General features: G+C 40.5%; 5 protein-coding genes and 3 long non-coding RNA genes across 10 annotated transcripts in view; 6 read left to right on the forward strand and 2 right to left on the reverse strand.

The window, feature by feature from the left end:
• Positions 1-1,266: 1,266 nt before the first annotated feature.
• HOXC9 (homeobox C9) lies at positions 1,267-4,587 on the forward strand. Its single transcript, XM_048831770.2, has 2 exons — positions 1,267-1,863; positions 3,561-4,587. Exons 1-2 carry the CDS (start codon positions 1,326-1,328, stop codon positions 3,803-3,805), a joined length of 783 nt encoding a protein of 260 aa, XP_048687727.1. The 5' UTR covers positions 1,267-1,325; the 3' UTR covers positions 3,806-4,587.
• Positions 4,588-9,895: 5,308 nt separating this feature from the next.
• Positions 9,896-14,197, forward strand: HOXC8 (homeobox C8). The gene is made up of 2 exons (XM_048832165.2): positions 9,896-10,780; positions 12,549-14,197. The coding sequence occupies exons 1-2, from the start codon at positions 10,345-10,347 to the stop codon at positions 12,839-12,841; spliced, it is 729 nt and encodes a 242-aa protein (XP_048688122.1). The 5' UTR covers positions 9,896-10,344; the 3' UTR covers positions 12,842-14,197.
• A 4,999-nt stretch (positions 14,198-19,196) lies between these two features.
• Positions 19,197-88,283, forward strand: LOC125627614 (uncharacterized). The gene is made up of 4 exons (XR_007354063.2): positions 19,197-19,704; positions 48,353-48,384; positions 85,478-86,101; positions 86,939-88,283. It is a non-coding gene; the product is annotated as an uncharacterized LOC125627614 (long non-coding RNA).
• On the forward strand, positions 27,643-33,074 carry HOXC6 (homeobox C6). Of its 2 annotated transcripts, none has more exons than XM_048831901.2 (2): positions 27,643-31,213; positions 31,986-33,074. In XM_048831901.2, exons 1-2 carry the CDS (start codon positions 30,814-30,816, stop codon positions 32,324-32,326), a joined length of 741 nt encoding a protein of 246 aa, XP_048687858.1. In that variant the 5' UTR covers positions 27,643-30,813; the 3' UTR covers positions 32,327-33,074. The 2 variants fall into 2 exon arrangements, with proteins under 2 accessions (XP_048687858.1, XP_048687859.1); XM_048831902.2 differs by having other exon boundaries at positions 27,647-31,213; positions 32,010-33,074.
• HOXC5 (homeobox C5) lies at positions 34,863-37,956 on the forward strand. Its single transcript, XM_048831903.2, has 2 exons — positions 34,863-36,073; positions 36,722-37,956. The coding sequence occupies exons 1-2, from the start codon at positions 35,617-35,619 to the stop codon at positions 36,934-36,936; spliced, it is 672 nt and encodes a 223-aa protein (XP_048687860.1). The 5' UTR covers positions 34,863-35,616; the 3' UTR covers positions 36,937-37,956.
• On the forward strand, positions 57,774-59,949 carry HOXC4 (homeobox C4). The gene is made up of 2 exons (XM_048831900.2): positions 57,774-58,411; positions 58,899-59,949. The coding sequence occupies exons 1-2, from the start codon at positions 57,868-57,870 to the stop codon at positions 59,246-59,248; spliced, it is 894 nt and encodes a 297-aa protein (XP_048687857.2). The 5' UTR covers positions 57,774-57,867; the 3' UTR covers positions 59,249-59,949.
• Positions 76,540-79,343, reverse strand: LOC142069615 (uncharacterized). Its single transcript, XR_012665542.1, has 2 exons — positions 78,845-79,343; positions 76,540-78,707 (listed from the first exon to the last, which is right to left on the reverse strand). It is a non-coding gene; the product is annotated as an uncharacterized LOC142069615 (long non-coding RNA).
• Positions 88,284-139,734: 51,451 nt separating the features above from the next.
• Positions 139,735-144,179, reverse strand: part of LOC142069640 (uncharacterized) — a 7,907-nt gene continuing 3,462 nt past the window's right edge. The window contains exons 3-4 of one of the 2 annotated variants that reach the window (XR_012665575.1): positions 143,388-143,582; positions 139,735-141,444 (exon numbers count right to left, since the gene is read on the reverse strand). This is a non-coding gene — a long non-coding RNA (uncharacterized LOC142069640). Of the gene's footprint in view, positions 141,445-143,387 lie in introns of both variants that reach the window. The other variant, XR_012665574.1, reaches the window with a different exon arrangement.

The following is a 144,179-nucleotide window of genomic DNA, read 5'->3' on the forward strand; positions in this document are numbered from 1 at the left end:
GAGAAACCACCATAACCTTCTGAGCCTCCACTTTTCTTGTTCTTGCACAATTTTGAGCATTCACCTTCATCCTACTCCAGTTACTATGAAATTCGAAGTTATGAATTGCCCTTCACAGCACGAGATAATCCACATTTTTTAAGAGAGGTTATTCTGTGTAGGTTATTCTTTTCCTCCTCTTCCAGAGAAATCCACTAACTCCATTCTTTCAGAATCCAATGGGCGTGATCTATTTACCTACCTGACTTTCTCTACGAAGGGAAGGTTATTTCTTTCAAAATTCAGCCCGAATGTTAAGAATTAAAAACAAAAATCAGAACCCAAGCTATTTCAATCGATTTGGTAAAAAAAAAGTTTCCATACATTAAAATAATAATATTAATAAGTGTCAAGTGTACATTGTTGCTTGCTGTAAATATTCAGAAGGTTTCCCCTTTCCCAGCTACGCCTTATAGCTGAAACTCACTCTTCCAGTTTTATTTAATGAACGACACATTTATGAACAATCAAATGATCCTCGTAAAAATTTTATTGAAGGACATAAAAACATCCTTGGCTACTAGCCGAATAATTCAGAGAGGGTCTGCAAAAGCTGTCTTTTTTGGGGAGGGGGTGGTGGTGGTGTTATTATTTCCCACTCATGTTTTACAAGCTTATCCTTTCCACTCCAGGAGACAGTTATTAAAAAATAGATATGCATGATGTGACCAACAGATTTCTTGCCCTAAAGCAGGCTTGACGACTGTACTTCCCTGTAACAGATGACAAAAAGTCCATTTATTTTTAGGCTAAAAGAGCCTAAAATCAGATCCTTCCTTGGGTGATACTGAAGTATGATGGGAAGCATACCTCTATTACACTTTGAACCAGTCCCTTTTTACTGATATTCAATTTAATGTATCCACTATGGAATACAAGCTGCAGAAGGAAAGGACAGACAGAGACAAATTACGTCAAGAAATAGTGCCTGGGATACCTTACACACACATACCTTATAGGCTCACTAGCAGGGCAGCTTTTTATGCCAGACATAGCCACCTCTGGCTAATGAAATGCAAGAGGCATTGCTTCTAATGTCTGCATTATTTCAAGAGTTTTATGAAAAGCCAGGTCGCACAGTCTCTATTAAAAAAAAAAAAAAAAAAAGACCTGCGGATTGATCCACACTGTATTTTTGGGTAAATACAATCACGTGAGAGCTGAGAGCCAATAGCAAACTGGGAAAGGCTGAAAAAATAATTACCTGCCCTGATTGTTCTATGAGAAGATAAAAAGTACACATACAGTTCATACAATAATCTTATGAATGTAAAAGAGGGGGGAACATGTCGGCTTCTGGTCCCATAAGCAACTATTATGTAGATTCCTTGATAAGTCATGAAAATGAAGAGCTCTTGGCATCAAGGTTCCCAGCCACTGGCTCTCACCCTGCAGCAGCTAGACCTTCAGGATTAGTACCGGACTGTGCCGATTTTCCATCCTGCAGTTTTGCCCCTAAACCGGCCGTTTTTACTACTTCATGGGCTCCCGTGCATTCTCAGTCTTCTGTGGTTTACCATCCGTATACCCACCAGCCTCACATTGGGGCTGACACCAGGTATATGCGCACTTGGTTGGAACCCATCTCAGGCGCGGTGTCCTTCCCTGGCTTCCCACCCAGCAGCAGGCATTACGGGCTCAAGCCGGACGCTTTCCCCGGCCGAAGGGCGGAATGTGGCCCGGTGGACGGGCGTAGTTATCCGGATTACATGTACGGATCCCCGGGTGATCTCAGAGACCGAACTCCGCAGACTATACCCTCTCCGGAATCGGAGGCAGTCGCTTCGAGCAAACACAAAGAAGAAAAGAACGAATTAGACCCTAGTAAGTTGAAGTCATTCTTGTTTACAACCGGGGAGGCATTACAGCCTCTAGTACAGTACTCAATAAAATGAAATTACCTTAGAGGGCCCTGTCCTAAAACTCCAGATATACAGGAAGACCCGGGTTTAAAAATCCCCCTAGTCTAATCTCAGGACAAAGTAGTTTCATTTTCATTTTATTTAAAAAAGAGAGTGGGGGGGGGGGTGGGAATCTATTTGTTTCTTTGGTCAAATATTCATAACCCAGCCTCCCCACCAAAGCTCCTGCCTTTCAGATATTTCCCCTTTCAGTCAAGAAGAGTCCCTTCTAGTTGAGAGTTGATTCAGTGATTTGGGTGTGGGGGTAGGGGAGAAAAACACCCAGGAATAAACAGAGAGAGGTATATACGTGTCTTTAAAAATACCCACCTATGTAATTATTCATAAAATACTCCCAACATGTGGGAATAAACGGAAAGGTGGTTGCCCTGAGAAAAGTGTTAAGGAGTGTGGATTATGGGAGGTAAAGGCAGAAAGAATCTATGGGGTGATAAAATCGAAAAGCAGCTTTAGGCAGGACATTGGACTGAACACTTGAAAAAAAGCCCATCTTCTTTAGTGCAAAAACTTGAGCACTATGGGGGATCTGATTAGCCCCTTGCACCATTACAGATGTAACCGGTCTTTTCCACTCTAAAATGTTCATCTCAGAATGACCATATGTCTCTGAAATGCAGACAGTTGCTTCTGACAGTATAGTGTGTGCATAGAGGCAATGCACAGAGAGCAAAATAAAGTGTGATTTCAAATCTGGTGGAACTAGAATAAACGTCCAGTTGTGTCTGTGTGAGTGTGTATGCCTGTACACACAAACATGCGCGCACACACACACACACACACATACACACACACATACACAAGCATGCCATGTGTTTATTAAGACTTCTGGCCTAACAATCTGATGAAATGGTGATTTATAAATTATAAATGGTGAGTCTGTGGGTGTCGGTGTATCCCCATATGTATCTCTATATGTATGCATACATAGGGATAAGTATCCATATATGACTATATAAAGTAGATCTGTGATAAAACAAGTAGTAGGATCAGGGAAAACATTCTCCTTTGCTGGTAGATGGCTCTATAAAACGCCTACAGTTGGATCAAGGAGATGATTCTAACGATAAAACAGTGTAATTTTTTCGTTCTAACAAAGTAGGGATGATGGGGCAGCAAAGAGAAAGGTCTTTTAGGCTTGAAGACTGTATTTTTGGAGACAATGAATTTATTCTGTGGCATCCTCCAGATATTAAAAAAAAATAAGCTAGTCATTCTAGGACTAGTATGGTTATAGAGAAGGTATTGGAGAGCAGAGGTTGTAAAGAGAGTTTATGGGCCTATAAAATGGTGGGAATTTTTACTTTTTATGACTATGTTCTTAGATTACTCCTGCTAGGGGATGATTATTATTTTAAACCCATTGCTACGGTTTTATTTACTGAAACTTTTATCTGAGAGCAATAGTAAAAGGAAAGGAAATGGCCCCCTTCCAAAAATAAACACATTAATGCCTTCTGAGGGTTACTTTAAAATATTTACCTGCTAATTTCCTAATTAAACACGTTTATTTTGGAAAAATAATAATCTGGGTGTGAGGAGAGGGGAAGCCAGCTGTTGAAATTAATGATTTTTTTTTTTAAAAAAAAACTTCTTTCCCAGGCAATCCCGTCGCAAATTGGATTCACGCACGTTCCACAAGGAAGAAAAGATGTCCTTATACAAAGTATCAGACCCTGGAACTGGAAAAAGAGTTTTTATTCAATATGTACCTCACACGGGACCGGAGGTACGAAGTAGCCAGAGTTCTTAATCTCACTGAACGCCAAGTCAAAATCTGGTTTCAGAACAGGAGAATGAAAATGAAGAAAATGAATAAAGAAAAAACCGATAAAGAACAGCAGTAAAGTTGGCAAAGTCAAATCAATGCAAGAGAAAGGAGGAGAAGGGAGGGAGGAAGGGAAAGCTGTTTCTTTGGTTCGAAATGTTTCTGACTTTGAATGTGCTGATCAGTGTTTAGATTTAGTTAAACACAGCCAAGCGTTTGGGAGCACCATGCTTTTATAAAATGCAACTAAAATAAAATGATTTTTTTTTGTCCTTTTCGGGAAAACAAAACAGAAAAGTACTTGAATTTTTTTTTAATTTTTTTTTTTAGTATTTTATTTCGTAAGTTAAACTTATCCAGTGTTTTATTTTTTTAATTTCATGACTTTGTGAGTGCATATTTTGTACAAAAGAAAATGAGAAAAAAAGGCTCAAAAGTGTTCTGTCATAGTGTTGGTCTGGTGTACTTATTTGTGTATTTTATTCCTGTCTCAGACCCGTTCTGTAATATTGTTATGTTTGCTATAGTAGAACAGCTCTATGTAAATATATACTTAACGTTACAAAAAAAGAAGGAAAAAAAAAACCCTTATCATGCAGGTGTCTTTTATTTAAACTCCACTTGAGAAACAGACAGAGTTTATTTTGCAATGGTATTCAAAGCTGTGTTGGGATTCTTAAAGGAGACACCCTCCTTGTACCAGTGAATTTAGCACTGATAAAATCGCAGTCTGTTGAAATGGAATTTGAAATATACCTTATTACAGGAAGCAAATGAAGATGGGTGGAAAGAAAGGACGCTGTTTCCGCTCACAACATTTTGTATTTAATAGTATAATCATAAAATGCGTTTAGGTAAGGGTTATACGTGCCATAAATTTTTAGGTTTGGATAATTAATTGTAGTAATTTATGACCAGGCAATCGAAGTATATGTAAAAGATTAAATATGTATGCTGGGAAAGGGCGCTTGCGGCAACATTCCTCTGTCTGACATCCGCCTATATAGCAACTGCTCTGCATTATCAATGGGATGCCAAGACTTGTAGGTTTCTTCAGCTCCTTGCACCTCAGAGGACGTTACTTTGCAAAATAAAATATAATCGATTGGGGAGGAATGTTTAAAAAAAAGCAAGAAAAAAGAAAACAAGAAAATGTGTGTGGGGAGAGAAATTTTCGGTCTCAAGGAAATAGGTTTGTTTTTTTTCCCTCACCCTCCCGCCTCCCTTTCTTTCTGTACAGAGGTCTGGATTGTCTGCTGTGGTAGGTAGAGACCAATTCCACCAGTCTCAAATGGGTAGGAAGTTTCTGTTGTTGTCGTGGTTTGTGACCATTTTAAGTGGCCCAGATGGGCGAGAACAGGCTGTCACAATGCATTTTTAGCTTGAGATATAAATTGATGGGTGCTCAGAGGCTGCTCAGTGAGAGACAAGAGGGGGAGAGAAAGTATAAAAATGATCAGCGAGGGACGCTTAATCATCAAAACTTGTTATAAGGTGCCTTTCTTTAATGAAATGAGGAGAGCAGGGTTCTAATCTTTCTAATCAAAATCAAAGCGAGGTAGTAGGACATGCTTGTCCCCTTGGCTTCTCAGCCTTCTCCGAAATAAAAAACCTGGAAGTCATTACCCACTGATCTTTATAAAATATTGCCCTTTCATATTTCTTTCTTAACGTTTTGAGGTTTCTCTCCCCTTTATTGATTTGTACTCTCGCTTTTATGGCATCGTGGTTTTTTTCTTTTTTTCTTTTTTAAGGTGGTATGGTATGGGTCAGTCTGAGCATCATCCTGGCACCAGAGGAAGCTCAAAGCTCAGTTCAGTCAGAGCCCAAGTCCCCTGCTTTTTATGTTTGAAACGTCTTAAGGAGCCCACTGAAATGTGCAGGTTAAAAAGCATTTTAGCAGGGCCAAGAATGATGGACAAAAACAAAACAAAACAAAACAAAACAAAAAACCACCACCAACAACCAAAACTGAATCCAACCCAACCCAGAATAGTCCTGTCATTTCGTGTATTTTTCTCTGTCTTCTCCCCTTCTAAATCCCTCCGCGTAAACTCCATTAAAAAACAACCACAACAACAAAAACACTGTTCGGATTTCAAAATGGATTGGCCACCTCATATCTGCAATGGAGAAAGTTCACCCCTTTTATTGGAAAAGTTCTCACTTTGGATGGAACTTTTCAATCAGCTTCGGGCCCCCCTCTCTGGTGGCTATGTAATGAAACGCTTTTATTAACGTTGAAAAGAAATGATCCATGCGTCTCAGTTCTGAACCCCCCCATTCAACCAGATCTCATTTCCTAAGAGACCATAGGTCGCTTACCCTCCCCCAGCCCATCCTGCAGTCTTTACTCTCGCACAAGTCCCATTGGAGCTTATGGGCACGAAGGGATATGGCCCCTTTTGTCTCCGTCGAGGGTTTTCTTTGTTGATGATGGGTTGTTTTGTTTTAAATCCTGCTGCAGTTACAGTTCATGTGCAAGGCTCTTAACTGCAGAGTTGCCCCATAATTTTAAGTGTCATTTGGCTGCTGGTTGATAGTGGGGAATAATAACTGAGCAGGCATTGAAATGATCTGCCATTGGAGAGCCTTAATCTTTCGATAAGAAAAAGAAAAGATGCAACGTGACTTTCAAAAGAGAGAGAGAGAGAGAGAGAGAGAGAGAGAGAGAGAGAGAGAGATGCACATTTTCAGAACCTTGCGGTGAGTATTGCTGGTCATGAATGTAACAATAATACTCAAATGGAGGATCTTCCTTGGGCATATGGTTTGCATCTCTGTGTATATATTTTCCTGCTTCGTTTAAAAATGGCCCTTTTGTAAAGCACACAAAAAAGACAGGATACTACAGCTGTGAAAGCTGTCCATAGGTACATTTCCGCAGGGAAAAAAAAGCCAGTTTTACAACTCTGTTTGTCTCACTGTTATGTGTGCTGAATAGAATTGAACAAAACAGGACCACAGAACTGGCTAGACGTCTGGGTTTAATTGTTTTATGGTTTAAATAAGGTGGGTGCTTTTCTCTTTGAAACCAGATTATTGGAATGTTTTGTCTACAGACTACAAACAACAGACCCCCTTGGCTCAGGGGGGAAAAATACCACCCTAAATTAAAACTGATAAAAGCACTGAAGGTTGAAGGAGAGATGGTACGCTGTTGCGTTTGTTTGTCAGTGTGTACACACGTCATGATTTTTATGCGTTCCTTAGCAGAAAAAGAAGGAACAGAAATAATTTGTGCAAAAGTACTGCCTTCTTGTCTATGAAGAAACAATCACTATCTCATTTTATCTCTAAGGCGTCATATCAAGCTATCTGGGAAATCAGTAACTCGTGTAATTATTGGTTATAAAATGCCTCCTGATAAGCTCAGAATACCCATAGCCACTTCACAGTTTAGTAAATCATACAGTTTTCTTTGGCTTTCTTTTAGATTTAATCTGATTTAGATGCTTGAAGAAACCGCTCCTTTCCCTTTTTGACAGAGGGGATCTCTCTCTCTCCCTCTCTCTCTCTCTCTCTCTCTCTCGAGTAAAGAAAACGCAAGATGGCGCTGTTGTTCAATATTAGAAGTCTTTTGGCCCATTAAGTTACAACGCATCCTATTACACCTTTAGGCCTCTAAAAGGTTGTAAGAAAAACAAATCAAAACAAATATGTATAAATTCCCTCACCTATGACTTGTAAATTAGCATATAATGTGTATCGGAAAAGCAAACACATTAGAAACTGTCAAGATGGTAGCACAGCTCTGAGTCTTAGGTAAAATAGTCTTTCAATAAATAGATTTTTTTAAAAAAAATATCGGTTAATTATATCTGATGAGACACAGAGCCCCTCAGTCCAGCAGCAACCAGTAAATATATAAAATGCTTGCGGAGAAAGCTGTTTTGTTGAAGTCTTTTTCTTTATTAGAGCCAACACAAGTTACACCTTTTCAAGAATATGTTTCTGAAAAAAAAAAATGAAGCCGTAACATTTTTTTGGCAGTAAGATCAGAACATTAAAAATAACTCACACCCATGACAAATACAGTGAAAATATATAGAATCCTACAATACAGACACATTTATAAAGCTACATTCCGAAGGGTGGAGGCACACACACACACACACACACACACACACACACACCCCAAAAAAACTGTAGACAAAGAAGAGCACTTTCCCTGGACCGTAAATGTCAAGATATTTTAAAGAAGCACTGAGAGTTGCACATAACTGATTTAATGAGAGTGCTTTTTGCATGGACCTTGAAGGTAAACATTTATTGTTAAGCCCTCATAGGGCGCGATAAATAGTCTGCATTATTTACTGTATCTTTAGGTATCACACAAATGCACATGCGGCTAAAAATGCAGCTAATGTTTCAGTCACATCATTTAATTTCAGGAAGAGACTATCCGAATTCTCAGTCATCAAATATAAATCCACCGCCATGTACAGAATGTTTAGTTGTTGGGTATTTAAAAGTAGGAATTACGTTGATCATATCCCTGTAAAATGGTCACATTGACTATCAGCTGCTAATTAAGGCATTTATATCCCCAGGTGCTTATTTCCCCCTTTAAATTGTTTTTAGGGGTTTAATGAGACATAACATTTTCTCATGTAAAATTCGACATGCTAATTCTACCCTGTTTATAATTATTTTTAATTTGTGGGTAATATTTGCTCACCGTACACGTATCTTTTCATTTCAGTAATAACCTAAGACATGGTTGGAAAATTGCTCTTCATATATGTGTGTGTGTGTGTGTGTGTGTATTTGAAAAAAAAAACACTACAAATCCCTATTTCTGAAGCTTTTGAAAGAGAAAATACAATAATTTGTTTTATTTGGGGACACCTAATAGACATGGGAAAGGTTGTTTTGTTTTCTCCCTCCTGAAAAGATGTCTACTTAAAAAAAAGAACACACCTAAATGACAGTCTCGCCAGTTATTTTAACTAGTTCATGCCACTAAAATGAAGAATTGGAACCCTGGAAATATCTTCCTAAGTTTGGGTTAAAATGTATTTCACTCTTCCACACTTCAGAACAGTTGGCATTTCTTAGGTCTTTTCTGAAATTAATTAACTTGCATTTTCAGAAAGAACATAGGGGGAAAATTTGAAGCAATCGCTGGAAATATTTGAAGGGAAAACGCTGACAGTTAATATCACGCCATAATTTATAGATGTGACTTTGATTTTTTTCACTTTTAAAAAGCTGCAGAACAGCACAGGAAAGATTAATTTGCAGCCCTTTTTTCCCTCAAAATTTTAAGAGGAAGACCGCTGGCTTATGCTATATTTAATGGTCTGAGTTCCTTAATGCTGTCGTAAAATGAAGTGTCTCAAGTGAAAGGTTTCAATGAATGGTCATTCACAGTGAAGAGAAACTAGAGGGGGAAATAGGTGCTTTAGCAGCATCTGTAAAATTAAAACATGGAAACAACTGTCTGTGATTTAGAAACATGTCGATTTTTAAAGGCAACCCTAACCACACACAGACACACAGATACACACGCAGAGATACCCATACAAAAGAGAGTTCGTACTTTCTGTCCCATTTTCCCTCTCTTTCTTCAAAAGTAGCTTTCTTAAATGCATTGTTTACTTTATTTCCTTGAAATGATGCTTTCCTGTTATTTTCAGCGCTGGGTTTTCAATGGTTGGTCCAAAAGGAAGAGGGAAAAAAAAATCCCAGACTCTTCATTCATTTATTTATTTATTTTTAAAATAGGACAACAATAACCAACCAATCAAACCAATTGTCTCCTATAGGGGCAGCTTCTCTTTTTGTTGTGTTTGTTTGTTTGTTCCATTTCGATTTTTCAACAACAACAACAACAACAACAAACAACAACAAAAATCGGAAGAAGGGATGCCACGAGCTGAATAGGCTGCCGACTCATAACCCTACAGGCGTAGAGTCAGAAGAGAAGAGACGAAAACCTCACTGTAAATGCGTAACCAACACTCAGTTGGTTTCCTGTTTGTCTTTAAACCCCATCAAAATATCGCCACGAAAATAATATTTCTATTGACACCGAATTGGTCTGGCTGGCGTTTCTTTTACCTGTTGAGGTTACCTAAATTGACCTCGCTGGCGCATGTATTTGCTGAGATAAGTGAAGAGGCTCGCTTGCAAAAAATCACCTAAGGATATTAATGCGCACCTTTCATAACCCTCCTTCATTCATTAGATATGTTTTCCCCCTTCCCTTCTGAAGGCTGGTTTTTCCACGTACCCTTCACCCCCTTCAAGACCCCCCAAATCCTTGTCATTTTCTTTCTAGCCTGTCTTGGTGTGGAAGAGTGATGAGTACAAATCGCGTGTGAAAGCGCCACACCATCGGGATTTTGAGGAATTTGCCTATGGTGTTAAAGGGAAGGAGCAACTTACAGACAAACTGAGAGAGAGCTCTACCTACCGACAGATACAAGAGAAGTCAAGAGCATTAAGAGGCATAAAGCAGCCGTATACACACTCAGGCACTATGAAACGTCTTTGAGAGCTCATTAAAAAAAAAAAAAAAAAAAAACCACAAAACTCAGGACTTTATACAGTCCAGGGAGAGCCTAGCACTAATCTCTTAGAATTAAAGACTTTTTTTTTCATGCGAAAGTCATGAGTTCCTACTTTGTAAATCCTCTTTTTTCCAAGTACAAAGGCGGTGAATCGCTGGAACCAACTTACTACGACTGCAGATTTCCACAAAGTGTAAGCAGGAGCCATGCTCTGGTTTATGGTCCGGGCGCTACCGCTCCCAGCTTCCAACACCCTTCACACCATGTCCAAGAGTTTTTCCACCACGGAACCTCCAGCATCTCTAACTCTGGATACCAGCAAAACCCATGCGCCTTGGCGTGTCACGGAGACGCGTCTAAATTCTATGGATATGAAGCTCTACCAAGGCAGTCGCTTTATGGTGCCCAGCAAGAGGCGACCGTTGTACAATATCCTGACTGTAAATCGTCTTCCAACAGTAACTCTAGCGAGGGACAAGGCCATTTAAATCAAAATTCGTCTCCCAGTCTCATGTTCCCATGGATGAGACCACACGGTTAGGACATTTTTTTTACTCTCCTCCTTTAACTGTTTTTCTTTATTTTATATATATATATATATATATGTGTGTGAAAAAAGATAGGCATGGCTGTAAAGTCTGAAAGAAATGAGCAATTTTTAATAATATTTCTTCTTCCTAGGAAGTCCTTTGAAATCAGACAAGCCAGCAGTAACTAGAGAGACAGCAAGGTGATAATACTGTGCAAAGGTTTTAAATCACAATAAAGTAAAACTTGTTTTTTATTGCTTGCCTTGAGGATAGGCAATAAGATACAGCTCCCACGAGGTTATTTGCATGTTGATAATACACTGCTCTTTAAAATGTCATATAGCCTTTCTTAACCGCTTGGAGACTTAGGCTAAAAGGTAGGAACTTGCATAAGGGAATTATTCATACTTTACATAAGTATGTTTATATATATATATGTATATGTGTGTGTGTGTGTGTGTGTGTTTGTAAAGCATTACACATATATATGTATATATGTAAAGTATTACTCTCTATATATCTATATATAGCTAGATCTATATATCTAGCTAGATCTATCTATCTTTATATATAATTAAATAAAAGTTAAACTTAAAGGGGAACTTAGTTCAGAGCTGGGTGGGGTGGAGGGAACATTCTACTGTCCTGGACAGGAAAAGATAAAGAGAGAAAGGAAAATGGACTTAACAGAACTTTGTTTGACGAAGTAAACTGCAACCATTCCTCATTTGCACAAAATCCTAAATACTTCAAAGAACAAGTTTCTCTCCCCTAGCCTCCAGGTTGTATATAATACTTGTTAATTCAAAACATATGAAGGTTAGACTACCGAGTGCTAATTTTAAAGGACAATCTAAGAAATAAAGTTTCCCCCAGCCCTCAAGAAGACCCACTTGCCTTGTAAAAGCTTATAGGCTTTGGCCCAGAAAAGGCTTAAATTAGACATAAAGGGGGAAAACGTTATTTATCAAAGCTTTGATTTACAGGTAAACACATGTCATAATTTTGAGCTACAAGATATTTTAGCAAATCTATTATTTTTTCTCACCGAGTAAGTACTATGGAGAAGGGAGAGTAAGGAGTCAGATTCAGATACATAAGCCCTTATTATGTTATTGTTTTAAATGTCTATTTATGTAGCTGTTTTCAATACACTTCCTGTGTATGTATATACATATACATATGTACTCATCTCTATATGTGTATACACACACACACATTGATAATACAATCACACAAGGGAGAGGTAACTTATCCAACAAAAATGCAGGTCCTTAGGGCTCAAAAATATTAGGAAGCTGTGAACATATATTTAGTGAGCTACATTTGCAAAAGGAAACCACAGTTAGACATTTTGCAGAAGAGGAGTGGGCTGGGGGAGGTTGGATTAGTAATAATAATATAGTTAGAAAATTAAATAGCTTGTTTCATTTGATTTAACACCACAGCTAAAATCCATCAAATATTAGGAAGCTGGGAGGATATATTTTATGAATTACTTTTGCAAAGGGAAACAAGAGGTGGATATTTTGCAGAAGAAGGGTCTGGGGTGGGAGGGAGCATGGTTAGGGTTTATTATTGTTACTACTGCTACTATTATTATTGTTGTTATGAAAAATAAACAGTTTGTTTTATTTCGGTTTAATACCACGAGGGGCTGCAGGCATAGAGAAGGGAAGACCACCAGTGTCTCTAGGAAAGATCAGGCAAGGAGTTAAAAAAAAAAAAAAGCACAAGGAGAGATCTAACAAGTTATGTTGTTTGTGTTCTATAGCTCCCGGAAGGCGCAGTGGCAGGCAGACTTACAGCCGGTATCAGACCCTGGAGCTAGAAAAAGAGTTCCTCTTCAACCCTTATTTGACACGGAAGCGGCGGATTGAGGTCTCTCACGCCCTGGGACTGACGGAGAGGCAAGTGAAGATATGGTTCCAAAACAGGAGAATGAAATGGAAAAAAGAAAACAACAAAGACAAGCTCCCGGGGGCCAGGGACGAAGAGAAAACCGAGGAAGAAGGGAATGAAGAAGAGGAAAAAGAAGAGGAGGAAAAAGAAGAAAGCAAGGACTGATTTCTCAGCTCCTTGAAGTCTCGTTTTATGGCAGATGATAAATCGAGATGTTTACGACGGTCATTTGCTTTTATAGAGTATAGAATGGAGAGCCTCACACAGCAGTAACTACCTGTCAAAGAGTTCTAGCCTTTTTTATTGTCATAGAACAACTTCCCCTACTTTTTTCTATATATATATATATATATATATATATATATATATATATATATATATAGCGGCATTTTTGGTTTCATAAATATATAGTTGGCTTTACTACAACAACAGGAGGGGGGAAAAACAACACAAAACAATCATTGAAGCAAATGCCACATCTCCAAACAGTAGATTCTCCCCTACTCCCACTTCTATCTGTCTAGATAAAGATATATAGATAGATATATAAATGTATGCATCTTATGTATTCGTTTTAATAGGTTTGAATAGTATTTCTTCTCTACCTTGGTTTTCCCCATTCATGATCCAAGGGGAAGTATGATATTGCTTTCTGCTAGTCTTAGCTTTTTAAAAATATCTATATATCTAGGTATCTTCAGTGCTAATACCCAGTTATCATTTAACTTTTAGCTGCCTGTCTGAATTGGAAGATTGGAGGATGACCATAGGTGATACCACGCACATTAGCTATATATGACTATATCTGTATGTAGATAATACCTATACGCCTATGTCTCGGTAGGCCAAAACATGAAGGCTAAGAGCCTAACATTTCATGATTTATATAGGCACTGTTTACCATTTCACTGTGTGAGCACTCGAAATTCTTAATATACTACCTAAAGGGAAACCTGCAATAATAATCAAATCTATTATCAACAAGGGGCTTACATATCCTAAATTTTACTTGGTCAGAATTTATTAAAGGAAAAGAGCGAGCGAGCTGCGTTTTGCCCTGATGCAAGCTACTAAGTAGCATAAAATAAAATGATAATAATAAAAAAAACTTGTAATGTACTTTTCACTACCTATAGAAGGAGTCATGCTTTCAAAGTATTTGTAATGCGGTTTTGTTGTATTTGTTGCTGCTTATTTTCTTGGAAAAAATTTCCCAACAACTGAAACTGCCTAGTTGAGAACGCACAGTATTGTATTATTTTATTGTGCTTATAAAGTAGTGTAGAACTAAATTGCACTGAATGTATAGTTATCTATTTGTCTTGACTTATCTGTTAATGCAACATGCTCGAAAAAAAAAGTCATTTGTTTTATGTAAAAGCATAGTTCTGCGTGTTCAAACTCTGAATGTAGCAATTTCTGCCAGAAGCCAATTTCTGGACACCGTGGATTTGTATTGTATACGTGAGACATTACGTAAATAAATAAATAAATAATAATAATTAAAAAAAGATTTTAAAAGGTCTGAGTTGCGTAAATTGTTATGCATAAATTTTAAACCATTCATCCACACACACACGCAGTTAGGAGATGCCAATGAGTCCCAAGTAATATTTCATAGATTCAAGTTACTGGTCGCCATGCTAGCATAGTTCAAAACCAAGAGCCATCTTTAAGTTGCAAGAAAATCAGGATGTCTGACTCTTGGCACAGCTACAATAAATGTGGGTAATTAGACATGGTGAATAAGCCAGGGGGCAAATAAAACCTGGTATTATCATTACCAATGCAGTATTGTTTACTGATATGTAGTCTTAGTGGTTTTTTAAAACTCCATTTTCAAGTTGCAAGCTTCCAGACATATTCATTGTTAAAATTCTTCTCTTGGTATGAAACATGCCTACGCATGTCCACCTTCCTTGGGGTGGATTTGGGAGGGGGGGGGCAGAGAGAGAGGGAGAGGGGGAGAGAGAGAACAATGTATTAAATGTAAATATCTTTATTTTACTTTCCTCACCTGGGAACTTCTACTGAGAGGTCTCAAACGTGTAACATTCTGGTCTTCCATAGCTCTAAAGTGCAGCAAACCCATCACTCTTTCTTTCTTTCCTCAAAATGAGGTTACAATAACCCAGAAGATTCAGAATTTCTCATGTCATATGTATGTGCAATTTGCTACTTGCAAGCGATCGTTATAAAGCGATTGAGAGATTGGAAAGAGATTATGTATACATTAAAACGTGTTTTAACTACGTTGTGGAGATATTCACAAGCCATACTTGGACTATATGAGAATATAGTTAACTAAGAGAAACCCTCATAAGCATCTTACCAAGAAAACTGTCATGAAAGCAATGAATAGCTTTTTTCAGATGCAAAATCAGAAATTCTTTTTATGAATCAATACATAAATCCCAGTTATCGCTCTTGCACCTGAAGATCTCTAAGTGACACGACACTGAATCTCTTCCAATAAAACCTGAATGTGATGGCTTCAGTTCTTCCCTTTGTAAAATAGGAATATTATAAATATGCCACCCACCATCATTTTGTTAAACCATATATGCTGATCTTGTAAATATTTATTTTTTTCTTTTCTGTTGATAAATGGACTACATCATATAGGAGTAGTGGATATAAAAGTGGCGGGTTGTTTACAACGAAAGTATAGATAAGAAAGCACAAGATTCCTAAGATACATCCTGATGCCCTGAACTATGTCTGGAGAAGAGACTGGGGTTGGGACATTCTTAACCCAAAACACCAAGCTTAAAGGATTTAAATGCCTCAAATAATTGAAAATGTTGGATACTGCTCAGGAAGAGTATACAACGAGGAAGAACTAGTTTATAACATATTAAATCGATACTGATATGTATATCCATACACCCCCACAACCCCACAATTCCCACACCCCCATATACATAATGCAAATGTATATGCAATATGACGATGTATAAGTGTAATTCTAGATTTCTAGTACCGTTTATATGTGTGTGCATATACAAATGCTCAAACACACACACACAATGCATATGCATATGGAATATGAATGTGTGTATGTTTCATTCTAGAAACCTAGTGCAGCTTGTATGTTGTGCATGTATTCACGTTCAAAACACAAACACAAACAATGCCTATGCATATGGAACATGGATGTGTGTATGTCTCATTCTAGAATTCTAATGCAGATTGTATGTGTGCCTATTATTCATGTTCAAAATACAAACACAAAATGTATTTGCATATGCAATAAGAATGTGTCCATGTAGAATTCTAGTGCAGATGGGGGGGATAGGAATATCTATCTATCTATCTATCTATCTATCTATCTATCTATCTATCTATCTATCTATCTATCTATCTATCGAATTCTAAGTATACTCTCCCTCCACTCCCGAATTCTAGAATTATACACAAGCACACACACACTTCTATGTTATTGTGCATTCTAGAGTGGACATATATGCTCATGCACTCATTTTCTCCACGAAAGGGCTAAAAATAATAAGGATCACTGTAGAGTTTTCCATTTCGAATGTAGACACTTAAGGTAAACTGTTTTATTAGGCATAGAATAGGCTGGTTTATTTTAGCAGAGGTATAACCTTCAGGGTTATTCATGCCATTTACAACACCGAAGTTTTCTTCCTCTTGCTTCAATAAAATGGATCTATGCTCTTCACACCTTCCACAGCAATGTTAAGGAGCCTTTGCAGGCAGCAGCTTGCGCTATTACTGAACTTTTTTTGTTTTGTTTTGTTTAAGGTCTTGTCGAACCCATACTCTTTTTAGAGAGGTTCAAAGAAGAAAGATAACTTATCAAACTGTTCTGTTCAAAAATTTTTAAAAAGTTGTATGCGCAGTCTATCCATCATATTTAAATCCACATCTCTAAGTAGTTTTATATGAACGAATACCACATAGCGACACTCATCTATCAAACGGTTAGGAGTTAAATTATTGAAACTTCAAGTGAAGCAGTAACTTTTGGGGTGAATGTTTATGCTGTCTAGTCAACACAACAAAGTCGCATCTTCATTTGACATCCGGTTATTTTTGTAATCATCCACCATTTCAAGAGAAAAAGAGAAAAGAGGATTTTATGGGGTAAAGTAATTTGAAAGAAGATATGCTGTTCACAAAGTGGCTTATTCAGAAACGATCATTGCTTCAGTATTACTGAAATTAGTCTCATCTACCCGCCTGAAGTGAGAAATATCCTATTTCACGCTTTTTATTAGCCAATCAAATTTCCTTCGGATCTCCATTTGTGATTTGTGAAAAATGTAATTCCTTAAAAAACTGAGTTTGAGCATATTGCTCATTTTGCCTTAATTTATTATTCTAATCATAGCAGCAGCTACACGACAATGCAGCCATTAGGCTAAAAAATTCGTTTAGATTTTATACTCGAAATGGGCACAGATTATATTTTAGAGACAACGAATTTCTCGGGCATTTATTTTATTTTATTTTATTTTTATTTTTTGCACTGCATGCAGATAGGCTGGAGGATGGGTTGAAAAAGACGAGGATGAACACGGAAACTTTGAAAAACAAAACTTGGAAAGAAATGAATCCTTCCACATTTTCTAGCTGTTATATTCCCCTCCCCCTTCCTAGATTTGATCCTCTTGTTACCTTTTCCAAAGGGGGTGGGGAGGGAAAATTATTTCTCGAATATTTAATTCAAGGAAAGAAGCGACAGGCTATTTTCCTAGACAAGGCTGTTGGATAAAGGGAATGAGAATTAAATACTGAAGTCATGGGCCCTAATGTTTCAAGTGCGGGGAAAAACGTGTCGGACAGGTTACCTCTGACTTGCAGGGCTAAAATTTCCTGTTCACTATATGGATTCTATTCTCTGGTTTACTCGTTGGAAAATGAGGAGTCCATTGTGTTCTTAGAGCTGCTGCGGTGGTTGCTTCCCCCTCGTAACTTTTAACTACCTGTTATAAAATTTATTGGTGGTTTGTAAAGTGAATAAAGTAATTTCCCTTCCATCCGGTTGTATTACAACCTTTGTGTTGTTCGGATAGACAGACAGACAGACAGACACACTTAGCCCCCACCCCACCCCCCAAAAAAGCAAGCAAACCAGAAGTACCTGCAGAATTGAACTCTGGAAATAGGGGAACATGGTATGAAAATGCCTGACAAATGACTGAATTCAGTTATTGCGACAAAGTGTATTTTTCCTCCCAAAGCTTTCTGCCATGCATGGCCCTGAAGCTAAGAGTTGGGATTGTAAAATGTTTCAACCAGGGGAGAGAGGGGAGAAAATGTAGCATTTAATCTAAACTAGGAGATCTGGTCTTTGCGGTTGTCTATTTGCAGACTTGTGGACGTCTCCACAGGATCAAAGCAGGCCTGTACCCGACACAAAAAAAAAAAATTCTCTCTGACTCCAAATCAATATTTTCAAGTGTTTGCACAGGCCCCAACTAAAAACTCAAAGAAACATAATATCGCCTGCTATATAATTCCTGCCCGTCCTGTCGCATGATTCAACGAAAGCACCAGACTCTGAGATGTTTCCTTGAGAACTAGTATTAGCTGAGATTTCCAGTCACAGAGTGATAAAAAAAAATCCCTCCATGAAACTGTAAAATTGGATCGGACGCTGTTAATTTAAAAAAATCACACCAACATTTAGGGTAAAAATGTGGGAGTTTATGGGTAAATACCGCATCAGCTGCTCAAGTTTTGACTATTATTTGGAGAACTTCACTCTGAATCTTAATATCCCAGGGCAGGATATGGAGATTGGCTCAAGCCAAAGAGCAAAATTATTATAATTTAGAAAACCAAAGGAGGGTTGAGGATCGCAAATTTGTGTTGAGCTTGCTAGTGAAAGTGGACACACCCTTTCCTAAGAATATTGTGTTGCCGAGAGATGTTACTACACGGTTTAATTAGGTTAGCTCGAGGAGCTTGCGGACACAATAGTGTTATTTAGCTTTTCCTACTTCCTGAAAATTAACACGGTTTTATAATGTTATTATTTTTAAACCTTCCAGTTCACCCCCTTTTCTTCCTGCCTCTTTAAAGTCCATCCTTCCTCCATGTTGATCTCTCTAAGTAGCCCAATTAATTAGCCATAATAAAAATAAAAACCATTATATTGTGAAGGCCATATCTCCCTGGTCAAACAAAAAAGGCTTCACATTAAGACAGGCACTAATGCTAAGAAATTAAAATCTAGTACGGACGCGCGCGCGTGTGTATATATATGTATGTCTTATATGTATTTATATATACCCAGTATTAATTTGCTTGCTTTAAATGGGAGGAGGGGTGAAGAGAGGAGAAAAAATTACTAATATTAAAAAAAGAATTGTATAAACATGGCGACAGACGAGAGCATTTGCACTCGTCACAAAAATGCAACGCATTCCTGGTTGTTTGCAGAAAATTTACAGCTAAGCAATAAAAGTTTACGACTGAATCACAAGTTGGATTGGCCACAGGAAGTCATGTGGACTCCATCCATGAACGTGAACTTTTTATTGTGGTTTCTCTTATGACTCTTTCACAGTAGTCCTCCCTTTAACAGTCCAAGCAGTGCCAGGGATAGGATGGTATTTTTCCCCCACCTAATTATTAGCGTTATTATTATTTTTTTTAAAATCTAGATTTTTTTCCCTCCTTGGGGTTGGAATTGTTGGTTGCTTTGGGCGTTTTGGGAATAATGAGTTTACTGCTGCGTCTTGTTGCCGCCTCCTATTCTCCACCCCTAGGGGCAAAACGCAATACATTGCCTTTGGAGGATGCAATGATGAGGGGCACAAGGAGTTGTAAATACCTTTTTTTTTTAAAGAGAAAAAAATAGATGCCTTCCCAAGCTTCCCCCCAGCCCCTGTCCAACCAGAGAAGAACTATTTTGCTTTTGTTTTCCATCTTTTTTTTTTAAAAATCTTTCTGTGGAGCTGAGCTGCAGCGTCAGTGGAACAGAAAGAGAGAGAGAGAGAAAGAGAGAGAGAGAGAGAGAGAAAGAGTGGGAGAGGGGGAGACAGGCAACATTGGTAAGTGTTCCCTTATTGGCTAAAATGTGTAACTAATGATCCATAGCAATGGGTGTTAAAGATAATGATGCATCGTTTTGCGAGCGAGGGGTAGGCGAGGGGTGTAGCTTGGGTATGACAGAATATGGCCAGGATCGGCACAAATGTAGTTAATTCGGTGAAAAAAGGGTTTACGGGTGGTGATGTCACATTGGTGGGGAGCTGGTTTGCTGGAGACAGACAGAGATGCGTGCTGCAGTCTGCCTTTCCATTGACAATGGTGCAGTGTGAACAGGGGTGGTGCTGTGCTGGGGAAGGGGTGGAGGGGGGAGAGACTTACTGAAAGGCCTAAGAAAGCATCTGATCTACTGGTTAAACGAGAGGAAACCGAGAGGGCTCGGTTGGAACCTTGGCCGGGGGGGGGGGGGGGGAGGGGAGGAGGGGGGAAGAGAAGAGCGAACCCGGAAGCGACATTTTCCATGAAAATGAAAAATAATCCCAGTCCAAACTTTTAATAAGAGGCAATCATTGACTATCTAGCGCACATGCGCAGTGTAGGCAGCCAGCCGCATCCAGGAAGCGCAGGAGCAAAGCCTTTTAGTGCCATTTTTAATGAGCAATTACGGGTTTGCTTCTATTTGTGTGCATCAGCCACGGGCTGGTTGGCCCAGCCCCCACGGGTTTCAACAAATGATTGAAATGGAGGCGGGGGGGGGGGGGGAAATGCCGCCTGCCCCCCTCAGAGTTTTTATTTTTAAGTACTTTTTAAATTTCGAGATCGTTCTTTTTTCACAAACTCCGCCTTCTGGTCCAAATAGTCTTTAAAAACATCATTACGGGCATTACATTCTAGTCTCTCGTCCCAGAAGGAACCATTTCAAATATTTCCTTCCACCCTCTGTTTTGTACAGTAATAACTTTCTTCTGGGATATTTTTATATTGGTTTTTATGTTGTCATGTTGTTGTTACTATTATAACATTGTTTAAAATTATGCTGATCTTTACATTTTATGCGGTCTTCAATTTCTCGCCTGTCTTTTAATTTCTCGGAATAATTTTTGTTCAGTTACAACATATACAATTTAAATTATAATCTCTTTACCTATGTTTCCCCCTCTTTCCCCTTCTCTCTCTCTCTCTCTCTCTCTCTCTCTCTCTCTCTCCCTCCATTCATTTGTTCACTCGTTCCAGAGAGAACAATATATGAGATGTGTATTGGTTTAATTTGAGAATGTATGTAATGTATTAGCTTAATTTCCTCGGAAGTATATATCTCTTTTCTCTCCTGACATGACAGCCCCTCATGGAAAAAGCATCTCTAGATTTGTAATAGAAATTCCTGTTGGTAAAAGTTACAGTACAAAACAATGTACCTAAATAACAACATGAAGTAAAAGATAAGCCAGACATTGTTGTGACTAAGGGTGGGATGGGGGAGGGGTGACAAAGACAATTCTTGCTTCCTGGCTCATTATAAATTACTACTGTTCCCCCTCCCCCCATATTAATACAGTATGTGGGAAAAGGCATCTAGAAAGGAGTCTGTGTTAAAGTTGATGCGATTGATTCGTAAACCGTGCCACTAGTGAAATATTTAGCGTTTTCTGCCCTTGAATAATAAACAAATAAATAAGTAAATAAACAAACAAATAAATAAATCGCCTCTTCTGTATTTCAGTCTCTCAGGAGACTACATGGGGGTTTATTATCTAACGTGATAAGTGTTTTGGAAGTTACCAGGAATGATTCTTAATTTTATTTCTATGTTTCTATGTGTGGTATATATTGCAATTTTTTAAAAAAAAAATAATAACATGTTTGTATCCTACTATCCTTCTAAAATTCATTTATCTATTCCCTGCATTTTATTCTGAAAATTATCTTCTTCTTTTGGTCTATTTAAACGACAACACCCCCGCCACCAAAATACTTTCGCTCTTGGGTAAACGCAAAGAGGTATTTTAATTTTTTTTAAAAATGTTTCCCAGAGGCAATTTCTGCGACATACCTTTCGGAGACGTTTTTGTAAAAGGAAGAATAAATTGGATTATACTGAATTAAGTTGTTTTTTTGTTTTGTTTTGTTTTGTTTTGTTTTTTAAAAGTAAGAGATACAATTTTGTCTTCGGTTTGTTCACTGAAAACACATTGTGTCAGCCGTTGGTCTGCAATCCCTATAGTCATAAAGACACTTTCTGAGCAAACAATGACTATTTATTGGAACCAGGTCATTACAGAAATAGTATCGTTTAGGGGTTCCAGACTAAATACATCTGCATTCTTCTCTTGAGTTGTGGTTAATGGGAACAAAAATCTGTTCCCTTTCCTTCGATATATTATTGCAGGAGTTGCATTTACTGTTTACAATAACTACTGTCAGCTCTGAAAGGCCTGGAATTGGGTATACAAAACAATTTTTGATGTATTGATTTTCTACTTAGGCTGACGGATTGTCATCGTTCATATACTGGCAATGCTGAGAAACATTTTAGTACGTATTGAAGGAATAACGTAATGATTTATATTCTCTGAGTTTTACAGACTAAAACAGAGGAAATAAATTGCTTCTTTTATCTATAGCATCAGTACGCAGGAGGGATTATAATAAAATAACCACGTGTTATTGACATATACTTGCAGAAAAATAACAGCTTTTCTACTGATATAGCTTGTATAAAAGTGTAGGATTCTACCACATTATTGAAATGCAAATTATGTTGTCGTAAATGTTAATATTTTAATTGTATTATAAATATATCAGATATGAGCATTTAGGCTCTAGCCTAAATATAATGAATAAAAATATTTGGGATAACATAATTTATATTTTAATGGGAAGACTTCACATTCTTAAACTATATATGTATATATTTTATCATCATTTTATCTAAGGATAGGATTATGATAAATCTTATTTTTATATATTTTATCTTATCGGTAAAATATGTAAAGATAAAATTATGACCTACATATAAAGATTATGCTAAATGGGTGTGTATATGTGTGTGTGTTGTTATGCAACGCTACAATGCTAAAAATACATTTTTATTATACCATTATAAACATACAAGTACAGTAATACTTGTAAAACAATTTACAGACTTTTGAAAATGGTAGCAACTGGGGGGAGGGAAGACGATGAATCAATGTAGCCCACACTTTATCCAGAAATAGTACGTGATATACAAATATATTATAAATTAACATTTGTGTTCAGTGTAAATTGTACCTGCGGTAATGTTAACTTCGATTTTCAATGTGGTTTGTATCTGGGTCATTACTACACGAATACATATTATTTTTCACTATATTTTTGTTTTTTTCTAAATTCTGTCCAGCAAATGCTTTTGAGAAACAATATTTGAGGCTAGTCATTTAAGATCTCTTTGCAGCAGACAAAATTAAAACTTTAGTGAATGTATATATATCATGTATAAAATGTATAAAAATCATGATTTTTCTCTAATTATTTTGTCTCCCAACATTCACTAAAGTTTATATATCAACTTAAAATGCATAATACTTAGGTATCAAAGAATACCTGTTCTTATCGGAGGAAAGTTAGATCTTTTGTTACCAGCTCTACTAAAAATAAAATAAATTAAATTAAAATAAAATAAAATCTCTTGAAGATTTCAGTTTAATCCTATGAATTTAAGGTTTGATCACAGAAGGCCTTGCTACATTTAAGCAGTTCAGAGCTTTGGGAAACAAAGTGATGCTAAACAATGTATCTCTATAGATAATGTGTCCACTTTATAGTTAAATAAAATACAATGCGGATATAGCTCCAATAAGTTTCTAGACAGAAAAGTAGATCAATAGATTAAAGCTAATATGATTGCAAGTATATATGAGAAATATCGTTGTCAAAGTGTATGTACAAGCCGAGACAGAACTTTAGACATCTCAGTACGTATTCAATTATCCACAGAAACCAGAAGAAAATAGCTGACAAGCAAGAATCTCAAAGAGTAAAAGGTAAACTGGTGTTTAAATTCATATGAATCTGAGATTACATACAGTGTTTCCAGTTTCTGGTTTTGTTTTTGTTTGTCGCATGTGGACACACCTTTCTGGAAAAGTCTAAGCAAGAATCTGGTTCGGTTTGGTCAGTTTAAGAATGTTGATTTCCCAGGGGCAAAAACCAACCCAAACCCCATGTATATTTCTAGCGTCGAAATAATATGTGTTTCCTAGATCTATGTTGTACAATTACTATTGTTTCCACAGGTAGAGAATTTCTTTCCTCCTTTCATTCTGAGCGAGTGTTTAAATATCTGCACATTTTGTTTACTTGTTTTGTATACTGCCACCAAGTGACAGAAACTTGCAAACCAGAAATTTTGCAATTTGGTGCCTTTTTGTGGGGGTGGGGAGGTGGGGTGAGGTGGGGAGGAGTGGGCAAAATACCCTTACTTGACTACTTGCAAAATGCTGGACTACAATAAAGGCCGGATTTGCAAGGAAGTTTTAGTACCTTAAAAGAGTCAGCAATGTCTCTCTCCCCACCTCCCCTGGAACGTCCATAAACGGCCCCCTATTAAGGTATTAGCTGAACAGTACTTCAAAAAGTTTGGCCTCTAAAACCTATTTGAAATTCCTCCGATGCACTTTATACCCATTCACTAGAAGTTTTCTTTTTTTTCTTTCTTTTTTTAAAGCCCCTTTCGTTCCCTATTCCCGTGTTTTAAATCATTCCAATGTATGTGAACTCATAAAAATAGATAAGGCATGTCAACTTGGGAACGATATTTCCCCTCTTGAAAATATGAGTGTATTTAAGCAAATCCTGGAATATTAAATTGTAGCTCGATTAAAGACAATGTAAATGTATAAATTCAACAAAGTGCACAGAGGTTGTCTCCAAATATATAGTTTAATTCTGTCTAAGTGATCGCCTCTGAAAAAGCATCATTAAGGCAACTAATATTGTTTCCTGAATTATTATTTTTTACTTGCGACCTAAGATTAAATTTCTGCTTTAGAATCTGCGAACAATAAAATATAAAGCTGCCTATAGTTAATGACAACAATTTTTCATTGTTGAGTTATCCTTCCAGAACGCAATAAAATTGTATTCCTTTTATTTTTAATCCTTACACTGAGCATAAATAGTTGTGTATCTATATTTCTCTATCTATAGATATAGATACGCTTAATAATTTTAGCTACTAACCATTGCCCGCGTCAACTCAGTGACGTCATAAATGCAGCTATCTTGAATGTAAGAAAAAGAAAAAAAGAAAAAACCCACCCAAAACATGATAGTAGGGAATATTTTCACGCAGCCAGACAGAATAACCAAGCTAAACCATAGTTCTCTGAAATGCACAGGGTGTTAGGAGTTTGCAGTGGTACCTGGTTTTAACATGTAAGGCATGACATACATGCGATGCAGTCTGATGCACTCATTTGTCAAACTAGATAGTGGCTGAGAAATAAATGTTCCTTGATCAAATGGAATATGAAACTATTGTCCGTACTTTTGTAAAAGAGATTATAAGGGTTTTTTTTTTTTTTTTTTTTTGGCAATTACATAATGTAACCCTCAATTATTTTACACATATCAACATTTTGGGGTTTCCCCAGCACTGAGAATGAATTTGTTAACCTCTAAAGTGCCACAAGTCCTCCTTTCCTCTTTATTCGTAAGTGCATTTAATTAGCAAACATTTGACGTAATGTTACATTGAAAATTGGATTATATCCATGCATTACTCATCATTACATAGCATATGAAGGTGCTGACGCTAAGTTTAGCAACAACATTGTTACTTGGCAATTTAAGACAAAGAGAAGTTCCATTTCTGCGGAGAGGTTTCGATTCTGGCTTCTTGTGTTGGGGTGCTTTGGGTCATCAATAAATCTGGTAAGGCAAAAATAAATAAATCCACATATTAGAAATTGTATTTCAGGCATAATAACCGTCGATTTCAGTTGCAATAAGAATTCAAATGAACATAAGCAAACGCTCAACAATGTTAGAAAGAACTTCAAACCTTGGTAGAAAAAGGGAATAAATTAAATAGTGCAATAGATTAATTTATCTTCTCTCCCCGCCACCCCCCCCCCCTCCATCTCCCAGTTTCCTGTTTATGAGATATGTGTTTTGACAGTTTCCAGAATTCTGTCTTCTTTTTTTTTCTTCTGGAAATGCGTGCAGTGATTACAGAATGGCGGTTGCAAACCTGAGAAAACTATGCTCCCTTGTTATTTTAGAACTATTATTTTTCAGTTTTGAAACTAAAGGCTAAATGTTTTCACTTTCAACTTTCTGTGTGTGGTGAAGATGAGGCGTCAGGCAGAATCTTTCTTTCTTTCTTTCTTTCTTTCTTTCTTTCTTTCTTTCTTTCTTTCTTTCTTTCTTTCTTTCTTTCTTTCTTTCTTTCTTTCTTTTAAAATAACAGTACATTTACACTTATTTCCATCAGCCATGCAACCCAATTAATAAAATGGCTGGTGCATAGAAAGGAGTCTTCCTTCTAATTATACCAAACTTGGAATGCACTTTGTGGTAAATATAGTCTTTATAACCTGTCTTTAGAGATATTAGACACACTTGCATACAGGACTGAAGAAATGGGGTTTATATAACAATAACATAAATAATAAATAATAATGATAATAATAATAGGCTCCTAGGAAAGAGGTGGAAAATGAAAAAAGAGAGAGCTCTATTATTGCTAATTATTGTTCGGTGCGTCTTTGTCAAGAAGATGCCTTGAAGTGGCAAATAAACCTGCCAAATAGCCTTCCCTTTTCAAAACTATCTGTCTGCAACATTGAAATAAAGTTTAAACAGTCCATCAAGAGCTGAATAGAAAGTATGCAGTAGAAGGATAGATTTCCTCTTCTATTTTAATCAGAAGCTGCCAGACTCTTCGTCCTCAGGTTTAATTACTGCAATATAACTAAGGAAAGAAGAGACTCAAAACAATGCAAAGCATTTCAGGTTGGGAAATAGTGGCCTATGGCGCATACGTGCCAAGTTATCCTCAAATAGATTTTCTTTTTTCTTTCTTTTTTATAAGAGCTATTTACATGAAAAGCCATATTCGACTAGGAAAGCACGTGCTATAAAAACAGGAATAAAAAATAAATTAGAAGGCAAGAACTCACGTGCGCAATACATGCCAAGTTAAAAAAAGACCGAGATAACATATATGAGGTAAGATCAGCTAAAATCAGGAAGATATTGAATGACATCACTTGTTCACATCTACCAACTACAAAATATTCAGCTCAGATATAAATACACACCACCACTCTCTTTATATAGTTTATGTGTTATATATGTGTATGTGTGTATATATGCGTACTGCTACATTCATATTCTACATGTATATATAGGTGTGTATGTATATAAAGAATTTCTAGTTTGACTCTACACATTCGTTTTATATAATATTTATATAGTATATACAATGCAGATACATACATGCATACACAGAGATAATATGTATTCAAAATATAAACTCTTTGTACTCTCTCTCTCTCTCTCTCTCTCTCTCTCTCTCTCTCTCACACACACACACACACACACACACACACAGGGAATTCTAATATGTGTGTTGAAAATATAAACACTTTCTCTCTACTCCCACTTATAGAATGCTAAAATGTATATTCATACTGCACAGGAACATCAAGTAAATACTTCTGACCTATATTAACTTTTGGTGCACGTTAAAAGCACCCAGACACAACCTGTATTTATGAAAAAGCAGATTTCTACATCCAGGCAATGCACTGGCTAACAGAGTGTGATTGCTTTTGACTACATTTGTGCTATCAGCCTCAACTGGTCATTCTGACTGTACCAAACAACAAACCCATTCCCTCTTAAAACAAACAAACAGGCGTCTAAATTTGCATTCAGGATCTAAGCAGAATAGGAACCTGACAGTAGCATTTTATTAAGGCTGTAGGGTGTTGGGGGGGGGGAGAGATTTGGGTTTGTTTCCTTTCAGTAATTAGTGGGGATAGAAAACACATGTGTTGGGATTGAATTTTTGAAGGCTTTTTCTAAATCAGTTCATCAATTCGCTAATTATGGCTGGGAGAGAAAAAAATTTCTCCCTATACATATTTTTCTTTCCCCCCCCCCCCCGTGAACATCAGAGTGGGGAGAGGGGTAAATGTGTGTGTGTGCGTGGCGGGAGATATGGCTTATGAGAAGTGGATGTTATTTCAGATTTCTGTGGGCTTTTATTTTCTGGGAACAAAGAGCAACTGCTATTAAAGAACTACTCGAAGACTTGTGCATATTTCCACTGCTGTGTAGCAGTTTTAATAAAACATCTGTTCTTGCTTCTGCTGATGAGTTTACATAATTGTTTGCAGACCAATTTAACCAGAAATAGCCCTAGATATTTCCCTGTACATGTTTTCATGCGGGAAAATAATAAATACCTTTTGTAAGTGACATACCTTGATGAAATACTTTCGAGAAATCCCAATACTGGTTAAAATATAAATTGAATAAAAATCTAGTGCATTAAAAACGCTAGACTGAGGAGTGCAATCAGTAGAACATAATCTAATGATGCCTCATTTATATTTGCAGGAGTTTTTCTCCCAAGAACCCTGGCTTTTCAGGAGGGAAAGCATTCTATTTTAAGTTTCTTTACGGCAGCTGTTTACTGTTCACTATAAATCGACCAGACTTTTAAGTCTTGCCCTCTGTTTAGAGAAGTAATAAAACACTTAACTTTCTCCACTCCTAGTCTCACGGTTATCAGACAGGTCTTTAATACAAGAGCCCGGGAGCACCTATACAAAAATTAATTCCTCCAAGCCAAGACTTTCCCAAAACTTTAACAAGACTGGGATTATTATAAATGCATCTTTATAGGTGAAAGAAACCACATGAATCACACCCACATAGAATTATATCTGTATATCTTCCAAGGATTCCTGCTACTTTCAATTTACTCTCCAAGTACATTTGGACCATAAGTAACACATAAGGTAAGGCAACATACCAAGAGGAAGCAAACGACCTCCATTCATTCATGCATGCATGCATGCATTCAGTTTATTGTACATTGCCCCAGTTTCATATCTGGAAGCAGTGCAATCGTTGGTTTCCAAAGTAACCATGGTTTCAAATGAGATTGTTCCTATACGACATATAAGTACATACATATATTTACAGTTATAATCTATATAACATATATGTATCTGTAGACACATGCATCTGCATGTGTATGTGGCTGGGTGTGCAATATGTCAACACCAGGGGGATAGCATATGTAGTTTTTTTGTTCCGTTTTGTTTTGTTTCCATAAATCCCCACCTATAATGGCTGGGGAAGAGGGAGAAGAGTGGGGAGACAAGAAACCAAACTAAACTTCGTTTTTTTGGAAAATACCAGTAAATCGTCACATTGGGCATAATTCGTATATCTCTACTAGGCTGGTCACAAGTTGAACACTGTAGAGTGGGAGCCAAAGTATGGTCAGCAACAAGGCACATGTGCTAAATAACATGGTGTGTACTTCCAGCTATCTTCATTTTGGTCAGAAACTTTATTTTATTTTCCTAGTGACACTCAAGGGAAGCCTTAATGTTATAGAAGATGAATACACGAGCTTTTTTTTTTTTTTTTTTTTTTTTCAGTTGTAGTCTCGTTTATGGCTTTATTGCCACCATTGATTACTTTGCTTTGTTACACAGAGGAAAAAGATCATAAAATTCTTTGGCATCCGGGTTCCTGTTATAGCTAGGGGGGAAATATAGCTTTCCCCCTCTTCTTTGTCAACTAAAATGTTTTAGGGGAGACATTGCTAAAAAGGAATTAAGTGTACTGAGTAACAGCAAGAAAACACCTTCAGATGTTCGAATTTTTACCCTGCAACTTTGAAAGCCTGCATCTCACCAGACCACTCTACACAAATCCTAAATTTGAAGAAAAAGGCCAAGGGTTTCCTGGCATAATTGAATTTTTAAATAGCAAGCCACGAGAATGATGAATATACCTTGCAATATTTACAGATCAGCAGGTATGTTTTACATTTAAGGAGCAATTTATGGGACTGGATTGAAATTAAAATTAGATTAGCTGCCTTCATTTCAATTAGTTCTAGATGCAATTCACCAAGACAAGAGATAATATAATCCTCTTTAATCTAACCAAATATTTGCAAAGGAAGTTTCCTAAATCTGTTGTAAATATCTGAAACCATAAATTTCTGTAAACGTAAACACGAGGTGCTGTCCTCAACCAAGACTTCAAAATGTACTTAAATTGCAAATAGGAAAAGTGTGAGTTTTGTTGCGGTTGCTGTTGAAAATGTAAATATATTCTAACAGTACCAACCAATGAAAATTACAAAAGGAAATATTCAGGACAGGAATGTCAAACTGTACTAAAAGAGAACATCTAACTTCCAGACTAACGTGAATTCGGAATGTTGTCTCTTTTTATTGCAACTTCCTTCCAAATCCATAGTTCAGGAATGTTCTAAAAGCCACATTATCAGTTGAGCAGTCGCCATGTCTTTTTTCTTTTTGCTCGCTTTATGTAATATTTTCTCATAAAGAACACAACCACTTGACTCCATAATATTGACCAATGCTCCATGAGAAAACGAAGAAAGATGGATAATTTATGAATTAATCTTCTGTGGGCACGTGAGATGTATTACTTTGAATTCTGAGCTATTTTGTTATCAGATATCAGGAAACCATAAAAAATTCTGTGCTTCAAAAGCTCAGTGTTGAAAAAAATAATAAAAGAGAGAGCGAGCGAGAGAGAGAAAGTTAGATTTGGTTGTGAAATTTCAAATTTAATTCAGATGTGTTTTTTCCCTAAGAGCCCCCCCCTTCAAAATCTCCCCCCCACGCACTTAATATTTGCTTTCCTTCTTCTAAGCTATCTTATATTTAGAATTTTCAAGACTTACTTTCAATGCATACTTAGTTTCAACTGGGGAATCAACACAAGCAAAAGCAATTTTTCCCTTTCTTGACATCTAGCTTCCTATTGGCTCAAACCAGGTCAGCTGACTTTGTCATTTTGTCTGTCCTGGAGTAGAGCCTTCCCTATAACAATCTAGTTCAGACTACAAACTGGAGACAGAAATAAATATTAAAGAAATCATACACCCAGGTATAGAGGAAGATATGAATTCCTATTTTACAAACCCATCGTTATCTTGCCATCTAACCAGTGGCCAAGATGTGCTACCCAATGTAGCTCTCAATTCAACGGCTTATGACCCCGTCAGGCATTTTTCTACCTATGGAGCAGCCGTTGCTCAAAACCGGATTTACTCTTCTCCTTTTTATTCACCGCAAGATAATGTTGTGTTTAGTTCCAGCCGAGGACCATATGACTATGGATCTAATGCTTTTTACCAAGAAAAAGACATGCTTTCTAGCTGCAGGCAAAATTCTATGGGACACAATACACAGACTTCAATTGCACAGGATTTTACCAGTGACCAAAACAGGAACACTTCGCAAGAACAAAAAACTAGCATTCAAATATATCCATGGATGCAGCGCATGAACTCCCACAGTGGTAAGTTTTACAGCTTGGAGATATAAATTAAATAAACTGAACCATCTTTACGACTATCTCCCTAGCAGAACAGGCTCAGCTACTTTTTATGGCCCCATAAAAACAATAATATAGCTGCCTCACAGTTGCCGCTACAGGCCTTTTATTTGTTAAGTTGTTGCAAGCAAATATGGCTTGTTATGCTCTTTCTAATTAAAAGACTTCGAGAGTGTAAAATATCTATAATAAAGTGCAGTGAGCTCTGCTTTTGAGTTAAGTACAAAATATTACTTGGGTAAAGTAAGTTTTAATGATAGGTGAGTAAGTACTTTTTTTTTTTATTATTGAGACGGAAGGATATGTAAAAAGGATCCCTCTCTGTGACAGATTTCTACATAGGAATTTATGAAATTGTGTTGATAACACAAAAGAGGAAGAGTCTATTTCTAGTAATTAAGGCAACACTTTAGGGAGAACCCCTAGTTTTCTTTTCTCCCTCTCTGTCTCTCTCTTTAGTTTTTGGGGGGGGGGTGTGTGGGGGAATAATTAAAGCAAGACTCTCCAAAGCTTTGCAAGGAGTAGCATGCCTAGATTAGAAACCATTTGTGCTGCAGGGGCTGAGTGTGTTAACTTGAATCTGGGTAAACAGGAGCTAAGAACTGGGGAGGGGGGGTTGACAATAGGGATGTAGGATGGAAGGGAGGGGGCTAGAAGGGGAATCGATTTTGTGGTTTCAGTGATCAAAATAGATATGTCTTCACTAAGGTATATATGTATTACTAATTAGTTTTAGTTTGCTTTGTTTCTGAATCTCTAGGTGTCGGCTATGGAGCGGATCGTAGAAGGGGTCGCCAGATCTATTCCCGCTACCAGACCCTGGAACTGGAAAAGGAATTCCACTTCAATCGCTACTTGACAAGGCGGAGGAGGATTGAGATCGCCAATGCACTTTGCCTAACGGAGCGTCAGATCAAAATCTGGTTCCAGAACAGGAGGATGAAATGGAAAAAAGAAAGTAACTTGAGTTCCACTCTGTCTGGGGGAGGAGGCGCAGGCGCTGGGGCAGCTGCAGATAGCTTGGGTGCAAAGGAAGAGAAGCGAGAAGAGACAGAGGAGGAAAAGCAAAAGGAGTGAAAATTGACGGCTCAGCCCCTCATGCCCCCCCCCCACTCCCCACCCCCACCCCTCCCCACATACACGCTATATTTATCACTGGCACAAGTTATATGTTTGGCTACATTAAAAAAAAATAAGAGCCAAACGTGGACATGAAAGACAGACCTTCCCCCACTCTCACCCCCCATTCCCCAATATTCAGTTCAGAACTTGCTCCACAATCCCTTTTAGGTTTTGAGTATAAACCTTCACCTACCCCCATCTTGCCTATTTATCTAACTTTGAACACAGGTTTCTTCCTAAAAAGAAATTGGCTTGCAGGAGGCAGAACACCCTGTAGTGTTGCCTAGTTGTGTTGGGATGATCCTTGTAAGATGGACTCTATGCAGTTGTTTTATTATTATTATTATCATCATCATCATCATCATCCAGAAAACGAGTTTCCCACCATATTGAAAATAATTCCCTGAAATATCTTTCCACGTAAATATAGCATTTTCAAGAGTAACCTAATTGTATTTAAACAATACCTGGGCTCATCATTGCAATCTGTGACAGTTTATGTGTGAATATTTTTAGCTGTATTTGTGGTATCTGTATTTATATTTATGTTTAGCACTGTAATGTTCAACAGTATAAAGTGAATGGAGGTCTATAGCAGTAGAAAAAAACCAAACCTTGTGTTACACCCTCTCATGTATAAAGATCATGTCCAGAGGACTATTGTTGAGTATTTAATAAAACTGAATATTATTTTTAAAGTTTACAGACTGGCCTCTGAGATTCAATTGGAGCCCCTCATGTTGATAACAGGGTGTTGGAAAGTTCACTTATTCTCTGTGTGTTTTTCCTAAAAATCAAATTCCTGTATCCTTCCCCTCCACACACACACACCTCCTCCATACTTCTCTCATTCAAAAGTATTCCAAAAGGGGAAGTATACATTTTGCTTTGTCTCCTTTATTTAGTCTTGTTACTATATTGTTAAAGGGCATCACAAATCTGTGCCATACCTCTCGCTTCCTGATTAAAAAAATGGATTTCCAAAGTTCAAATAGTATTTTTATTGCAATCCTCATCAGGCAATTCACAGGTCACAGAATGTTTGTTGTTGTTATTCAATAAATAAATAAATAAATAAATAAATACATGAATTTGAAATTGCTGATGAACACCCAGCTTTAAGCAGTCACACACTTTTCCAGACTTACTTAGACCGTTTCTATAGAAAAGCTGGCACTCAGCAGAGGGTAATTGACAATATCATACTATGAAGTAAACAATGCTAATATTACACTACGGTATATTGCAGACTTATATAATATGTTACGAAGGCTTGAACACAACTTACATTTTATGTCATCTGTGGTATATTCAGTACAAAGGCATTTACCAGTGGTAGGAACATTCTGTATCTAACACATATTGTGGTACGTTAGGGGCATATCTTTCCTGGAAGACCCACCATACTCTTAGAGTTTGTCTTAAACAACCAGGATTCGGCTGAAATAAAAAGAGCAGGGAGGTTTTATAATCCCATAATTTGCTTATTTTCCACCCCCGCTTGTGTACGTTACTTAAAACGGCATAAGAAAGGAGAGCAAAATATGCATTTACAAAACAATAGTCTTGCTACACAGTAAAGAAAACAGGAAGGTTAAAAAGAAATAAACAAACTTGTTTCCCTGGTCTGAATTTTAATAGAAAAAATAGAAATGATATAGTTATGAACTAGAAATTATGTAGTTATATATATATATATATATGATATATGAACTGTCATAACATTTAAAGCAACAAACCTTGAAATAGATTTTAAGGTTGTTATTGTGTGTATATTGCAACACGCACGTATTCTTGTCTTAAGGCAGTCTAGCAGAAGGAATCATATTTTAATGCAATCATTTAACTAAATACCCTTGAAAGGAGATTTGATTTCTCAGTAAGCATCAAGCACAGGTCTCCCTACTTCTTCAAGCAGTAAACTGCAGTGGTAAAGGTAATAGAAATTGTAAACTTTCGGTCATTACTGTAGATACATGACAGAAGCAGCCCATGCTTAATACTTAAGAGCTTTTTTTCACATATACCGAAGAGAAGGCATTGTATGTGTTTATTTCATTCACCTAAGCCATGAAATATTTATGGGGAGGTAACTTTATGGGATTCCCTGCCACTGAATACATAGACTGATATTAACACATAACATAACGCACACAGAGTGATACACAGAGCTAGAGTGTAGATATATATATACATACAGCTATAAACAGCAGATGTGAATAGATATATATTCAAATCTGCTGTGTATAGCTGCATATTACAGGAGATTTAGATGATAAATCATATGTGCATTCATATGTACAATGTATACGTATATGCAATATAGACAATGTATATATACTGTATATATTATATATGTAATGTATTGTCTGTAACATATATTACAGACAATACATTACATATATTATATAGTATATATATATCTGTGTGTGTATATATGTATGCACGAACTGATATATTATTCTAACAAAATAAAATATAGCGACTAACAGTTCACACTAACGCATTTTGTGATTTACAAATACTAAAGCGTTTCAGTCTACAGCAAATACACAAACATATCTATAGTAATACAGATACGCATAGACACACATATGAACGCCCCCTTCCCACCCAAACACAGCTAGGTAAGTGTGTTTCTCTAAAGGTGCATATAAACCATACGTTGCTATTATAGCCACAGAATATATGCGCACAAAGAAAATAAAGCGAGAACGTATTATGGCATGTATCTAAACATATTTTGCATCACTGGCTTTATCCCACACAAATACGTCCATGCCCGCTTCTGAAGCTCTGTCAACACAAAATTAGCCAAATCTTCCATTTCTTAAAAGGCTAAAGACTTTTATATGTTGGCCACTCTACACCCAAGCCCAATGTATACACTGAGGGGGGGCATGGGAAGCCGTATTTTATGAAGCGTTATACCACAGGCCTAGCACCAGGTGACGCTATAGTCTCGTAGTCTTGGTTTTTACTTGGGGCCTTTAGTTTGCTTTGCCAACATATCAGATACGTTTCACAGGCTTCCATCAATAACCTCCTGGGGTCATCAAGCCAAATTTATGACTGGCCAACACAGTCACGTGATTCTATTTAAACATGCCTTATTTGGGCAGCGCACATAGAATAAAGAAAGAAGAATCTCCACCTATAAATTCTGCACTTTAGAGAACAAAAAACCCCCTGAACTTCAAAGGGCCACAAATCAAGCCTAATCAAAAGGGTGCAAAAAATCCGACATGAGTTCTTACGTAGCCAATTCGTTCTATAAGCAAAGTCAAAATGCTCCTGCCTATACCATGCAAAGTTATGGGAATTATGGATCTCTGTCTGAGGTTCAGTCATCCAGGTATTGCTACAGTGGGCTGGATCTAAGCATCACATTCCCATCCTCTGGTTCTTCCAACTCTCTGAACGGTTTGGACATGTCTTCAAGCCCTAGAACTAACCCCGACCGACCTTCCTGTACAGTCATGGGTTCTTCAGGGCACTCTCTAGCCAGAGACGACCAGACTACTCTAAACCCAGGAATTTACAGTCAGAAGGCTGGTAACACGGCGTTGGAGGATAGATCTAAGGGCACTGGCGAGATCAAAGCGGAGCCCGTGCAAACTACACAACAAGGAGGGCAACAACTGCAGCAGCAGCAACCACCACAAATATATCCGTGGATGACCAAACTACACATGAGCCATGGTAAACTTTCACTTCTTGATTTTGTTTCACAGGATTTGCCTGGTTTTATAGGCCATACGGGGCAAATAATAAAAAAAAACTAAGGTCGTAAATTTTACGACTAAGGCATCAATTGCTCGTAAAACTGTCCACTAAAAGGCTTAGAGGCTATATACGCCCAAATTTATGACAGCATAATTGGATCATAGAAACAAAACGTGTATAAAAGGCAATATTCCAATATTTTGGAGGGGGTTTTAAAAATACACATGTTCTTTTAGGCTTCTCTTTAAAAATATTAAACCCCCAAAAAACATATAAAAAAGTCATCCTGTCTATATAGACTTGTTTTTCCTCCTTGCACCCTCTCCAGGATAGAAATCCAGCCCATAAAAATATATTCCCCTCGTTTGCACACTTTCTTAATGTTTAACAGGGAACAGGTTCTCTTCTGCTCAGTCTGCATACGTTTGATCTTTACAAACTTTAATCTGAAGGTGTTTATAAAAAGAGAAGCTACATGTTGACCCTGGCCAAACCTTGAAGTCCTAGGCAGATACAATTGTCCTGGGTATAACCAAGGGGACTTATTTATATTCTGTTGTGTTATTATTTATTTTTGAAACATAATTGTTTTGGCTTTTCATGTGGTGTCTTTTATTTTTGCAGAAACAGATGGCAAACGTTCCAGAACTAGCTATACTCGCTACCAAACTCTGGAACTAGAAAAAGAATTTCATTTCAACAGATACCTCACACGCCGGAGGCGCATTGAAATTGCCAACAACCTGTGCTTAAACGAAAGGCAAATCAAAATCTGGTTTCAGAACCGGAGAATGAAGTGGAAGAAAGATTCCAAATTGAAAAGCAAAGATTCTCTCTAAGTAGAAGGATGACTCTCTAAAGAGAGAGTCAATAAATATTTACACGAGTTTGGTTGTAATCTACCTTCAAAAAAACTTTTCTTTTTAGGGTGGGGAGGGGGTCGTGTTGCTGAATGGACTGTGTTACATACCCTCACAAATCCATCAGACAAAGGAGTTATCTTATTAGTATGCAAAAACCTGCTCTTCGCTTCATGCAGAACTTAGTGTATAGATCTTTAGATTGTTACTCAATGTTCTAACCTGTACGTTCTGGGGGGGCGGGAGGGACTATCATAATCATGTTGCTCAAAAACAATCCGCAGAGCTAATGGGTTATATTTTATCAGTGCTAGAATAATAACAATAGCAACAACAATAATAAGCTGCCTACGGGAGAAAAAACGCAAAGTAAGTTGTCTAAAGTCACAGAATCTTCCTTAACTGTCTGCTTAATGTTAATAGCAGAAGGGAAAATGCGGATATATTTTACTGTATGTAAATTAACCTCTGTATCCTCGGGTTGTACGTAAAAGACCTGACATCTCCACTGTTACTTTCTGAAGCCTAAAAGAAAAATGTTTACCTTGTACGTGGATTGGATACATCCACAGCTTATTTCATAGATGCACTTGTCCTCAAACATGGCAAAAAAAACAACAACTCTGAGACGAGTTGGTTTCTTTTGTTGGTTTGTTTTGTTCGGACTTAGAATTCATTATTTTTTTATTATTTGCATATGAAAAGAAAGGAATGGACTATGAAATAATCGGCCTGAGCAATCATCCGAAATACCTTGTGCAGAAGAGTAAAGCATGTGGGGAAAATGAATTATCTGGACCTAATATTATTGTGTATTTATTTGTTGAGTAATTAATGTAGATTTGCTAAATGCTAAAAATATATAAAAAAGCAAAAATTTGTACATCTTTGTTTAAATGTAGTCCATTTTAATAACTTGTTTTCAATAATGTACGCCGTATATTTATTGGTTGCAGTTTCATATGTGAAAGACCATGGAACTTATATTTTGTCATATTAAATAAACACTAAATAATACAAAACTTTGGCGTGCCAGCTGAGATTAACCCCTTTGTGCTGATTTTCCTTCTTAGAGTTGTATTCAATCCTGCTTCTAGTTAGCTTAAAAATCTCTCTGGAGATAACAGGGGCAGAATGAGGGATCCATTTCTTACTGTACACTTATATACCTCGACCCAAAAAAGCTTTGAGTTATGTGTGCTTTTCAGTGGTGGGGTCTTCTGATTGTAGAGTGCTAGACAGAACCATCTCTGAATAAAGTGCAGGACTGCTGTTACTTCCAGCATACAAATAATATGGCAGCGTTGGCTTCTTCTAAACCAAGTGAACTCCTTTTAGGCTCTATATTCATTTCCCCCAGCTGACAGATGGCCTCTTCTGCCAGGAATCTAGTTTTCAAAGACTCCCCCAAGTGTATAGGTATAGTTCAGAGAAAATACCCTTCCCAAAACAACCCAGTTGATACCGCTAAACAATCTTTTAAAAGGTTGAGAAGCAACTTAAGAACGCTCAGGCACAACTCCCATTGGTTTAAATGGATGTGTTGCATGAGTTGGTGTCTGTACAGTGATATGTAGGCGCCGTACCTTTTAGTGGCTATAGGCCCTATCCTATTCCCATTGAAATCAATAATAAAACTACCATTAATTTAAGTGGGAGCAGAATGAGGCCCATATTCGAATAGAGGTTCAGGGTGAAATTCTGACTCCACTGAAACCAATGGCAAAGTTGCTATTGATTTCAGTGGGGCCAGGATTTCACCGGCAAGGTTTAAGGTGGAAGTTTAGGGTAGACTTTTTAAAGTGCTCGTTGTGAAAGTTACTTTGTCTTTAGGATGCTACAAGATCTGAGTATAAAATTACATTTTCTTTGGTAGTTAAAAACTTATACAGGAAATCTCGATACTTTAAAAATGTATTTAGAACCACTGTTTTCTAACCCCCTGATTATTGTTATTGTAATTATTATTATTATTTAACGTGATTGGCCTAATTTAGTATTCTTGAGGTCTGTTCTATCTATCTATCTATCTATCTATCTATCTATCTATCTATCTATCTATCTATCCCCATCCACCCTATCTCTCTCTCTCTCTATCTCTATCTCTCTCTATCTCTCTATCTCTCTATCTATCTATCCCCATCCACCCTATCTATCTATCTATCTATCTATCTATCTATCTATCTATCTATCTATGTGTGTCTGTCCATATATATGTATGTGCACACACGCATGCATACAGGCAGACAGATACACACACACACACATATACAAACACTTGCATATATACAATTATATGTGTGTGTGTCTGTATACAAACATATATTTGTCTATTTGTATACATACACACCATACCTATAGACAACACACACTACTAAGGTCATCCCTGATGTGTCTTGAGAGCTATTTACAGTAGAAACAAATGCTTGAAGAAGCCAATAGCTCCATAAAACTTTATAGCATTTCCTTTACACATTTCAAACAATGGAACAATTTCCTGAACCTGGAAACAAAAGTTTCTTTTAGTGGTAGCCTGGAAGTCTTTAAGGGTACAATTAGTAGAGCGTGGTCAAATGTGGAGTGTCTATATGGTGTTCTTATTAAACATGGAGTTAGGAGCCTACCTCTTCCTATAGTTTATTTATTTATTATTAGGCAAGTTACAAGTATCAAGCAACGCTTTCAGAAAGGCTGTGACATTTAATTTTACTGTCATTTATCAGTCAATTGAAAATTCCTTTTATTTTTCTGGAAGAACTGTCATTTTTGCGTTCACTGCAGTGAAATACTGCTAAGCAAATCAAAACTAGGTTTGGAAATTTCATTCTGCTTGAACCAGGTTTTGCTTAACGCTCTGGCCCTCTGACCATGTGGGCCTTGGGTAATTACAAATAGAATAATAGAGTCTTTTAACTATTCCTTTTAGGTTTTTATTTTCTACCCATGCTGTGTAAATCTATTGAGAAATTGCTCAAGCACGGAAAATGATTTGGCGTATACTGGTGGCTGTTCACTAACTAAGTAGTTCTGTATCTAGTCTTATTCTCCTTTCTCTTAAACACTGTATTTGTTAAATCGTCAACAACATCTTTCCTTTCTCCTTGATCGGTAAACTGTCAAGAAACAATTAGACTTGACAGGTAAGGGTTAACAAAATCAGATCCATTTTTGCTATATCTAAGGGAGGAGTGGGTTTTGCTGGTTCTGTTTTGTTGTTGTTGCTTCTTTTTTAAACCTAACACATACAACTCCAAACTTTTTCATTGCCATAGTGCGAAGCAACAGTGTAGTTAGTTATGATTAATTAGGTTAATCCTGACTTTCCCGGGGTGGGGGGGGGCATGGATTTATTTCAACCCCTCTTTTTTTTAAAAGAGTCATGTTCCAGGACTGATTCATTTTTGATTGTTGTTTTTGCTGCTTTCTTGAGAGGTTTTGTTTTTTCCTGTCTGTCTCACAATCCTTTCCCAAAGATCGCTGTAAAACCAAGAAGGAAATAAAAAATGACTTACCTTTCCCCTGTCATCCGTGTCAACCCAGTGTGAACTTAAAATGGCCCCAAAAAAACAACCACAGACCAAAGTTCCATTTTTTAAAAAAAATCCTGCATTGTTATTACTATTAACATCATCATTATTATTGAGCAAAGGGCTTTTAGTTTAACTGAGAACATGAGAACATTAGCAGAAATACTCATGGCTTCTATGTGAATTTAGTAGTTTAAAACTTTTGAAGGTTATTTATGTGGATGGCCCAAAGCAAAAGCCCTGAATGGCTCTCAGAGAACACGTGATGTCATTAAACTAAGTTTTATGGTTTGGGGGAGCTGACAAACCCACAATATATTTACATCATATATAATCTTAACTGTCCACCATCGCAGCTGCTAGAGCTGTTTAATGCTGGGACAGTGGGACAAGGCATTTAGTGTGGATTACGGCGTCTCAGACTGCTGTTAGTGAAGGTACATCTTACCAAATGGATCCCAAGCGATCTCAGTAAGTTAATTTTCCCCCCTTCTCTCTCGCTTTCTGGGGGGGAAAACATCCATTGCACCCAGTGAGTCTTATTAAAATAGAGCGTTAAACTCTGATGGGCATGGAATTCTGTAGATACTGTGATGGGGGAGGGCTTTGCTTCTTTTACTGTATGACAAACTAGTATGTATGCCGTTTTAAAGTAACATAGAAGGCGTATAAGGCGAGTAGCAGTCAGGAACCTTATCTAGAAGGAATATCAGACACCCCCTCTCTTTCCCCAGGGCTTGTGGAAATTAGATAAGGCCAGAAAGCTCCATATATTACTGGTTAAGCAGAGACATTTCTCCCCCCACCCCTGTCCTACCCCACTCTCTCTGTAGACAATAAAATACTTGAAGAAAGCGAAAGGTGGACGATCGGGGGTTTTGATTCTCCTCTCCCCTTTGGTTTTAAAACTTTGATCAGATAGTTTCGGTTCCTGCTTGAGTTATTGGGTTTTTTTTTTAATCTTTGGGTTTTTTTTAAGAACCACAGTATAGAGTTTGCTGTGTGCGTGTGTGTGTGTTAAATGTTGCTGGGTGGTGAAGTGCATGCGCATTGCTGGGGGGGGGGGGGAGGTTGAGTTAGAAAGAGATCTGGAAGTCTGACTTCTGTACTCCTTTGATGCTGTTGGCAGGTGTGTGGAGGGAGGCATGAACTCAGAGCTATGCGGGATTGGAACTAGGCCGAAGAATTTGTAAACTCCCTGTCGCAGATAAGGCTACAGAGACGTGGCATTTTTTTCTTCTTCAGAAGACTGATATGATCAGATTACACAAAGTGCCATTAATGCAATCTCTGTTTCTCTCTTTTTGTACTCCCCCCTCCACAACCAGGAGATGTTGCTCTTATTCCTTGTGAGTCCTTGGCTTAATGTAACAATATACCTCCAATGGATAGATTTCAAACTCGAGCAATGCAATCTCGAAAGGATCTATCGAAAATGGGGCAGGCCAGAGTCCAAACACCTGTCTGGAGCACTGTTTGAATGCAGAGAAATAGACTGCTGTCCTGAATGGTTTCCCTTCAATATTGTTTGCAACACACCTAGGCAATGGTAGTTTTGGGAATGTAGGGCCGGGGCTCATAACTGAAATCTAACCACAAAGACTATATTATATTCAAAGTCAGCCATGTCATATTCAGTGAATGGGAAAAAAATTAGGAAATGTAGCAACGACTGGTAAATACGTAAGAATCCCCTGATACTGCTTGTGTTGTCTCAACTGTACTTGTAGAGAGCGTCTTGGTTTGTTTATATACCACATTCTCCCTCCCCCGCCCCCAGTCCATACAACTGCCTTCGGAGCGCTGAGCTCTCTGGATCTAAGAGTCAAGAGAAGTCTGCAATCCCAGAAATAACTACTACTTGGCCTGTTTTATTGGAGTCCAACTCGCGATCAAAAGACCCTCCTGTTAAACAGCGAAGTGAAAAGAGGATTTCTCTAGTTCAAAGGAAAAGGAAGGAGGGGTGTGTGTGTGTGTGTGTGGGAATCTGTCTGTGAGGGGGACGGGTGTGTACATGTGAAGATATAAAATGTTTTGTTGCGCTTAAAAGAGACGGTGCAAGGTGAAAGTATAGGGCAAGTATATCCCACGAGCTCAGCTCCCGTTTAGGCGCCTAAATGTAGAGTAGGTTTCAGAGTAGCAGCCGTGTTAGTCTGTATTCGCAAAAAGAAAAGGAGGACTTGTGGCACTTTACAGACTAACAAATTTATTTGAGCATAAGCTTTCCTGAGCTACAGCTGAATGCATCAGATGAAGTGAGCTGTAGCTCAGAAAAGCTTATGCTCAAATAAATGTGTTAGTCTCTAAGGTGCCAAAAGTCCTCCTTTTCTTTTTGTAAATGTAGGATCTGGACTTTCAGAAATGTTCAGCACCCAGTAGATCCCTTTGAGAACAATGGAGAATCACACACACGAACAATCTAAGGAAAAGCTATTATTCTTAATTGGAGTTTACTGGGAGCTGATCTCTGACCCAAAGAGCCCAATTCTGCATTATCTACACCCCACAAGGAGACCAGTGGAGTTTTTTTTGGTAGAGTTGAGGAGAAAAGGAGGATCCTGCCCAGTAAGCTTTAGGGTCTTTGACCTCCAAACTTTCATGAAAAAGGTGTTCCTGGGGAAAATGAGTTTCTCCAAGCAAACAGTCTTCATTTTCATTAGGGATTTGAAAATCAGGACACTCCGTATACTGGGGAGGGGGAGAGGAGTAAACTCCGTCCCCTTATAGGAAACCAAGCAGAATTGTGATCATAGGCCCCTGTGTGTATACATAGGCCAGATGCCTTCAAGTAGGTGTTGCTCCTGTTACTTATGGTCTTTATAAGATGCTTCCCAAGCCTTTGGTCTCAAATCCAGGCTCTGATCCCACCTCTACAACTCAGCGACAACTTCCAGGAGATTCAGGCCTAAATACTCCTTGTTACCTAGTTATTTATGTTGGGATAAAGATTCAGCCAGTTTCAATAAACAGCAACACTTGCTGAGTCCCTCAGTAAGGTGCTCAGTTAATTTAACACGCTCATCATGGATCCAGATTCTGTTCCCCTTCACACCAGAGTAAATGATGAATCATTCCAGATTTGCAGTGTGGAGGGCCAGAGCAGAATTCGACATGGTCTGGCTATTTCTACATGCTGTAGACACTCCTTCAGATAGGTGATTCTTTGTATAGGCATAGGTGAAATCCTGACCCCACTGGAAAAATTCCTTTGGCTTGAATGGGGCCAGGTGTGTGCTAAAATAAACCAACTGTAGTCCTTTAGTTAGGGGAAGTTCCCATTGAAGTATATGCTAATTTTGCCTGAACAAAGACCCCTGGGTGTAGAATACTTAAGTTTGTGTATAAGTAGATACTATGAACATACATACACCCATAAAGTACACCCTTCATGTGTATCCAGAATATAAAGTGTCATACAAGAGATATACACAGTGATGTGGTGTATGTATAGAGATCGATACATGCTTATTAAATATAGAAGCAACATCGGGCCTAATTCACGCTGCGTGTAACTTCATTGACTTCTGGATAGTTACAACTTGGGACTGATCTCTGTTTTCAACCTTCTGGGATTTTATTATTTATTATTTATTATTATTATTATTATTATTAATAAAATGATTTGACCAAATTCTCCATTATGGGCCAAACTTTCAAGAGCCCTGCACCCACATTTGGGGCCAGATTTTCCAAAAGGTCTCCGAAGCCAGCAGCTCCACAGTGTTTCCCTTATGGCTCTTTTCCCTAAGGAGCTACGTGTCCAGCCTGCACGCCCAGCCATATGTGTATACATCTGCCCCTCCCCCTCTTCTGTGTAATATTGGGTGAGTTCTTGGGCCCCTTAATGGTGCCATGAGTTCCTTCTGGTGCGAGATCGCTCTTCCGAGGAAGAAGGTGAGCTGGGTTTGGCCTCTGCTCTTTGCCACAAAACTTGAGCAGTTGTGACGACTAGGAAGATTCTAAGTGGAATGGGGCAGGGGGAGGACCCAGGACAAAGACATTTTTTGCCCACCCGCTCCTTAATTTCTTCCTCTCCAAACAAACCAGTAGATTGAGATCACTTCTGCTGTTCACATTGAACCGGGAGTGGCAGCATCGGATTGGTGTGGCACTGTTTTAAGGCTCGGCGCAGAGGAGTAGCAGCCTGGAAAGCCTGGGGGGGAGAGGCGGGGAGGTGGGGGGTGGAAGAGACAAGAAAAGGGATGCCCTGTTAGCAGAAATAAATCGCAACTGCTTCCCGAGCCTTCATGCCCTTTGCGAAGCAAAAGGCGGCCTCGCTGCAAGGCTAGTAGTCACTAGGCGCGGTAGCTCATAGTTCTAGGTTTTCTGGGGCGAGGCCGGTGGGTTCCATGCTGCAAAGCGCTGAGTGAATCTGGAAGGTGCGGAGCTGTTTCATCGGCAGGTGGCTTCAATGCAAATCTAGGCTCCAGCCCGCACGTGGGTTTCCAGAGGGTTGTTTTTCCTTTTTCTTGCCTGACCTACAACTTGTTCCAGGTTTAATAACAATATAACAATGGGGGTGCTCGAGTGGATAGACTGGAGAGTTAAGGCTTAAACGAACTCAGGCTTCGTGAAGATGGAGATGCATATAAAAACATTCCCCAATTTCTCCATAGATAAAGATTATTTTAATATGTAGTGTGACCAATCCTCTACTTTGCCAGGGGACACACACAGCCATAACTCCGTGCCTGGACAGAAGCTTTGGCGTTTTGTATCGCAAATCACATTTCTCTTATGAACGAAGAATCCAAGGGTCCAATGAATTAAGAAGTTTCTTCATAAGGAGAAGTGGCACTTTTGAAAAACAGCCATTTTAGTCGTGATTGAAAAGAACAAGTGCTCTGGATTTCTTGGTGCTCTGTCTCTTCCCTAACTCTGAGTTTCAGGGAAGGAAAAACCTCTCTCACACAAATAAACTGATTCAATTGGTTTTCACCTGGAAATCCTATTCATAAAGCCCATTATTTGTTTGTGCTTCAAGAACAAGATTGATCAGGCCCAAGAGTTGCTAGTTCATTTCATCTTCTCCAATGGGGAAGTTCTTGCCATCTGAAATCGTCAACTTTTAATTTAGGTTTCTCCAGAGCTAAATATTTCTGAAATGTTATGATAAATGCGCTGTTTGTGTTTCCATCCCTATGACTCTTCGCTGTATTATTATTTTTTCTTAATGTATATGTGGTTGGCTAACATTTCACCACGAGAAGATGGAAAGTTAGCCTGGAAGATTTGTGTACTTTCATGGCACCCAAAATATCCCAAGGATCCCAGCAGGCATGCGCAAAGTGAAGTCACGTGATTACTGTTCGCCAGTCAAGCAAAGGGGTTTGCACACACCCTAAGATATATTAAAAAACAAACAAAAAAGAATTAAACATCTTTTGATTAGCAGAAGCAAATGTGACATTCAGGCAAGTTTGTCACTATATCAGTCATCTCCCCTTCTCCTCCGAAAAGGTGATACAACATTAGCATGAGCTTGATATTTTACCTAAGGTTGCACCGTTGTGGGAGAGTTTATTTTCTTGGAACATAAATACAGTCCAAGTTCTGCCACAGATAGAGGATAAATCACAGTGCTCAACTGTATTCATCTTTGTGTGTTGTCAGTTGGGATATTTGAGATTCAGAGGCATTCTGCTTAATTTGGAATTAAAATTGAGCGAAACCCTACTTCGCTGAAATTACTTTACCTGCAAGATATTTACACGTCGCATTTTAAACTACCTGTTTTGGGAAAGGAGGGGATACTACTTTAAAATAACAGCGCTTCCTGGCATTTTAGTACCTTAAAATCCTACATTTCGTACTGGGAACATTTTTGTTAAAGATGAACAAACTAAATACAATAACAATAACCAAGACGGCAGAAAACCATGAGTTAGCAACTCCAAAATTGCAGCCACTGCGAGTCAATGTAATTGGGTTACATCCTATTATAACAGTGGGGATATTTTATTATCTATTGTAAGAAACAACCAACATCTGTGCTCGCCTTGAACAAGACTTGCAAATGCGAGAACCTCATTCCACTTTTTTTTTAAAAGGTAGGGTTATAACTTTCTTAGTCACCCTCAGAAGATTGTATACGGAAAGGTTTGCAGTGGGCAGTTGCCAAAGAGATGCCATATTCCAAAAGTAAACATTTATTTGGTCCTTTACAGCCACCATATTTGATGTGCCTTCTAAATAGGATGGCAAAGGGAAGACAGAGTACGGAGGTTTTACATTAGGGACAGGATCTGATTATTTCCAAGCAATCCTTTGCAAGGCAAATTTAAGGAAATAATATTTTCCATTGTCCTCCTTTCAATAAAGAATCGAAAGTGCTTTAGTTTCAGTTCCACACCCATAATGAAAAATAACCCTTCAAGGCATCTAAAAGCACGTTGCCGAGTATTGCCAAGGGTATCAAAAGTAAATATTTGTATTGAGCACAGTCTAGAATGCTCTGAGCTTTGTTATGGGTACTATGAGACTTAAGACCCTGCATGTCTGACACAGGAAGAAAGTTTTGGTGTGACTTGAAATGTAGATATATTCTTTCAAGAGGGTCTTTCATTGTCTAACTCTTCCTTCAGTTATAGGTTTCATGATTAATTTTTAAAAAGTCAGTGTTGTAGCTGGTAAATTATTGTCATTTCCTCAGCAGATTTGGCTGCTTTGGTTTTTAGCTTACATAACATTTTTTGAAAACTGTTTCCGTTTCAGGATCAATAAAATAGCCATATTCAAAATTTTATTTGCCACCTTCGTACCGTAAGAATTAAAAGTTTTTTTAAAAGGTTAATATTAAACATTCCTCTTTACAAGAAAACCATTGCGCATATTAATTACCCATGTGAGCGGAACTATAATGCCTTCGAACATAAGTTTAGTGTAGTGCTGAATCCAGAAAAATTGGCTAGCTAGAGGTGGAATGAAGAAATCAAAATATCCAGCTAAAATAAGGTACACTCCAAGGGTGAGATTCACTTTGTTTCAGTTCGCTGGTCTCGGTTATTCTCCCAGTGGTTTTTAAACATCATCTCCCTCTTTTCCTCTCTCTTTTAAGAGCCACGGTGCAGAGATCTTCTGCCTATGCAGATTGTACTGATGGATTGATTTTATTGATTTAATATCTGATTCTGAGAGAGCATTCCTGTCAAATGATGTTTTGATCTGGGTTTTCCCGGTCAAGAGTTGAATTCCGAGTTATCGATTTTTTCTTAAACTTGCGATTTCCCTTTTTCCTGGCAGATATGAATGTAGTTTCCCTTATTACCCCTACACGAATTGGAGATGCCTAACCGTTCACCATATCACTTCTTCATTTAGAAGGAGGAAGCCTTTCCCAGTGCGAATCCCCCTCCCACTTTCGCTTCATTGTTCCGCTGATCAAGATTGTTGGTTATTATTTTTTAAATTCCATATTTGTTTTCCTAGCCAAACCAAAAGGCGAGAGGATTTGAGGCAACAAGATAGTTGGATGTACATGAAGAAATGTTATTCCCCATCCCCCACCCCCCTTAGAGTCTTTATTCTGTATCTTATTCATTTTCTCCTCTTCCTTAGTAGATATATCTATATAGACATTATATATATATAATCATTTCTTGGCACTCAACAGATTTCTCTAATTCATGTCTCAGCAACAAAATAATCACATGGGAAGAGAGAGCTGCTACTGTTGACCTTTCTATTTATTTCTGTCCGCGGCAGGATTAGAGTTTGCTTGAGTTTAGGTAACATGCACTGGAGTGTAATCTACAAGGAACTGGAGTCAACTTGAAAGTGCACATAGCTAGAGTTTATGGATGATCCTGTAGGGCATAGCGTGTATGTATTTTTCTTTCTTTAAAAAAATGAAACTTTCTTTTCTGTAGGTTTGGCCATGACAAAATGGAGAGAAACAGCAGTAAGTAATTCTTTTTCTTTCTTTCTTTCTTTCTTTCTTTCTTTCTTTCTTTCTTTCTTTCTTTCTTTCTTTCTTTCTTTCTTTCTTTCTTTCTTTCTTTCTTTAAAACAAAAACAAAATCAATGTCCTTGTTTTTTAGACTCACAAACCGTGATTGCATATATTTTGTTTTATCTTTCACAAAAGGGATGGCTGACTAGACTTTTATTACAGGAGGTTTTTTCCTGTCAGGAAGGGAGGGGCGGGGGTTGTAAACGAAGGTAGGTGTCCGTTTTGATCTGTCGCTAATCACAGGAAGTGAGGGGGTCTGTGTCCTTAAGGTTGTAAATTCCACAGATCTGCTTTTACTTACATTCTCAAAGGTACCTCCGAAAAGATTTTTTTTAAAATAATCTCGTGCTATGGTCTGGAAATTGTCTATTATGCCCAATAGTGCTCTGCACTGTTATCGTTAAAAACAAAACAAAACAAAAATAGTTGTATCTTTTGCCTGGAGTCCCAGCCTAATCTGAGGGAAGACACAGTGGAAATATTTGTAGCTGATTTTCTGCTAAGGCAATTAATAAGATCTAAAGACCCATTGGTACTGGAGATCAATGCACCAAGTAGCTTCCTAAAAAAGGTCTTCAGACCTCCGTCCCCTTGTTAACTATATTTGACCTAAAAATATTGAACGTATTTTGCTTAAACATAGCCCAAAGAGAGGTCAACTGAGCGTCTCCTATGGGGGAGGACAGCTATTTATTATTATTATTTTATTATAGTTTGTATTGAATATTCCACTAGGTTGATAGGTTTATATAATTAAAGACAAGCTAGAGGTTGATTGTTGTTTTTTCCTCCCCTTTTCCTTCTGTTCCATATTGTGTACTTTTGTGGCTGCGATGCATAATATCCAGTAGGAGAAAATAATACTTTACAAAAATGACTAAGATTTGTGATCTAACTAGGCTTCGCAGTAATAAAAATAGAAACATACACACACACACACACCAGCTTTCCTTGGAACTCTGAGAGCTAAAAGGTTAGATACATGCTCAGGAGGCATATAGGCAGAGTAAGACTTTGTGTATGCTTTCTTTATTGCTATATCTGATTAAATACATTTAAGTGAGAAATTAACAGATTATCAAAGAGATCCCTTTTCGACATCCACATTAAAATGGTCTATGCCTACGTGTGTGTATAATCCGTGCTGAAGGCTAACTTCTTTCCGTACGGTAGCATTCAGTCAATCTCTCTCTCTCCGGCGTGGTGAAAAGTGACTTCTTTCCATAAAATAGCATTCAGTCTCTCTCTCTCTCTCTCTCTCTCTCTCTCTCTCTCTCTGTGTGTGTGTGTGTGTGTGTGTGTGTGTGTATGTGCGTGTGTGTATACACATTGTGCTGGTTTTATAAGACAGTCAGTCAAGGTACGATGTAAATGAATGATCTAATAGACATTCTCCAATTAAAAACCAAAAGCCCCCGTTATTTTTGCTTCCCTGACACTCTGGCTAGGAATAAAACATATGACTGTTAAGGAGAGACGGGAGTACTTTACATCTGTCTCTGCTTTTCTTGGGTACCTGTCTCTGTCGAAATTAATTCCCCATAACACTGTGGAGAACAGAAATATAAAGCTTTTTTTTTAAAAAAGGTCCAGTCTCAAAGTTGCTGGGTCATGTGCAAGCGAAGAAGTGGAGTATGAACAACCTTATATGTTATGTTAGTTTACTACCATGCTGCACTGGCTGATGCACCATCCCTGAACTAATATCTAGTTCCTCTTAACTTTTTCCAAATGGATGCTTAAAATAAGATTTTCGGATCTAGGAGTCTGTTATTATTAATATTAGCTGGCATTCTGTTCTGCCGTCATTTCATCCCACCTTCCACTTTTTCATGGAGCTAGTCCCAGCTGCTAAACTCTGGATGGAATCCAAACAATCTGTTGCCTTCACAGCCCCGTTGCAATCTCATATGGGTGCATTTCTGGTACCCTAGGTGTTCACCTTTCCCTTTCCCTAGGTCCCCAGGTTTTGGTGTGAAAACACTTTAGCCTTTCCAGGAATCGAACAATTATTCAACGCATCCGAGGCCCAATTGAACGAGCTTAGCCATCTTTTTGCAATAAGGCAGCCGATTTCTTATCAGGTTTGAATTGATGCTAGAGGCCTGGTTCTGTATATCATTCTTGAGATTTCTCTTGTCCAACTACCCGGCTCCTTTTGCTTCTGTAGGCTTGACTAATGACTGCTGCAAACGACAATGCCTGCAGAATTCTAATGGCCAGGATGAGTCGGGCAACATTTGCACATCTAAATTTATTTTAAAATATTTTACAGCAGACCAAGGTAAGTTAAGTTCTGCCTGCTGCTCTGGAGGTGCAGCTACAACCCTCGGAATTACTGAAACTAATAAAGGTTTTATTAAAAGGTTTTGATGGATTCACCTTTGGGATTAACTAAGATAATAGTTTATTACATAGTGAAAGATTAAACTGAAAGTACCCTAGTGAAAAAAATAAACATTATAGATAACAGAAAACTCCTCTTCAATCATTATAGTCCATTGTTGCCATTCTCCACCGCCCAATGAAAGTTTTTTTAAAAAAATTCAGATACCTCATTTGGTAGCTGAAGGCAATTAGAAGGTTTCTCCAGAACTCCATGTATCTTATTCGCTCATTAGAACACACATGGTTCCGGGTTTATACTCTGTATATTTGTATAAAGTGCGGTTGATCGACAGAAAATCGAGATAGATAGGAATATCCAAAGATAGGAATCTTATGCAGAAGAATAAAGTAATCACACTGGATAATTTTTCTTCATCAGTCCTAAATAACTAATTCCAGTGCTTTACTGAACAGTGTTCATCACCTAAAACAACACAGATACACACAGACTTGCGTGTCTGTCCCTGTGTGTATATATGGAGGGTAGGGTGAGGGGAGTGTGCATATATTTGTTAGTTGTGTGTGTGTAAACATACACTCACATACAGAGATATGAATAGATACACAAATACTTTAAAACAGTTTTAGATGTGCAATATATAATATTTACACTTCAAATCATAATATATCTAATACATGATTATAGTATGCATATATATGTACAGTACACTGTATTTGCTTTATATATATGTATATAACAAAACCAGTGTATATATAATACGTGTCTGTGTGTAAATCCTGTACATTTTGAATATAAAAGCTGTATTCATTAAACTGACTAGGAGAATTGATATCTGTAAGGTTTTAATAACAGCTATTGATTCAAGCACTCACCAGTCTCTAACCTATATTGAGGAAATCTTTGTACATCTAATCCAATTAGACACTCTGTCACACATATGTATGGTAAGAGCAGTTTGACCATCTGAAACCCAAGGAGGAAAGGGTGCTCTTTTGCTGCCCTTTGCTTAAAAAGTGTCCAGTGATTACTTCCCGTCCCCAGAGAAAGCCACCACAGAATTGATTTTAAATTGCAAAGGGTGTCAGTACCGACCAGAAGTGCCTGCAACCTGTGCTTCTTATTTCCCCATAGGCACAGATTCAGAATGAGAATAACCCATTGGAGTTTTCTCTTTGCCATTTACACGCCAAATGTTCTATGGCGAATGTCACACGAAGTGTAGCCCCTGTTCCGCTGGATTATTTACTCTTGCGCCAGCTAGGAAGGGAATCCAGCGGAAAGAGAAGGCATTTAGCAGGACTATATGAGGCAGGGAGGTTGTCTCTGCAATACTGAAAATGAACGCACAGTAGGGTTTATCAGAGTTACCCTAAAGTTAGTTGCGGGCCAGGACAACCTAGCTAACTCTTATATTGACCCTTCAACCTCAAGGGAGGTTGGTATGACTTTCTATTCCCCTGCACAATTTAAAATAACTAATATTATCATTCTAACCCACTCTACTGTCTCAGTGGCTAAGCCCAGATCCATTTTCTCTGGGCATCGGCTTTCAAAGTCCTTGTCAGCAGCTAGGTGCTATCACAGACAGAATCAAGCCAAAGAAGTGCATTCTGCGTAATTATTAATATTATGACTCTGGGGGACGATTTCAAGGCTGAATGGGTTAAGCTAGTAAGTGCCACTCAAGAAGAAGCTTTCTAGGATAATACAGAACAAGAGCTGTCTAAAGTTTGTATATATTTCCATACCACACAATAACATCCACCTAACTTCCACTGAACGGTTCTCTCTGCAACTCCCCCCCACCCCCTCCAATCCCCGTAGAAGACCAATGTTTTCTTTACAACTTAACCTATGGTTCAGCAGCATGAGATGAGTCATTACAGGTATTGTTTGTATAGAAAAAGTCAAGGAGAAACCCTATAGCCTGTATATATGTCACTTAAAAGGATCCTCCATCAAAGTTTTTTCTCAGTGCTGAAAAGGATAGAGCCGTCAGACTCAGAAAAGATTGTATTCAGAAGGTATTGATTATAACTAAAATACATATTTTCAGCCTTTTAAATAGGTTTGAAGAGGCTAAAGAAGAAGAAGGAAGCGATCAGTTGTAGTTATATGGACCATTACAGACAAGCAAATATGGTATAAGAAATAAATTAAACTCTACCGATCGCAGGTTTATTAGTTAATTTGGATTTATTTTAAAAGTTATTCTTTAAGGACCGTCTCTAACAGGTTTGGTTTGCTAGTTCTCAAAGCTGCAACACATATATTTTCTTTTCGAGCTAAATGAAATCACACGAAAAGTTATAAAGAATTGAGACGTAACTCGCTTACCCATACTGGCTACTTTGATCTATTACAAATAATAATCCTCTTTTAAACAAAGAAACAAACAAACAAAGAAACAAACAAAAAAGTAAAAGCATGTTTCCTACCAAGCAGGAAGTTATTTTTAAGCTCCCGTGTAGGTCAAATCTTGAAGAGTTCATGAACCGAGGCTCCAATATAATAATTATTATTAATAATAATTAATAATAACAACAATAATAAAATATATTTGTAATACAGATTCAAATCTCCTCTCAGCTAAAAGGGGGTCTTCGTCAAAACCAGGGGGGTTTGGGGGGAGGTGATAGAAAGAAAACCAACAATTTCTCCAGCATAAAAATGAAACATCAAATTAGTTTGCCTCTGGGCTTCATTTTTCCCCTTCTACATTATAACTAGTTATTGAACTAGCTAGAAGATCTAAAGGCCATTTGTGAGGAGACAAATTTCAATGGAGTTCCCCCATCAATAACTCCTTGGCAGTGACCTATTGGATCAAGTCAAACAGTTGAGGTGAAATTCAGGTCACGCTGTCTAACCAATATTAAAATGCGCCCACTTTTTAAAAAGCCACTTTCAACGAGATTTGAAGAAAATTGAATTCCTGGGTGGGGTAGGAAGGGGGGGGGGATAGAGAAAGAGAGAGAGATTGAGAAAACGGTTTGTATATTTTTTTTACAAACAAACAACAGGAATTCATCTTTAACATTTTAGAAAGAAGGGGTAAATATTTACATTATTACAGATTCGGAGACTAAAGAGACTAAAAAGGAAAATGTGAAGGCGAATACTTCTCCTGACATGCTCTGGTTATTAAAATCATTTTAGGCCGATTCATTACTTTTACTGACAACAGATTTAAGAAAAAATCAATTAAACATTTGCATATTTCTTTGCATAAATTAGACCTGTCTATTTGTATTATGAAGGAACAAAAAGAAAAGGTCTTTTTTGCACTTACTGCTTTCAAGTTGTTAGAAAAATTAAAATTTAATTAATTACATGTCATTGCATAATGTCACAGAGAAACCAACTGTTTTTTTCTGCAAGAAACTGTCTCCCCCCCCCGCCCCCCAGCATACACACTAATGTAACTTATTGTATAATAATCACCTTAAAATAAACCCTTAAATGCTTTGAAATAAAACTCTACTCAAACATTTATTTCCTGCCTATGAATCTCAAGAAGAGATAGTTCATAGTGTGAGGTTTGTTGTTTTATTATTATTATTAAACATTGAATAACAAAACCCCAGTAGATAGGTACTTCATTTTTCTAGGATGCACAGATTGCTAATGGCTTGAGGTACAGGTTACCAAACGGTCAGTATGGTAATAGCTAAGACAATGAATCCGCAGGGACAATAGTCACTTATTTTTCTTCAGTACTGTCAGAAAGGCGCTTTGTACTCAAAAATGTTCTTGAAATGGTAACCAGATCTATATTTTGCAACCTGATCCCTGGGTAGAGAAGGAAATAAAGACCAGAAATTATTTTTTCGAGGTGCTATATTTCTCTTGGCTTTGTCAGTCCAAAACTGTTTGTCGACATTGTTGGGTTGGCTGGGGAAATTGAGGCGAAAGAGAGAGGAGTGGGAGGGAAGGTTTATAGACAAAAGAGCCAGATTCTTGCACAACTATTCTTCACAGATCAGTGCAGACTTATTTTATGGAGAGAAAAATTCTGCCAAACACTTAAAGCAAAAGACACATCTAAAAACTCCACTAAAAACTAAAAAAAGAGAAAAAATCAGACAAGTGAGGGGGGAAATATATTTGTGCACTGCTTAGAGATAATGTGCAAGAAACTAAAATAGAAAGGGGGAGGGATGAATTTAGATTGACAAGGCAGCAGGGCCAGGCGCTTTTTTTAAAAAAAAAAAAATATTTGCAATTAAGTCCCAAAGCTATAAGAATAACAAATCATTGAAATAAAATTGCAGTTCTCCCTTGGCCATCTGGAACACTGAGCCAAAGACTTTTTTAAGCCTTCGAACTGTAGGTCTGTAACTCATTGGTAGAAATTAGTTTAGGTGACCTTCACTCCTTGGATTTTTGAACTCTTTAGTTGTTTATGATAACCACCAAGTATGTTCTTAGATAACTACCTGTGGATATTTTTTTTAATCCCTCTCATCTGTGGCTTACCGAGATTCATCCTTTAAAAAGACATGCCTAGGTAAAATTAGTTTATTAACTCTACATCTTTATTCAATATCCCCGCAGCCTTGGAATAAAGTTTTTGCATCCGTATGAACAATAAATGTCAAAATCCTGTATGAGTCCAAGGTGTTCGGACAGCATGAGATATAGCTAGTGAAAAGGAATGTATTAGATAGATTTGAATCAATGTTTTGAATACCAGAATACATTTCCATTAATGTCTTTTGCAAACTCTAGATTCTTCCCCCACCCTCCTTGCAACTTTTCTTTAGAGAGATAGGATTCTACTTGCTTATCTCAAGAGATGGAACATATCTAATTTTAATAAAGTAGGGATCATCTTTGTCAAGCCACTGGATAAGCAATTAGGCCATGGGAAAAATATGCCAATAAAACCAATAAATGCTAGATAATAATGAAAATAGCAAATGAGTTTCCACATGCAACAGTGCCAAAATATATATGGGACTGAGTCTTTGTGTGAGGTAGGACCCGCAATCACAAATATGCAAAGCAAACCATATTTGTAAACATCTTAAGCAACATTCTAAGTGAGTGGCCTTTGCATGCTCTCCAACTTTCCTCCAGCCAGAGAGCACTATTCTGAAGTGCAATCCTTTCCCTCCCCACCCTCAAGCCTCAACACCACAAGTGCCAAATTATACAGTCGTCTATATGTACCCTGTAGAATCGAATTTGTGTGAATATTTGAGAGTCACAGATTCGTCTCTAGGGGAGTATATGGACGATGCCAGAGCCTTGTAAAGTTCTGCTTTCCTTTGATTCCCTTAATTGCAGCTGTTCTAATTAAATCCTCAAATACTGGTTATGTCATTTTAAAAGGTAGTTATTCAAGTGCAAAACAGCCATAGCTTCTGCCAGGACAGCGTGGGGGTGGCTTGTTAAAGGTAGACTGAATAATAATGATGATTGGGGATGAGGATCATAATAATAATAAAATCACATTATTACTTTTCATATAAAGAAGAAATAGCAGAAGTCTGAGCCAACAGCACAAAAAGCCCCAACCATTTCATGTGACTGATTTATGGCGTTTTACAACCCCATAAAAGCTGTAACAACGAGCCAAAAGCCTCCGACACCGCTGGCACGTTTAGTCTAATAAATAAAACATAAACAGTTAACTTTATGTGTCACTTTTATTGTTATCAAGTAAAATATGGCAATGCCCTGCAAGCTATGATTTTCAACTATAATTGTTATCAAGCAGTACAAGGGATTAATCCGACTCCCTCTGCCCCTCTGTTTAGTGCAAGCTATAGATAAAGCCCTTAATTGCAATAACTGCTCTCTCCAAAATATTTACATCGATTTCCAGTTTCTGTACTTGCACAGGGGGTCTATTTGTCCTGACATCTGGGAAAGGGAGCCATTTTTATATATGTTATCTCAACCTTTCCTCCCTCCCTCTATTAAAGCAGCTAGTTAAATGGGTCTTTTCAATGGACGTTACAAGGGAAACTAATTCTCTGGCTGGATGTGGAGCTATGAACCACATTTCTATCTATCTATCTATCTATCTATCTATCTATCTATCTATCTATCTATCTATCTATCTCACATACATGTATGTTTAATTAAATGTATGTATGTAATATATGTATATTATATGGAGCTTTGGCAGACTGGAAAGGGCAGAATTTTAAATGAGGAAAACAAAGCATAATCAGCCTGTAAAAGCCAGTAGGAATAAAAACACACAAGTAGTTTTACAAGTAAAGAATTGTTGTCACTCCAAAAGCATTCCAGCTTTCTGAGTGGGTGGAAAGACTGTGTAGCTATGATCTTTAATACACAAATAGATCCTGTCAGTTTCCAAGGAAATGAGATATCTCTTAAGCAAAGGTTGGGAGCATTTAGAAAACTCTAAATTATGGAGCCATGGTTTGCATATTCCCTTTTACCTCTCAGGTAACTTGTTTCCTTCCCTTCCCTCCCCATCCCCCACTTAATGATGTGTGTTTAACAATATTTCATTTTGGGTGGGGGAAACAAATTTACCAGCAAGGGCACTTAAACTGCCCTGTGTTACTTAGGAGTGGAAAGGGGGGCAGTTTTGTAACCTAGCAGTTCTTTAAAGTGAAAAATTCAACATAATCTGAGCGTGTCTTATTCTGTGCAGGGTAAAGTGATAGTTAATCTTCATAATTATGGCTTGTTCTGTTGTTGATCTGCAAGATCTGGGGGGGGGGGGGAGTTCTACCACGGAGAGATTTCTAAAATCCAGTCTATGGCAGGGTGTGGGGTATTATGAGGAATATTTCCCACATGTCCCCCACCCCCTTTACAAAAACCGGTAGGATTTTATTCTTTTATTTTCCCTTACACATTTGTCTTTTTCGGCGGCGGGAGTGGGGGGGGGGGGAGAGAAAAGGGGGTCGGTTGATCCTTCTCACCATCCTGACCCCGTTGCTCCTAGTTTTGAGATCACACAAACAACAACAAACAACAACAACAATGCACAGAGACACGCACATACACACACACGAATTGGATACATTTTGAAAAAGCTTTTGGTTCCTTATCCGGGGACTAGGCTGGCTGGTGTGATTGGACAAGGGAGTCACATGGTGAAAGTAACTTTACGGGGTCGCCAGCTTGTAGGAGGGCTTTATGGAGCAGAAAAACGACAAAGCGAGAAAAATTATTTTCCACTCCAGAAATTAATGATCATGAGCTCCTATTTGATGGACTCTAACTACATCGATCCGAAATTTCCTCCATGCGAGGAATATTCGCAAAATAATTACATCCCAGACCACAGTCCGGAATATTACAGCCGGACAAGGGAGTCCAGCTTCCAGCATCATCACCAAGAACTGTACCCACCACCGAGACCCAACTACCCAGGGCGCCAATACAGCTGTGCCAATATTCAAGCTCCCGGCAACCCAGCCGCGCACCAAAGGGGACATGGGCAAACTCAAGGAGGCCACCACCTCTCAGAGAAACCGCAGCAGCTCTGTGAGCAGACTGCTCTTTCCAGTTCCTCCACCTCTCCTTCCCCAGCCCCTGCAGCCTGCAACCAGCCAAACCCTGAGCATCCTAACAGCACAGCTTCTAAGCAACCTATAGTCTATCCATGGATGAAAAAAATCCACGTCAGTACTGGTAGGCAACTTTTTATTCTCTCCCTCTGCTCTGGTCCTTCCTTCCTATTTTCACACCCTGCTCTCGCTCGCTCGCTGTCTCGTTTTTTTTTTTTTTCCCTCCCTATTTCCTTCCCTTCCATGAGCGTCTTTGGGTTAGCACAATTGAGTTGGATTTACGACTCGGAATGGGTAATTACACCCACCATAAATTTTATAGCCAAGCTAGTCTGGGCAGCCTTAGCCATGTGGTTCATTCTGTTATGTATGTGTGAAACTCCTAAAGCTTTGTAAGGGGTACATAAATAATTCAGTCTTTTGAGCCAGGGAAACCCCTTCTTATTAGAATAGAAAGTCTTGGGCTGCCAGAAGTTCTTTATAACCCATTTAGCTGATTACTTTTTCCTGAGCCACTCTAGATTTCCTGTCTCTCTCTCTCTCTCCCCCTCTCTCTCTGTTGTCTGCTTCTCTCTCTCTCTCTCTATTCATGCTAATCTTTGCTTTTCCAGTGAATCCCAATTACAATGGAGGCGAGCCCAAACGTTCCAGGACTGCCTATACAAGACAGCAGGTCCTGGAGTTGGAAAAGGAGTTTCACTATAACAGGTACCTGACAAGGCGAAGGCGCATCGAAATAGCTCACTCCTTGTGTCTCTCGGAAAGGCAGATCAAAATCTGGTTTCAGAACAGGCGGATGAAATGGAAAAAAGACCACAGGCTGCCCAACACCAAAGTCAGGTCCTCGGCTCCATCGAATTCATCGGCGGGCACCCTTGCTGCTGGTAACGCTGCCCCCAGCGAGGAACTATCACCGGGCACAGCTCAGGAGCAGCGAGCAGAGGATATCACAAGGTTATAAACAATATCACACGCGCACACACACACAAAATTGACTCTGATTATTTATAGAATCTAATATATATATATATATATTTTGGTTCTTTTCTTGTAGTTTTCCTGTGCGTATAAAAAACAATGAGGTCTTCTGTAAGACCACAGGCTTTAGATGCATGTAACATAGCATGGAGCCAGGTGACCGAGAACCTGCAGGTTTTTTTACGCCATTTCAGGGTTTTATTTATTTTTTAAGGGGTAAGGGAAGGGGAGGGGGGAAGAGGTCAATGTTCCGTTAGATGAATTTAATGAACAAATAAGAATAATCACAAAGAAAAAGAATGTAGGTATTTTGCCCTCTGCGTTACAAATGCACAATGATCTACCGAGGATAAAATGGAGCATTGAAATTCTTTGGTATAAATGTGAAGAAAAAGCTAAAAAAAAATCATCATGATTCAAAAGGAAAAAAAATCACACAAACCAGGCTGAGTGAGTAATTGGTTTAAATTTTGAGAAGCGAGGGGGAAAAAAGAAAAGGGAAGGATAGTGACATATTTAAAAAAAGAGCAAGGTTTAAACAAAGTCAGTAGCTAGTTTTTTTGTCGTGGTTATTTGTGTTTTTGGACTGATTTTACATGATCATTGTAAACTTGCAATAAAGAGTTTTAGTGTGTATGTGAAAGTCCCAGTGTTCAATAAACCAGTGAGTGTGAATTAGTTTTACTTTAATGTCTGGTGGCTTATTTCACTCTCCACATTCCCCTAGCCCTAAATATATATATATAATAATCCTGGGATTGTGGCATTAATTCCATGTGCAGGAGTGACTGCTTAAATTAAGTCTAAGCAAACATAAAAATAGCTCTGTTTTCTAGATTTTATGACATCACAACTTGGTCAATGTGTTTCAATCTCAGATTCTCCCAGTCAAACATATATATACTTGGGGGGTGGGGGGAGGAGGGAGGGAAGGAATCTTGTTTTGAGAAAGGAACAGTGATGTGTGTTTGGGTTAGAATATCATTCATCTGTCTCTGTTTTTCCCCTATCTAATATAAGGGTTTTCTGATTTTTTCTCTTTCTCTACACTTCTGTTGTTTTGTTGTTGTTGAAAGATTATGTGAACTAGTTCATTCATAAAACCAATAGGTTTCATCTAATCTTCTTCCAAAGACAGTAAAAGGTTTGGCAAAAAGGCATTCTTGCTCTTGGACTTTGAATAAATGATCCAAACGGAGAGTGACATGGATAGTTTAGCAAGAAATTTGTCCCCACAATTGAAGGTTTGTTTACTTTCCCGGAAGGATGAGATAACTGTAAGAAAGAGTTGTGTACAAATGGGGAAGTTATACATAGCTGTTTTCTAGGCCCCAATCTTTTGCAACTTTGCAGCATGCTCCTTTTCAGAACTACTGTCCCAGTCTGAAATAACATAGGGGTGCCAGATTTTCAGGTAGGCCTGTTTAAAGACATTTATTCTTCAAGAATTTAACACTATCCCCATGTCTTGCATTAGGATAGTTGGCCAGGTGATTAGATCTCCTTAACCCTCCCCAGAAGAGAGATTATCAAATCTGAATGAAGGGGATTAGGACAGGGGATCTTTCTATTACCTTTATTTTTATTTTTATTTCATTTGTTTTTAAATGTTGTTTTTTATTGGCTCTCAAAAACATGTATAGCCTTCCCTTAAAAAAATAATGGTCTCAGAACCTATTGTGATAGCTGGTGAGATTGATCCTGAAAGGGGAATATAGATTATGATTACTATTTATAATAGATCGTGTACATGTAAAGCTCATCAGTTCTTTACACTCCTACTGAGGGACATTAATATCAGAGTGAGAATGGAGAAAAATGTTGCCATTGTAAATAGACATCAAGTCTATAGTTCTCTTTAAACATTTCCACCTCCATGCAGAGGTATGTGTTATGAGTTGGTTGCAATTTTTTCTCTCCCTCTGATTCCTTGCCTGTAACAGACAATCTCACACACTTTACCAGTAAAAACAAACAGAAAAACATGGTATTTAAATTCTTTTTATATACCATAAAGTGAATTAGCTAGCTAATCTGTGACAAAGCATCCTCCAAAGGGAAAAAAGAGGTTTACTTTACTTGAGGTTAGAGACACTGTCTTCAGACACATCCACCATGCATATACATTGTAAAGAAAACAAAGGCTAAAAGTCCTAACCTTGTGATAATGGTGCTGCTACAAAGTTGAACTGGCAGTTCATAGCCAAGCAATTTGTGTGTGTGTGTGTTCATCAGTGGAAACCTACATGTGCTAGTTCCGCAGACTAAACTGAGGCTGGTGGGGGTGGGCTGGATGGAAATATTTCTGTTTAAAGTTTGATCCACTTTCTCCCCCTCCCCTCCCCTTTTTGCAAAGTGCATCATAACTGGATGAATTACAAGGGGGTATTCTGAGAGGGGACTGGCTCTGAATGGGATGAGACTTTTTTGTTGCGTATGTGTTCTCTCTCTGAGTGTCAGATGAGGAAGCTAAGGAAACATTAATCACATTTTCAGCTCTATAGTCTGCATATTCAGTAATAATAATAAAAAAGAATCACATTTAGGTATATGCCTTTGCGTTCTTGTACCTACTTTTCTGCCCCGGTTCTTTGAGACTAACTTTACTTTTTCACCTCTTCTCTGCGTTCTGCTGAGTATTATTTAGCATCTTACTTAGCCTTTAGACTTGGCCATGACACAATTCCTGGCGTGGAGGGAGATTATGAATGCATTATATAGCCAGGCAGCAGGGGGAAGAGAAAAAAAAATTAATGTTCCTAGCTACAAGCAGCCTGCACCATAGTCTCTTGACGCCTCCATGTTGAGCGCCTGAAAGATACTTTATTGAAGTTCGGGTAAATGGCAAAAATGGGTTCACTGAAAGGACAACTTTTCTATCCCATCAGCTTTATTCTAGCCAGGCAGGCTGACCTCTAAGCCCCCCTGACCCGGGTAGGTCTCACAACGTGTACCTTCTGTGTCTCTCTACATAGATTTAGCGGCACCACTACTGTTTAGCGTCTTTGTAGATTTTACCATAGTAATGGGGGAGAGATGGGGCAGATTCAATGCGTGTTATCGCATTGTGTTGTCACCAAAATAATCCAAGAGAAAGGAAGAAGGGTGAAGTTACGGCCAAATCTCTCTTCTCACTTCCCGCCTTCCCATGGCTTATTTCCCAACTGGCTACTACCCTATGACCAGATCAAAGTCCCCAACGCCAAGTAAGTAGCTTTGCACTTTAAAAAAACACGGGGGAACTTTGCAAAGCGAGGATTAAAATCAGGAGGTAAATGCAATCGAGCGAGAAGGGAAACAATTTCTGTGTTAGAGGGGAAACAATAATTTAGTCTGTTTAGGAGTGCAAAATGGTCCAGATATATCATGGCACATATGGATCTGGTACAAGGGGCTGCATTACCCCACTCCCCATCATCCCGTGTTCGAAGATTAGATGCTCCTTCATTTCAGTGCGCTATGTTCCAGGTTTACCTCGGCACATATAGATTTGTGGGGGTATGTTCCCCCTCCAATTGTGTATTTCATTGTTCGTGATTGGATATTCTCTCTACTTATATTACTGGACTATAAAAGTAACATCATCAACAAAAAATGTTTCCCGAGGATCAAATTAACATCTCAGGTCAGTTTATTTTAACTCGTTTTCTTCCAGTCCAATTTGCTTGAAAATGACCCGCTTAATTTTTTTTTGTTTCCCCTCACAGCTAGATTTTTGAGGACTAAAATTCTAATATGAGTGAGAAGCAGTTTATAAGGCTTTAACGAGCTATAAAAAAGACATTATAAAGCCCTTGTATACAGACCCTTGAAGGGACCTCTGTTAAATGTAGTTCAAGAAGCTGTGAAGCTTAGTTTCCTGTATTGCCTGTTAAAAACCAACAGCTCCAGAGATGTTTGGGGAGATAACTTCCCACAAACAAGGGCCTTTAGGCGTTAAACTAAGTGCCTTCAGTTTTATGAAAACTTTTCCAGTATATAGATACACATTTCCCCCCTTTTGCCCAAGGGCTAATCCACAGAAGTGGCATAGTTTAGCTTCCAAGCTCTTCAGTTAACATAATATCCCAGGTCTTTACAGCCACTTGTGTCCTTTATCCCTCACATAGTTCGTCTGCACTGTTAATTGTAATTAAAAGACAAACATTCAGCCAGGGTTAAGTGAATGAGTTACGGGTTTGCAACCATAACTGACAGCACCTCGAACGTGTAACTTACATTTATTGTGGTCTCGTATATCATTATCCAGAGATATAGTTTTATGTGCTTCCTAATCTGTCCTTATGATTTATTTTGATGGGCAAGGTACCAAACCAAACATTTTGGGACTTTAGTGAAAGACTAGTATTTCCTTACAAACAGCCAGCAGCCGTTATGGTAATGATATTAACAGTTTCTGGCAAAAGCCACCCTTTTCTGTTTGTTTGTTTCATTGGCTATAGATTGTCTTCCTACGTGGAAAAGTATTTTCCCAACTCAGCAATAGATAGTTTTGAGTTGAGAGACAGAGAGAGAGAGAGAGAGAGAGAGAGGTTGGTTTATTTCTATGTAGGGAGTTCAATATTGCTTTGTAAATTATTCACTTTTCTTAAATTAATTTTTTCCCATTCCTAAATTAAAGTTTCCATTGTTACCTAATCCACCATATGTATTAGATAGATAGATAGATAGATAGATAGATAGATAGATACTTTGCTTTAAAAAAAGAAAGTTTTTTTTAAAAACAATCTTTGTATTAAAATCTTTAGCTGTTTCTTGGAGTTCATTTTTTCAGGGATATTTTGATCATTTTATTTTCTTCACTTTTTATCTGTACTACAGCTCTCCCAGCTTCTTCTTTCCTCCTCTAAAGGAGTTATTTGCTGTTCTGGTGTTAAACTTTATACAATGTTCAGTAATATTTTGTCCTTTGTGTAACTCTTTCTGAGGAGCAAACAAGCAACCTAGAAATAATTGAGGGGTAGCCAAGAAAAATAACTCTAAATATATATATACATCATGCAATGTATAAGTAATATACATATGTTACTGAGAATGGAAAGAGATCCGTGTTATTAAAATTACTATTTCAAACTTTAGGGCTTTTTCATAAAGTTTAATTCTGATGTGCTCACTGTGACGGCTGTCACTCAATCAATTCTGTTTGTGTCTGTTTAGTCACTCATAAATATCTGTGTTATTACTTTTTCAGCTAAACAGTTTCATTTCTCTGGGGCTCAGATGTTAACTCCCTTCCACCACCACCCCCATCCCCCTCTGAACGGTTATTTATGCCTCATACTTATTGCTTCTCAGGAAAAGTGAAATTATTAAGGACAATATACCTCTGAAAAAAAATATCCTTTACCCCGAAGACAGCCAGCTTCTTTAGGAAATAGAGCAGAATATAAGTAAGGCTGAGTCTCACACGACCATTGCAACACAAACAAAAGGGTATGCTCCAGCATGGGATAGAAGAATTAATTTATTACAAGGTATCAACAATATTTTAAGGTAAATTTTTCCCGATACTTCTTTTTTTAAAGGAAGTATGTTGTTTTAATCATCTTCTTCCCCCCACACAAGCTCACTCCTCCATAGAGTGCTCTCCTCTGCTTATTACTTGTTAACTTCACCGAATCACATCTTAATACATTTATTTTCAATTCATTAAATTATTATTAAGCAGACACTTTAACAGGCTTAAAGTGCTTTGCAGCTTTTGAGTGCAAGTTTCCCTTGAGTAATAGCCTGGGAAATTAAAAGTACACACAGAGAATTAAAAGTACATGCATATACACACAACCACACACACACACATATGGAGAATTAAAAGTATATGCACACACACACACAAATACATACAAAAAGACTTCCACCGGCATATATATGGATAATTAAAAGTAGATGCTTACACACATACACACACACACACGTGTTTATGCTCATGTGCACATTTTATATATACATTCATATGTACAAAACCTCACACGTATAGAGATAGAATTAAAACGTATCCGACACCCACACCCACACAGCCTGGAAGTTGGTTACCCTCCCGAAATGCTGCGAGACCCAAAAAGTAGAAGCAACCTGCTATCAGGATTGTCCATTAAATTATGGTTATTTTGTTTGCAATGACTAGATACAGTTTGGCTTACTTCTGGGGCGTGCATGCAGCAAAACGTCTGTCTGGCTTCTCTGAAATCCCCCAAAACCAGTTCCCCTGAAGTACCTATAAATATTTAAAGAAGACCCAATAAAGTGTTTACTCGCAGGTTTGCTTTGCATTAGCTAGGTCATGACCCCAAGTTTGGACAGCAGGACAAAGGAGCTTTGACTAGGGTCTTGAAGTTTCGTGTTAGGGAACGGCATAATCCCAAAGTTATTGTTTGAACCAGCAGGTTAATTTACTTGTTTGGCAACAGTTCTGAAGTCTGGACGTATAACTTTATCCAGCCCATGTCTCTAGCCTCATCAAGGACTACTTAGACTCCTCTTTTATTAAAGTATCCAGATTAGATGATTGTTAAAGCGTTACAATTTACTTCCAGTTAGAATCCAAGAAGGTTTTTTTTAAAGGGTCTAAACTGCATAATAACAAATAATCCCCTAAAATCCTATGCTAAGGAAGATACCTTCTCTACACTTTCCAGACTATGGAGGTCCTGGCAGGTAAAAAATTCGATACCTCCACGCGCCATGTTTATTTCAATGCTTAAATACAGCTATCCTGGTTTGTAGACTACTTCCAATAAATTGGGGGACGGAGGAGGCTGAGGGGAAACAAACAAACAAACAAACAAAAATCCGGAAGTCAGTGGCCAACCCCCATTGACCTCGCTGACTCAAACTCAAGTCCGAGGGGTCTCTGGTGCAGAGGCTATACCTCACTAACTCATTTTAATTTAACAATTAAGGTTTGGAAAGAGAATAGTCTGGCTTGATCCTTGGACAGTTTTCCCAACTGTAAGCATGTAAAATAAAGCCTATGGTGTCTATGAGACGATGTTGACTGTAGATAGAGAATTATTCTGCCAGCACCCTGTTTGAAAGAGTACACTAGCCGTGTTCTGATTGGTTTTTTTAAGCTTTGGTTTAGATTCTTTTCCTTCTTAAAACCAAAGGAACAGATGGTAAAGCTGAATTTAAAGTTGTATAAACTTCACCTCAGTGCTAGAATGCCGTTTGCATGGGCCTCTATGGGCACTGAATGTATAAAGTTTGCTCTTGATAACAATATTTATATTTTCAGTATACAGAACTGACCCTGGGTGTATATACAGCGAGATAGCTTTGTAAAAGGGGCATGAGCCTGAAATGGGCTAAATATTTTAAGGACTTGGTTTTAAAGAGACCTGACTTCTTCATGGGCATATTTAATAAGGGAAATGTTTATTACAAAAAAAAATGCTGATGATGTGAAGGAAAAAAGGCAAATGAGAAGGTAATCCCCCCCCCCCCCATTTGTAAAAACAACAACCTCTCAAGTAGTTTATTTCAGATTTTGATTCTCTCTCTTTTCACAAAACTAGAGCTGCTTTCAGGGGAGAGAAACACAGGTGGAAAAGTGGGACTAGCATTGCTGTATGGGAAGAAAATGACCCGTGATTTGTATAGCAATGGCTTGATGCTACTGAGTGGCTTCTTTACCTTGACGATGTGCCTTTTTATGGTGAATGTTTTAATATCAAGTTTACTATATACATCTTGGGTGGCATAAATCGACCGATACCTACACATGTAGTGGCCCCATGCTGGTCATCCTAACCTTTCCTTTCCTCTCCAAGGATTTTCAGAGATTTAGAAAATGCTGCACGGGCTTTGCTGTTACTGTCCGCTCCACTCGTGAAGAAACACAGCATTGCGAAGTGTTTATACTCCCCGGCGCGAAACATCAAGACCTGTAATTTTTTTTAATCTAAACAGTTCTTCTCTCTATCTGGAAACCATCTTTCTGGGTACGAAGAAACTTTTTTCCTAATATGGGTAGAAAAGTCTTAGAACCAGCAGCATAAAGACTATTGTGAAGATAAACCTCCAGTGTAAGTGTGTGCTTGTGTGCCTGCATGTCTGCTGTGTTTGTGTGTGCATGCCTCTCTGTGTTTGTGTGAGTGTATGTCTGTGTGCATCTGTGTGTGTGTGTGTGTTTGTGAGTGCCTCTGGGTGTTTAGGAGTGTTTGTGTGCCTGAATTTGTGTATGTGTTGTGTGTATATGTCTGTGTGTGTGAGTCTGTGTGTTTTTGTGAGTGCCTCTGGGTGTTTTGGAATGTTTGTGTGCCGGACTTTGTGTATGTGCTGTCTCTCTCTCTCTCTCTCTCTCTCTCTCTCTCTCTCTCTGTGTGTGTTTGTGTGTGTTTTTGTGAGTGCCTCTGGGTGTTTTGGAATGTTTGTGTGCCGGACTTTGTGTATGTGCTGTGTGTATCTCTCTCTCTGTGTGTGTGTGTGTGTGTGTGTGTGTTTGTGTGTGTTTTTGTGAGTGCATCTGGGTGTTTAGGAGTGTTTGTGTGCCGGACTTTGTGTATGTGCTGTGTGTATCTCTCTCTCTCTCTCTCTCTCTCTCTCTCTCTCTCTTTCTCTCTCTGCTCTCTCTCTCTCTCTCTCTCTCTCTGTGTGTGTGTGTGTGTTTGTGAGTGCCTCTGGGTGTTTAGGAGTGTTTATGTGCCTGACTTTGGGTATGTGCTGTGTGTATGTGTCTGTCTCTATGTGTGTGTGTGTTTGGGAGTGTGCATGTGTATGTCTGTGTCTATGGGTGTGTGTTTGTGTTTGTACGTGTACATCGGAGGGTGTCACAGAACAGAGCCAAGGTTTGGCCTGACCATTGTAAAGAGGGAATTCCTTGAAAGACTTCACATGGGTATCTGGCAGAGGCAAGCTGTAAATCCAACTGTTTTATAGCCCTGGCAGCAGATGGTTTAAAGCGCACTTTCCCCCTTTGGATCACTGTTTATCACAGAACTTCTAGGCCTGCAATCTATCGACCTTTTATTCTTGGGGTGGTGAGCTGTTTTGTTTTGGTTTTAGTCTTTCCATTTGATTGCTAACCCTTTTATCAAATGGCTTCTTTTAAGATCTTTACCCTAAAACAGCCCTTCGTGGTCACTGCGGATGGCGATTAACTCTGGCAAGGGATTGCCTTCTTCTTTCCCTGCTTTCCATATTTGCAAATTAAGTGCTCCTGTGATTCGATCAGACCTTCATTACCAGGGGGAGAGGAGCATTTTGAGGAGGGGGAGGGGAGAGGGACGGGTGTGGGTACATAAAGTCACATTAGTTTCTGTGGGGTGAGCAACCCTGGCTGACGTGTTATGAAACAGCTTTAACGTGCTGTGTCGATACCCTCCCTAACCCATCCATCCTCCTTCGGCTAGCCCTCTCTTTTGTTGGCAGAGCTGGGACGAACCCCACCCTTGTAAATAGAATCCATGTGGCCAAAAGAATCCGAGGCGTTTTGCCTTTGGGGTTAATAGGGGAAGGCGGTGGCTGTTTTATGCCCCTATCCTGTCAATCCGTGGCTGGTATGCATGGCAGAACCGTCTCTATTGCTCGCTCTTTTAAAGCTTTAGCATATGCCAGGCATGTTTGGAGAGCAAGGCTTGGAGATAGCTCAGGCTTATTAGGTTAAATCGTGCGTGTGTGTGTGTGAGAGAGAGAGAGAGTGAGAGAGAGAGATTGTGGAGTCAAATTTAATTCCATTGTTTCTTATCAAAAGGTTCCTTTGGAAGATCTAGAAAAAGCCCCAACAAGTAACCAACAAACAAAATAATAACACTGTCTCTTCACGTTTATTTCCTTGTAACATATGGGGCTCTTCGGCTGCGCTGTATCCATCACCGCTTCTCTTTCATTCTGATAACTGAGAGCGATTTTCATAACGACTTGCAAGAGGGTTGTAAAGAATTATGGGCGCTCAGCAGAGTCCTCCGGTGAACTGTTGGCAAGTGTCACTTTGCAAGCTGACACCCCCAAGCTGAACAGTAAACGCGAGGCTCTGCTGTTCGATTGCAGTTCTCCAAGTCTGCGTGAGCCGTACGCGATATATATATATATAAAGCAAGACTGTTAGAAACAAATACCCAATTCATGTAAACAAGGCACTCGTGGCCTCAGTCACCACGACAATTAGAATCCGTAGCGTCTGAACGCACACCCTGCTCTCTGGGAGAGGTTGATATGGTTAGTGGGAGTGCTAAAACCCTACGAGGCATACAATATTTATCTTGGTTAACCCTGGTGCTTTTATTAACCTTGGTGCTTCCAAGGACTCTGACCCCCCCCCCCCCCCCTCAAATTAATCGAACTGGACAAGAACAGAATTGTTGTAGATTTCACAGCTGATGTTTCTGTTCAAATACTTGGAAAAGGGGAGGGGGGGGGGGAACAACCCAACAACCCGACTTTATAATAATTATAATAAAAGCTTCAAATCTAGCTGGGGTTCTTCTATCGAGAAAATAAACACAAGCAACTATCCCAGTGTTTGCACCTACCCGTTCAAGAGCAAAGTGATTATATGCGCATTATGAGCACTTTACTCTCATAAAGTTAACTTAAGACAGGTCACTTTCTTCCGAGAAGCAGCCAAGGGAAATGCGAGCGTAGAGAAATCTACGATGGAATCACTTAAAATCTAAAATCTTCGGAGAAAAGGCAAAATGCATGGCCATCTATATGGGCTAAAATACACACACACAAGAACAGAAGAGAGAGTTGTTTTCCTATTAAAAATCTGCTGGATGCTCCCCCCCCCCCAAAAAAAAGAAAAGAAAAGGGGGGGGGCTGCATTCATTTGTATGATTCACTGCTGTTTAAATAATAATGTGGTCTTGACAAAAAATGGACCCCATTGCCAATTTTCTCTTCTCACCCAGATAGAGCGAAATGATACTATCTCTGTATTTACAGTTCAATGGCTTGAATACTTAATTTAGTCTATTTTTCGGAACACTTCGTATACCCATAAATCTGCCAGGCTTTCTCTGTTACAATGCCATCAAATAAAGAGGACATTGACTTCCAGAGCAGGTACGGTCCAAATAACTAACAAAGATAATCTATAAAACTGATTTGGAAGGCACAAGATGAGATGAGTTCCTTAAGTCTAATCACTCCGACACTATAAACAAATGGCTAACCTTCGGAAATTAAGTTTGGTTTAATAACCTTTCATAAACAGACTTCTGTCTTGGTGGCTGCAGAAATTATCCTGACTGGGCATTTCACTCAGCACATAATACAGTAGGGACTGGGGAGAGGTTTCCTGCACTCTGTGATTGTATGGGGGGTCCGCATCTGGGCCAAGAGCTTGGCTTTACTTAGGCAAGTAAAACCATTGAAGTCAAGGTTTACTCTTCTTGTGAGCAGGATTTGTGAGCAGGATTTGGCTCCAAATATATATCCATCTGTGAAAGAAAGAAAGAAAGAAAGAAAGAAAGAAAGAAAGAAAGAAAGAAAGAAAGAAAGAAAGAAAGAAAGAAAGAAAGAAAGAAAGTAATTTCCCCATTCAGAAACAAGAAATTCCCTTGTATAGTAAAAAGAAAAGGAGTACTTGTGGCACCTTAGAGACTAACCAATGTATAGTGTGACTGCTTGTGAATAAAGAGTCATGGTGGCTGTTACCTTACCCCTTTAACTCTAGACATGATTTCAATCTATTGAGCACCAAAAGAGTAACATGTAGCTTTTCCATGAGCAACTCCCTGGGAATTAGATCCAAGCAGCCAGATCCTGGATTCAGCTATGTGCCGAAGTATACCAAACAAAGGGGTGCTTATTTCAAAGGCATGAACATGCATAATGGTCAGATGTTTCCCTTTAGCCCCTGTGTTTTTGTGTATGACTGTGTATGTGTTGGAGATGACTCTCAAAAGCTTGCATCATACAGAACTTAGTCCTGGGAGATGGAAAGAACCCCTTCAATCTGGGGCCCTAAACAGTGGTGTTCTGCTTAGGATATAGCTTCCTGTTGGTCAGTGGTGATCTGTGAAATGGGTTTTTTTTTATTTTAGTCCTGCCAGATCTGCCCTAACCCAAAGGTCTGAATTTAAACAAGCCTTGAATGAGGGCCAGCCGAAGATGACACTTGAATGTTGCAACTTCACTACTGGCATTCTTCCAAAAACAATTTCTTCATCATCTCAAGTTTCAACAAGGCCTCTCTTCTCCCCCACCCCACCCTTAGATAGGAGAGGGTGGGGGTGGAGGGACTCTTCTCTTTGAATGAGATGAGTACTGTCCTAGGAAGAGCCAGAGATGCTGTGGTGAGCTCTTCCCCAGTCCGGGGCTTTGTCCCGCTGAATACATTAAACAAGGGCACCCAGAGGTCATGCACTAGCGGAGCAAGCTCCATGCTTCTAAACAAGCCCATTTCCACTGGTGTCAGAGCTCACCACTTCAGGATGGGGGAGGTGGGACTGAGGCTGCAGTACAGGCCTCTAAGTACAGTGAGGAGGCAGGGCTGTGGGGTGGTAGATTTTGCCCTCCAGGCTTCAGGGTTGGCATCAAGTGGTAGGTCCTGCATGAAGGCAAATTTGCACTCCTGGCTTAGGTGACGACATCTCCACTGAAGTCAAAGGGAGGTTGCTAGGAATGGCTCAGGTTCAGGTGCTAGATCAATACATTGAAATGGCTATTGGTATTTTCCTGTCCCATACACAGCTTGCCTAGATGCTTCCCACCTCACAACCAGACAACTGTGTCCTCTTTGTTGCATGTAGAACCCTTTATTGCAAACTCTTACAGGGCAAAAGCTCATCTAAGTACCGCAAGATCAGTGTCTAAATGCAGCTGCACACACCTGTGGTTGTGTATAATATGGGGTAGATAGGTGCCTCAGTGTGTTTGTGTATGGGCATGTGTGTGTTTTGGTACTTGTGTATGTTTTGTGTATAGAATATGTATTTGAGTATGGTGCATATGTGTGTATGGTATATTGGTGTCTGTGTGGGTGTTTGTATATGTTATGTATGTATATTTTTGTGTATATGTGTGTTTATGTTTGGTTTATGTATGAGTGTGCCTGTGAGATATATATGTATATGGGTTTATGTATATGTGTGGGGAGGTGTATGTGTGTAAGAACATAAGAATGGCAATACTGGGTCAGACCAAAAGTCCATCTAGCCCAGTATCCTGTCTTCGGACAGCAGTCAATGCCATGTGCTTCAGAGGGAGTGATCAGAAAAGATAATTATCAAGTGTCAGATTTCAGAGTAACAGCCGTGTTAGTCTGTATTTGCAAAAAGAAAAGGAGTATTTGTGGCACCTTAGAGACTAACCAGGTTAGTCTCTAAGTTGCCACAAGTACTTCTTTTCTTTTTACGAATTATCAAGTGATCCATCCCCTGTCGCCCATTCCCAGCTTCTGGCAAATACAGGCTAAGGACACCAATAGCCATTGATGGACCTATCTTCCATGAATTTATCTAGTTCTTTTTTGAACCCTGTTATAGTCCTAGCCTTCACAACCTCCTCAGGCAAGGAGTTCCACAGGTTGACTGTATGTTGCATGAAGAAATACTTCCTTTTGTTTGTTTTAAACCTGCTGCCTATTAATTTAATTTGGTGACCCCTAGTTCTTGTGTTATAAGGAGTAAATAACACTTCCTTATTTACTTTTTCCACACCAGTCATGATTTTATAGACCTCTATCATATCCCCCCTTAGTCATCTCTTTTCCAAGCTGAAAAGTCCCAGTCTTATTAATCTCTCCTCCTATGGAAGCTGTTCCATACCCCTTCATCATTTTGTTGCTCTTTTCTGAACCTTTTCCAACTTTGAGATTCTTTTCTGAGATATATATTTGAGATGTATATTTATTTATGGTCCACGGGTATGAATGTTTGTGCTGGTGTCTGCAAATGTTTTGAGTATGTGTGTGTATTTGTGTTCGATGTATATGGGTAAGCGTATGTGTTTTGTAAGTATGTGAATGTGTGTATTTGCTTATGATATATGTGTGCATATTTGTGTTTGTGTGTTCATGAGTATGTGTGCATGGTCTAGATGTGTGTGTCTGGTGAGTGTATGCTTTTGGTATGAGTGTGTGAGTGTGTGTGTGTGATTGTATTTGTGTAGTGATGAGAGTTTGTGTGTGGAGGTGTGTGGTAAGTTTAGGCAGGCAATGTGGGAAGCAGGTAAATAATTTTGTCTCCATTTCAAAGTAATGTTTAACACTAAAGTTACCATCTAACTATACATTTCCATAAAGCTCCATTTCCGACATATGCCTTTCCTATGGAATTTATGTCAAAAGGACCCTGAAAGCAAAACTACCTGTATGGGCTGACACACTAGCCAGGCAGGGGGTCAGTTCTCTGTGCATGGGAGAAAAATAATTAACCCAAATCCTAATGAGATTGAACCAAACCGTAAAACTGTATAAACATCCAGACTACTGGGGACAACACCTTTGATCTCTGGGCCCTTTCACTGAAATTTACCATTAACCTCTTTGATGCACTTTTTCAAAGATGTGGTAATTTCGGGGTGAAACCCTGGAGCCATTGAAATCAGTGGGAGTATTTTGCCATTGACTTCAATGGTGCCAGGATTCACCCCCTTATATTTTGCAGATGTTTGGGACCATTAGATTGACAAGTGCTTATGCAGCCGGTTTGATTAAGGAAAGAGAAAGGCAGCATTCCTCAGCTAATGTAAATCCACATAAATCCAATGGAGCAATGCTGATTTCCAGCGACTCCCATTCTGTATTGAAGACTGCTCGTATAGAATTGGATTTATTTTACTTGAAGTTAAAAAAAAATCCAGAATATCTCTTCCCCCCCCCCCCAATTATTACAGGACAAGGCACCGCTTGTTTGCAGTGTTGTAGCCGTGTAGGCCCCAGGATATGAGAGAGACAAGGTGCGGGAGGTCATATCTTTTATTGGACGAACTTTTGTTGGTGAAAGAGACAAGCTTTGCAGCTCCACAGAGCTCATCTTCAGGTTTCGTGGAGCCCGAAAGCGAGTCTCTTCCACCAACAGAAGTAGGTCCAGTAAAAGATATGACTTCACCCACCTTCTCTCACTCAAAACACCATTTGTCCGAGATATTCTATTCACTTATGGATGGGGGAGTTGTTTTTAATGTAGTCAGTATTTGCTGGAATCGTCTGGAAATCAGAGGGGAAGAACAAGTGAATTAATTGAGTTCATCGTGTTGAATGGTGAAACAAAAGACATGCAGACATTTATTGTTATTAATATTGTTTCTGGTGGTGTTGTGCTGGGCACGGTACAAATCCACAGTGAGAGACCGTTCCAAACAGTTTACAGTCTCAATAGACAAGAGGATAGGAGGGGAAACTGAGGCACGAGGCGGTGGTATCACTGGGCTGTTTGGCTGAACAGTGGCTGCAGGATAGAACCCGACATTTCTGTGAAAATAATATCATTGACCTTGATTCGGCAAAGCGCTGAGGCACTTGCTTAAATCTCATTGATCAAGCACCCGATCAGAATTAAGCACCAGCTTAAGTGTTTTACACCTACTTAAGGGTAAACCCACACTTATGTTCTTTGTTTTATCAGATCCTTAGAGAGCTAAGGCAGCAGGTAGGTGACATTGCCTTGGCAAACACATTTCAGCTAGGCATGCCTCAAGCCATTTGACCCCCAAAGTCAGCTCATGCTAAGAAAATATCCAGGGTTCTAAAGAATGGATGGGGAAAAAATGAAATACCTGGAAAGCAGGATACATTTTTAACATTCATGTCACAGCATTTACCCCTCCCCGATACACCTACAGACTGAGCGTGGAGAGTAAAAGAAATACAAGGAAAGTAGAAATACTAGGAGGTCGAGAATGCCTGCACTAGAAAGTTACACACCAAAATAACTTAGCAAATGTAGCGTCCCCAGCCAAGCGTTGATCTCTTTAAGAGCTGGAGCCAAGGATGCAGTAAACTTGGATGATAAAAAATTAGTATGTAAAATAACAGAGTGAAATACAATTTCCCCGACTACCACTTTCCTTTCATTACCCTTTGACTGGCTGGGACTTTAAAAGCTTTACCTCACCCATTTTCTTTAACTGCTTCATGATCCAGACCTAATGAATTTGCTTTGCTACCAATAAATCAGAATCAATGTTTTCTCTTCAATGTTGTATTCCTAATTTCTTGAGGAGAGTCACCAAAAAGGTGCGGCTGCCTGAAGTTAGCAAATTAACACGCTATTATTAGCAACCAGCAGACTTTGTAATGTTACAGTGCTCCGTGGGTTTTGCAGCTGGAAGGGTTTGCAAATTACAGATGATATTAACTGTTTGCTGGGTCCTTTGAAATGTGGAGCACTGCAAGATTTTTAAACTGTGCTGTCTATATTTGAAGCTGCTAAACAAACAACAGCGATTATTTCCCCCATGGGGACCATAGCAGAGGGGCCGCGGTGCCCTTTGATTAAAAGTAACTTCAGTGGAACAGAATATGGTGATCCTTAGAAATTGCTTCCTGACATTTTCCTGCCTCAGTGGAATCTGATCAATACAGTATGTATGATGAGATTCGTTGATTTCCCACATCTGTTTCCATAGCTGTCTTAGAAACGCCATGGATGCTATAGATATGTGTTGTTGTTCTTTGTGTGTGTGAGAGAGACAGAGAAAGAGTGTGTGTGTGTGTGTGTGTGTGTGTGTGTGTGAGAGAGAGAGAGAGAGAGAGAGAGAGAGAGAGAGAGAGATCTACTGGTTATTTTCCCCTCCAAAGGCTAAGTGGGAAGGAACATGCAACATACCATATCAAAGAATGGCATTTGTAATTCTCCTTGTGCGTGGAAACCGAATTTGCTGAGTGTGCATTTTCTTTTCTTTCTTTTTTCCTTCTGTGCCAAAGCTGGTTACTGATGTATCCTCTCCATGACTTCTTGCTGCTTGGCTCCCATTCAGATCCTGCACTGAAGGCATTTATCATTTTACATCACAAGGTGGCTCCTCGATTTAACTTCAGAACCGGTTCTCTAGGGAATATTTAGGGCATATGTAGTGTGTTGCTGTGGGGGGAGGGACGACTAGCCACCTTTTTTTTTTTGTTATCTTTTTGTAAAACACATGGACAAAAACACCCCACTCCACTGTCCAATATAAACAAATTACTTTTATATTCCCATGAAAACAACTCCCACAGGATCATAATTTCCTGGGACACAGGGGGGATTTAAAAGAAGGTAAATGCATCCAAAAGAAATAAATTGGGCATCAGATCAGATCTGTTTATGGAAATAAAACAATAACATTCTGTGACGGCGCAAGTTTGCTGTGAAAATGGGCCCAGGAACAAATACAGCAACACTACCGTTTATTGAATTGAAAAATGGTCTTTAATGAGCACAAGCACGTAAGGAGGGGAGAAAACCGGTTTCCATCGGCTTCAAAACTTTGATCAGGGGCGAGTGGCTGTGAAGGAGGAGATTTTTTGGCAGAATATACACTTCATTTCTTGCAAAGAAATTAGCAGAATTAGCAAGCTATGCAATTTTTATTTTATTTTATTTTTTTACCGTCAAAGATCCCAGCACTCATCCCTACACATCCTTTACAAGGAGCAGAGGAATGACTTGAGCGGAGAATTCTGGATCACGGGAGCAGAGATAGCCCCACCGAGTTCCATCCAGTGCCTTAGGGCAACAGACTCGTGTCCTCTGGTCCAGAGTTCCCCCCTGCCCTGTAGTCCAGACCTTGAGAGGAGAGGGGAGACTTCTCTACTCCGGATGCTCTGAAGCAAGAGACTCTACCTCGCTGGAAGTGTCCGGAGTGCAGAGAAGACTGTGAGGTATTTAAGGCTCTCCAGACAATTGCTCATTCTGTAGTGAGTTATTACGCTGCTGAGCCAAAGGTCATTAGAAAGGATAAGGGCAGCCATAAAACCGGCACAACTCCATGCTTTTCCTATAGAGATTATCATTATTGGCTTATTAATACACGATAATTTTGAATTATACACTGCAATAAATAGGAGAGGGTTGACTTGTGGCTTTAAATATTTTATGAATCTCAAAGCGAACATTTTAAGCAACACCATGTGCCTCCAAATCATTAGAAGGACTCAACTTTCTTTTCTGGTCCAATTTTTTTTCCCTTCAAATAACAAAATAGAAGTGGTTTAAAGAGCAATCGAATGGAAGTTTGCAACATCTGAGAAGGGGAAAATAAGTGTATTTAGGAAGCTCCAAAAATAATTTATTTGGTGATCACTCCCTGACTGAAATTCTGAAATCAGATATTGTGATGCAGAAGAAAAAAAGAGAGAGAAATCACTCTATGGTTGCATTCAAAATGCAATTTGCAAGACACTCTGTCATTCCAAAACTCGGAGGCGATTTCAGTGTTAAAGCCACCCTTTGATCACCCACTGCTAGGAGGAACGAAACGAAAATAAATAGATGAGCTGCCCCCTCGCTTTTTAATTCTAAGAATACAAGGAGTAGCGTGTGCCAACGCTAATCAAATTTTAAAATAAACACCCCCATTCTGGAATATTTTGGTATGTTTTCCGATTCAATAATATCAAAGATCAGATTTCTAATTTATATATTGCTTTCTGACATTTAAGAGCCCTGGTGATGAAATATATCCTTTCAAATGCCTCCAAGCACCATAACTCTGCCAAAACACAAAGTTCATTCAGGGAAAAACCAATAATAAGAACAATAACAGTAAGTAGAAACTTAAACAATATTTTAAATTCAAGCTCTCGTGCATCAATTCTTCAGTTAACTCCCCTCCTCCCCCCCCCCCCCCACACCTTTCACTGAAATATATTGTAGGGGCCTCACTGGGTAGAAAATAATATCCAGACTGACTTTTATGTGACACAAATAAACTTAACGGTCACGAAAGTATGTTAGTAAAACTGTACATATGTACTCGACAGCGAAGGTAACATTCAGACACGGACTGGCCTGCAGAGATCCAGAAATACAGTGTCTAGCCAACAAAATATTCAGTATGTTGAATTATATGCTTAAATCACATCATTTAGGGGAAAGCGTATTTTTAAAAAATCTTAATTAAAATAGAATTATTTCTTGCACAAATAAATCTGACAGTTAACATACATATTTTCCCCGCACCCGTCCTAACTTCATTTCCCTCAACCCAAAGTATTTGCGTCAAAATTATTCTTCCAATAGTAAATCTTCTTCTACAGATGAACAGTATATAGAACAGTAACTTTCCTATAAGTTTGCAATCTTCACTGTACACAACCCTCCCCAGAGCGAATCCTGCACCAAAATACTAGAGATTTAATATATTTTAAAAATACATTCACATAAAAAAATTACCACACTTTCTGGCCTTTCCTCTAGAAAGCGATCATATAAAAATACCTTTAGCACAGCAATCATAAATATTGTCCTCTTTTAAAAACAAGCATTTCCTCTTATTTCACCATCTTCTTCCAAGCAATACGCACTCTTTTGGCCGGCACAAGAATAATTTAATCAACAAAGTCGAATCCGAACCTAGGGGGGGGAAATAATACAAAGTTAGCTTCTTAGCTCTACTCAGGGGACGCAGTATCTTCATTGTTCCTTTGTTAGAGTTTGCATCAGCGCGAGAGAAACATCTCTTTCCCCCAAAAAGAAACTTTTTTTCCCACCCACTCTCTTTTGCTTGGGCTCTGAATCCAATCATTCTTCATCATCTTGCTGTAGGAGTTGGAACTCTGCTTAGCTTTCTACAGAGTCGTGTGTGTGTGTGTGTGTGTGTGTGTGTGTGTGTGTGTGTGTTCAGCCGCTGTCCCCTTGACTGTGGCATGGGCAAAGAAATAACACAGATACAACCCACAACACGAGTATTTTAGGAAAAGTTGCAGACTTGGTCGGAATCTCTCTCCTATAACCCGGGCTTTTAAAAAGACTCCTTGATGTACTAAGTGATGCAGAGACTAGGTTTTTTTTTTTCCTTCCCCCTCCTTGTTTACAGCTACAGAAGGCAAAAGAGTCATAAATCTTAGGGCAGCCTACAGAGACAAGTACATTTGTATGCATCGTTAGAACTAGCTAATACCTAAACCCATTAGCAGACCGTGTAGCGTTCGAGTTTCCGGTGTACATTAACTTACAGTTAAATTCTGGAGGAAAGGGCATTGTGAATTAACATAAACTATATCCATCATATAGTTTGTCATATTAGATTAGTCAGCCATGGATTTTTGTGTGTGTGCGTGTTAAACTTTTTTTTTTAAGCCTTCCAGCGCTGTGTTAATTTCAGACAAGGGGTTGCCTTTTTTGCATAAATGACATAAATCATATATCAGGATCTTTTAAAAGAAGTACAGGCACCCCAATTACTGTGCATATTAAACAAGAAATCGCAGTGATGTGGGGGAGAGTGAAATCAAGAAATGTCAATGAGGAGACTGGACCAAGAAAAGAAAGACTCTCTATCTATCTATCTATCTATCTATCTATCTATCTATCTATCTATCTATCTATCTATCCTGGCCAGTCTCTCTCTATCTCTCTCTCAACAAGAAAGAAAAGTCCTTCATTAACAAGAAGGTGGGGTGGGCTTCAGAAAAGAAATGGATCCTTTAAGGCAACACACACTGGAACCTAATGGTGGAAAGGGCCAAATTATGAGACCAACACACAAGCAAAACGGTATTATCATTATTTTTTTTTGTAAATTCCTTTCACCGTTAGTCGATGGATTCCATTGCACAAAAAAGACTTTTTTCCCTGAGATCCATTATGGTGCCTATTTCCTTCCACTAATCAATGCTTTTGTGTCTTCTTTCCACTTGCCCTAGCTCCCCATCTTTGCTGTCATGACGCTGGGTTTGTTCACATATTGCTGCTGACAGCCCCCCCCCCCTTCACCTCCTCCCCACTGCACCATCATAATCTGCACCATAGACATAATGCCATCCCCACCTTTGCTATGAAAAATCCCCACTTGCTTCGCCTATATGGACAGATTCCCCCTCCCTCTTTCTTCCACCCTCTCTCGCCCCCAGATCCCCCCTCCCCCGGTTTGGGTTGCACATAGATTATCTGAACTTTTGTTGTTCGCTTTTTCTCCTTCGCCCGTGAAAGCGTTAAAGGTAAGGGACTGGCACTCGCGTCCAACAGCAGGCTTTTGTAAGGATGATTTATTGCCTCAATCTTGGTTCACCCAGAGTTCACATGGATTTGCTGCTGCTGAGGGCTAAAAGATGGTCTCCCTTGACAAGTGTGACTATTGGAAATGCCTCTTTTCTCTCCCTCTCTCGCCCCCTCTCTCTGCTGGGCTTCTAAAGTGTAAAATGGTTTATAACTGAGAATGAGACTGGAGTGTTTTGCGTGTGTGTGTGTTATACACCATTATGTGTTTGCCTGAATATCATTGCAAAGCCAACACGATCTGCATGGGAAGTCTGAACCTGTGACAGAGCCCAACTTTAAAAAGAAGAAGAATACCCGCACATATCTTTCTTTTCTTTTTTTTTTTTTTTTAAATTGGGATCTGTGCCCAATCAAAAGTAGCAGACTTCCCATGCAGGTCGTGTTGGCTTTGCAATGATGTTCAGACAAAAGGCTGGTTTCAGAGGAACAGCCGTGTTAGTCTGTATTCGCAAAAAGAAAAGGAGTACTTGTGGCACCTTAGAGACTAACCAATTTATTTGAGCATGAGCTTTCGTGAGCCACAGCTCACTTCATCTGTGGCTCACGAAAGCTCATGCTCAAATAAATTGGTTAGTCTCTAAGGTGCCACAAGTACTCCTTTTCTTTAGACAAAAGGCTCTTATTGCTTTTAGATGCACACACACACACACACACACACACACACTCACTGTAGAAGTTATGGCATCATGTCTGTGTGAGAATGAGATTTCCAACCCTTTGGGGGGGGGGGTGGAGGAGGAATTGTTACTAATCTGGACTGTGATGGGGGTTAGTGCGGTTAATCTGGGTGTGATGAGCCTGAGAGCCCTGTATCTCTTTATTTCAGAGAAATTACTATCAGTTAACAACAACAGCAAATCCACTCTTCTTCCTTCTCCCCCTCCCCCTTGGTTTAAAACAAGTAAAATAATTTATTAAATGCATCGAGGTCTTAAACTCCTGCAGACACATCAACCATAGATTACACAACGTGACCTGCCTTCCAATGCTCCTTATCCCCCACACACACCAAAAAGAGGGGAGGGAACAAAGGGACACCCAATCCCCTTTTATAAAGCACCTCTTTCTACCACCCACCCCCCTTGATATTTGCAGTGGAAACGTTATTTTTCTATATCGAAATTTGTTTGTACTTTGAACATTTGCCTGTAAAATAACCCTTGTGGTAATACTAATAAGATGCAAATTTTATAGAGAGCTAATCGCTTTTTCTTAATTTATGCTTCAAGGAAATGAGGGGCTTTATCTAAAAACGTTTAAAAATAGAGCCAGCCAGGTGCATGAACTGTTTGGTATTTCTAACTATCCCCTTCATCTGTCTCTGTATATCTAGATGGGTATGGGTGTTGTGTGTGTATAGAGAGAAATTATATATAGTATAGACTATATATATGTATGACTCTTATGTATCTAGATGTATTTGGGTGTATACACACATAGCAGCTATATATAATATAGATCACATATATTTATGTCTCTATATCTAGATATATGTGAGTGAACTTGTATGATTGTGTTTATTTATAATCATAGACTACATATAAAGTTTTATATACCTAGCATAGATTATGTATGTTTATGTCCATATATCTAGATGTGTATGTGTGCTTTTGTGTATGTTTTGTGTGTGCATATAATCACAGGCTATATACAGAGGTATGTATGGGGTAGAGACTGTATATATCTCTATATATCCAGATGTATATGCCTGGTTGTATGTATATATATAGTCAGAGACTATGCAGAAAGGCTAGATATACACTATATATCATATATATCTTCATTTTACTCAAAGCCATTTGGAAGCAATTTTATATGTTTGTACTTTTCTAAAACGTTTTTAGTGACTGGCTTAATCTGTCAAAGCTGTGGAAGAATCACTAGAAAGGTGATAGAAATATTTTCAATGATATATAAATGAACAACCCAGACTAGGCTAACTTCTCCTGCTTATTGATAACATCAGTCCTATTCAGGTGAAGTTTTATTACTGGAAAAAATAATGAAGCATTAACGCGATTTCAATATTTTTAATTTGCCTCAGCTAAATCTTTAGCAAAGAGGTTGAATCTGGATTTCTACAGAAATTAATTTTCAGGATTTATTTTTAAAATATTTGATGCTCAACTTGACTTTTTTCATCTGTTAAATTAATCCCTTACTTTGACCCAAACCATAATTATATTCACTTCTGATAAATAATTCATGCCTATCTCTTACCTTTGGACTGCCCTGTCTTCAAAACAAGCTCAGATAGGAGTCTTGAAAAATAGAGTTAAATATAATGTAATAGAATCAAAACGGAATGATTTTTCTTAAAGTAGACATGTTTTAACCCGGGATTAAAAAAAGTGAATGAGCTATGTTTCTTTAACAATTATCCAGCCAGAGACGGTTTAGTTAAACTCTCCATAGTGCAAACACCAGAAATGCAAATATTCCTAATAATAAATTTGTAAGGAATCCATAATGGTGGTGGATACATTGATCAGTTCCTTAAACTGTATAGCTAGTCTGGAGGTAGATAATTAAATAAACAAATCACAATAAAACACATTAATTTAGTATGTTTTAACTGATGGTGTCTGAAGAGAAAGACAGAGAGTTGCTAGGTCAAATTCATCGCTAGTGTAACTCCAGTGACTTCAACAGATTTACACCCCAGGGCTCAAAGACTAAATTTAGCTCAGTGTCGTGTAAATCAGCCGGATTTAAATGAAACTTTAAGCAGCTAATGAAATATACCAGAAGCCGAGGAATCACAAGGATATGCTGCAGTGTAAATATGTTTTCAATAAACACAGGGTCCTTACAAATCCGGAATCGTTTAGATGCGACTGGGATGTCTTTTGAATGGGTAATCTGAACTGCACTCACTACTCTGGCTATTCTCCCAGCCAATCCACCGCCCCCCTCCCCCACTTTTATTTCCCCCTTTAAATACCCCCATCTGAAGGCTATCGGATTTCCACACCGCACACACTTGCCATTTCTGTAGGGCTGACCTAGTTAATGGTTGATGTTGATTAATTTTTATTTATTTATTGGAGTTTGCTTTCAGTTTAGTCGTGGCTCAGTCAAAAATCTAAGGGCTCATTACATCCCCCTGCCTAGCACGCTAGATACTTCGCAGCGCAATTTAAATTTGCGCCCAGGTGAGTGTTCCTAAGGCTTCGTCCCGCAAAGGCCTGAGTGCTTTCGACTCCCCCTGACTTTCCTACGAATTGAAACACTAGACCCTGCCTAGGTTCGAGCCCCTCCTCATCTAGTCCGGGGCCTATTTCTGCCTGTATACGTGAGGGCAGAATTTGGCCTGACTTCAGCCATTCTTTACTTTGCGGGATTTTGTTTTTGCGCTTATGTTTCTATACAACACTCCCGCCGTATTTAAGACTTTGATATATATATAGGGGGACACCGCCTGTATATAGGTGCACAGTACTCAAGCAGCATCAGCAAGTGATATTACATCACATGCAAACAAACAGACCAGAGAGACTTTCGTCTTGAACTTTTGCTGGGTGGAAAGAAGGAAAAGTTACACACCGGATACATTTCCCAGTCCACTTTGTGGTGGGGGCTGGGGTGCAAAATGCTGAACAGAGTGAGATCGCTTTGTAAACAGGACAGCAATCCCACGTGTTCTTTCCACTCAACCTGGGCATAGACATTTTCTCTCGGGACATATGAGAGAGCGTGAGAGAGAGAGAGAGAGAGAGAGAGAGAGAGAGCGATATTTCTGATCCTTTGGAAGTCTTCCACCATACAAGGGAGAGAAAAACAGAAGATCTTTATCCTGTTCCTTTCTGAAACAAGGGGCAAATTAAACTGGCAACATTGAAAAGGTGTGGTGTATGTTCAGGAAAGTTTGCAGGACCGTGAAAAGAGAGAGAGAGAGAGAGAGAGAGAGAGAGAGAGAGAGAGAGAGGGAATAGCTAGAATCCGCATCCTTAGCAGCCCCAATCAACTTGTTTGTAATTGTATCTGGCATTTTAACTACAGCCTCTTCCCCCGTCATACAGAGATCTGACACTAAACGTCTGATCCATTTAAAACAAACGAGATTTGTGGGGGATTTCCAGTCATAAATAACCCAAACAGCCTCTCTCGGTTGATTTTACCATCCGGGCTGCTTTGTTAGTTGAGATTGGTTGGTCTGTTCTAGGCACACAGTTAACGATGGAAGGGGTCGATCACTGGCTGGGACACATGTACTTTAGCGGAGGGTCTCCTCCAAAGTTACAACCGAGATGCCGCGAAGGCAGAGAAATCATGGCCCCGATGAAGTCAATGGCAAAACTTTCCTTGGCCTCTTTAGCGCCAGGATTCTACCCGCGCTGCTGAGCTATGGGAGAGTGGCAGGGACCACACCCGTCCATCTCCTGCCCTTTCCGGGATGGGGCTTGCAACTGAGGTTAGAACAGGAGGTGTCTTTGAAACGCCTTTAATGAGACTCCGAGACAACAACAATTATAATTATAATTATTCCTTGTAGTTGCTAATTTCGATTTATCTTCCAGGGCTCTTTTGTATGCCTGTCATTGCCTGTATAAGCTAATGGTTTTGCCAATAGTCCTTGCTTGTCTCTTCCCAAAGAAAATCGTTGGGCTTTAAACAAGAACTCCCGACTGCAAAACTCCCGGACTTTGCCCTAAGAGGAGCGAGGACAGGGGAAGACACTGGAAAACGTCTACGGTTAATCTCCATAAACTACTAAAAATAAAGATGCGATTATAAACACACATTGCACTGACCAGGGGCCAAGCATTTCTTCAGCAAACGTTATGATGTTTACATGAAACAAGCCATTACACCCAGCACATGCATCAATAGCTTATTTCAAATAAAGACCTACATTGCACCATGACTGCCTCCATCATGCCACCTAAGCACCCGAGATAATCTGTTGTGTGTTAAACAAGATTTAAGATCTGCTGTCCCCAGGGCAAGGCTTCTCTCTCTCTCTCTCTCTCTCTCTCACACACACACACACACACACACACACACCCCACCAATCATGGAGGTGATCAAAAAGGTGCAAAGCCAGAGGACATCATTGGTTGGATCCTCAAGTTATTGTAGGCTGTTTTTTTGAAATTTAAATTAATTTTATTTTTTATCAGCAGGTTTGGGCCCTTTATGCGCAGGATGGCTGATGAGAGATGTTCTTAAGTGACCTGGGTATGTTGGTTTAGAACGTTTGCTCTTGAGTTCTAACTCTGGTGGAATCTTCCTCAGAAGAAGCCATTGGAGATCTGCCCATGACTGTGATCCACTGCGTCCCTCTCCTGTATTGAGTTAAAGATATCCAGTCCCCTTTCTTCCCCACCCCAGCAGCGAGAAGAAACTGGAGATGCAAAAAGCTGCCCAAGACCATAGACTTTTGGAGGCTGTCTTTCCTAAGGTCCCATTAGCATGGGGTGTCAGTCAGCAGCCTCTCCCATCTCTAAAGGGACACCAGCCTCACTGCTGCCTGAAGCCAGAAACATCCACAACTTTGTCAACAAGCCACAGACTTGCCTTGCAGGGCTTCAACAGGACTCTGGGGCACATGGATGATCATATCTCACAACTAGCCCTCAAGGTTCCAGTTGTCTCATCAGCCATTCCATGTGGCCTCCCCAAAAAGGCATTCAGAGCAGAAGCTTTCTGGACCAATGTCCAATCCGAACAATGATGGTACCAGCAGAGCTCACCCCCAAACAGGACACAACTCCAAGCAAAAAAACCACAACTACTTCCTGCAGGTATGTTCCATCTGATCCCAATAAAGCTTTCTTTTTACAGTGTGTGCATTGTAGAGGCAATGGGTTTCTTAGCAACTCCAAATGAGTGGTCACCAATAGCCCTTTGATAGAATTTTAAACAACTGTATAAATACTCATGACTTACTCCAGAGAATTTTGCCCTGCGTGGTTGATGTTTGTTCTCACAAGGTTATGAAAACAATGCCCGGTGCTAGAAACGAATTTTAATCCAATAATCATAAATTCTGCATACTTTCTTGTCCTAATTTCTTGTCCATTGCATTCTGATGCAACTTTGTTTATTTGTTCATTGAGAGACCAACAAAACAGACAGAGAGAGAGGGATGGATGGAGGGGTAGAGGGGATGGTAGGATGGATGGATATAAAATTACCTAGGCAGACATATGAAAAGAGAGAAAGAAAGAAAGAAAGATATATGTAAAATGACATGGATAAAAAGATTGATGTAAAGTTACCTAGACCGAGAGAGATTAAATTAGAAAGAAAGAAAGAAAGAAAGAAAGAAAGAAAGAAAGAAAGAAAGAAAGAAAGAAAACCAGCATATATCACAACTTTGGGTAATAACAACACTTTGAAATTGTCTGCACAGGTTCTATTGGAGCTTGTTAAAAATCCAGACTTTTAGCTGAGTTTGGATATTGTCTATCCACTAACGGGACATTTCAAATGATTGCAGCCAGTTTATTGCTTGCAGTTATGTTACTGTCAACTGCTTCAAAGTTCAGATGTTGTACGGTGTGTGGGATGGGCGGGGGGGAGGGGAGGCTGCTGCAAGGGCAGGAGCGGATGAGATGGTGTGGCCTTTTATTTTCTAGGTCCCTGCTGAGGCCAGCACGCTTTATACCAATGCCCAGCTGGAGAAAGAATTCCATGTTATCAGGTATCCCTGCTGACAGTGGAGCGTGAGATTGGCTCAGCTGCTCAACCTCAAGCTCTGGTTCCAGATTCGAAGGATGAAGGACAACAGAAGAGAGGGAACTGAGAACCTGTCCCCTAGCAGCTGGGTGGGTAGGATGTGCCCAGGCGCCAGTCCTACATCAAGGCCCAAGGAGATGTGCGGGTTGACAGCCCGTCTCTGACAGCCCTTGTGCAGCTGTCCTGGAAGTTGGATCCTCCTCTGTCTCTGCAAGGGAAGTGTCATTACGAATCCCCCTAATCTGCAAAGGAGCTGGAGTGAGAAAATTACCTGGAAAACATGCCTGGGGCCAGCTCACTCTTCAGCCACAGCTACGCTATAAACTTGGACCACAGCTGTGCTGCTCAAATTCCCAGCCAGTGCTACCTTGGGGCCCTGTAACCCCCATCTCACTTAAACAGACTTAAACACACATCCTGCACTTCAGGGAAGTTCTCCGGAACTGCAGTTCTTGTGCATCTGTGAGGGCTCTCTGCCACGGAAACCAAGCTGGGAAAATTGCTACAGTCCTATTATGTCATTAAAAAACAAAAACCAAAACAAAATAGAAAAAACCTCTAAGTGTAACCAACAGTATCCTTTGATTTCCTCACCCCCTCTATTCCCAATTACCTCCTGCTTATTAAATTGTACAGAGATCTGTGCATAAGGCATCTAGGAACTGGTGTGTGCATATAACCCAGCCAATAACAGGACAAGTTCTGTGTGAGCTTATAACTCGCTCCATGTATTTTATTAAAGTTGATTTTACTCAGCTGCTTACCAGTGACTTTGTCGGGTACAAAGGTGTCAATAGCTACCCTTTAAATATCCTTACAATCCTTAAACTTCCTCCAAGCCTAGGGCAACATTTTTTGAAAAACAACTCTTGATTTTATCTACCTCACTTTCTGGGGGGCGTATCTTAAAAGGAGTCTGATTTTCAGAAAGGGTTGAGCTCCCATCCTCTGCAAATTAGGCAGCCAGAGATTTTCTCATGAGGGTGGTTTTTCCTTTAACCCCTCACATTCCCCCTACCTGGAAAGAACATAGCTGCGGCACTTCTATTAGCCAGTGGGTTATTGTTTGATAAGCAAATGTAGATGTAAACATGTTTGAACCCACTCAAAATTTGACCCTGCAATAAGTTAGCTTCTCACTGTAATTTACACATTTTTTTTTTCTTTTTAAGAGAGATCAGTTGGCTCTTGGCATAGTTTACTGTATTGTTGTGGTATTCAAAATAAAGAGGCCTTTTAAAAACAGTGCTGGGCGATTTTCTTGGCTCGTCTGGGTTGGTTTTCTCCAGGAACACTGTTCTGTTGTTCTTAAAATCACTTTGCCATCTTGTAGTTTACTAGGGGTTGGGCTTCACCCTTCTCTCACCCCCATTAATCACTGAGACAGCACTTACTTCAGTAGGCCCCCAGACCTTTTCATCTCCCAGTTAGTATGCAGCTCCGGAGCCCTGCCTGCTTGTGCACTTTTTTATAATGGCCCCTGCCTTCCCTTGAAACTCACCCATTCCTCAGGACGGAAGGTTCTCTCCTCTGCTTTGCAGGCATTTGTAGAAAGGTACATTTAGTCTGAGATTTTCAGCGGGGCACCCACAATGGGTCTCCTCTTTTAGTAAGAAAAGCAGTGTGCAGATCCACTTTCTGCCACACAGAGTTCAGGGCAGGAGCTGGACAAGTCGTGGTTCATTTTTTAAGTTGAAATGTAAAGTCTTGCTGGAATTGTTTGGAGACATTGTGAGCATATGGGCTTTGCCATGCCCTAAAACCAAACAGGGTAACAACAATAGAGCCTGTACAGGTTTGAGTCTCCCGAAAACAATCAGAGGTAGCTTTGCACAAAAAAATGAAAATGTAGCAGAGCAGATAAATGTAAAACACATTGCAGGACGGTTGTTCCCATGGCCTCAGGCAATTATGATAACACAACTTTCAAGTGTATTTTATTGTATCCCACCCCCAAGATGAATTACCCAGCAACTAAATCTCCATATTGTAATTAACTGATAAATATTTAATAATGGTTAGAACTTTATCCATTTGATCTTTCCATCAACAAACTTTAGGAGGTAAACAGGCAAATTGAAGATGACATTTTCTTGCCTTAGAAATTTCAAAGCTTGACTCTCTCTGCAATTTGTTTTTTTAAAATAGAAGAGTCTCTGTTTGCAAAGGAAATGTTAATTTAAAGAAACCTATTATGAGAAAAAAAAAGCTATGATCTGAAATAACAGCAAGATCTTTGCCAATTGCAGAACAAAGATTGTGTTGTGCAGAATTCTTTTCTTGCTTAGGAGAAGTGTATTATCTTGTGTGTGTGCCTGTGTTTGTGTGAATGGGTTTGTGTGTGTTTGCGTGGAATGTGTCTGTATCTATGAACATGTGTGTATGTGTGGGTGGGTATCTGTGAGCTTACGTTTATATGAGGATGCGCGTGTGCATGCATTTGTCTGTTTGTATGTGTGTATGAGAATACGTGTGTGTGTGCAAGTGTTTATGTGGGTGTGTGTCTGTGAGCTTAATCTGGCTTCCACTGAAGCCAAATGCAGAGCTCCGATTGACTCCAACAGAAGCAGGAGCAGGCCTTGTGCTTTTAAACCATAAATAAGATTAGCTGAAGTTGCCCAATGCACAGAACTAACGGATTTCAAAATGCCTCATTTGTGGTGTCCCTAAGGAAATGAGCACTCGAAGGCCTTCCTGGAAGTGTGTATCACCCATGCCACCAACCCAGCCCTACTGCAGCCCTGCAGGAAAATGGTTCTGCTGTAAGCGAATTACAACCCCATTCCTGGAATTAAATCAAAACTCAAAGCTAACTCAATTGTACCTAGTGTGGCAGAAAGGTCAAAAGGGATTCTTGCTCCACTTACAATAATTAATGCAGCCCAGCAACCTCTCCCCTCACCCACCCACTAATGGGCAAAGCAACACCCACAGACTGGAAACCAGGTTAGAGAAGGAGTGATGCCACCTCCAGGACCAACTTCTTCCACCTTTTTAACAGGTGAAGCGGGAGTTGGTTACATATTTCTTGATCTTCAGCTGTGGGCTAAAGCAGCTTGTTGACAGTGGAATGAATGTGTTATAAATAGGAAGGAGAATGCTCTTGTGAAAGGATCTGTGTGTATTTGTATGTGTGTAGGAGAAGGGCTTTGTAAGAACATCTTTGTGTATGTGTGGGTGTAGAATAAAGTCCTTGTAAGACCATCTCTGTAGGATAAAGCCCTGGTAAGGCAGTCTGTGTCTGTGGGTGTATTTATATTTGGGTATGATAAAGCCCTTGTAAAAGGGTTGGGGGGTATTTGTGTGTGTGTGAGATTAAAGCCCTGTAAGAGAGTCTATCGCTGCTCTACACCCAGTTTTTGCACTGGGGTAACTGGATCAGTAATGTGCTGATAGGAATGCTTCTCAAGCAGCGTAAGTATGTCCACACTAAGGAGTTGCTGCCGTTTAGCTAAAATCAAAGAGTTAAATCAGTGCAAAAACTGAGTGTAGACAAGCCTTCAGGGTATTTGTGTGTGTAGAGAGTTATAAAACCTTACTGAGGCCAGCTGGCCTGGAGGGTACCCTCCCGCAGTATTTTAACGTTTTGTTTGTTAGTGTTAACATCAGTTTTAGTATTGCAGTAGCCCCTAGGAGCCCTAGTCATGGATCAGACCCGCATTGTATTAGTCATCGTACATCATAGGCTCCGACTCCATGGGTGCTCCAGGACTCAAGCACATATGGACAAAAAATAAGGGGTGCTCAGCACCCACCAGCCACAGTGGTTCAGGGCTGGCTGCTGATCACCTGCTCAGCGGGCAGGGGGAGGAGGGTGGGGCAGAGAGAAGAGAAGGGGATAGGGCAGGGGACAGTGGAAAGAGGAAGGGGGAGGGAATGAGGAAGGGGAGGGGATGGAGTGGGGGCGTAAAGAGGCAGAGAGGGCGGGGCCCTGCAGAAGAGCGGGGGTGGAGCACCCACTGGGAAAACCAAAAACCAGCGCCTGTGCTGTACATTATTGATTAGCTATACTACAGTAGCATCTAGGAAGCTAGTCATGCACCAAGACTCCATGGCGCTAGGTGCTGTACAAAGAAAAAAAAGCTGGTCCCCACCCCCAAAGAATGTATCTGTCATTTTCTGCCCAGGCAAATCACTCATCAAAAATCCCTTCATGATGAAATTCGCCTCCAGACAGGCATGATATAAACCTTACCTAGAGCACAGTGATTGAAGAGTCTGTAGAGAAAGGCATGAGTTAAATCAATAGCAGCGATAACTCCTCAGGACCTCCCCCAGCCATCCCCAATTTCATCGCAACATACACCTAATATCCATCCCCCCACCACTAAGATTTTTGGCATCACCTCTTCACTTGCAACTACAGAGGAACTAAGGCCCAGATTCTCCAAGGCATTTCGGCGCCTACCTCTCAAGGGGAGAATCTGGGCCTCAGGCCCTGACTCAAGTTAACTTGTCAGCACTTGCTGAAGTCCCCTGGATTTCTGTGAAGTGACTCCCGCTTTTACTCTGGGCTATCTGACAGCAGGTTTTGTTAATCTGGCAACGCAGCACGAGGCGTGTAAATAGAGCTATTTGCTGGATATTATAATTCAAGAGTGGTCAAATTGTTACTTTGTAAATGCTCTCAAGTTATACGCCTGCACAAATGATAGAGGCATCCGAGAATGAGCATCACTTAGGCTAATATGCAGCGCAAGAGCAGGTCCATTTAGCATGTCGTAAAACCCCCTCGTTTTGTGGAGCACTGCTGTGGCTCAGAGTTGGACCACGGGAGCTGTGCGAACTCTGATAAGAGCAATAAGAAATAAACAAACAGACAGCCAAGCATTTTATAAAGCCTCCTATTTATTAACGTTCGGACCCCAGTTCCCAGTTAAAGACCTCCCTCGGCAGTGCTGTGCAGCCACTTCTGGGGAGCAGCCCCATGTGTCTGGCTTGCCACCTGCCAACGCAAGTGCCTATAAGCAGAGTGGGGCCCTTGGAGTGGATTTCAATGTCGCATTCTAATTCTACTATTACTGTCATAAATCCATTTGTCAAATGCCCTGGGAGACTCCATGGCCGTCAGCCTTGTAATACTTTTTATTGCCAGCCTAATCTTTACAGATCGAATTAAGACTGGGGGACTTTATCAGCGGATCGAGCTAGGTGAAGGGTTATGTGAGTATTTCATTTGTTCTACTATCAAAGGTCCACAGGCCTCTACCCCTGTCTGCTGCCATCAGGGCAAAAAACGCCTATTACTGTGTAATCAAATAGCCTTCAAGAGGCTTGCTCAGTGGGCTGATGTTCTGAATAAAGTAAGATGAATGTGGCATTTTCTCCCCAGTCTGAAGAGCAGGGGCGATAGCCTTGTATCATGATATTAATTCCCTTATTAAATTAAATAACACTAAGGGTTGTGTTGCTTTCATTAAGAACCGTGGGCGAATGAGCTGTCCCTACAGTCTCTCTTTCTCTGTACCATCCTTGTAACGCCGCACTAATTAGCAACAGGCTGGCAGAATGTTTTGCTGCCTCCCTATCCTGCTAATTAATCGCTTTGAGTAATAAATAGACTACTCAGGACCTGAGGCGGGGAAGGTGGGTACCATCAGCTAAGAGAAGGTTGGATAAAAGAAACTACCAGCCTTGAGTAGCATGGGGCTTGGTTCAGTGTCCAATGACTTCAGTGGGCATCAGGTCAACCCCGTAGGCCCAACACAGAAAATCGCTTAAGAACAAGATCATAGAAACATAGGAATTGCCAGAATGGATCAGAGCCAAGGTCCATCTAGTTCAGTATCCCATCTCTAAAAGCATCCAGCACCAGACACCGCAGAGGAGGGTGTAAGATCTCTACGGTAGACAGATGGGTTTCACATAGACCTCATCCTGATCACTAACAGTTAGAGAGTGGTTTACACCCTGAAGCAGGAGATGCACTATCTCTTCCAACTTTTGTTTTAATTAATTATGGTAACTCTGGATATTCTTGCTAGCCCTATAAGTGTCCAATCCCTTTCAAATCTTGCTAAGTTTCTGGCTTCAACAACTTCATGTGGCAGTGAGTTCCACAATCTAATCACACCCTGTCAGTTTTTAGTGTCCCAGCTTTTAATTTAATCAGATGTCCCCTTGTTCTTGTGCTTTGAGACAGGAAACAGAGAAGCTCTGGATCTCCCTTCTCTAGACTGGTCATTATTTTATATACTTTTATCATGTCCCCTCTTTGTTTCCTTTTGAGTCCCAATCTTTTCCCCCTTTATTCACATGAGATTTTTTCCCCAGGCTCTGGGTCATCCTCTTTGCTCTAAACCCCCTCCAATTCTGCAAGGTCAAATCCATCCCTGTTCAGCAATGCACATAAGTCCCAATTTGGAACAGCATCCCTATTCAAGAAGGGCATGTAAGCACATGCTGAACTTTAAGCACGTGCTTATGTCTAGGGCTGACTGAACATTCGCTGCCAAAATTTCTTTTATGATGGAAAATTGGGTTTCCAATTAAATTTTCATGGAAAGTCTAATTTTTCATGATTTTTTTTATTTTTCATCAGAAAATAAAAATATTTTTGTCCATAAGTGTGTCTCACACACACACACACACCCCCGTGTGAAATTCTTCAGGTTTCACTAAATATTTTTTTTTTTAGTTACTGGAAACTAGTAAAATAAAATAGCTTTTGTTTTTTCAGTCAAATATTGACATTTCCACTGGAAATTTCAATGAAAACTGAAAAAACATTTTCACCCAAATTTTCTGGAGTGGGGGTGGGGAATCCAGCCAGCTCTAGGTAAGTCCCATGGACTTCAATGGAAGGTGCAAATGCTCATCACTCATGTCACATATATAAGTGCTTAAACAGGGATAATTTGCTGATCCCCAAGCACCCAAGTTTGAAAATCTGGGCCTCGCAGTTTGTCCCGGTGAGCTAGTTGATAGAGTCAAGTGAGCAGCGATGGGCCCAGACTTTGCAATGCAGTACTGAAAAGCTTTGGGTGAGATTCTCAAAGCTGGAGCTGGACACTCAGTTCCTATTAACATTCACAAAGCTTTGGAAAAATCTCAGCCTTTCGTTTATAAATGAAACAGCTTAATGCTATTTGGGTGGGGGCAGAGAGGACAAAATTTGCGTGTGTTTGGAGGGAGGACATGCCAAATGTTGCTGAAGCAGTGGCCCATCCGAACTTTCATCAGTGTTTATTCTTTTCCTGTTAATAAGCAGCTGACATGGACAGAAACTCTGTCAGGAGCTGTGGTTATCTCTTTATCTGTTGCAAACCGATCTCTCAGCAACTTGTCACCGATGCTCCTTTCTTCACACCATGGGCGTGTAGGTGAGGAAAGACGAAGCCGACATTCCTGAAGGGGCTGTGGAGGGAGGTGCCTCGGCCCAGGAGACCCGAGGGCTGTGCAATGCCGCCAGGCAGCACAGGCCTCCTTATGACGGGCTCAGCCTGAAACAGAGCCAAAGAGCTGGGAACCGCAGCTGATGCGGTCCTGTGTTCTTCAGCGGTTGCCTTTTGTTCTGAGGCCAACTGCTCACGCGGCAGGTTTGTTCTCCAAGGAGAGGGCCCGGTCCTGCTCTAACTTAGGGCTGGTCTACACATGAAACTCTACAGCAGCTCAGCTACGCTTCTGTAGAACTGCAGTGCACACGTTACCTATGCCAATGGGGGGGTTCTTCTGCAGACATAAGTAATCCACCTCCCCAAGAGGGCGTAGCTAAGTTGACAGAAGAATTCTTCCATCAACCTAGCACTGTCTCCACAGGGACTTAGGTCATATTAACTACACTACCCATGGATGTGGATTTTTCACATCCCTGAGTGACATAGTTATGCTGGCATAATTTTCTAGTGTAGACAAGGCCCTAGACTCAGGTGTAAATTCAGAGCCCATATACTGGCATAGGTATTCAAAGGTCAGAAAGGACCTTTGTGATCACCTAACCTGACCTCCTGTATAACAGGCCAGAGATCTTCCCCAAAGTAATTCCCGGAGCAGATCTGCTAGAAAAACATCCAGTCTCGATTTTAAAATAGTCAGTGATGGAGAATCCATCATGACCGTTGGGAAGTTGTTCCAATGGTCAATTACTCTCACCATTAAAAATGTATGCCTTATTTCCAGTCTGAATTTGTCTAGCTTCAACTTCCAGCCTTTGGATTGTGTTATATATGTCCGTCGGGTGTGTGGAAACACCACACCTCCTAGTGACACAGGAAGGACGACAAAACCCCCAGGGTAGCTGCAGCTAGGCCAACAGAAAAGTGCTTCTGTCAGCATAAACAGCATCGTTTGGGGAGATGGCGTTCCTCCTTCTTTCAGGTATACGCTTCATCTGGACTAAGGGGCTATGCTAGCATGTGCTGCGTAGGGTAGATATAGCCTGAGCAACTCTTCCGGAATCAGTGTTACACTGGGTATTATTCCAGTGTAAAGGGTCTGATTGGATCATACCCAACGGAAGGACTCCCACTGACATCAATAGGTCTGATTCTCATTTATATTAAGGCCCTGTAGCTAGGGGAGGACTCACCAGTGTGGAACCTCCTGCTGGTCATCTCAAGAATTAGCTCTTTCCAGCCCAGAGCACCCTCTGTAGGCCGGTGTCTTGCCTGCCACTGGCCCAGTGTCCCTCCCAGACCCCAGTGCCCTTTAACCTGGGGCTCTGCCCCAGCAGTACCCCCACACTCTGGGTCTCCCCTCCCAGGGGAACCCCCAACCCTCTAAACCAACCTTGCCTCAGTGGCTACTGCCAGTCATCATCTAGCCGCAGCTCACTGGGGCAGACTGCAGTGTAATGGCCACAATTGGCAAGGGGTTAAGACCTACTGCCTTTGCCTATCCTCAGGCTGCCCCTCTGCAGCCCCAGGACCTTTTTGGGTATTTACCAGGCTAGAGCTCCCTTTGCCCTTCCCCAGCACTGCTCTACTTAAGGTACCTTGCTCCCAGGCAGCTAGCCCTTCCCACTCCAGGGCTAGAGTGAGTCTTCTCTAGCCCACAGCCCTCTTATAAGGGCCAGCTGGGCCCTGATTAAGCCAGCCACACCTGTGGTCAGCTACACAGTCAGCCTCCCCCAGCTGTCCTTAATCCCTTTCCCCAGCCATAGCCCTTGCCAGGGCTGCTTTTACTATTGGCTCTCCCAGGGCTGTTTTAACCCCTTCAGGGCCAGAACGGGGGTGACCACCCTGCTACAGCCCCTTTAAACTTTAGAGTGGTGTAAAAGTGTCTCAGTCTAAATGAGGATGAGGGTCCAAAGAGCTTTCGATGAAGCCTTAAGTAACAGCAGAATTTGGCCCAAAATCTTGAGTTCCATTATTGGGTTCTGTGTTGCCATTCATCTTCTGCAGTCATTTTCAGCAGTGCAAACAGAGTGTAAAACACAGCCCTTCTGCTCTGATTTTACACCAGTTTTGCACCAGTGTAAATATTGGCGTGGGCCAGGGTTGTCAAAGAAGCATCTGACTCTAAATGGGATTTCAGCACCTAATTCTCTGAGGCCCAATTGACAATCCCAATCACAAACTGCACAGCAATGGTGAATAAGGCCCCACGAATGTCCAGCAGTATTCATGCTGCCTACCGAAGGGAAATAGTTGTCTTACGGTTTCTGGATCTATTAATCCAGGCCAATTGGCTTTTCAATATGAAATATAAACATGGTCAGGTGCTAATGCTGGTCAGCATGTCCCATAAAGAGAAAGTCAGGGAAATAATAACAATACCTGTCAGTTAGCCCATTTCATCTGTTGATCTCAAAGTGCTGTATAAATGAGGTCAGTATCATTAACCCCATTTTATAGATGGGGTAACTGAAGTGACTTGCTAGGGTCATCCAATAGACCAGTGATAGAGCTGGGCACAGAACGCAGTACCACTTCAATGCCCTACCCATTAGGACACAATACTACAGTCTTTTCATATTATAAAAGAAACTTTGCCAAACTATTTCTGGATGAGGGTGAAGAAACTTTCAGCTCAGTTCCCTGTTGTTCTTGCCCTTGCACCATTTAAAATAGTGAGGAGAGCGTGCAAATGCTAGTGAGCATGGGAGTATTTCACACATACTACACACAGGTGTAAGTGACTTTGCAAGACTCAGACCAATGGAAAATGAGGATCATGTAATCTGATTTCACTTAGAACTGGCTTACACATAAGGTTGCACTAGTTTAATGAAAGGTGTGATTTTAAACTAGTGCCACTTTGCATATGGAAACTTCAATCTGTTTACACCTGGCTTATAGTAGTTTAGCCTGAATTGCACAAAACTAAATGGCTATAACCAGTCTGAAACTGATATGAGTGTCCACAAAGCGTTTAACTACTTCATTTTAAAAACCAGTTTAAGACAAACTGATGCAACTCCTGTCTATAGACAATCCATTAGTGGAATATTCATTGGTTCCACCTGTGGAACATTATCTTCACCGGGAAAAAGGTGTGTTTTCTACATTGAGTTAGGCCTGGTCTACACTTCAGCATAGCTACACCAGGTAGGAGTGTGATGTTTTTAAACTGAATTAGCTATGTCAGTATAAACTCTACTGTAGACACATTTATATTGGCATGTTTATGTCTCTCAAGCCTGGTCTACACTTAAAAGTTGGGCTGACATAGCTATGAAAAATGTCATGCCCTGTGCAATGTAGTTAGATCACTCTATCACCCACTGGAGACCCAGCTAGATCAACAGAAGAATTATTCCATCAAACCAGCTACCACCTCTCAAACGGGTGGGTTGGCTACAGCGATGGAAACCCCCGTCTGTTGCTGTAACTCTGCCACTGTAGTGCTTCTAGTATAGACATAGGCTTAGGGACCAGGACTGGTGCAAGCTATACCAGCAGCAGTACTCTAATGCTAGTTTAAGTGGTGTCTACACTAGGTCCAGGTCTACACTACAAAGTCAGCATAGCTGTGCCAGACGGGGGTGTGAAAAAACCCCACCCCCTAGCCAACATAACTATGCCAGCAAAACCCCCAGTGTAGATGTAGCTAAGCCAATAGACTAGCACTCTATCAGCATAGCTAATGTTATTCGGGGAGGTGGTTTTACTACACCGACAGAATAACTCCTATTGGCATAAGCTGTGTCTACACTAGGAGGCTCTGCCGGTATAGCTATGCCACCAAAACTTTTCTAGTGTAGACAAGGCCTTAGCTATCCAACAAATCAAAGATACATTTTACCTTGATACATCTAGTCCAAGTCAATCCTACACCCCCCGACCTGGGGTTTACCTGGCCTACCTACATTGAGTTCAAAATAACAGGGCCTTGTCTCCTGTAGGATTTTATAGCAAGACAGGTATGTCCATGTACTACCCTTCTTTGCAGTCAAGACATACTCTCCATAGCCAACATGCCACCAGCATGAGTTGTAACAACCCTGGGAGGTCTCCCAGGAGACACTTTGCAGAGAGCTCCGTAAGAACATAAGAACGGCCATACTGGGTCAGATCAAAGGTCCATCTAGCCCAGTATCCTGTCTTCTGACAGTGGACAATGCCAGGTGCCCCATCCATCCCCTGTCACCGATTCCCAGCTTCTGGTAAACAGAGGCTATGGACACCATCCCTGCCCATCCTGGCTAATAGCCACTGATGGACCTATCCTCCATGAACTTATCTAGTTCTTTTTTTGAAGACAAGATTAAATACAATGATTGGGAGAGGAACTATCCAATTATACTAAGGGCTGGACAACCCAGGAATTCTCTTCCACAACATCTGTGTGTCTCTGCTGTCCTGTGGGCTATCAACATCATCCCTTGATCTCTAGGGAAGCAAAGGTACGTCTTTTCTTAAATGCCTAGTATGAAAAATCTTTTAAATTTAATAGAGAAAGGAATAACAAGAATCAACGGCAGGAAGTCGGAGTCAAACTAATTCAAATGACAAATAAGGCACCATTTTTTACCAGTGAGGGTGATTAACCATTGGAACAAACTCCCAAAGGAAGGGTGGATTCTCCATCTCTTGATGTCTTCATATCATGACTGGATGCCTTTCTGGAAGAGATGCTTTGCTCAAACACAAGTTATTGGGGCTACATAGAGGAATAACTAGATGAAATTCTCTGGCCTGTGTGATAGAGGAGGTCAGATTGGATGATACTAATGGTCCCTTCTGGCCTTCAACTCTATTGATCTAGCAAAGGCAAAGCTCCCCTTCACTGCAGACTTCAGCATTTAGTTTAGAGGTAAACACAAGTGCAGACCAAAGCTCAGGGGCCTGACTTGGCTCTCAGTTTCACCAATGTAATTCCAGAGCAACACACATTGAAACAGAGTTGAGTTTGGCCTTGCCAAAACTGGAGGGTTGCCCCAAATTCAGCTACCGTTGGCCAACAATGGCACAGATTCTTCAGCACAAGTGTAGCCTGCCTTGTACAAAACTAAATGGATATAACCTATCTGAAACAGATAGGAGTGTCCACAAAGGGTTTAGCCAACTCATTTTTTAAACTAGTTTATGTGAAACTGGACTGGTCTATGCCATGATTTCCACAGGTACAGTTAACTCCAATTTCTAACAACTGTAAACAGGGGTGCTGGAAAAATTTGTATAGTGGGGATGCTGAGAGCCATTGAACCAAACTGTAAACCCTGTAGATGATGGAAACCACTTCAAGCACCCTGAGTTCCAGCACCGATGGCTATAAACTGCACTGGAGGAAATAGTAACTGCACCTGTCTACACTAGGGGTTTGCACTGGTGTAGCTACACCAATGGCTGTAATCAGGGCAAATCCCCCAGTATAGAGAAGGCCACACTCCAGATTTACACTAGTGGAACAGAGTAGAATTTGGACCTAAATGCTCAGAAGAAATTGACCTCACTGAGCTGGGCCCTGAAAGGGGGAAATGCCTTCTGCAAATGTATCCCTGAAGTTTCTTTTCTTCCCTTTATTAATCACAGAAGGAAAGGCAGTTCCTTTCCCCTCCAGTAAATATAGCAGAGCCATTAATTCTGTCTGCAGAGCCTTCAGCTCACTCAACTTTCTCTCTGTTTAGCTCCTGCCAGAAACAATAAATAGATGAGCTCAAATTTTCATTCACCATGTCCTAATTCACCAGTCCATCCTTATTCAACAAAGCACTTAAACCCAGGCATGATTTTAAGCATGTGCTTAAAGTTAAAGGTATGCTTGAGTGCTTTGTTAGATTGCAGTACTGACAACCTCAACCATGCAAAAATTTTGAGATTGGCTTAAACATAATGAAATTTATTTTATAATAAATTGGAGGGTTCCTTTGGCTTAGGGCTTTTGAGCATTTAGGGGCCTGGTTTTCAAGCTTTTCTCCACAACCAGGAAGGTGGGAAATTTTTCTGTTGCAATTAAAGTAGTGATGCTCATATATTCGCCTGACTCCTGGAGCAGAGGCTATTAAAAAACACCACAAAATATCACAAGACTTATGAGAAAACTGCAAAAGATTGCAACCGGGGTGGATGCAAGCACATGCTCAAATACTTTGCTGAATTTAGGGCACAAGTCACTTTAATGGGACCAAGCTTGGGCCCTTTCTCCATAGAAATGCAACGACTTTCCTTTGTACTGACTCTATTTTCAATTGTGTGCATGATTCCCCTTCTGGGTTTGCATGCCACCAAAATACCTCGGACGAACTCCCACCCCTCCTCCCCATATTTTGCAGATGCAACTGATTCAAGCACACCAGGAAAAGGACTGGATTTCTGAATTAGATGTGACACCTTACTGGCTTTGTATATAATCCTGAGGTTTTCTCCAAATAAGAGCAAAGTATCAACAGTGCCTTCTGTTTCTAAATGTGCTGCTGCCATTGGTTGATGGACAGTTATTGAAGTAACTCAGCAGTGGGATTTTAAATGGTTATAATATGAACCGCTCTCAAGGTAACCATTACTATCTCTTAAAAACATTTTATTACTAGGGCAAATGTATGTTTTAGCAATGCTCAGATGGCTACTTAATGTCATGTTTATCCCAGGCCAGAAGCTCCTTGAAATAAATGAGAGTTTAAGATCCAGTTTCCCTTTTTGTGTAATGGAGCTAAAGTTGTTTAAATCATCAGCTTCCTTATAAACGTTTCACTTTAAAAAGTCGGCCTATTCTTCTCCATTAAAAGTTCATTCATCACAAGTGGGGAAAGGGGAAACTGTGGCAAATATCTTTCGGGAAAGATTGATGGAGATTAAGAATGGTCTCTTTAAATCATGGCTCCATTGCGGCGCTAGCCTCTAGTCCTGAGAATGGGGCAGCGTGCCGTCCCAGCGCTGCAGAAGCAGAATGAAAAGGAGATTGTGACATAGGCTACAACTACCCTGCACATGAAGGGGCGATCATAGGTATACTCACGTTAGCTTTAATCTAGCTATTGCAAGTAACAGTAGTATTGAAGATGTGGTGGCATGGACTTCAGAGCAGGTTAGCTACTCAAGTACATACCCGGGGTCCCTGGTGAGCTTCTACTGGGGTTGCTAGCCCATGCAGAAGCTATGCCATCACATCTACACCACTCTTGTTACTAGCAAGTTAAAGCTACTGCAGCTACGCCAAGCCATGTTACAATCACATACATTTCGCTGCAGACATACCCCCAGAGAGTCACAACCTAGTATCTGATTCCACCCCTACCTGCTCCCGTCTCTATATCCCCTGCCCTATGCCCAGAGGCCGTGCTAATCCCCTGACACACTGGTACAGCTCCTTCTGCTGGTACTTGTGGGGGGCACAAAGGGGGGGCCTTTTCTGTCCACACCCAGAGGCACAGGAGAGCATAGCAATCCCAAAGCAGCTGCTCTCCTCCACCCTGTGCTGCTCCCACGAAATGGGTAGCCAGAGTAGGAGATTAAAGGAGAATTTTACACCTCCTTACTCTACAGGATGGCACGTGAGATGGGCCACACGCCAGACTTATTGTATTTTTTTTTAAAAAAGATCAATTTATTATTTATTTATTTATTCAAATTTGTAAAATAAAATATAGATAGACTGGAATGTGGCTATCTCATAGAAGTCACACTTGTATTAAAGGTTTCAGAGGAACAGCCGTGTTAGTCTGTATTCGCAAAAAGAAAAGGAGTACTTGTGGCACCTTAGAGACTAACCAATTTATTTGAGCATGAGCTTTCGTGAGCTACAGCTCACTTCATCAGATATAAAGTCTGCTGCAGTTTCCACGGTATACATCTGATGAAGTGAGCTGTAGCTCACGAAAGCTCATGCTCAAATAAATTGGTTAGTCTCTGAGGTGCCACAAGTACTCCTTTTCTTTTTACTTGTATTAAAGTTCCATTTATAAGCAGGACATAAAGGGTTAACCGATGGTTCATAGCTATCTCAATCAATTGTTATAATGCCCAGGTTGTTTATAATTAGGCTTGGCACCATTTTTTTTAAAAATAATTTTGACAGATAATGTCACTGTTTATTTTAAATCATTTTCCCAACTTTTATCGACTTAAATTTTCACAGCTGCAGGAAATTGTGTGTGTGTGGAGGGGGGGGGGGGCATCAGACAATAATTATTTCGTGGTAGCACAGATGTTGAGATTCAAAAAGTTAAATCTTTATACCCACTAAAGCACATATACAAAGTCAATCCCCTCAAATCAAACCTGAATACCTCCTCAATTAGCACTTTTGCCTGCCTGTAAATTTCGATTATTAACAGTGGACATATTTTTTTCATGAGTTTGTGCGTGTGGTGAAATCAACGTTTACCAACATTTGCTGATAAAAATCTAATCCATCCAAGCCTACTGATAATCATGGCTAGTAATGAGATCTGTAGTACTTTCTACTGATGTGTTTATAACCATCAGTAACGCAAACCACTCCTGTCTGTAAATACATGTAATCAAATACGCATAGTCCACTACGGACTGTTGTGCCAGCCAGAGTGGCTACAGTTGATGATGTCACACCAGACATTGTGTAGTGAAATTTCCGGATCGGGGTCAATCCTGGGAATCCACGAACCCATTGATTTCAATGGAGCTACAAACATTTATTCCTGCCGAAGATCTGCTCCTGGGTGTGAGATCCTGGCCCCATTGCAGGGAATGGGGAAACGCCCATTGACTAGAGTGGAGCTAGGAATTCACCCCATGGCCCTGTTGTGCTAGGCACTGTACAAACATGTAACAAAGAGATGGTGCCTTCTCCAAAGAGCTTACAACCTTATGTAAACCAGTTGTAAATGGAACTTCAGTATAAAGTGAAGAGGGAGGATGGTCCCATGGGTAAGGGTCTGGAATGGGACACACAAGCTGCAGGATTCATTCTGGGATTTTCAAAGGAGCCAAAGGGGCGACAGCTCTGCCAGCTTGAAACACTCAAAAATCAAGAGTCAGGATCCCCAAAGTAATGATATTAGCGTAAAATCATGAGATTTTTTTAAAAATAACAATATCCAGCTCTGAACTATTGCTTTGGACCAGTAGATCTCAAATCTCTTTCCAAAGGAAGTCAGTGTCATTATCCCCATTTTACAGCTGGGGAAACGGAGGCACAGAGAGGGGTAAGTGACTTGCCTCAGATCACCCAAAAGGCAAGCTGCAGCATTGGGAGTTGCATGCAGGTCTCCTGAGTCCCAGCCCACTGCTCAACCCACTAGGCTACACTGTCTCCCTACTTGCTGAGAGAAGCTTGTTTGCAAAGCTTACTTTTTTTTTTTAACTGGCTGCTGGGATGCATATCTAATCACATGTCTCCAGAAGCTGGGGCTTTAGGAAAAACATTACATTATAATGAAACTTGTGATAAAGTCATAAGAGAGGGTAACACTGGAGTTAATTGGCCAACTCCCACTGATTTTCATTAGGAGCTGGGGATCTAACCCCCCTAGATCTCTTTGAATACCTCAGCCCCTCAATCCCTGGCTTTGGTACAGATACACTGTCTGACCTTCAGATGGAAGGGACTGAGGGGAGTTAGGCACACAACTTGCACTGGCTGAGGGTTGGGTACCTCATATTCTTAGGGCATGCCTTCACTGCAGAGTTAATTTGGGCTCTTGTTTGACCCAACCCCCTTCCCATCCACACACAAACCCTCTCACCAGAAATGGTGCTTTAAACCCGGGCTAGCGGGGGCTATAGGCTAGGGCCAAATGCCACTTTCCCTCAGGCTGGTATCCCAGTGAGGATGCAGGCTGAATCACTCAGTTGCTGATAGCTCTCCAATGCCTTCCCATAATTTCCCCCCATTAGGCTCATTTGGCCTTGTCTGCAGACAAAAGTTGCACCACTTTAACCATACTGATAGAGGTAATGCGATATAATTTGGCCTAGTGTGGACACAGTTATATTGCTATAAACGTGCTCATACCAGAATAGCTTGTTCCATACACCAGTATACCTGTGTCCACACTGGACTGGTATAATTCCGATGGTAAAAAATCACCCTGGTTACTGACATAATTCTGAGTGCAAAACTGATGTGTAAAGTTGGCCTTAATCTCTCTATCCCTGAGTTCCCATCTGTAAAATGGACATAAACACCTTCCTTTCTCCCATTCCTTATCTCTTTAGGTTGTCAGCTCTTCAGAGCAGGGACTGTTTCCCATTACATGCATGTGCAGCACCTAACACTGGGGGGGCTCGCATCTTAGATGATGTCTATAGTCACTGGAATAATACAGATAACTAATGATTATAATAAAGATGAAGAAGAAGAAGGCTGAGCAATATCCACTAGCTATTTCAACTGCACACAACCCTTTTCTTATGCAGAGCATTAAGGGCATCATTTTCAAACTTGGGTGCCTTGTCTACACCTAAAGCTTAGGTCAACCTAGCTACATTGCTCAGGATTGTGAAAAATGTCATGTTCTGTGCAACAGAGTTAGGTCGACCTAACTGCCATGGTTAATGCAGCCAGGTTGACAGAAAAAATATGATAATGGGACACTGTTCAATCTAGCAGAGAAAGGTTTAACATGATCCAATGGTTGGAAGTTGAAGCTAGACAAATTCAGACTGGAAATAGGTGTAAATTTTTAACAATGACAGTAATTAACCATTGGAACAACTTACCAAGGGTGGCAGTGGATTCTCTGTCACTGATCATTTTTAAATAGGGATTGGATGTTTTTGTAAAAGATCTGCTCTAGGAATTCTTTTGGGGAAGGAAGTGTTATACAGGGGATCAGACTAGACGATCACAATGGTCCTGTCTGGCCTTGTAATATATTAATCTATCTATGAAAAAGTCTAATTCATTAACAAAGCATACACACAATCATACACACACACCTTTCAAAGGATCCCTCCTTCCAGCAACAGCCTTAATATTTCTTCAGATGGTTTGCAGTTGATTTGTGTTATTTTTTCTGTTACCTCTATGTATAAGTACAGGACATGTACAGATTGCAAAAACATTTAAGTTGCTGTCTTATGACATGTGCTTTTGTATCAGTTAACCTGTGCTTCCCTATGCAAAATAAATTTCATTTATAATTGCTCCACGTACGATTTTCTTTGTGTGTTTGTGTCCTAACTCTGGTGGGGTGGTAGCACTTGCATAATTAAGGGTGGGACACAGCCGATATTTCTAAGCACTCTAAAATCCACCCGCTGACTTAGATTGTCTTCAGTAAACAGAGGCTCATGGGACTTTCCAGATGAGATTGGACCCGAGGTCCATCTTGCTCAGTATCTCATCTCTGACGGTGGTCATTACCTAGCAGATGCTGCAGAGAAAGGTGTAAGAACTTGGCAGTAGCAGATGTGGGATAATCTGCCACACAACTGAGGTCTCATCCTGATCTCTGTGGGTATCTCTACACTGCAGTGTGAGGCCAGAGTTAGTAGAATTCAAGTTAGCAGACGCGGGTTTTGTTAACCTAGAGCAGTGGTTCTCAAACTGTGGGTCGGGACACCAGAGGGGGTTGCGACCTCATTTTAAAGCCAAAATCCGAGCCCTGCCAACCAGGGCTGAAGCTCTCAAGCTTTGGCACCCCCCAGCATGGCAGGGCTTGGGCTTTGGCCCCCCAGCCTGGGGTGGTGGGGCTCGGGCTTCGGTCCCCCTTCCCAAGGTCATGTAGTAATTTTTGTTGTCAGAAGGGGGTCATGGTGCAATGAAGTTTGAGAAACCCTGACCTAGAGCTTGAGCATCTACACTCATTTGTAACCCCAGGCTACCAATTGTTGAACCCTGTGGTCCCAACCTGGGGCTCCAGTGTCTATAGAGCATTATGTGGGCCCGAGTCCAACCACCCATATCCTAAGACCACCAAGCATCCTCCCAAAATGCAGCCTCTCTAGCCCTTTGTTTATGGTGCAGTGTAAGAAAACGTGATTCTCCACCAAACTTGACTGTCCAGAGGACAAAGGAAGTTGGCCCATGGGATTGTGGAATGCTTTTGGCAGACTCCCGAAGCACAAATCCAGTGGAGTTGTGTCTACACTGCAAAGCAATAGGACTTGAACCCAGGGTCCCGGCTTGACTCAGGCTCAGACTCATCACCACCCTGGGTTCCTAGGACCCTGGTTCCGAGCCCTGGGTTAGTGCAATTTGTGTCTAGATGGAAAGGGGTGGGGAGGTTAGACTTGACCCTAAGTTTGAACCTGGGCTTATATTACAACATAGACATGCCCTAAGAATCAGAGACTGGCTAAACCCAGAGCAGGAGGTTTAAAATTCCTTCCCAAACTTTTGTTATAATTAATTATGATAACACCAAGTGAAGGCTCTACAAAAAACTGGTCTGTTTGTATCTCATCCCTATTTTTCACAATGTTTAACAGAAATCATGGCAAAGCTGAGTATAAGCTGTCTTCACTGGCCTTAATCATGCAGAAAAGGAATGAAATGGACACGTTCCTAAAACAGTGAAAGACCCAGAGACAGAGAGAGACTGGAGGCAATTACAGACCCCTGTGTGAACGCTTCAATATCTTTCATTATATCAGTAAAATTAAAACACATGGAGCGAACATATAAAATTGGCTGGCTAATAACAGAAGTAAAAAGTTCTTAATCAGACACGTGACCCTATAAAATAAAGGGAATAATTGGAAAAGCTATCTAATTTATCTATTGAATGCCTCTAACACGCTCTTTATCACTTAGATGGACAGAATATAATTGGTACGGTGAAAGCCATCAATCTTAGGAACTGGGCTTCCTGTACAGGGTACAACTATTACTGTCATATTATGACACCATAATATCAAGATCAATGACATTTTAAATGCACTCCAGTTATGGGCAATTGGTGACAATAAAAACAGTGACAAATTGATGAAACAAGCACCAAATGATCTGGTGTCTAAAATAAACCATAAATAATCTTCTTAAAAAATATGTTCACCGAATTCAGTCACAGGGGGTGGGGGGATATCTGACTTCCCCAGCTGATCAATTTCCTCCAAGTGTATTTTCGAGTGCTGAATTATCTGATGGACTGCAATTTTCTTGAAGAGGAAATTTTCTGATTTGATTTAAGGGTCATTCCCATGCCACTTAATAATGCTATCATTAGCATAATTGTGGCCATAAGAAGGAATGGTATCATTTAAAAATGAAAGCCTCCGAGTTATTCTCTGGCTGAAAAGTCAACACAGTTGCATGGTATACATAATGCATTTTAGAAAAAATACATCAGGACAGCATTTTTTCCTGCTGTGTTATGTACCTTAAATAATCATAATAATGATACTTAACTCTTATATGATGCTGTTCATCTGCAGATTTCAAAACACTTTGCAAAGGAGGTTAGTATCGTGACCACAATTTTTACAAATGGGGAGACTGAGGCACAGAGATAGGAAGTGACTTGCCTTGGGTCAGCCAGCAGGCAAGTGACAGACCTGGGAATAGAACCCAAGTCTCCTGGGTCCCAGCCCAGTGCCCAATTCATTGGACCAAAAGAGCTTGAGGCTGACACTGAGATTTTTCAAAACCACCCATGGGAACCGGACACTCAAATCCATTAGGCAGCATTGAGGAGTTCAGTCTGAGTGATCTGCGCATGAGGAAGCATTGTCTAGTAATTAGAGTAGGAGGCTGGGACTAATGAATTCTGGGTTCTGTCGTGGACTCACTCTGGCACAAATCACTTCCCCTCTCTAGGCCTCCCCATCTGGAAAATCAGGACAATGATTCATGGCTAGCTTACAGGGGTGAGGTTCATTGTTGGGGCCCCATTGCACGAATCACTGGGGGATGTTCTTTGGCTTGTGTTATGCAGGAGGTCAGACTAGATTAGTGGTTCTCAACCAGGGGTGCGTGTAGCTCTGGGGATAGATCAACTCATCTAGATATTTGCCTTGTTTTACAACAGGCTCCATAAAAAGCACCAGCGAAGTCAGTACAAACTACAATTTCATCCAATGACTCGTTGATACTGCTCTATATACTATATCAGCGGTTCTCAAACTTTGGGTGAGTTGGTTTTAATGGAGTCACCAGAGCCAGCATTAAACTTGGTAGGGCCCAGGACCGCTGGGCGGGCTGAAGCTGAAGCCTGAGCTTTTAAGTGAGGTGAAATGGGGTACACAAGTCAAATCAGACTCCTGAAAGGGGTACCGTAATCTGGAAAGGTTGAGAAACACTGGACTAGATGACCACAATATTCCTTTCTGACCTTAAAAATCTACAGAATCTGTGAGATACTAATGTGACAAATTGAACATCTAGTTTTATTTATTTAATTTACTTATTCAAGTTGGATTTTTACAAGCTACAGTAAAAGAATATCAGAGAGTATAAGCTTCTGGGATCCCTTGCCAGCCCTTTAAAAATGCATTAATAAAGTTCCCTTTCAATTACCCTGATCAACCACATAACCTAGCAGATACATGCATATAAGAGCTAAGGTCCTCCTCCTTCACAACTATCCATCCCCACCCAATACCTGTCCTTTCAAGAGCAAAGGAGAAAAGGTTGACTTTGCAGCTGGCCCCAAAGGCTAACAAACATAAACCAGGGGGGGTTCACTTCTAGCCACGAGCTCTCAGAATCTGAAGTCCTCTGGAACTCTCAAGTTACTTGGCCTTTTGCATTAGCGGCTGAGAGAGGAGAGAAAGCCGTTTGTCATAGAAGGCACATAAGCAGCACACAATTTATGAACTTTTGCGAATGAATAATACTTTACATTCCTCAAGGCCGTTTGAACACCGCCTTATTGAATTGGGCTCAGAATAGCTCCCTCCGAAGTGCTTCCGAGGCCCGCTCTTATTCCATCTTCTTGATGAATATGAAATGTGAGTGAAAGTTGGGGATTGTGAAACTTTGACAGTTCCTTTATGATCCCGGAGTGATTTTCTTCGAGGTGCTAATAGATTTTCTTTGGTACACATATTACGGCAATATAAAAAGGCAGGCTAACTGCTTCATTCTGGCAACTCACTGGCTGGTAATGAGGAAACATTTTCACAGGGAAAGAAAAAAAAAACCATGACTGTTTCAATGTTTCAATAAGAGGGACAGCAGCAACTCAGTCAGCTGTGAATGAGCATGGAGGGGCCTGAATTGCTTTTCTTTCAATATGGAGCTGGGACATGAAACTGATATGCTTTATCTTCATAACTTCCCAGCCTAAGACTTGTCTGCAGAGGGAAAAAGGGAGAGATTTTCTTTCCTGCTGTAATTTTAATCAGCAGGCAATGGGACTATAGAATCGCCTGTCACCATCTATAAAATATTGCCTGGTGGAACCTTTGCAAAAGGATTGTCTCATGGCAACTAGGATTATCTACCCTGAGTACTGAAAGGCCCACGCTTCTTATTTATTTAGATTTAAACTCATAAAGAGAGGCCTGTCCAAGGCTCAAAGGTAACATTTTCAAAAGTGCCTATGGGCAAGATTTTCAAATGAATTTATGTGCCTAAAGGTGCAGCCAGGTGGCTACCAGAATTTTCTAAAGCACTAAAACAACATTACTCCCATTGATTTCCATGGGAGTTAGGTACCGAAATACCTTTAAAAATCTGGCCCTAGGTGCTTAATCTGTTTAGGTGCTTTTGAAAATCCCACTATACACCTAGTTGCATTTGCAGGTGAGTGAATACTCTTGAAAACCTGGCCCTAAATCCCTTAACAGACTTAAGGCAAGTCTGCACTACAAAATTAAGTTGACCTAAATTACTTCGATGTACAGCCACCTCAGTAATTAAATCACTTTTCCATGTCCACACTACACTCCTCGTGTTGGTGGTGTGCATCCTTACCGGGAGTGCTTGCACTGATTTAACTGTCAGTGTCTGGCATTGTGGGACGGCTTCTGAAAGGCAACAACAGTCGATGTAAGTGTCCACACTGACACTGCAATGACCTAACCACGTTGACCTAATTATATGCCTCTCGCGCAGGTGGAGTTATTCGTTTGGTGTTGTGGGTGAGTTACATCAGTGGGAGCTACATTTTAGTGTAGACGCTTACACAGTTAGGGTGGCATGAACTGCCTTACATTGACCTAACTCTGTAGTATAGACCAGGCCTTAATCCCATTCCCAGAAGTAATTTGGCATTTAGGAGCCTAAATCTCCTTGAAAGTTAATGGGATTTAGGCTCCTAAATCCTTAGGCCCTTTTGAAAATGATATCCCAAGTGCCCTAACAAATCATTAACAATGCATACATACAATGACATCCCAACAGCACCACAGAGATCATCCTGACAGGACCTCAGCCTCAGACATCCACAGAAACGCCACTTCCCCTCACCCTCCCCTCACCCATCCATCAGCAGTGTCTTTCTGCAATTCTTAAAGCGGTCTGGAAAAGTGTGTGTATGGGAGGGAAGGTCTGTCCTAATCTGGGATTAGCAGTTTCTGTAAAACAGTGATTTAAAATGAGCCCCTCAGCAACCTGGCATGATTTTTAATTGTTTGTTTTTGCCAATTCTGTGAGCTCTTGCATTCTTCCCTTGTCCCCTCTCCGCTCCAGCCACACCCCCCCCTCCACACACACACCATTTTAGGCACTTTCTTTCTGGACAGAATACTACAACTGACTAAAGACTTTAGGATTTCTCTCGCCTTCTCGAAAACTGCCCATGATGGATCAGGTCTGACCTCGGTAATACAGCTTGTAAAAAAAAAATCCATCACAACTTCGTTCCCAGGGTAGAATTGGGGGTTTGGCTAAATGAACATTTCCTTGGAAAGTGTCTGCTTTCCTCGAACACTTTTGGTTTTTCACTGGAAATTCCCAAGCTACACATTTTTGGCCAAATACTAATTTTTTGTCAGTTGTCAGCCGTTTTGGCCAAATATTGGAAAATATTTTAGCTTACTTTTTTTTGACAAAAAGTCAAAAATTTCTGTGGAACGTGCCTCCCGCCCCTATTTTCAGAAGAGGTCTATTGAGCAGTATTATAATCAGAGAGTTTAACGATTAGAACAAGCTACCAAAGGAAGGGGTGGATTCATCATTGATTTGAAGGCTTCAGATCAAGACTAGATGGAAGACAGGCTTTAGTCTTGGTGAAATTCTATGGCTTGTGTTATACAGGGGTCAGGAATAGACGATTTAATGGTCCCTTGGCCTTATAATTCTCTATACTTGGTCCTGCCTCAGTGTGGGGGGGATGGACTAGCTGATCTCTTGCGATCCCTTCAAGCCCTATATTTCTATGATTCTATGAATCTATAATTGCATTTCATAGGCACAGAGTTGCCAATTTTACCAATTTTATGAGTCTTGTAACATTTGGAGTTTTTCTAAGGGCTTGTCTACAGTTAAAATGCAGGGCTTCAGCAGGGACACTACCTATGCCGACGGAAGGGGTTCTCCCATAGGCATAGGTAATCCACCTCCCTAGGAAGTGGTAGCTAGGTCGATGGAAGACCCCTCGCGCTGTCTACACTGGGGTTAGGTTGACTTAGCGACTGTGGATTTTTCACACCCCTCAGTGATGTAGCTGGGTCAACATAACTTTTTAGTGTAAACCAGGCTAAAAGCCCCGACTCTTAAAGTCAGGTGATTACAAGAGACAGCTTTCATTTCAAAAATAAAGTTTCTAACCCATTTTTAAGCCAGTCATGTGGTTTTTGACCATTTGTGTTTGGCAATACTGTAGGTATCACATCAGGACACTGCTGCATTGCAAACTCAAGTCTACTTCAGCGACTGCTCTCAGACTTAAGCCTCTTTTGGCCATTGGGATGTCATTGGATACATGTATTTATTTTTCCTGCAGGTGTACTTTAAAAAAATCAAATATGATTGTTTAAAATCTCCTGCCTACTTTACCCATCTCTCTGTCTTCTCTTCTGTTATTTCACTGTCCTTATTGGTGTTTGTAGCTCCATACTACTCCTACCAACAGCAACAAAACAACGACAACAATAACACCTAGCTCTTACTTATTCATCTGTAGATCTCAAAGTGCTTTACAAAGGAGGTCAGTGTTATTATCTCCATTTTACAGATGGGTAAATTGAGGCACAGGGCAAGGACCTGACTAGCCCACAGTTACCCAGCAGGCCACAGAAAGAGCCACTCACCTGCACACATTATTACGTGGCCATTATTTCCTCTTACAGTTTGATATTCTGTTTCAGACAGAAGCCACAGTTGGAGTCGTCTGAGTCAGATTTAAAATCTGAAATCAATGAGAGTTAGGCACCTAGGTGATTTTGAAAATCTCACTAGGTGCCCATCTGTAGCTCTAGACACCTAAATTCCTTTAAAACTCTAGACCCTAAATGCCTTTGAAGTTTAACTGGGAATAGAATTGGTTGAAAATCTTCCGAAGAAAATTTGCATCTTTAGAATTTTGTTGATTAATTTTTTGTTTGTTGTCTCAAAATTTTTTGTTTTGAAAAATGTGGGCGAAAAACCCCCTGAAATGTTTAATTTCAAAATAGTGTCCCCCCGCCCACATTTTATCAGACTTTTGGACTGTTACCCAACTTTTTAAAGTTGGGAAACATCAAAGAAGTGTGAAAAATGAGGGGTTCCTTACATTATTCCACCTTTTTCACCATTCTTCCTCTTTTTCCAATGGAGAAAAAAAGGCAGATAAAACAGAAAAACCCCAAAAAGGAAAAAAAAATGGAAAAACTGGAATTTTTCAGTTGTCAAAATCAATACAAACTTAAACCTTTTTGTTTCATTTCTAAATGTTTCAAAGCAAACACACACACATAAAAGGATTCATTTCAAAATGTTGTTTCAAAACAAAAAAGTCCACAGAACATTAAAATATGACCCAAAAATTTTAATGGGGAATTTTTCCTATGAAATTTCTTGTGGGGGAAATTCTTAATATGTACCCAGGTCTAGTTGGGAGTTAAGTGTCTAAATCCCTTGGGAATCCTGGGCAACAGTTATATTCTAGCTAGTTTAACTACATTAGTCTTATTCTTATAAAGGCTTGGAAGGATTAGATTTTTATGTTGATTTCACCATTTACTCACAACCCATTTACACACCATTTAAATACATTTCACCATTTACACAAAAAATATTTCCATTGCCAGTAACCAAAATTTACAGATATGCAAAATAGAAAAAATGCTGCTTGAGAACTTATTAGAGTTTAATTTAAGGCTAAAATGTGGACATATGAAGTTGACGGTTTGTGTTTTCACGGTTATAAAGCTTTAACTTTTTTCATCTCAGCATGTATTGCCATTAAATAATTACAATATGACCCCCTCTAATTTCCTACACCTGTGGAAATTTAAAATGATAAAAATTAAAAAAAAAGCTTCAAACCCATAAATTTTGCACAATTGTGAACATTTAAATAGAAAAAATGCTTAAAAATAAACATTGATATTATCCATAAAAATCATTTAAAAGCAATCAAATTCTGCCAAACCTATTTATATAACAGTAAATGAGCTTGCTTTCTTTCTTTCTTTCTTTCTTTCTTTCTTTCTTTCTTAGTCTATTTAAATGTACAGGGGATGCCTCACAAAATAGATTCTGAGCTCTGTTCTCTCCAGTATTCTCAGCTGTTCTTCATTATGGGTCAAAATCATGCCTAAGTCATTCAGGAAAAACTTCCACTGACTTTCCATTTCCAGCAGGAATGGGTTCTGAGACACGGGGACCTTAAACCTGTCACTCGTTGAGGATTGAATGCTAGTTATCCTGGGCCTGGAGCCAGACCTATGTTGTGGGAGGATTCCACATTTTGGGGAAGGCAGGAAACATTTCCCTGACAGGTTGGTTTTTTTTTTTTTTTGTTTGTTTGTTAAAAAATGGCAGCTGTTTGAAACTGCTCAGAGGTTTGGAATGTTCCAAGTAGCCACATTGGAGATGGATTAGTAGACAAAATGCAAGTGTGCAAAGCCTTTAGGATTTATCCCACAACTCTCTAAACTGAGTCACTCAAGGGGGATAGCCTGACCTTAAAGGCTAACTTCAATGGGGATTGCAATGGTATAACTTAGAATAAAATACGGCCCTTTGACTTGATTTTCATGACTGCCTTGTCATAGCTAGTGCTCCATCTGGCTGTCCATCACAAAAACATCATACTGGGCCAGATGATCCTCCGTCTTCAGAGCCAGATTTAGGCACAGGCACCAGAGGCCTATGCCTAGGGCCCCTGGTTCTTGGAGTCTCACAATGAGATCAGAATCTCAGCTTTCCTTGGCGGAAGATAAGAGCAAGTTTCTAGCTCTCATGGATGCAAAGAAAAGCTTGAAAAAAGAACAAAGTAGAACTTGCTGCCTGCCTGAGTCTGCAGACAGCCTGAAGCAATAGCTCTGCGAAGTGCTGACAGCCCCACTGATCTGAACTCTGAAACCTGCTGCTGTCCCAAGGAGGGCTGAGGCCAGGGGTGGGGCTACGGCATGGAGGTGTGATCATGGGGCCTCATGAGAGATGCTCATGGGGCCTCAGGGAGTATGTATACACTGCAGCTGGGAGCAAGCCCGGCTACACAGACTCATGCTAGTTTATCTTGAGCTAGTGCGCTAAAAATAGCAGGGTGGCTATTGCAGCTCCAGTGGGGACTTGGGTTCCAGGGGGTTCAGTGAGCCCAAGCCCCAATACCCACATTGCTATTTTAATGCACTAGCACGTGTCTGTCTATCCGGGTTGGGAGGCCTGCTCCCAGCTGCATCTTACACAGACTAAGATTGTCCTAATCTGGCTTTGCTCAGCAGGTGTAAATCATCATCTTCACTGATGTTAATGGAGCTATGCTGATTTACACCAGCCGGGGATCCGTTGTAGCCTCGTTAGCCTACATTAGTGTTACCTCTCTTCTGGGCCATGCTGTTAGCCAAAATTCTGAATCTTGCAGGTTGTTTCTGTTAGGATGAGAAACTAACAATAGAATCTGGTATGTCTTTGGTGCAATCTTCTTTAAATCCAATGAATATCCACACAGTTCCCTGAACACAAGAGGAGTCCAACAACAGGAGACAGTTTCTTTGCTTGTAATTACAAGCCTCTTTCCAGCTAGCACTCTGCCCAGAAGGCTCTCTCTTTTGGCTTTCTCTCAGAATCATGCTAACAGTGCTTCTCTTTCTGTCTCCTTTTTGGCTTTCCTGCTGCCTTCTCTGTAGACTGATTCTCTCTCACAGACACAGAAAGTCCCACCAAACAGTACCCAACCCCTGCTTTTGCATTCAGACCCCAGGGGCAACCCCTCACCCATGAGATCACAGGACTCAACTCCAATAATCCAGCCTTGCCGACGTGACTCCTATTGTTTCAGTGATCACTAAACAAAGGGGGTATTTAATTGGTCCCTCATTTAGTCTGAATGGAAGGCAGCTATCATGCCCATTGGCTTGTGACCGTCCATAGATCAGAGACACTTCCTGGGAGCCGTCCAATTTCCTCCATAACTTTATAGGCCAATCAGTGACATGGGGAATCATTGCCAGGCCTGTCATAATATTTGTTTCTATGGAAAGTCATAAATTCATCCCCGGTGCTTCCCCCATTGAGTTTCATGGAGTTATACACCAGAATGATTCTGGATTTGCTGTTCTGGAGCTGGTGAGGTAGGAAGGAGGGAGTAGGCAACTGACATTTGGATGTTTAGACATTAAAGACAGAGATTTTCAATGTTGGCTATGGGATTTAGATGCACATCTCCCATGTTGTGCATCTCAATCCCTATGGCAGCTCTGAAAAGTGTAAAATGAGGACAATGATACTGACTGGAGCTGTCAGAGCATTTTCATTGGTACAGTTTTCCAATGGAAAATGCTGCTTTGATTAACTTCACTTGGGGTGGGGGAGGAATGAAAAGGAAAAAAAGTTTTGAAAATGTCAAAATGAATGAAACATTTAAATTTTTCCTTTCAAAATGACTTTTTATTTAGAAATTGACTTTGTTTTATATTTAAAAACTTGAAACGGTTGAGGCTGAAATGAAACAGTTTAGGTTCATCAAAACGTCTTTCTTTCTTTCTTTCTTTCTTTCTTTCTTTCTTTCTTTCTTTCTTTCTTTCTTTTGAAATTTTTTACGATGAAAATTTTTGAAATTCTGGCTTTCCATTCCATTTTGGGATTGAAAAAATAGTTGCAATTCCATGGGGCAGAAAATCCATTTTACCACAATCCCAAATACAGATGCTCTTTGCAACATGCTTTGAGAGCTACAGGTGAAAACTGTTAGATAAGAGCTATTATTTGTATAACCACGGGGTCAAACCATTGGAAACCATCTAAATCAATGGCTCTCAACCTTTCCCATTCTGCCTCACACACCCCTTTCCATACCAGGATCACCCCAGGAACCCCTCCCATCTCTCTGGGATCTAGCCCCTCTCCCTCCTTCCTATTTAGCAATATGGGAAGATCAGGGAGGTTGTGAAATTCTCGTCTAAATCATTCAGCTATTTCTCCCATGAAAACCTTACATGGAGGAAGAGCACATCAGAGACAAGGTGGGGCTGACAGGTTATTTGGGCACTAGCCCAGCTCAATATTTTGAAGGCAGGTGGCCCAGAAAGTAAGGGGAGCCGTGCAGTTTATGGTAAGTTTCCAAGAGAAAAAACCTCTTAGCTTCATAAGGAAGGACAATTTTTTCTCATCCATTTGGCAAATGGGTCACCCAACACCGCACAAGCTGTTGGAGTGGAAGTCATTCCAAGGCAAGACAACTTCTCCAGTCTGGGTCCCCACCCTGCCCCTGCCCCTTTTGTTTTAATAGGCAGGCTTTGTCTTGATTATATGTACAGATGAGGGCCAGATTACGGCCTGTCCTGTATGCCTGAGCAAGGAAGGAACATCTCTATTAAGTATCAGGGGGTAGCCGTGTTAGTCTGTATCCATAAAAACAACAAGGAGTCTGGTGGCACCTTAAAGACTAACAGATTCATTTGGGCATAAGCTTTTGTGGGTAAAAACCCCCACTTCTCCAGATGCATGGAGTGAAAATTACAGCTGCAGGCATTATATACTGACACATGTAACTTCTCTATGGCATCACTGCACGGGTTTCCCAGACCTGCTTTTGTGTGTGTGTGTGTGTGTGTGTGTGTGTGTGTGCGCGCACATGGACAAAACAGCCTCAATGGAGTCACTACTGGAACTGAGTGGGAATCGGAGTTTTCATTTTGTGGGGAATTCCATGATTTAAAAAAATATATGCTGTTCTGAAATGGAATGGAAACAAAAAAATTCAAAGTTTCCCATTATACAAAATTCCCTCCCCCAAAATATTTCTGACCAATCAAAACATTTTGTTTCGATAAAATGGAAACAATTGGGGATTGGTCCTGCTTTGAGCAGGGGGTTGGACTAGATGACCTCCTGAGGTCCCTTCCAACCCTGATATTCCATGTTTGGGGGAGAGGGATAGCTCAGTGGTTTGAGCATTGAGTTCAATCCTTGAGGGGGCCATTTAGGGATCTGGAGAAAAAATTGGGGATTGGTCCTGCTTTGAGCAGGGGGTTGGACTAGATGACCTCCTGAGGTCCCTTCCAACCCTGAGAGTCTATGATAAAGAGAGGTAAAGCTAGCAAGTGTGTGTGTACCTAAGCTGGAAATTACGCCACTAGCAGTAACATCCATGTTGCCTTACAAAACGTTTCAATCATATCAAAACACTTTTTTCACGTTTTCGGTCTAAATTAACTTTTACTGACATCATCACCACAAATCTCTTCACTTTCAACCAATCGGCATTTTCCGATGGATAAACGTTCTGCTGGAAATTTTCCTACCAGTGTGAATGACTACATCCCCTTCTCCACATGTGAGCAGTAAGAAGAGGAGAAGGAAGAGGAGAATGGGGGCATTCTTGGTGTCAAGTTGCCTGATGTAGCTTATGACTGTGAATGCCAACCTCAGGGCAGATTGTCAAGGACTAGGGGGCTTAAATCCCATATTGGTTGTATGTTCTATAATTAGATTTCACCAACCAACTAATGAGTGTGAACTGCTAAAGCACTATAACAGTCTAACCATGGAATCACTGACAGTCCCCTTGGGTACTTTGGTCTATCTTGCCACCCAGGCAAGCCTGCCTTTGTGATAGATGGTCCCTTACACCAAAAATCGCAGCAATATTCAGGTTACTCCCAGTCGCAAAGGACCAGTCACTTACTGAGAGTCAATTGTACCTCAGATCTCAAATCACAGACAACACTTGTAGCCAATCCTATAACACTAGCTAAAGATTTATTAACTACGAAAAAGAAATGAGAGTAACTCACAAGGTTAAAGCAAGTACACATGCATACACAAATGAGATACATTCTTAAGTTCCAGATGGTAACAGCAGCTGCTATCATATGCAAGCGCTGTCTGTCCTTTAGGGCTAACCCAAGGCATGCAGCTGGGGATCCCTTGCTTATGCTTAGAAATCTCCCCCTCTCTGAATTCCAAGCAGCACAGTGATAATTCCTCCTTTGCAGGGATTTTTATGTCCTTCCCTCAGCATTCAAGCTGTGATGGGATGAAGGCTTGAGCTAGAATCCTCTTCATGGGTGTGTGGGGAGCGATCAACAAAGTCTTTTGTCCGCTGATGTTCCATAGTGGCTTGGCTGGTGTCTGTAGGCCTTCTTTTGTTGCGGAGAAGAGGACACCTCTTGTGGTAAACTAACATTTCACACTTGGTAATGTTTTCCTGACTGTGGGCTTTGACAGTTGTAGCAAACACTTTTAGAGTTACAGAGCAAACACTTAAATATTATCATATACCATGGGGTACAGATATTATACATAAGAGTACATGCAGCAATCCACAAGCATTTCATAAAGTCTAAACACTAAACACATTCTTATAACTCTAATATCTATTTTAACCATACTAGCCCATGGGTGAGCCAGACAGGTTTCCAGCTCTGCATTTGTCAGTGTCCACTGAGGCCCAGGGATCATGGCGTGAGCTGGCACCAGGTCTTCCAGCGTCACACTTGGCTCACCCCCATTACCCCATGCAGTAGCCAGTGAACACTAAGCATACTGCACTGGGTATAGGGCTAGTGAAGGGCACTTCCTCCCTATACCCATTTAAAAGGCTTGTCTACATGGGGACATCCAGCAGTAAAATTAATCTGAATTAACTAAAAGTGTGAATTTGAAGTGAATTAGTTAACCCGCATTAAGGCCAAGCAACTTGCCACCAGACCTCAGGGCTGACATCCGTTAGCAGGAAATTGTGAACACCTTCATTCAGAATTAAAGTGGCCTGCATTTCCTTTAATTTAATTCGCTTCCAAAATGAATTATATTAAACTGAATGAAGTCCACTTTAATTCTGAATAAAGGTGTTCACATAGGGCGGGTTACCTAATCCACTTCAAATTCCCACCTTTAGTTAAATCGGATTAACTTTCCTGGATATCCCCTTGTTCACAAGCTCTTAGATCAGGAGTAAACTGGGAACTAGACCATGATTCTGAGTGTATGTCTACCCTGGAGCTGGACAGTATAATTTCCAGCTGGAGGAGACATGCCCAGGTTAGCACTGATCAAGCTCTTGGGCTAAAAATAAAAGTGTAACCCTGGGAGTGGACATGCCAGGGAGGCTAGCTGCCTGAATACATGCTTAAGGTCTTGGACGGGATCACTCTTGGGGCAGCTGGCCCCTCCCACCATTCATGCCATCTAGCTACACTCTCTACTTTTAGCACTAGGCTGATCAGAGCTTGCGCAGATATGTCTACTCCAGTTGGAAATTACACCTCCATTGTAGACATACCTGAGTCCCAAACTGGTTCCCAGCCTTCTCCTGGGGTAATACAGCCACTGGGCTGGCAGAACTGCAATTTAGGCCTCAGAAAAGAGGCAGGTTGGTTCTGGTTGGCAGTGACTCTTTTGTTGGTTTGATTTGGATTTAGTTTCTCTGGAAAGTCCTCGCTGACATCTGGGATGACCGCCGGTAATGTACGAGGCACCGCGAGAGAGAACAACCACTTAATTAAAATACAGGAGATATACTGCCTGGGATGAAGACACTAACAACTTCACGTGCAGCTGCATCTTATTTGAGGCATCTTTCATGCTTGTGATGATAGTAAACGGCTTTAATATTGAAATATGTGCCATTTACTAAACTCAACCCACCCCTGTATAAAAAATAAAACGACTCGTAGCTTGATGAAAGATACACAGAGTAAATACATTAATAGGAGGTAATTGAAAACTCATGGGCAATCTTTAAGCAATCATGCACTTGCAAACGTCTGTATGTCTGGGAGCATCTCCTACTCTGTATGACATAGGGCTGCCTGGTACAACTTTACAAATCACAGGCCTGGTGTTTTATGGTGCGAGGTCTCCAACTGTATCAGCAGTGTCATATTTAGATTCTAATTATATTTCGAGATGCTTCAGTGGCTTCTCCTGGCGTGCAGCATCCACAAGGATCTGTTCTCCTCGCTGAACAAAGGGAGAAATTGTATGGAGGATCAAACCAATCTCAATGCACAAAGAGATTCATAGATTCCAAGGCCAGCAGGGAACATTGTGATCATCTGGTCTGACCTCCTGTATAACACAGGCCATAGAATTTCCCCAAAATAATTCCTAGAGCAGATCTTTTAGAGAAACATCCAGTGCAGAGACAATGGGGAATTAGCTGCCTGAAGGGGAAAAGATGTTACATGTAGTTTTCCTTACTGGAACCTGAATATTATTATTATGTGATAATGTCTGGTACACTAACTGCACAGATGATAAGAATTAAATTTCGCATTGGGTATTTTAGTGATTCCAGCTTCACCCTCCTGGCTTATAGTACAACCAATAACCCTGCAGAAATAGTGTCACACATGGAAAGAGTTTATTTTCATTCTCTCCCTCTTCCTCTGTCCCTAGTTCAGCAGAGTACTTGGCCATGGGTCTAAGAGTCCCCCACCCGCCCCCAGTCTCCTGCTGGTAATAGCTCACCTTACCTGATCACTCTCATTACAGTGTGTATGGTAACACCCATTGTTTCATGTTCTCTGTGTATATAAAATCTCCCCACTGTATTTTTCACTGCATGCATCTGATGAAGTGAGCCATAGCTCACGAAAGCTTATGCTCAAATAAATTTGTTAGTCTCTAAGGTGCCACAAGTCCTCCTCTTTTTTTTGCGGATACAGACTAATACGGCTGCTTCTCTGAAAACTAACTTTAATGCAACTTAAGAATGTGCCTTAGTACATTGCTGAATCAAGGCGTATGTAACATTTTCAATAGCACCTAAGTGACTTAGGAGCCCAAGTCCCATTTTCAAAAGTGGCTTAGGCATTTGGGGCCCAGATCACCAAGGGTACTGAGGCACCTAACTGCCTTTGATTACAACAGGAGTTAGGCATCAAAATACCACCAGAGCCTTAGGATCCTAAATCTCACTGAAAGTCATTCAGATTTTGGCGCCTCACAAGACAGATTTACAAAGGTATTTAGACAGCTAAAAATGCAGATAGGCACCAGTGGAGTTTTCAAAAGCACTTAAGCTAAAATCAATAGGATTTAGGCACCTAACCTGCTTAGGCAGTTTTGAAAATTTCACTAGACATCGATGTACATCTGTTAGCACCTTTGAAAATCTGGTCCTAAGTGCGTAAATCATATTTGAAATTGGGTAACTGACTTCTAAATCATTAAGGCGCTTTAGAAAATGTAACACTCTGTGTGTGTGTGTGTGTGTGTGTGTGTAAGTAATACATTATGTATAGTCTTCTTCCTTCCACCCACTTTTTAAAAACTTTTCTTTTTTCATTAAGAAAACTGTTCCCAGTTACAAGAAGTGATGTTAATAAATAAATAAATTATTTCGTATTATTAATTATTATCATCATTATTATTAACAACAATTTGCCTCCAAATGCCCTTCCATCTAACCTAACTAGTGTGGGGGAAGAGGGACCATGTGTGTTGTGGGTGTATTTAACTATGGATTTTAAACCTCTCAGGGCTTAAAGATCAATAGTACAATTTGGCCCAAGTTTCTGAGAGAATTCAAGTTCTCTCCATATTGATTTTTAAAGATTAGGTAATCCTGTGGGGAACCAGGCATAAATTGAGAAATCACAGGTAATAATGCCTTAACAAGCAATGGTGCTTTCAGGTGATTGCTAGGAATTCTTATAAGACTTTTCTAGATAAACTATCTACCATAAAAACATTGATTCCAGCCTTTCTACTTCCCAACACTATGGTTCCATCTACACTAGATTTGTGTTCTTATGATTTCCCTCCACTACTTATTACTGTATTACAGTAGCACTAAGATTAGGGCCCCATTGTGCTGGAATTTCACAGACACATAGCAGGATAGTCCCTGCCCCACAGAATTTACAATCTAAACAGACAAGTCAGGCAAAGAATGCCAGGGTTGAAACAACTTGCCCAAGGTCACACAGAAGATCAGTGGCAGAGATGGGATTAGAACCCTCATCTATTGTAGACCAATGTCCTACCTACTAGATCACACTGCCTTATCAGTGTAGGTCTATGAGAATACTAGTGTAGACCAGCTGTTAGCATGATGGCTAAATCTGGTCAGAGCTGGTTTAGGTGACACTGTTGTTGACATGCATGTGCCTGACCCTCCACTTCTGCAGTTTCTGGTGGAGCTGGAAAACTTCAAGAAAACTTTATTGCAGACAAGGCCCAGGGGGTGTTGCAACTGGTGTTGGTTCAAACATTTCAGAATTTGATTTTCCAAATCAGCGTGAAAACAAGTATTTGAAGTTTCCTGCAAACCAGAATTTCCAAAAAAAAAAAAGAAAGAAAGAAAAAGAAAAGAAAAAAAATTCAGCCGTGGAAAAAGCTCATTTGGGAATTTTGAAATTTTATTTTATGGATTTTTTCATTTTGATATTTTGTTATTATTATTTTTACTTTATTTCATGCTATAATATGACATCATACAATAGTGGAGAGTTTATTTCATTTGAAGAAGATTAAAACTGGCTGCTACTTAGTACTGACTGAAACAGCTTACCTGCTTTTCTAGATCAAAGTCTCTCCTTTCGCTGTTGCAAACTAAAGTTTCCAATTTTTTTTCCTGTGGGAATTTTCATCAGAATTGACACACGTTTCAAAATGTTTCGATTTAGACAAAAATGGCAGGTTTGGCGGGGAAAAAAACCCTTTTGATGGAAAAGGTCTGACCTGTTGCAGCTGCAATGCCAGCTTTCACATAGGATGATTGGCATGTCATATTTGGAATGAAGTTGGCCTTATCAATGGTCTAACCCTGTAGGGTGCTGAGCATCAGCTGAGATCTTCTGAGCTGCTTCAGCTTTCACTTTGCAACCCCACCTCTTGTTGTTGTTGTTGTACTGATTGAAAATGATCAGTCTACTTTGCACTGAGTAGGCCAAATTCTCAGGCCCCTTTTCAACCTCTTAGGTGAAATCCTCTTAAATCTTCTGCTAAGGATGCCCCTGGTGTAGGACCCTCAACAGGTGTGGAGACAGCAGAAAGAGCCTGCTCCGATCCCTCCCTTCCACAGCCTTTGGCACAGAAGGCATATAAGGGCTGAGAAGGGAAGGTAGCCAGAGCACAAATTGCTCCAGCAATCCCCAGCTGATGCATGGTCACTAGGAGACCTTAGACAGCTCCCTCAGTAAGATCAGAGCAGCCCCCAGGCTGCTGTAAATTGCTCTGAGGACAGGGCTGGAGACAGTCATACCGGGTTCCTATTGGCTCCCAAAGGTGTCTAAATGTCTTTGAGGATCTGGGCCTATGTACCTAAATCCCACTGAATTCCCTCTTAACTAACTCCCTTTTAAAAATCCTCAACTCAACTCTTGAGCCAGTAGGAACCATTTCTTTTTGCCAAAAAGAAATTTTTGACCGAAAATAGCTTTTGGCCCAAACCAAAAATTTTGATTTTAGTCCACATTTTGCATGTGTTTCAATGACAAGATGTTTAGATGCAAAAAAATTAGACAGCATTAGTATTTTTGATGAAAACCCAGAACTCCCACATTTTCAGTATGCTTTCCAAGTTTTAAGTAAAAATAACAAATTTCAGAAAACTGAATATTTTTACCAAAACTGATTTCGACAACTGATATTTTTCATTGAAAAACGGAGAAATATTCTGACGGAGAGGGGGAAGTAAATACATTTTTTTAAAATTTCCCATTAAAAGTATTTAGCAGGTGTCAACCAGCTCTGTTAAGCACCCACCCACCTCACTCACAGAGACACATAATTGGCAGTATTCAACCAACCCTAAGACACACACACACACACGCACATTCTTCTCTTGGCTTCCTACTCCAGTCTGTGCTCTGTTTTCTATTATTTGCCTGCAAGTGAGGATGAACTCAGAATCACCTAAAACAATTTCAAGGAGTGATTGTTTTCACCCTGCTTTGCTCTTCTCAGCTTTTGAAAGCCATGGGGCAGATTCTCCATAATCCTACACCTTGTTCAGTCGTTTATACCAAAGTGAGCAGAGTGGGATTTCCACTGTTTTGCGTTTCCCAGTGCTATTCATTGTAATCTGAAGCCTGCCTGAGGATTCTGTCACTGATCTGGAATTTTTAACCACCGGTTCACTTCTAAAAGCCCTGGCCGTAAATTTCATCCCCCCATAAATTAGCACATTCATAAATTGTTATGTAGAAACAGGACATTTTTAGGTGTTACGGTCTCCATGCGGTTTGCTCATATTTCATTTGGAGGGAATAATTGATGGACACAGGGAAAAAATCAGATGAGAAATGTCAACCCACCTAGGGTCAAAGTGCGACTGAAAGCTTACAAATTCAACTTTCACTGGCACATCCATCTTTGGAACAGAACTCAACAGAGTAAAAGGAAAAGAATGAGAGGGACTTGGTCATTTGGGATTTGATTCTGATTTCACTCCAGTTTTAGACCACTATAACTACCTTGGCTTCAGTGGAGTTTAATAGATGCATGAAGAACGGACCATCAGGTCTGACCTCCTGTACCACGCAAGCCACAGAATTCCACCCAGTTACTTACCCCTGTATTCAGCCCAATAACTTGTAGTATGATCCAAATAAACTCCTGGTTTACAGCCATGGGTGATCAGAATCAGACCCTGAATCAAGTAACTCCCACTTCCATTTTCTGCATGCAGTTCCATGACCCCCATCAACGTCCACATTTTCATAAGAGACTTGTCCCACTATCATTGGAAATGCCTTTTTGGGTGCCCAACTTGAGACCCCATTTTAAGGGACATCCCTTCTGAAAATCAGGCCCCTTGAAGGTGTCACAGCCAAAAATGGAGGAACCCAAAATCACAAGATGCAGCAATTTCTCAGTGAAAGTCAATGGACAGGAACTCCCATTCAGTAGGAACGCAACAACTCACTGGAAAACTCCAAGCTTAATATCCCAGTCTAACTTCAGAGAGAAAGAGATTATCCTTCTTTACAGGGCACATTTTACCTCACAAAATTAACAAACTACCCAACCCACTAGACTATGGGATATTCTGGCGCAGGGCTCTCTCAGTCTCTCTTGTTGAAGCTATTCCACTTGGCGTTAAACGTGCAGTGGGCAAGAAAGAGCATGAGAATGACTCTATGGTCAGGACACTCACCTGTGAGATGGGAAAGCCCTTCTCCCCCACAGACAGAGAAAGGAATTGAGCTGGGTTCTCCTACATTCTGTGTAAGAGCCCTAACCACTAGGCTAAAGATTACAAGGCTGGAGGCTTCACCCATCCAGCCAATGTGTGTGGAGTTAGGCATGCTCTGTACATGCCTGCCAGATCGAGTCCCACAAGTGAGATTGGTGGTGGAGGGGCAAGGCCTAGCTTCTCCTGATGTGAGCATCAGGCTGGGGTCTAGGCGTAAGATAGGTGTTCGGGCACCTGCCTGAGGCACAGTGCACATGTCCCAAGGCAGAAACGTATGTACCTAGGGGGCTTTTACAGCAAGAGTTTAGGCACCTACTGAGTTGAGGTGCCTACAGGGTTAGATGGCAGCTGAGATGGGGTTTTGTGGACTGAAAATAACACCTAAACCCTGACTCCCACTCTAGTACTTTCTTCACTAGACCACACTGCCTTCCCAGACAGGCCGTCACTATAAGTTTGGGCTTGAATTGAACCAATGACCTGGAACGGAAAGATTTTATACACCATAAACCATCTCCAGGGACAGCCAGTCCTCAATACATATTAAATTAGCAAAGCGATACTTACGTCAATCTTCTCTATATTTAAGGAAAATGCTGCAGCCTTTATTTTGCATCTCCTGAATTTGTTTGGTTTGGAATTAGGGCCTTCACTTTATTTAAATGTCCCCTTGCATTTCATTTCTTTGTGGTTTCTTTTTATGCAAAACCTCTTGCATGGTGCAATTTCCTGTCTCCGAGTCCTGTGGCTTCTTTCTCTGCAGGATCGTGATGCATAGTCCAGGACAATCTTTTGCTGTCTATTCAAATAGAGATTCAGCCTCTTGAAGTAACGTTTGACTGATTATTGTAATAGGAAAATGTCGCTGTGTTGTTTTTTCCAATAGACCATAGAATGCTGTGTGTACTATGAACATCCCAGAATTTTTGCACTGAAGGATTTCTTGTACTGTATTCTAATGGCCTAAATAAAACAAATTATGTATAGCTTGGTGTCTCTCAGCTAGACCACTTTATACTGGAAAGAAAAGGGATATGCCTTGCTTTCTTCCCTTTTCCAATTTCCCTGCTTAAAGTCCTGATCTAGCAAAGCACTTAATTTTAAACATTAGCAGTATGTACCATTGACTTCAATAGGATTACTCGTGTCAAAATTAAACACAAGCTTACGTTCTTTTTGATCAGCACTTGTCAACAAAAATATCATCTCTTGACTGCATCGCATTATAAGGTCTGGCATTTATTTTGGACTCGAGCCTACCTACATTCCATATAACCTTGTTATTATCTTACCAGGGGGTTACATCAGGACTCCTGGGTTCTCTCTCAGTTCTATCACTGACTTGTTGTGTGACCTAGTGCAAGTCACTTAACGTCGCTGCATCCTTATTTAGCCCGCTGTAAAATGGGCTATAATTCTATGTATCTAGCTCACTGGGGGGAGGCCAATTGTGAGGCTGGAACAGATTAATTGAAGTTTGGAAAGTGCTTTGAGATCTCACCTCTCCCTCTGATTAGTGCTATTGTTCCAACTCCTGAAGCCTTTTACTCTGTTTTGTCTCGGTATTGACTCAAGCAAACTCCCACTGAATTCAAATGGAAGTTTGCCAAAGTAAGCAGTGAAGTAAACCCTTAGTCAGGACCTCAGGAAGTACTTTATGATTATCATGACTGCTATTTAAAGAGGAAGTGTGGGTGAGTAGCTCCCTCCCCCAGCAGGGAACTGAAAAGATTTGGGTTCTATTCCCAGCTCCTCTAACCTGATGTGTGACCTTTGGCAAGTCCCTTCCTCTCAGTATTGTCTATTCAGACTGTCAGCTTTTTGGGGCACAGAATGTCTATGCAGCACCCAGCGGCTCTGATCCCAACAGAGACTGTAAGTGCTACCACTCTTCAAGTTAATAATTACTATTTGAATTTAGTGCCACAATGTGCATGGTTTTCTACAGAGAGGAAATCAAATATATACTGATGTTATTACTGTTGGGCCTTGTACATTTCAGTGTGACCAGTGCCAATGCCAATTGTTCAAATCATGGCTTTAAAATCATGATATAGATACAAACACACACACACACATTCTGGGTTCTTTTTATTTGCCTTCTGTTTTTCGAGCCTTGAAGGTGTGCTTGTGTTGCATTTTCAAGCTTTTCTCTGCAACACTAGGGCTAGCTATGCCCTTTTAAAATATATCAAATGAAAAAAAGTTAAAGCTGGGATTCTCACATATGCACGTGAAGTTGAGTCTGAGCCGGGGGGACCCACCCACAAAATATTACAAGACTCTCGGTGAAACCCGGAGAGTAGGCAACACCAATGTTTTTATTTTTAAATAGAATCCTATAGAGAAGGAGGAAAGGACAAATACGTTTATGCTTTGCCAAGACACATTCCTTGGTGCTGCTATGAAGAATAAAATGCAGAGGGGCCAGTAAAGAAAGATATCAGACATATCTGATGGATCTCAGACGATTTCATATTTTGTCATTCTAACTTTCGAACACAAAATAAATAAATAAAAAGGCAAATTGACAAAGTGCACAGAAGGGAGTGCAGATTGCAATGGATAGCTTTCGAAACACAAAGGGGATATTATGGCACTATGTAAAATGCATTACTGTGTGCCTTTTGGCCGGCCATACACTCCATCTTCTTGTATAAATAATGGAAATTTATGGCAATTTCCCCCTCTCTCTCTGTGCTGTATTTTGTTGAAGGAGGCAGTGGCAAGCCTGCCTTTTTGTACATCCTGGGGAACTCCAGGAATAGATACAGAAGGTGATTCAAAGTTTACTGACCTTCCTAAATGCAAGAGAACAGGTTTTTCATTGCAACGTGCTGGATCATTAGCGCTGGATCTTTCTTCCTTTGCATTCTTTCTATTTTCAATGTTCAAAAAAATAAATAAGAAAAATTCTTTTCCTGGACTTGGAAAATATCCCATGGTTAGCCAATGGCTGGGCTTGTTCTATCACTGACTTGGTTAAAAGCTACCTTCATCTAAAATAAACAGACAACACATTTTCAAAAGCTTGGGGAAAGGTGCAGGATTTGGTGCCTGCATTTGCACACAGGATTCTGCTGTGGCATTTTCCTAGTGCCTAAGAGAGCATTTTAAAAGGAAAAGGTGTTTGCCTCTAAACCAGAAAAACATGCATATGCAGGATTTACTTCTGAGATGGATTTCAAATGTTTAATAATTAATAATAATACATGTACATAATGTCTCACCTATGTCCCTCCTTGTTCATTATTAAAAGAAATGGCTGAAGCCACAGCTCTTAAATCTGAATCTGGATTTCAAACACAAAGGCCTGGTCTACGCTGCAGGGAGGAGGGGGGATCGATCTAAGTTACGCAACTTCAGCTATGTGAATAACGTAGCTGAAGTCGACGTACTTAGTCTTCACTGCGGTAAGTCGACGGCTGACGCTCCCCTGTCGACTCCGCCTACACTTCTCACTCCGGTGGCGTACCAGAGTCGATGGGAGAGCACTTGGCGGTCGATTTATCACGTCTAGACTAGACGCGATAAATTAACTCCCGCTGGATCGATCGCTGCCTGTCGATCCAGCGGGTAATGTAGGCAAGTCCTTCAGGCAGTGAGTAGAGTACAGACCCTGCATGCCCAGCTAACATAGCTAAACAGGTGGTGAAACATGGCTTAGGGGAGTAGAGTTGTGTGTTCTACATGCCTGACTCCCCTAGGGTTCGTGCTCTACACACCCAAGCAGTCCACGCACGTCTACACTGCTGTTTTTATCAGTGTCGTGTTCCGCTGCTTCCCTGCTGGGAAGCTTTACCCACGGCAGCTCCATTGCTGGAGACTTTCATGGCAATATGTAGCTAAACATGTAGTCCCTGTACTCTACACACGGTCATAAGTGTAGCCCTAGCCACTGTTCCCTCTAAGCTGTGCGCGTGCGTGCACACAGATCCTAAACCCCGCACACACAGCAAAACACCACGCCCATAACAATTTGCACAGAAGAATTTTTTTGCACACACGGCCTGTCAAAAATTAGAGGGAACATTGGCCCTAGCCTAACGTTCAGAGATCTTTGGGCCTAGGGTTTTGATTTCAACCTATATCTAGATCTTAATGGCCTGATCCTGTGTAAAAAGAAAAGGAGGACTTGTGGCACCTTAGAGACTAACCAATTTATTTGAGCATAAGCTTTCGTGAGCTACAGCTCACTTCATCAGACGCATACTGTGGAAAGTACAGAAGATGTTTTTATACACACAAACCATGAAAAAATGGGTGATTATCACTACAAAAGGTTTTCTGTACTTTCCACAGTATGCATCCGATGAAGTGAGCTGTAGCTCACGAAAGCTCATGCTCAAATAAATTGGTTAGTCTCTAAGGTGCCACAAGTGCTCCTTTTCTTTTTGCAAATACAGACTAACACGACTGTTACTCTGAAACCTGATCCTGTGTATAACTCATAGTTTCATCGCGTATAAGGCCAGAAGGGACCATTAGATTATCTAGTCTGACCTCCTGTATATTGCAGGACATTAAATATCACACAGTTACCCCTATATTGAGCCCAGTGACTTTAGTTAGACCTAAACCTTTCAGTCCTCAGGATACTAAACTGGAGTGTGCCATAGGCAGAGAACAGGAGGAGCCAAGGTGCCACCAAAGCTCAAGGACCCTGACATGGTAGGGAATTGCTTAGGTTAGATATGCTCAGATGATGCCAGCAGGCAAACTGCACCCCACCCTGCAGAGAAAGGTGGAAAAAAACAAACCCAAGGCACCTACCAATCAGACCTAGTGGGGGAAATTCAATATCCTCAGTTTCCACTGAGCTTAATAGGGACTGGGGGTGTTCAAATTCTCATAGGATGTCCTGAAGGATCTGGGGGTTATAGTGGGTTGCAAACTGAATATGAGACAACAATGTGATTAAAAAAAAACTACTATCATTCTGAGGTGTATTAACAGGAGGGTCATGTGTAAGACACAGGAGGTAATTGTCCCACTCTACTCAAGCTCCCAGTGTGACACCATGGCCAAAAGACCTAATGCAATCCTGGGTTGCATAAACAGGGGAATGTCGAGTAGGAGCAGAGAGGTTATTTGAGCTCTGTATTTGGAACTGGTGATGTCTGCTCCTGGAATCCTCTGTCCAGTTCTGAGGACCACAATTCAAGAAAGAGAGGGTTCAGAGAAGAGTGGCAAGAATGGTTAAAAGATTAGAAAACATGCCTTAGTGATAGACTCAAGGAGCTCAATCTATTTAGCTTGAAAAAGTAAAGGTTAAGGGGTGACTTGACCAGAGTCTATAAATACCTACGTGGGGAACAAATATTTAATAATGAGCTCTTTAATCTAGCAGAGAAAGGTCTAACCCCATCCAATGGATGGAAGCTGAAGCTAACCAATTCAGATTAGAAATAAGGCAAACATTTTTAATTGTGAGAGTAATAAACCTTTGGAACAATTTACCAAGGGTCATGGTGGATTCTCCATCATGGACAATTTTAAAAACAAGATTGGATGTTTTTTCTAAAAGATCTGCTCTAGGAATTATTTTGGGGATGTTCTATGGTCTGTGCCATACAGGAGGTCAGACTAGATGGTCACAATTGTTCATTCTGTCCTTAAAATCTATGAATCTATGACCCTTGTGAGGCTTCAGCTGGAGAATTGTGACCAATTCTGGGCACCGCACTTTAAGAAAGATGTGAATAAACTGGAAAGAGTCCAGAGGAGAGCAACAAAAATGCTAAAATATTTAGAAAACCTGACCTATGAGGCAAAGTTTAAAAACATGGGCATATTTCGTCTTGAGAAAAGAAGTCTGAGAAGGGACCTGATAACAGTCTTTAAATATGTTAAGGGCTCTTATAAAGAGGATGGTGATCAATTGTTCCCCACGTCCACTGAAGGGTGGACAAGAAGTAATGGGCTTAATTTGCAGCCATTAGGAAAACATTTCTAACTATAAGGATGGTTAAGCTCTGGAATAGGCAACCAATAAGGTTGTGGAATCCCCATCAGTGGAGGTGTTAAAGAACAGGTTGGACAAACACCTGTCAGGGATGGTCTAAGTTTACTTGGTCCTGCCTCAGCTCAAGGGGCTGGACTTGATGACCTCTCGAGGTCCCTTCCAGTCCTACATTTCTATGTGTCTATGGTTATTTTGCAGGATTGATTTATTAACAGATTGGGCCCCTATCGCGGTAAGTGCTGGACAAACATTTCAAGTATTATTTTCTCATGTAATGTTATCTAAGTTGGAGGGTTTTTTGTAATGTGGCCCAACGGATAAGGCAGCGTGCTAGGACTCAGAAGTCCCAGTGCCTGTCTAATGTGACCTTGAACAAGTCACCTTATTGCTCTGGGCTTTCATTTCCTCATCTGTAAAATTAGGGGTGGTGATAGCTCCCCTTTGAGATCTACAGATGAAGAACCCTTTAAAAGGACCCTGTTGTTGCTATTATTTCAATAACAGCACAAAATCTGGAATTTTCATTGTATGGGAAAGTCTGAGCTTTTGAAATTTGGTTTAGTCCCAAACTGGGATGAAAAGACGAAATCTCAAAATTTGTGAAGAAATGAAGGATTTTGGAAGTATTTCCTTTTGATCTTATTGAAACATTTCATTCCGACTTCATTGTGACTTTTACCATTTCCAGTATTATACTAATAGTAAAATAGCATAAATGTCAACACAGTAAAGTCAAAATGAAATGGTCTGATAATTTTCCACTAAAAATTTCATCATATTCGACGCGTTCCTGCAAAATGTTTCAATTACATAAACTCAGCATTTTCCGATGGAAAACTGCTCAGTCAGAAAATTTTCAACCAGCTCCAGGTATCAGTGCTCAACCTGTCAAAGCCAAAATGTGGAATGCACTGTGTGGCAAAGCTGCGAAATGAGGGAGGCACCCAAGAAGAAATTCATGCATGACTCTGACCGCACTGCAGTACAGATCGCTCTTACGTTAATCTCAGTTTCAGGAGTCTTCATTTCTATGGCCTGTGTTAGGCAACAGGCCAGTCTAGATGATCACAACGGTCCCATGTGAAATCTATGATGTCAATTTTTTTACCAATAGAAGGGAGATGACATCAGCAGGGAAGATTTATAACCTCAAAGTAGCTGTCTGCTGCCCCTTTAAATGAAACTTTTGAGAGGCAAGATCCAAGCGTTACAACTGACACACCTCAGCATCAATAATTACATGAATCTGGATACATATTTTGTCACTGTATTAAAGCTAGGAATTTTAAAAGAACCTAAGGCCTTTTCTATATGGGAAAGTTTTATCAGTAAACACTAAGGTGTGCATTGGTGATATAGTGAAACCATAGTAAGCATCTGTATGAAAATTCTTAATTCAGTTTTATAGTGGCTGATTTCAGTTTATAGTAAATCCACTGGGAATAGGTTCAAGTTAAACTGAAATCAACCACTCCTAAACCAGAAGAGCAGTGTCCATGTAGGGATCTGCACCAGTTTAACTCAGGCAATTAAAAAAAACCAGGAAAATTAAACCAGTGAAAATTAAACCATGTAGACAAGGCCGAAGGGAGTTAGGTGCTGAACTCTCATGGACAAGTACAGCCTAAATATTTTTGCCCTTAATTAAGACCAAGCTTCCCTGTCACTGGTAATTCCTGATTTTGTTTTTGTTTTTTTGAGGCAGGGGGGAGGGAGGGTGTCAATAGAGGATCCTGTAGACCTTACACAGTGAGCTAGATCCTCAGCTGTTGGAAATCAGTGTGGCTCCACTGATTTATGCTAGCTGAAGATCTGGGGTAAATTTTCAAAGGCACCTTAAGCACTTAGGAGCCTAAATCGTATTTTCAAAAGTGGCTTAGGCACTAAGCCTATGTCTTATTGGTCATCAATGAGATGTAGGCTGCTCCGAAATCATGTAGGTACTTGAAAATATGACCCTTAATCACTTAGGCACTTAGGGCGAAATTTTCAGAGGTACCTAAGTCCCATTTTCAAAAGTGACTTAGGAGCCTAAGTCATTAAGGGCCAGATTTTTTAAGGCATGTAGGCTCTTAAATATGCAGGTCAGTGCCTAAAAACCTTTAATAAGTGCCTTAGATCTTTTGAAAATGTTACTCCTGGCCTATGAACTCTGCAAGTTTTGTCTACATAAGATATGCAAGATTGGCTCCCAGGTCCACCCACCCCATAAGCTAAAGACATCCTGGAGGGACTTCAGAGAAGAGAAACAAAAGATGATGAAAGGTCTGCCAAACATGGCCTTGTTAAGAGGGAAGGTTGAGTGAGAGAGATGGGCATGTTCAGACTAGAGCAAAGATAACAGAGCAGAGACATGATTGCTGACTGCAAATATGCAAAAGGTTGCTACCAAGAGGACAGCGACCAATTATTCTCATTAGTAAATGGGAAGAGAGCAAGGAGCGGGGCTTATGATGCAGCAGGGAAAAATTAAGCTAAACATTAGGAGAAAGTTTATCACTCTAAGAACAGTTAGGACAATGGAACATGCTGCCAAGAGCAGCTGGGGGGTTGCTTTTACTGGAGATGCTTGCGGCTAGAGACCCATTTGTTGAGGATGGCTTAGGAATAATGAAGTGATTCCTGTAATGATGGGATAAGTTGATCACTAAGGGGTCTTTTTCAACCCAAAATGGCTCAGCAGTTCTCTATTCATGACTAAGAACTACTTGCACGACTAAAGACTACGGGAGAGGTAGTGTGGCCTAGGGGATAGGAGCACTGGCCTGGAGTACTGAGGTTTGATTCCTAGTTCTGCCTCTCGTATGACCTTGAGCAAATCAATTCTTGTCTCCAATCCCCTTCCCTTGTCTATTTAAACTAAACTCTTCAGAGCTGGGGCTGTCTCTTATTAGGAATCCGACTGTCTCTTTGTTCTGTGTTTGTACACTACTTAGCATGCTGGGGCTCCTAGGTGCCACTGTAATACACCTAATAAATACTCAGAGGCTGTTTAACAATGTCTAGCACAATGGAGTCCTGCTCCATGACTGGGGCTCCTATGCTACCATAGTACACCTAATAAATAAAGTACAGCACCTAGCGCAGTGGGTTTCTGGTCCATGCCTAGGGCTCCCAGGCATTACTGCAATACAAATAAATAATAATAGAGTGGCCCTCATCATAGCTGGGGAGTCTAGCTGTTACTGTAATACATGCAAAATGAGACCCTATTACTTTCCCTGCTGAAGAACTGAGGTTTGTAAATGATGGGGTCTATGGTTTTCCATGCAGCTGGGCAGGTATAGAAATTAGACACAGACCCAAGCCACAAAGTTCAGATCCAAATTCAAACTTCTCCAGTAATGACTTCCACAATTTTGTTTCAGGACAATCTCTATTGTCTGATACAGCACCAGGAAGGATTGGGACTTTCGGCGACAAGTTGGGCGGGTCAAAAATTTTTCAACAAAACTGATGTTTAATAAAAAATCAGAGTCTTGCCTAAATTAATTCTGGGGGGGAAAGTGTTTGCTTTCTGCAGGAAGTTTTTGTTTTTCATCCAAAATATGAATAGCCCAAAACTGAAATATTTCAATTGAAAATCAAAATATTTCAATTTGGAAGTGCCTTGTGGGAATTGTTGTTTAGTTGCCTCAGGACCCCATCGTCCTCTGTGAGCTGGCTTCCTGACCAGACTATAGCACTCCTGAATCACCATGTCCAGGGTCTCCCATGATGCACTGCTTCCTCTTTCCCAGAGGGGAGACTATGGTGTATCATGGGAGGTGTAGTCTGACTAGGGCACCTGGACCCTAGAAGAGAATGAGGCACTATTTAGAAGTGAAATATTTCAATTTTCAGCCTAAATATTTTGGTATTTGAATTTCTGCTGAAAATCAAAATTTTCTGCAGGAACATAAAACGCTGTTACCAGCTCTACCCACAATACTCTTAGAATTTACATAGGGAGGCAGTGTTTCCTAGGAGACATATTGCTGGGCTAGGGCTCAGAAAACATGGATTCTGTTCCTGTCTCTGCCACTGACCTGGTGGGTGACCTTGGGCAAGTCACTTTCCCTCTCTGTGCCTCAGTTTCCCTATATGTAAAATGGGAACAGTGATACTGACCTCCTTTATGAAGTGCTTTGAGCACTAATGATGCAAAGCACTGTCTAAGAGGCAGGTATTATTATTATTAGGGAGTCCTTTAAAACACCACAGAGAGGAGCTGAACTCTGATACATTTCAGTGAATGTGCATAGATCAAAACTCCATTTCCAGGAGTAGAATAAAAGTCCCCAAATCATCTCAATGCATTTGTAATACGTCAGTTTCCATCCTGGTCACAGAAACACCTCTGCTCCGAGGGAAGGCCTTTTTCCTGAGGGGCGCAAGGCTTTCCTATAAGACATTTCCACTTTAGCTTGCTTTTATTTCCTTCTCACTCTGAACTACTAGCACACCCCAGTGACCATGAAACAGACAACCAGCCGTCTCGAGGCTCATAATATGGGAAAGAAAGCAGTTAAGGGCTGGGAAGAAAGTACTTGCAGAGGGGACTGTAACCAATCTAGACCATGAGAATGGTACCTCTATCTAACACTCAGTTCCTAATGAGGACAGGAAGTGCTAACAATGTTAGCGGGAGCAAAGCTGAGATGGCAATCCAGCACACCAGGTGATGTTTCTTGCTCTAATCACCCCCATAAAATGTATTTAAGCAGCCAGGCTGAGACCTTCTGATGTTTTAGTTATTTATTATTGTTTCTGGCCTTATAACTCTTCTCTTAATGTCAGGCAAATGAAGCATATGGAGAGACAGGTCCTGCGGTGGGATCGTTGCATTAATTCATGCCTCAGTCGGGTATTGTGCGGAAAGTTTCAAGCTGGACTCTAACTGGGCCGCCAAAGGAGAGCAGCTGGGTTTTCAAATGTGCTAGAAGAGTTAGGTGCCCAAATCTAAGCCCATTTAAAATTCCCAGTCATTTGATTTTTTCACTCAGCTTGTATGTACTACCCCTTGCTCCACCCTGTGTCTGTCTTATCCATATAGATAAGGGGCAGTGGTTAGTCCTTAGGCACTAATGTAATACACATGATTAATAACATTTCTAGCTAGTTTGGCTGCAAGTTATTATTTATACAAATGACTGATTTTCTTTCTTTCTTTCTGAACATATAATACACATTGACATAGAATGATATACCATACGAAAACCCAACCACAAACCCTAAGTTAAAAGAATATCATTTCGATTGTAAAGTCAAGTGCTCCAAAGTTAGGAAATGTGAATTTTGCAGGACGAAGAAAAGGCTCTTCTCTAACCTGAGGGTTTCATCTCTGGGAATTTCAAAGGCCTGCTACAAACAATGGACACATCCTAGCTGAGGATGTTATGCAACCTAAATATAGGGGTTGCTAGCAGCTTCCCTTATAATGGTATAACTGCAGGGTGGAAGATGGATACACCTCTCTCTCTCTCTCTCTCTCTCTCCCTACAGCAGTCCTATAACTCATATTTAATTAGACCCAGAGCATGATGTCTTTATATTCGAGGTACCTATCCACGGTAAGGACAACCTGGACAACATGGAAGTGATGCTGGTGGGTGGGAGAACCCATCTAGAGGAGATGGTGGGTGTAATGTTTGCTCCTTGTAGACAGGATGTAGTACCTTTTGCTCTTTGCACAAAAATATGGAAAAATCCACATTGTTTCGGAATAACCTTTACTAAATATATACAAACGTATATGTAATTTACATGTGACCTAGCTACTTGCAGGTGGTTGCTGTGATTGGGTTCTGGTGGCTTCTAAAACACCGTGAGTGCCTCTTGAGGGCTCCCAATCTATCTAAAAGAATAATATCCTATTATTACACACTATAGACGGTTTGTCGCTCTATCTATTGAACTCTACCACATAGCTACGGTATTTCTAAGGTGCCTATCACTTTGGCGTTTGTCTTTCAATTCCTTCCCCTGCAGATTTTGGTAGACTCTTGTCATCCTGGCTCACTAAGTTATAGGCTAGATGGCGGTGAACTCTCTGGCCTGTGTTATGCAGGAGGGTCAGGCTGGATGATCATAATGATCTCTTCTGCCTTCCTCCTGGACCAACAGCCTAGCAACTTTGGAGCCTTTTAATTCAGTCATTTCTGGGGGGTTATTCATTTAAGCTAAAATACTATTTTATTGCACAATCCTGGAGCTCAGAAGTAGCTAACTTCCCTCAAACTTCCATAATTCCCCTCAGGCCTGCGCTGACTCATGGGAAATTTCTGCCCAAGGGAAAATGTGTTTCCCCCAAGATGTGAGTGTGTGGAACAGCTGCCGGTGCTGCAAGAATAACCCAAACTAGAGCAGAGTTTGCTACCATGACAGCTGGAAACCACACAGCAAGCTCTGCCAGTAGTTGTCATGCACACCAGCACCAACGGAGCACAGGGTAGGGGTAACAGGCACCCAATTAGCGCAGCCTGGTTGTCATTGACACTGCAGGCACTTTACGCCGTTCTGGCAGTGCACTTGTAAATGACGTACACACTCACTGGCAGGCCCCTGCCCGTGGCCAAAGTGGTGCAAAGTTCTGCTCTGTTCTATAAAGGTTATTAGTCTATAGGAACATAGGACTGGAAGGGACTTCCTGGGTTGTTGAGCCCAGTCCCCGTTTCCACAGGCAACCCCGGCTTAGGACTCCACTCATGAACTTATCAAGCTCCATCTTAGAACTCGTTAGGTGGTTTGCCCCCCACTACTCTGATGGGGAGGCTGTTCTAGCATCTCCCTCCTCTGATTGTATAAGTAGGGGCATAGCGAGCAGATCGAGGGACGTGATCGTTCCCCTCTATTCGACATTGGTGAGGCCTCATCTGGAGTACTGTGTCCAGTTTTGGGCCCCACACTACAAGAAGGATGTGGATAAATTGGAGAGAGTCCAGCGAAGGGCAACAAAAATGATTAGGGGTCTAGAACACATGACTTATGAGGAGAGGCTGAGGGAGCTGGGATTGTTTAGCCTGCAGAAGAGAAGAATGAGGGGGGATTTGATAGCTGCTTTCAACGACCTGAAAGGGGGTTCCAAAGAGGATGGCTCTAGACTGTTCTCAATGGTAGCAGATGACAGAACGAGGAGTAATGGTCTCAAGTTGCAGTGGGGGAGGTTTAGATTGGATATTAGGAAAAACTTTTTCACTAAGAGGGTGGTGAAACACTGGAATGCGTTACCTAGGGAGGTGGTAGAATCTCCTTCCTTAGAGGTTTTTAAGGTCAGGCTTGACAAAGCCCTGGCTGGGATGATTTAACTGGGAATTGGTCCTGCTTCGAGCAGGGGGTTGGACTAGATGACCTTCAGGGGTCCCTTCCAACCCTGATATTCTATGATATTCTATGATTCTATGGTTAGAAACCTTCTCATTTCTAGCCTAAATTTACCCCTGGCCAATTTATTCCCATTTGTTCTGGTGCCAGTGCTGTCCTTTAGCTTCAAGACCTCTTCTTGATTCCTGGTGTTTACCCCTCTGATGTATTTATAGGCAGCAGTGACATCCCCTCACAGTCCTTTTTATTTTTATTTTTTGCTGGGCTAACAAAGCACAGCTCTTTTAGTCTCCTCTTGTAAGATCAGCTCTCCGTTCCCCTGATCGCCCTAGCAGCCTTTCATTGCACCTGTCCCAGGCTGAAGTCATCTTTCTTGAACGTGGTTGACCAGAATTGCACACAGTATTCCAGATGAGGTCTTGCTAGATGAGGCCTTGTAGAAGGGCATTAATACTTCCCTAGCTCTACTGGAAATACCTCACCAGTCACACCCCAGGATCACATTTGCCTTTTATTTATTTTATTTTTAACACAGCTGCATCCCATTGGTGGCTCACAGTCATCCGGTGATCTTGTTCCTAGGCTATTTAACATTTTTATTAATGACCTGGAATAAAATACAAAATTATCCCTGGAAAAGTTTGCAGATGACACAAAAATTGGGGGAGTGGTAAATAAAGAAGAGGACAGGCCACTGAGACAGAGCCATCTGGATCGCTTGGTAAGCTGGGCACAAGCACACAATATGTGTTTTAATATGGCTAAATGTAAATGACTACATCTGGGAACAAAGAATGTAAGTCACATTCATATGATGGGGGACTCTATTCTGGGAAGCAATGGCTCTGAAAAAGATTTGAGGGCCATGCCAGATAATCAGCTGAACATGAGCTCTAGTGTGATGCTGTGGCCAAAAGTGCTAATGCAGCTTGTAGAGCATAAACAGGGGAATCAAGTAGGAGCAGGAAAGTTATTTTACCTCTGTTTTTGGAACTGGCACGACCGCTACTGTAATCTTGTCCAGTTCTGGTGTACACAATTCAAGAAAGATGTTGATAAATTGGAGAGGGTTGAGAGAAGAGCCACGAGAATGATTAAAGGATTAGACAACATGCCTCACAGTGAGAGACTCAAGGAGCTCAATCCATTTAGTTTAACAAAAGGGTAAGACATGACTTGATTACAGTCCATAGGTAGCTACATGAGGAACAAATATTTAATAATGGGTTTGTCGATCTAACAGAGGAAGGTATAACACCATCCCGTGGCTGGAACTTGAAGCTAGACAAATTCCAACCAGAAATAAGGCATGCTTTTTAAACAATGAGAGTAATTAACCACTGGATCAAAATCAAGAATGGATGTTTTCCTGAAAGATCTGCTCCAGGAATTATTGGGGGGAAACTCAAAAAAAAAAGTGCCATACAGGAAATCAGACTAGGTGATCACAATGGTCCCTTCTGGCCTTGGAATCTATGAACTTATGACTCATCATACTGTGCTCATCCCCACAGTGTCTGAGCACCTCATGAGCCTAGTGTAAATGGAAGTCAGTTTTACAAACACTTTGCACTGGTGTAAGTGGTGAGACAAGGTGCAGGGCAATGTCAGATCAGGGCCTATCCCTCTATCTACCCAGCTTCTCAGATTGGCATCCATTGCTGTCGAACCTTAGAATCTTTAACCATCCATTCATCCCCCTACTCATGTCTCTATCTCACATGTGTGATATACATACTGGGGGGGGGGCTATAAATAACCTATATTTTGTGTGTTTAGCCAAAAAGAGAGAGACTCCCACAATTTTTGTCTCCCTGTGCTAACTGTAAGACATGTCTATCCTTTCCAATCTATGCTGCCTCTTATATTGAAGTGAGAAGCTCAATTTACCGCAAAAATTGCATTTAGAGGAAATGACAGAAATCCTGAGTGATACTAAAAGTCTCCAGAAAGACCGATTTTTTCAGTGCAGACTCATTTACCCAGTGAGGGGGAAAAAATGAAGAGAACCTTGTCAGTTCCTCATTGCATTTTCCACCAGCCTCTTCGGACACCTCCATGCACCCACTAGACAATCAGAACATCATGTTGGACATTGCACATCTTCCTTCTTCCAATCCACTGGGGGACTGAAGACTTCTTCATGTTCCTCATTCTTCTTTCCGGCAGCTCTCAAATCGGATTGTGCTATATACTTGGAGTTGTGGAAGCACCTTAATGAAAATTGAAGATGACATAAAAAATGATGTTTGAGGCACAAAATATGTATGTGTGTGCGCATGTGTATGTGTAGTGTTATGAATCACACCATGCAATGCTCTCTTTAAACTTTTGGATTGTGGCTTTTAAAGTTCTTAGTGTGAGACTCAATGGCTCCTTCTACTATTCCATGCATAATCACTCTTTCTCCCATGCCTCACCTATGCTCCTGTAAAAATCGGCAACACCATCACAATATCCTCTTTTGAGTCCCTCTATAAAACTCACCTCTGCAGTGATGCATACAAAAACCTCACAATACGGCTAGGTAGCTGGTGTGCTGCAACCACTATCTATTGTGCTGATCACAGCATCTCATTAATACCTTGGGATCCCCCTCAGTCTGATGTATCCACATGTTATTCCCCATTTTACCTGGGCTTGTCTACATAAGGAAACTGCCCCAGAACAGCTGTTCTGGAATAGCTGCCCGTGTGGACACTCTCTTCTGGAATGAAAGCAATTTTATTCCAGAAAAAATTATTCCACTTTGGAAGCAAAATAATTATTCCAGAATACAAGTGACTTTTATTCTGAAATAGAGAGTCCACAGGAAGAGGTATCCTGGAATAGTTTATTCCACAGTATCCTATTCCGGTCAATTTCCCCAAGCTGCTAGGCCCCAATCCTGCAAACACTTCGGCCATGTCTACACCAGCAGCCCTTTACTAGGATAGGAATACCAGCATACTATACAGGCAAAGTGCTCCTAGCGGGGAGCCGTGTTTTGTATCACTACAGTAAAACCACCCGCCATGCGTGTAACAAGCTCTACCAGAAAAGACACAGCTTCACTAGGGGTTTCTGCTGGCACCGTTATCGCTCTGGGGTCACTCCTCTTCACGCCCCTGACTGACAGAGCTATGTCAGCAGAAGTCTGTAGTGTAGATCCAGCCTTCACTGCCATGAGTAACCCCCAGTAAAACTGCTCACGGTAGTAAGTTAAATACTTGTGAAAGGCCTGGTCTATGCTACAGAAGTTGTACCAGTATAACAGCATGGAAGAGGGGTGTGATTTTTTTACGGATATAGTTATACAGACATAAGCCCTTGTGTAGATGCAGTTATCTCAATATAAAGATGTCTTATACCATGGTAGCTTATTTTGCCTCCCAAATTCTGTCCACATTAGGAGGGGACGTTGTCTCTTTAACTCTACAAGCAGCCAAACTTTTAACCTTATATCTGAAAACCCTTATGTCTACACTACGTGTACTGCTGCAGCTGTGGCATTGTAGTGCCATAGTGTAGATGCTTCCCACTGTGATGGAATAGGTTTTTCCATCAATGCAGGGAATCCGCCAGTGGTGGTAGCTAGATCGATGGACGAGTTCTTCCATTGACCTAGCAGCATTTATGTCAGTGGTTAGGTCAGTTTACCAACAGCGCTCAGGGGTGTGAATATTTTTTACACTCCTGAGCGACGTAGCTAGGACAATCTAAATTTTAAGTGTTGACCAGGGTTTGGTCGGCACTTCAAACTTATGCTGGTGTCATTTATATTGGTCAGAGGTGTGAAAAAAACAGACCCTCCCCGCCCCCCCGGTGACAGATATGCCAAGAAACCATCAGTATAGGGCTTCTGTTGACACAGCTAATGTCATTCAGGAAGGCAGTGTGGGAAGAAAAACCTTTTTCTGTCAGTGTACATGGAGGGCTATGCTGGCATAAGCTCTGTAGTGTAGATTAAGCCTTACCCTCATGCTGAACTTCACTGCCATAGGTAGTCCCCATTGAAAGAACCAGCCACAGTAGTAAAGTTAAGCACATATTTGTAGGCTTGGGACCACAGGCCTGGTCTACACTGTGTGGGGGTGGCAAGCTAAGTCGGTCTAAGTTACGCAAATTCAGCTACGAAAATAATGTAGCTAAAGTAGACGTGCTTAGAGCTACTTACTGCAGTGTCTTCACTGCAGTAGGTCGACTGCTGACACTCCCCCGTCGACTCCGCCTACGCTTCGACTCCCCCGTCGACTCCGCCTATGCTTCTCCAGTGGAGTACCGAAGTTGATGGGAGAGCGCTCGGCGGTCGATTTATCGTGACTTCACTAGACGTGAGAAATTGACCCCCGCTGCATCGATCACTCCAGAGCTAAACGTAGACATGCCCTTAGATTTCAAACTCTTTGGGGGGAGGAGCCATCTTTTTTGTCAGCTGCTTGTACAGTACCTAGCACGATGGGGTCTGTAAGTGCCACCATGCTCCAAAATATAATAATAGTACCTGATTTTTAAAATGACTTATTAATAAAAACAGGAAAGCCCATTAGAATCAGGAATGGAGGGAAAAAAACATCCATCACACATTTTTACTTCAAAAACAAAGCAGAATCCCACACGTCACCCATCATGCGCCCCTCCCCGCCCCCGCAGGGACCTGACAAGTAACTGTTTTGCCTTGTAAATGTTATCTTATATTGCAAAACATCAATTGTCTATGTTAATCCATTGTGATTTCTTCCCTTCCCCCTCAATCACCACCCAACCCCATATAAAATATTAAGCTTAATATTAAAAAGTATGGTGGGGCCTTATACAAACATTGATACATGCGCTCTGTGTTCACAGGGGAAAGGCTCTATTCCCCTACAGTTTCAGGAGAGATGGAGATTTTAAGCTTCTACTAATTTGGCTGCAAGTTTATATTTCATTGCAAAACTGCCCTTGTTTCTGTGGAAGCCAAGGACAA

This window comes from Caretta caretta, chromosome 20 (genome assembly GCF_965140235.1).
Source record: "Caretta caretta isolate rCarCar2 chromosome 20, rCarCar1.hap1, whole genome shotgun sequence".
NCBI lineage: Eukaryota > Metazoa > Chordata > Testudines > Cheloniidae > Caretta > Caretta caretta.

Bases quoted from the DNA above. Each gene is read 5' to 3' on its own strand.
- HOXC9 (XM_048831770.2), top strand. From the start codon at position 1,326: ATGTCGGCTTCTGGTCCCATAAGCAACTATTATGTAGATTCCTTGATA. The intron at 1,864-3,560 runs GTAAGTTGAAGT...CTTCTTTCCCAG, and splicing joins AAAGAACGAATTAGACCCTA to GCAATCCCGTCGCAAATTGG.
- HOXC8 (XM_048832165.2), top strand. From the start codon at position 10,345: ATGAGTTCCTACTTTGTAAATCCTCTTTTTTCCAAGTACAAAGGCGGT. The intron at 10,781-12,548 runs GTTAGGACATTT...TGTGTTCTATAG, and splicing joins CCCATGGATGAGACCACACG to CTCCCGGAAGGCGCAGTGGC.
- HOXC6 (XM_048831901.2), top strand. From the start codon at position 30,814: ATGAATTCCTATTTTACAAACCCATCGTTATCTTGCCATCTAACCAGT. The intron at 31,214-31,985 runs GTAAGTTTTACA...AATTAGTTTTAG, and splicing joins GCGCATGAACTCCCACAGTG to TTTGCTTTGTTTCTGAATCT.
- HOXC5 (XM_048831903.2), top strand. From the start codon at position 35,617: ATGAGTTCTTACGTAGCCAATTCGTTCTATAAGCAAAGTCAAAATGCT. The intron at 36,074-36,721 runs GTAAACTTTCAC...TTATTTTTGCAG, and splicing joins CAAACTACACATGAGCCATG to AAACAGATGGCAAACGTTCC.
- HOXC4 (XM_048831900.2), top strand. From the start codon at position 57,868: ATGGTGAAAGTAACTTTACGGGGTCGCCAGCTTGTAGGAGGGCTTTAT. The intron at 58,412-58,898 runs GTAGGCAACTTT...TTGCTTTTCCAG, and splicing joins AAAAATCCACGTCAGTACTG to TGAATCCCAATTACAATGGA.